The following is a 144,179-nucleotide window of genomic DNA, read 5'->3' on the forward strand; positions in this document are numbered from 1 at the left end:
AACTCTCCCCAACTTAAAAGAATTTCGTCCTCGAAATTCAAGCACAAGAGAAAATAAATTTAATTATTGTTTCTTCAAACAAATCACAAAACCACATCAATGTTAGTCAGTTAAACATGATCGCATAATAAAACATAACTACTAACTAGAAAACATGACGACACGACACAACGACTCTTCTACTTGGCTGAACGGACCGACCTGCTCTGATACCAATTGTAACACCCCGTTTTCCCAACTTGAAAATTTCATCATAAATCAGAGTATTTAAATCACAAACGGAATGTCACATACTTCCTTAAAACCACAAAATAGATAATAATAATTATCTTTCAAAATTCAACGTCAAAATCTATAATCATGCAGCGGAAATTATTCGACATAATAAAAGTCTTGGCACACAGGCCTTATCTGAAATCTCATAAGTTTTAGTTAATGTTTATTCATAAAAAGTTCATGAAAGCAAGCCCCATCCCGTTACATATCAGAGCACCTAGACACAAGTGAGGAGTCCTCTCACGAACACTTCTAATCTTTATTACCTGCACATTACCCACGGTCGAGGCAACATATACGCAGAAGGGGTGAGATTTCTCAAACAATAATATAAAGCATATAAATCATATAAAGTACATTCAACAACTTAAACATCTTATAATTCATTAATCATATCTAACAACTTAAACTTTCTTAACTAGTATTCTTCCTATATTAGTCATATACGTCATCTTATATTATCAATAATATCACATACATCATCACATATCATCATTAGTAAACATGTAGCATCATATCATAAATCACATAGCATCATACCATAAATCACATAGCATCTTATCATAAATCACATAGCATCTTATCATAAACAACTTCATAATCAATCATCATAAGCAACTTCGTAATCAATCATCATACACATCATAATCATTCATCATCTTAAGCATCATAATCATTCATAAAACACTTCATTAATAGCTCATCAACTTGACATCTTAACATCTCGATAACTTGACATCTTAACAACTTGACCTGACAATGCATCTAGACTCGACTATGCAACTCTTAACGTCTTAAACCATCTTTGATCATCATGAAAATGCAAATGCATGTGGTACCATTTTAGGGCATAAGCCCTCATCATCGTGGTTGAGCATAAATATACTCCTAGGGCATAAGCCCTCATCGTCGTGGTTGAGCAAAAGCTCCATCGTCGTAGTTGAGCAAAAAGCTCCATCGTCGTGGTTGAGCAAAAGCTCCATCGTCGTGGTTGAGCAAAAGCTCCAGGGCATGAGCCCTCATCTTTAAATGAGTATGCATGGACTCAACATCTTACGTCTTAGAAACTTTATGAACATCTATGACATCCTAACATCTTGATATCTTGACAACATAACATCTTAACAACTTGATGACTTCATAACGACTCGACGACTTAACAACTCTTATCATCTTAACGTCTTAACATCTTAACATCTTGACAACATATGGATCACATAAATAATTCATGTCATATCATAATATAACAATATCAAATGATAATAAACAACATCTTAAAACATCATATTCATCAATCATAAACAACTTCATATAACATCGTATTTAAACATCGACAATAATTCACTATGTATCTTTGTAAAAACATAATAAATTATCCACAACATATTTTCATGTCAAACCAAAGCTACTGGAAAGATATCACAAATATCAACAACTTTCATGTTTAGAACAAAGATCAATTCAAAACAGAAACATATGAACAAAAAGCAAAAACATGAAACAGAGAATGCTGTCACCGTACAATTTCGCTAAGACCTCCCTGTAGTATTTTAATCATAACTCAAAGACCAAACATTATTTTCACGTAAAACCAAAGTCACTAGAAAGCTAACAAAATTATCTAAAACTTTCATGTTTACGCCTAAGACCAATTCTGTACCGATCAATACCAGTTTTTATTTTAAATTCGGAAAAGTTGTGCTGAAAGTCCATAAAAATTCACTGTGACCTACGTGTAGTAATTTGACCATAACTCAAACTCTATAAATCCTATTGACGTGAGACCAACGACATTAGAAAGCTAACATCCATACCTACAACTTTCGTGTTTACACCTAAGACCAATTCGGCACCGATCAATTCCAGTTTTAATATCAAAATTCGGGCTGAATGTAGATTTTCTCCAAGTTTCACCTAATCTCATGGTTCTAACCTCAAAACTACTTCCAATAATCATCCTATGGATTATCTAAGGTCTGTACATAATTTCTACATCAATTCAATAAGTTTTCATCTTCTAATCATCAAATCTCTTTCAAAACCCTAATTCTCAAATTCTCACAAACTCTCCCCAACTTGTTAGATGTAATCTAATGATTTAACAACTTAATATTAATATAAGATAGTCTCACCCTCACCTTAGATTAATTCCTGAATCAGCGGCAGCGTTCTTCTTTCCTAAGGTCTTCTCCTCTTCTCTTGACTTTTCTCTCCTCTTCTCTTCTTTCTTGTTCTCCTCTTTTCCAAAAAGCGGTTTCCGGTAAACTCTTTCTAACCTAAGCTTCTCTATTTATAATACTAAACGCTCTTCCTAAATCTATTTTGGCCCAAAAACTTATTTTTCTTTCTATTCTAACCCCCTTCTTATTTCTCTTACACCTCAAAACTACTCTATTCCTCATAATCTTATTTATTTCTAAATTAAATATATCTCTCCCCCACTTAATAATAATAATACACCAATAACAAATATATCTCTAACAAATAACAAATATATTTCTACACCAAATAACAAATATATCTATAACAAATAACAAATATATTTCTACACCAAATAACAAATATATCTATAACAAATAACAAATATATTTTTACACCAAATAACAATTATATTATGCTAGTAAATACCAACATATAACATAAGAAAATATCACATAAATCATGTAAATCATACCAATCATATAAATATATTCTAAAACTAATTAAAATAATTAAATAAAAAGGAGGGCGTTACATACGTTTTGGAGGAAAGGGAGAAAAAGTCAGAAGAGGAGAACAAGAGGAGGCTGTCGATTTTCTGCAATAACCAGGTAAGGGTGAGACTAATTTTCAATATTATTAAGGGTATAATTCTATAGGATGAATTTAGCATGATTAGGTTAAGTTTTGGTGAGAATTGAGAATTAAGTTTAAGATCAATTTTGATGATTGAATCATGAACATATGTTAGATTGATGCAAAATTAGTGTACATACCTTAGATATTACTTAAGATGATAATTAGATGCTATTTGGATGAAGGAATCATGAATATAGGTGAAAAGTTGTGATTTTTAGGTTTCTGGCCGTACTGACATTCATCGCTCGCATCTGCGAGCAAGAACACTCGCAACTGCGAGCTAGAACCCAGAGCTCGCAACTGCGAGCGATGCAACTCGCAACTGCGAGTGACCTGTAAGCTCGCCATTGCGAGCAGAATAACTCGCCACTCCGAGTAAAGACTTAGGAACCCAGAATGCACGCTTTGCTCGCCATTGCGAGCAAAGTTACTCGCCACTGCGAGTTAGGCTGATAGTTGCCCAAAATTGTCCCGATGCGATCCCTTCGCACGTGTAGTCTTGAGTTGACCTTAGAAGTAAATAATAGAGCTGTTTAGGATACTTTCATAAGCTCCAGAAGTTGTTCAGGTGACTGAGATTAGTAGTGTTGTTGCATGAATGTTATAATGATGCTTTATGATACTTATGTTGATGTAATTCATTCCTTAGATGATGTTAACGCATTCAAGTGTTATTAAATGTTGTATCTTGCTGCTGTTCCCTGCTATTGACTGTTAGTGTCTTGAAGTTGCATGAGTCGGTCTATGTTGTTGGAATTTAAGAAGTTGTCCATGAATATGAGTCGTATGAGTTGTTCATGTTGTTGTCTAAGTTGTTGGAAGTTTGAGTTCATTGCATACTCATTAAAGTTGGGGGCTTTAGGCCCGGCAGCCTTTGTGCTCATTAAAGTTGGGGGCTTTAGGCCCGGCAGCCTTTGTACTCACACGTTGAAGAGCCTATTATGCTCATTTTGTAGTTGATTGGTACCACATGCATTTGCATATCAAGAAGTTTCATGATGGTCTAAGTTGTTAAGCTGTTGTTGAGTTGATAGAGTTGCATGGTCAAAGATGAGTTGTGTCGTCAAGTTGAGTGTTAAGTTGATTATGATTTGAGATGAAAATTAGTAATAGTATTAGATGATTGTATTTTTTATGAAATGAAAAAAAAATATGCTAAGTGTTAATTGTTGAGATGTTATTAATGTTTAACTTGTTAAATGCATTTTATTGGATTATATGCTTAATGTATTGATTATGAAATCTCACCCCTTCTGCGTATATGTTGTCTCGACCGTGGGTAATGTGCAGGTAATAAAGATTAGAGGCGTTCGTGAGTGGACTCCTCACTTGGTGTCTAGGTGCTCTGATACGTAACGGGATGGGGGCTTGCTTTTACTTCTATTCCTTACGTGTCTCTTTTATGAACTAATTATGAGATTTTCCAATAAGACCTGCGTGCCAAGACTTTTAAATGCTGAACTACTTTCCGCTGCATGATTTTAGATATTGATGTTGAATTTGAGAGATAATTATTATTATTATCCATTTTATGTTTTAAAAGAAGTATGTGACATTCCGTTTGTGATTTAAATACTCTGATTTATGATGAAATTTTTATGTTGGGAAAACGGGGTGTTACAATTGGTATCAGAGCAGGTCGGTCCGTCCGGCCAAGTAGATGAGTTGATGTGTCGTTTTACAGTTTTGCACTGTATTTGAGTTGTCTTGTTAGTTATTTGTTGTTTAAACCTTTGTATGGACTGGTTGGAGTACAACCATGTCCATATTAATTGTTTTAGTAAGTCGGTGCATTCTCTTCTGCTGAAGAGGAAAGTGGAGCAGAATTTTTGTCAACTAAGCATCTGAAGCAATTGGAGCGCGATGGAATCTTAATGTTTTCTTTGATGGCATCCTTATCTTTGGAGAGTCAAGCAGTGATTGATAAGTTACAAGTGGTGTGCGATTTCCTTGAAGTTTTTCCTGATGAAATTCATGATGTACCGCCGGAGAGAGAGGTTGAATTTTCTATTGATCTTGTTCCGGGAACGATGCCTGTGTCTATGACACCTTACCGTATGTCAGCTTCTGAGTTGGCTGAGTTGAAGGAACAGTTGGAAGATTTATTTGCTAAGAAGTTCATAAGACCGAGTGTTTCACCTTGGGGAGCGCCGGTATTGTTGGTTAAGAAGAAAGATGGAAGTATGAGGTTGTGCATTGATTATCGACAACTGAATAAGGTAACTATAAAGAATAGATATCCACTTCCTAGAATTGATGATTTGATGGACCAGCTGGTGGGTGCACGTGTGTTCAGCAAGATTGATTTAAGGTCGGGTTATCATCAGATTAAAGTAAAAGATGAAGATATGCAGAAGACGGCCTTTTAGGACGCGATATGGACATTATGAATACGAGGTGATGCCGTTTGGTGTTAGTAATGGACCTGGCGTGTTTATGGAGTATATGAATCGCATTTTTCATGCATTTTTGGATCGCTTCGTGGTTGTGTTCATCGATGATATTTTGATTTACTCTAAGACAGAAGAAGAACAGGCGGAGCATTTGAAGATTGTCTTGCAAGTGCTGAAAGAGAAGAAGTTGTATGCTAAATTGTCTAAGTGTGAATTCTGGTTGAATGAGGTAAGTTTTCTAGGCCATGTTATTTCTGGTAGTGGTATTGCAGTCGATCCATCTAAAGTTGAAGCAGTATCACAATGGGAGACTTCTAAGTCAGTTACAGAGATTAGAAGCTTTTTGGGTTTGGCAGGATACTACCGAAGATTTATAGAAGGATTTTCTAAGTTAGCACTTCCGTTAACACAGTTGACGTGTAAAGGTAAAACCTTTGTGTGGGATGTTCATTGTGAGAACAGTTTTAATGAATTGAAGAAGCGTTTGACGACGGCTGCAGTTTTGATTTTACCAAAACCTGATGAACCTTTTGTGGTGTATTGTGACGCGTCCAAATTGGGTTTAGGCGGTGTGCTTATGCAAGATGGTAAAGTTGTTGCTTATGCATCAAGACAGTTGAGAACTCATGAACGAAACTATCCTACTCATGATCTTGAATTAGCTACAGTTGTATTTGTGCTTAAGATTTGGAGACATTACTTGTATGGTTCGAGATTTGAGGTGTTTAATGATCACAAGAGCTTGAAGTATTTGTTTGATCAGAAGGAATTGAATATGAGACAGCGAAGGTGGCTCGAATTGTTGAAAGATTATGACTTTGGTTTGAATTATCATCCGGGTAAAGCTAATGTTGTTGCAGATGCCTTAAGTAGGAAGACTTTACATATGTCTGCTATGGTGGTTAAGGAGTTTGAATTGCTTGAACAGTTCAGAGATTTGAGTTTAGTTGTGAAATGTCGCCTCGGAGTGTTAAGTTAGATATGCTGAAAAATTGATAATGATTTCTGGAAAAGTATTAGGGATGCGCAGAAAATTGAAGTTAAGTTTGTGGACTTGTGGTTGTTAGTAATCAAACTGAAGATAGTGACCTTAAGGTAGATGATCAAGGTGTGTTGAGGTTTCGAGGTAGGATATGTATTCCAGATAATGATGAGATAAAAAAGATGATTCTTGAAGAGATACCTCTAGTGAGAGTTGTTTGGAGTGGAACGACTGGTGAGAGCTTAACATGGGAGCTAGAGAGTAAGATGATGGAGTCTTACCCAGAGTTGTTTGCAGGAGGTTAAATTTTCGAGGACAAAAATTCTTTAAGTAGGGGAGAGTTGTAACGCCCACTTTTTAATTACTTGATTTATTCCTTGTTACTTGATTTATTTGGTTTATTTATTGAGCCTAGAAATATATTTATATATATTTATATGAATTATGTGATGAGATGTGAATATTTATAGGACTTATATGTTTATATAAATTATGTGATGTGATGTGTATATTTATATGATTTTATATGATTTATGTGCTGTGATATTTATGTGTTATGATGTGATATTTGTGTGAATAATATATGAGTTCGTATGATTTTATGTGGTGAGAACATTTATGTGATTTTATATGGTTTATGTGCCGTGATATTTATGTGATGTATTTATGTGAATATATTTGTCATTTGGTGTAGAAATATAATTGTTATTTGTGAGAGATATATTTAATTTAGAAATAAATAAGATTATGAGGAGTATATGATGTTGTGGAGTTGTTATGTTGTTATGACTTATTTTATTATTAAATAAAATAAGATACGAAAATAAAATAAAAGTATTAGAATTTGGGCTGTGGTGTGAAAAGAGTATTTTTTTAGAGGTGTAAAGAGAAATTAGAATGAGGTTATAAATAGAAGGAGTTAGGTTGAGAAAAGTTTTTAGGCAGAACGTACGTTTTGGAGGAAAGGGAGAAAAAGTCAGAAGAGGAGAACAAGAGGAGGCTGTCGATTTTCTGCAATAACCAGGTAAGGGTGAGACTAATTTTCAATATTCTTAAGGGTATAATTCTATAGGATGAATTTAGCATGATTAGGTTAAGTTTTGGTGAGAATCGAGAATTAAGTTTAAGATCAATTTTGATGATTGAATCATGAACATATGTTAGATTGATGCAAAATTAGTGTACAGACCTTAGATATTACTTAAGATGATAATTAGATGCTATTTGGATGAAGGAATCATGAATATAGGTGAAAAGTTGTGATTTTTAGGTTTCTGGTCGTACTGACATTCATCGCTCGCATCTGCGAGCAAGAACACTCGCAACTGCGAGCTAGAACCCAGAGCTCGCAACTGCGAGCAATGCAACTCGCAACTGCGAGTGACCTGTAAGCTCGCCATTGCGAGCAGAATAACTCGCCACTCCGAGTAAAGACTTAGGAACCCAGAATGCACGCTTTGCTCGCCATTGCGAGCAAAGTTACTCGCCACTGCGAGTTAGGCTGATAGTTGCCCAAAATTGTCCCGATGCGATCCCTTCGCACGTGTAGTCTTGAGTTGACCTTAGAAGTAAGTAATAGAGCTGTTTAGGATACTTTCATAAGCTCCAGAAGTTGTTCAGGTGACTGAGATTAGTAGTGTTGTTGCATGAATGTTATAATGATGCTTTATGATACTTATGTTGATGTAATTCATTCCTTAGATGATGTTAACGCATTCAAGTGTTATTAAATGCTGTATCTTGCTGCTGTTCCCTGCTATTGACTGTTAGTGTCTTGAAGTTGCATGAGTCGGTCTATGTTGTTGGAATTTAAGAAGTTGTCCATGAATATGAGTCGTATGAGTTGTTCATGTTGTTGTCTAAGTTGTTGGAAGTTTGAGTTCATTGCATACTCATTAAAGTTGGGGGCTTTAGGCCCGGCAGCCTTTGTGCTCATTAAAGTTGGGGGCTTTAGGCCCGGCAGCCTTTGTGCTCACACGTTGAAGAGCCTATTATGCTCATTTTGTAGTTGATTGGTACCACATGCATTTGCATATCATGAAGTTTCATGATGGTCTAAGTTGTTAAGCTGTTGTTGAGTTGATAGAGTTGCATGGTCAAAGATGAGTTGTGTCGTCAAGTTGAGTGTTAAGTTGATTATGATTTGAGATGAAAATTAGTAATAGTATTAGATGATTGTATTTTTTATGAAATGAAAAAAAAATATGCTAAGTGTTAATTGTTGAGATGTTATTAATGTTTAACTTGTTAAATGCATTTTATTGGATTATATGCTTAATGTATTGATTATGAAATCTCACCCCTTCTGCGTATATGTTGCCTCGACCGTGGGTAATGTGCAGGTAATAAAGATTAGAGGCGTTCGTGAGTGGACTCCTCACTTGGTGTCTAGGTGCTCTGATACGTAACGAGATGGGGGCTTGCTTTTACTTCTATTCCTTACGTGTCTCTTTTATGAACTAATTATGAGATTTTCCAATAAGGCCTGCGTGCCAAGACTTTTAAATGCTGAACTATTTTCCGCTGCATGATTTTAGATATTGATGTTGAATTTGAGAGATAATTATTATTATCCATTTTATGTTTTAAAAGAAGTATGTGACATTCCGTTTGTGATTTAAATACTCTGATTTATGATGAAATTTTTATGTTGGGAAAACGGGGTGTTACACCAAGTGTGAGATAAAATTCTACGTCGGATGGAAGAGTATATTTTGAACAACATATATAAGTGAAATGACCAGTATACCTAATCCCTTGAGATTTTGGGTGGAAATTTAGTATGAGCTGGACATAGTATGAGAGTGATGGTTTTTTTTAGAAGAGAGAGATGGTCCGATGTTGAAGGAGAAAGAAGAAAATAAAATAAAAAATAAAATAGATGTATTGAGCAATAGTGAAATATCATACAATGTCCTTTATGTGTCATCTTTTTTGTGTCAAGTTATCATTCCTTTTAATAAAAAATGTTGCGCAAACATATTATCCGTTTTTGAAATTTACTAATGTAAAATTATTAATGAGACCCAATTAATTATTACTGAGACCCACATATTAGTGAATGAATGCTTATTAGACACTACCTTTGAAAATTGATTGAATAAGTAATGTGTACAAATGAGGCTACTTTAACTACATCTTCAAAAGAGAACCATTGGGATATGCTAATCACTTAAATTTCCTTCCCACCTTTATGAGAATGTTTTATTCCCACTCATTTTCTTAGGAATAAAAGCATAGGAAAATGAAAGTTATTTTATTCCTTGAAATGTTATACACCTAAAATTAATTTAATTAATTTTCTTGTTTTTTGTAATCTTGATATTTTTAAAAATAACTTTACAACTATCAAACAAAAAACCCATATGTCCTCGTGGGCTTAACTCAGTCGACAAGGACAATGCATAATATATGCAATGTCCGGAGTTCAAATCTCGACCACCACAAAAAAAAAAAACCCATATGTTTTTTTATCCCTTTGTAACAATACGAGCCCAAGCCTAAAATCCCTATATAATATAACAAACCTAAGATCTCTCTGTAACGTTGCATCCCCTGAGAAACACAACGCTGTGCAGCTAGTATTCATATGCAATGTCCGGAGTTCAAATCTCGACCACCACAAAAAAAAAAAAACCCATATGTTTTTTTATCCCTTTGTAACAATACGAGCCCAAGCCTAAAATCCCTATATAATATAACAAACCTAAGATCTCTCTGTAACGTTGCATCCCCTGAGAAACACAACGCTGTGCAGCTAGTATTCTTTACCCTTTTGAACGTTTTCACCCTCTCTGTTCTAAATCTTCTCTGCTCAAGTTATTTTCAGCTGGTTCGATGGGTTTTTCGGTTCGGATTTTTCTAGTTTAATGACATTATAACCGGTTTTTTAAATTAGGGTTTGCTCGAATAAGAAGGTTGTAAAATTAGGGTTTGATCAAAGCAGAATGAGCATGGAGAAAAACACACTGTTGTATCTGCCTAATGAACTGGTCATCCAAATTTTGAAGAGGTTGCCAGTCAAGTCTCTTATATGTTTCAAATGCGTTTGTAAATTATGGTTTTCTCTTATCTCTGACCCTCACTTTGCAAATTCACATTTTCAACTTACCGCCGCAACTCACACTCCTAGAGTTATGTGCGTATCACCTCTATCTCATGAAATTCTATCTATAGATTTTGAAGCATTTTTTAATGATGATCCTGCTTCGGTGAACCTTAATTTTTCGCTTCCAAAATCTTATTTTCCTGTTGAAATTAGAGGTTCATGTAGAGGGTTTATACTTTTGTACCGACCTCCAAACATCTACGTATGGAATCCATGCACTGGATTTAAAAAACAAATCCCTTTGTCTACTTTTGATTCCAAATCAGTAGCAGATTGTCATGGTCTTGTTTATGACGAGTCAAGAGATGATCACTTGGTGGTTGTATTTTCCCATGTTTCATCACATTTGGAGGTTTTCTCGTTTAGGGATAATATTTGGAAAGAAATTAATGTTACTCACTTCCCTTATGTTATAGTTCCTTATCAGGGAGAAGGGTTTCTATTAAATGGGGTTATTCATTGGCTGGCTTATCGCCGTGATTTAGATTTGGATGTCATAGTTGCGTTTGATTTAATGGAAAAGAAAATGTTTGAGATGCCTGTTCCAAGTGATTTTGCCCAAAGATTTCTTGGTAATTTGTGGGTATTTGGAGAATTTCTCAGTCTATGGGTTAAGGATTATGATAATGATACAATTGTAATATGTGTGATGAAAGAATACAAAATGCATTCGTCTTGGACTAAAACTCTTGTGCTTCCTCTTCATGACATTCCTGATCACTACTTTCAACCTATATATTCTACAAAAAATGGTGATATTATTGGAAGAAGTCATTATACTAGATTGGTGAAGTATAATGATAAAGGACACCTATTAGGGCACCACACCTTTTGTAACGCTGACTCTGAAGTTGTCATGTATACAGAGTCTCTGCTTTCACTCCTTGGTGACAATGAGCATGCTTAAGAAGATGACACAAACAAGAACGATGAGGTTGTGAAATATTCTTCTTCATTGTTTTCTTTATATTTATAATTATATTATTTTATGAACGAACTCTTGGGTGGCTGCATTTGTAACATGAGCTAGTATGTAACATGAGCTGAACCCATATTTCATGAAGTATTTATTGGTTAACTATTTTTCTTATGGTTATTGGAAATATTGACTGCTTTGTTTGTGTGGCTCACTGTTATTTATGCATCTGTAACTGGATTGAGTTTTAAATGTATGCTGTTTTCATTTCTTGAAATTGATTTATATGGTAAGTTAATCCAATAAGTTTATGCAAGTTGAAGGAAAAACAAGGTTTTGTTCTCTAATTTCAACTTTGGCCCGTGCCATTTCTGTTTCACACCCGGAAAGAAAGCCTACTTTCAAATTACTTAGCTACACCTGAATTTATATGAATCATTTGTTGCAGGCCTAATTTTATTTCTTCTGTTCATATTATCGTTTGGATGATAAATTAATATTATTCATCCATTGTGTGTAAGTGGTGAAATGGAATAAACACATATAAGATAACTTTCGATTTAGCTTTTTGTTGTCTTGTCATCATATCATTAAATTGTACAAGCAACCTAATGAGGATCACTCAACAAGAAGATGTAACTTTAATTCATATGCGTTCTACTTTTTAAAGAAGATTGATGCTTCATTTTTCAGATCTGAAGAGGAAAAACAAAATTGGTTTCAATGATCCTGATTGGAAAACTAAGTTTAAAGAAAATTTTCAGGCACGGTTTAGACTCCCATATGTTACTGATATTTTCCCTGATGTTTCTTCTATGCGTTCTACTTTTTGTCAGCTTAATCAGGGCCCGTTTGTTACAGATTAAAATAAAAGTGATTTTGATATAAAATAATTTAAAGATTATATTTTAGAGATTATATGAAAAATCAGAATCTATTTTACATTTGTTTACTGTAATAAAAATTTTTTAAACAAATAATCTAGTTTGTTTGGATACAACTATATAAAAGGGATTTTTTGTTACAAAATTAGTTCAATCTTTTAAATTATATTTTTTCTCTCCTCTAAAAAAAATCTATTTTATTTTAAGCTGCTCCTAACAGCTTCTCATTTGAAGTTGTTTTTAGATTATTTTTAGATTCTGATTTTTTTTTTAAATTTGTAACAAACGGATACAATACTCTTAAAAGTGATTATTTTTTTAAAATAAGTGATTTTTTTCTTAAAAAAGCTATAACAAACGGACTCGCATAATTAATTAGTAGAAGTTGAATGTGAGCATGATAGGCTACAATTTCAATAGTGGAATTTAATGATTTGAAACTTGCAGACTTTGGTCGCAACCAATTTGAAGAAAGTAACTATCTGTTCCACAATGATTGGTACTACAATAGATTTTACTTGTGAAGCAAATTCAAAATATTTGATCTAAATATACAAAATTAGAAATGAAGCAAATTCAATTGAAAAATTTGAATTTTTTAGAATTCTAATTTCCTAGACAGAGAAGTGAAAGGTAGAGATAATTGGCGTGATTACATTGATGAAGATGATGGTAAGGTTTTGAGTTTGTGTGAATGAAATTGTTAAAATGCGTATGAATTTTGAATGAAACGAAGTTTTGAGGTTGAAAACTCAGAATGCGGGGATTACAAAGAAACTGTCTCTAGATGCTAACATTTGGGGATTTTGTCTTTTACACCCCTAAACAATTTCTTAAATTATGTAATAATCAATTTTTTATATGATATAAAAAATAGAGTAAACCACTATTTTGAGTCCTAGATTTGCAAGTATCTGGCAATTTGGAATGCCAAAATTTATGAATTATTAAATTGTTTCCCCAAATTTTGTAACCTTTGGTTAAAATACTGCATCAATCAAGTAGTTCTGTTAGAGTGACATTGTGGTTTGTCCAAGTTGACGTCACCGTCAAACATAAGCCTACAGGTGAGTTTCTTATTCTCAATGGGCGTGGACATAATGAACATAAATTTTCAAGTAGGATTCAACTTAGAGTTTGTCTTGAAGGATGGATACAATGTCTTAAATGAATCAACTTTGTACATGAGAGATCCAATTCAAAGACCAACAAGAGTACAAGACAGCTACGGTAGCAGCCTATTGGAATACTTGAAATAGGCATCTTAGCAGAAAAAGGGCTTTTTATCCAATTCTTGTTTTACACCAAGATGAACTTCAACTTGCAGTTAGGGTTCATATATATTGCCAATTTTGCTTCCAAAGATGTATTAGTTACAACATTTCACAGTTAATCAAATTGACAACTTAAGGTACGACGCAATGAATATTGTAGCAGTTAATCAAATTGACATGTTGGATGTTCATTCCAATATCTGGAGCATGAGAAGAATCAAAGCTAACTTCTTTCATGTGATATGTCGATTTTATCCCATTTCATCACATTAGGGAGATGGTTCAGTGATGTTTCTCAACAGAAGAATTGATACTAGTTCACATCCTCTTTTTTAAACTTATATGGTATCCAGAATTGATACCACCAACTTTCTTTTTCTTACATGTTTTTGATTGGCTTATGACACTATTGGTTTTGTCATCGACAAACGCTTTGCAAAAATTATTTGGACCGGGCGGTGTTGGTGTTACTGGTGATTATACTATTTTTTAATAGGCTAAAGTGCAACTTTGGCCCCCTATCTTTCAAAAAGTTGCGATTTTGGCCCCTTAAGTATGAAAACTACAATTTTGGTCCCCCATGTTTAGGAAAATATGCTCTTTAAACCCCCTAACTTAAGGGAAATATGTCTATTGACCCCTTATCTTTTCAAAATGTTGCGATTATGACCCCTTATCTTTTCAAAATGGCCCCTTTTTTTTGGACACGTGTCGCTTTCTCAGCAGTTTTCAAAGTTAGGGGGCCAAAATTGTAGTTTTCAAAGTTAGGGGGCCAAAATCGCAACTTTTTGAAAGATAAGGGGCCAAAGTTGCACTTTAGCCTTTTTAATATCGTCTGTTCCTCCTGCATGAACTAATTATCTGAAGCAAAAGGAGAATAAAAGAAGAAAAATAAACATGGTAGTTATAAGGTTATTGTGGAAATGTACACTAGGTGGATCATTTGGTACTACTATGTTTGGTAATTTAAAGTATGGTTTTCATGTTAAATAAATCTTGGATAAAGAATTATTTGGCTGATTGAAAAGCAAGTAAAGTGTCTATTAGAAATGCTGCATATGCATTCAGATGTTTCGAGACAATATTCTTGAATCAAAAGCACAAACACCTCCTCTAGTTTTTAGGTCCCTTATTTTTCTTTTAAATTGACACACACTTTCCTTACAACTTAACACTGTTAATAATCTGTTAACATCCCCACTTTCACTCAAAATTTGTCCTATGTGACTTTTTTTGACAGAAACTTGTTAACATCTAACGCCAATCATACCAGCTGAATCGAAAATCATGACATTCTACCTTGCAACTAACATATAACATATGTTATTGAAAGTCACCAACAAAAGCACTTTTTGTATCAAAAGAAAAATAAAAAATAAAAGCACTTCTTTTGTTATATAAAATTAAAAGGCATCACCAATGGTACTAAAATAAGTTCGCAGAATGTACTTTGTTATTTTTAATACTTCACCATATATTGTATAGAATCACATTTGAATAATAAGGCTTTAATTTAAACCTTTCGTTTCGACTGCAAGCTCTTCAATGCAAAACAGAACTCAACCACAAAAGGCTTGGAATCTGAATCACTTTTATTTCAGTAGAAAAGGGTCAAACACACATGAATCAATAATCACGGAATGACAATAAGACTGAACAAACAAAAAATGAGAAAATGTGGCTGATGAAGAAAATTCTGAAGCTCTCTTCATCAAACTTGACTTGTAAGTGGAGACCAACGAGAGTAGTTGGAATGAAAATTAATTTGTTTTAATTTTAAGTCAGCTCCTTATCCTCCCAACTTTCTCAAATAATCTCTCCTCCCAATTTTAAATTAGTTTTCTTTCTTGGTTTGAAACAGAGAAATGATATTAGAGAACGAAACATTTATTTTTCCTTCAACATGCATAAATAAACCTATCAAGATTAATTTACCATGTAAAACATTTTCAAACAGTATCAATAACATACATTTAGAATTCAATCCAGTTACACCTGCATAAATAGCAGCAGATCACACATCACAAACAAAGTTTTCAATATTTCCAATAAGCATAACAAATAGTTAACCAATTAACATTCCATGATATATCAGTTCAGCTCATTTACATACTAGCTCATGTTACAATTACAAATGCAGTTACCAATACAGTTAAACACATATTACCCTACAAATGCAGCTCATAATGCAATATAATTATAATTATGAAGAAAATTGTTGAGACTATTCCATGACCTTGTTTGTGTGATCTTTCTTAAACTTGCTCGTTGTCACCTGGGAGTGAAAGCAGAGATTTCGTATACATGACAACATCAGATGTTCTATTACAGAAGGAGCGATGCCTTAATAGCTGTCATTCATCATTATACTTCACCAATCTAGTACCAAGATTTCCTCCGATAATATCACCATTTTTTGTAGAGTACATAGGGTGAAAGTATCGATCAGGAATTGCATGAAGAGGAAGAACAAGAGTTTTAGTCCAAGACGTATGCACTTTGTATTCTTTCATCACCCATATTTCAACGGTATCATTAGCATAATCCATAGCCCATCGACTGAGAAATTCTCCATATACCCACAAACTAGAATTAATTACATAGTCAAACTCACTTGGAAGAGGCATCTCAAACAATTTCCTTTCCGTTAAATCAAAGGCAACAATGACAGTTCAACCTAAATCACGACTCAAAGCCATCCAATGAATAGCCCCATTAAATAGGGACCCTTTTCTGCGACCATGGGTGACATTGTAACGGAAGTGAGTACCCTCAATTTCTTTCCATGTATTATCTCTAAATGAGAAAAACCCCACATGTGTTGAAATAGCATCTGCTACCATTGGATCATAGGACAATGAAACCACCAAATAATCATCTCTTGACTGGTCATAACCAAAACCATGTATATGAAGGCGATAAGACTGGTCATAACGAATACGATGACAATGTGCTACTAATTTGGAATCAAAAGGAGACACAGGCATTTGTTTTTTAATTCCTATGGATGGATTCCATATGTAGATGTTTGGAGGACGGTACAAAAGTATAAACCCTCTACACGAACCTCTAATTTCAACCTGAAAATAAGATTCGGGAAGCGAAAAATTAAGGTTCTGTGAAGCATGATGATCATTAAGAATTGCCTCAAAATCTATAGATTGAATTTCATGAGATATATATGATATGCACATAACTCTAGGAGTGAGTTGCGGCGGTAAGTTGAAAATGTGAATTTGCAAAATGAGGATCAGAGATAAGAGAAAACCATAACTTACAAATGCATTTGAAACGTATAAGAGACTTCACCGGCAACCACATCAAGATTTGAATAATCAACTCGTGAGGAAGATACAACGTGTTCTTTTTCTTCTCCATGCTCTCTACGGCCGCCTTCTTCTTCACCGTTATCTGAAAAACCCTAATTTTACTGTATCAGTGTTATAATAAGCCGAGTTTTAACAACCAACGATGATGTCATTAAACCAGGAAAAGACCGGATCGAACCGGTTGAAAGATAAAATTTGTGCAGAACATGAAACGAGTAAAAAGCCAAGGGGAAAAAAGGACACATTGTATTTTTTTTTCTTTTAACTATGTTTTTGGTCCCTTTAAAATTTTCAAATATCAAGTTTTAATCTTTATAAAAAATTTCATCAATTTATAGTCCATTAAAAATTTTCCATCCCGACTTTTGATCACTGCATTTAAGTAAAATTATGTGTATTCTTTGAAATTTTGTTTTATTTGGCCGTGTTTAGTATAATTTTTTGGTGCCTAAAAATTCATACTTCATTCATATCTTTTAAAAAAAATTACTTTTTAAGTAGAAGAGATTGTTATAATAAAAAAAATTACTTTTTAAGTAGAAGAGATTGTTATAATATTATTATTAACATCGCGATAAAAATTTATTAAAAATTATGAAGTATACACATAATTTTATAGACTAAAACTTGAAATTTGAAAATTTTATAAGGACAAAAAACATATTTAACTTTTTTTTACAAGGACACATTAAGTGACTGTTTGGTATGACTTATTTTTGAGTTTATATAAAATAGATTATGTAAATAAATAATTTTTTATGTATTATTCATAAGTTTCTCAAAATACTTTATAAAAAAATAGCTTATGAAGATACAATTTTCCTTGGTGGAAACTTATCATTAAACATAAAAACTTATTTTTTTGCATAAACTATTTTCCATTAGTTCAAAAATAAGTCGGTCTAAACAAGCCTCAAGTAATCTTTAAACATCATTTGTAATGTTCACATAATACTAATATATATCTACTTTCACTATCGATTATTAACATCATTTATAATGTTCACATAATACTAATATATATCTACTTTCACTATCGATTATTATATGTTTAATGCCTAAGTATATAGTTTTTTTTAACAAGTCAAAATGAAATGTATTAACCATAAAAAAGGTTCTACCCAACACAAGAAATCGAACTCAAAAGTTGAATACAGTAATAACTAGGGCTAGAAATGAGTCGAACCAAGTCAAACTTGTTTGAATTCGATGAAAATTAAATCGGCTCAAAATTCAACTCGAGTTCGTTACAATTTTTGTTTTAGCTCGAACTCGATTCAAACTCGAAAAAAACTCGGTTCGACTCGTTAGCTCGAATCAAATAAAAGAAAAGAGAAAAAAAAACTCAAATGAAACAAAAAAATATTCAAACGGGTTTTAAGACCATTAAATAAAGGAAATGCAGCGCTATGAACTAATAAATATACACTATTGATCAATTTCCACTTGTTAAACACTGTTTCTAGATGCTATTTTATAGCCATCTTGCTCTTTATTGTTCAACAAAATGGCCGATGTGGGACTAATGTGTTAAGTATGTTCATGCTAGATTTTTTCTTTGTTAGCTACGCAGCCTACGCTCATTCATGCAGTTTTTTCTTTTTATTTTTGTGAATTCACTCATGCAAATGTGGTATCGATAAATAGGATATATCGTAAGGAACTCTTTTTTAGTACACACACACAAGAACCAAACGAGTCGAGTTATACATGTTAAACTCAGAGAAACTAAGGGAAATGAGGGATGTTAAACTCATAGAGAGTAAGAGAAATGAGGGTAAAAGCCGTGTCCCTCTTCATTCTGATTTCTCATATAAATACAATGTAATTACAAGCTTTAAAGTTGACTTTCAACCCACTAAATTAGCTAAACTGACATATATACATTTAAAGCTAATTATGCTAATTGATAGAATGATTATTTGACTATTTACAAATAAATGTGCAATATTATAAAATTTGATTTGCTATTAATTCCATTGACATCCCCCCTCAAATTGATGCTGGTAAATCTACAAGCATCAATTTGCCAAGTAGAAAATTGTGCCGCTAACGTGTCAAACTTTTAGTGAAAATGTCTGTTGTTTGAACAGATGTTGAGACATGTGGTAGATTGATGATTCTTCGATCATAGGCTTCTCGAATATAGTGACAATCAACCTCGATGTGTTTCGTCCGTTCATGGTAAACTGGATTTGCTGCAATCTGAATGGCACTGGTGTTGTCAGCATGCAGCGAAGTCGGTTGTTCTCGAGAGAATCCAAGTTCAGTTAGAAGTCCACACAACCATATTATTTCAGAACAAGCAGCAGACATTGCGCGGTATTCTGCTTCAGTGGATATTTTGAGACTGAATCGTGTTTCTTACATTTCCATGAAATAGGAGCATTTCCTAGGAACATACACCAACCAGTAGTAGATTTTCTTGTGTTTGGACAGCCTGCCCAATCGGCATCACTATATGCTTGGAGTTTGATTGATGAACCAACAGGAAAAAATAAACCACGCTTTAAGGTGCCAAGGAGGTATCTAATGATTCGTTGTACTGCTGAAAGATGAAAATGTCGTGGAGCTTGCATGAACTTACTAACTGTGTGTACAGCAAAAGAAATATTTGGGCGAGTGATAGTTACATAGATGAGACTTCCCACCAGTTTGCGATATTGAGTGGGATCATCAAGGTGGTCGCCTTCATCTCTTCTATATTTAACATTAACTTCCATGGGAGTGTCAACCGGGGTTGCATTTGTGAGTCGAGCTAGCTGGACCAAGTCTTGAATATATTTTTGTTGATTTAGAAAAACACCTTCATGATGATAATGCACTTCTAAACCCAAGAGATAAGTGAGACGGCCCAACTCTTTCATATGAAAAGTTGAATGCAATAGATTTTTTATTCTAGTAATGGCATCTTGATCAGAACCAGTCACAACAATCTCATCCACATAAACAAGAAGCACCACCATGCCTTTAGGAGTTCTATGTAGGAAAAGAGATGGATCATACTAACTTTGACTGAACTCAAAACCAATAAGTGTCGATCGAAATTTTTCAAACCATACTCTTGGTGTCTGTTTCAATCCATACAAAGATCGTTTTAGTTTGCAATCAGTATTAGGTGAAGGTGTAGGCATACCATTAGGAAGTTTAATGTAAACTTCCTCCTGAAGGTCACCGTGATGGAATGCGTTTTTGACATCCATTTGATGTAACGGCCAAGCTTGTGATGCAACAATAGCAAGAATAGTGCGCACGGTTGTCATCTTGGAAACCAGAGCAAACGTCTCATCATAGTCCAGTTCATATTCTTGCTTATTTCCAAGCACAACTAAACGAGCCTTGTAACGATCTATAGATCCATCCAAGCGCAGCTTTATAGAGAACACAAACTTGCTACCTAAAGGTTTAACAGATGAGGGACATGGCACTATATCCCATGTTTGATTTTCTTCTAAGGCAAGAAGTTCAGATTCTATAGCTTTCTGCCAACAATCATTCTCCATGGCCTGTTTATAAGAGGAAGGAATAGGAATAGAAGATAATGTTGCTGTCATGCAATTGATATACCTTTCTGGGGGATTGCTTTGGCATGAGCTGTGTCATAGAGGAGCTGGTTCTGGTTCTTCTACTGGACCAGCAACCAAGGAATTATCTTAAGGGGGCCCATGAGTGGCAGTATTACGTCTTTTGTAGGTCAAGAGAGGTTTAGATGATTGTTGATCTGAATGAGAGTTAGAAAACATTGGTAAAACAGAAACTGGAGAAGAGACAAGGTGTAACGCCCTCCTTTTTATTTAATTATTTTACTTAGTTTTAGAATATATTTATGTATTTATATGATTTATATGAGGGATATATGATTTATTGAGATTAGATGTCTTTTTATAATTTAGTTAATATATTTTGTTGAGTGATATTTTGTTATGTTATATGTTGGTATTTACTAGCATAATATATATGTTATTTGGTGTAGAAATATATTTGTTATTTTGTATAGAAATATATATGTTATTTGATGCAGAAATATATTTGTTATTTTATGTGGAAATATATATGTTATTTGGTGTATTAATATTATCAAGCGGGAGAGATATATATTTAGTAGAGAAATATTATTCATTAGAATATGAGGATTATTAGTGTGAGTGGAATTGGGGGTTAGAATAGAAAGAAGAATAAGTTGTTGGGCCTAAATAGATTTGGGAAGAATATTTTAGTATTATAAATAGAGAAGCTTATGTTAGAAAGAGTTTACCGGAAACCGCTTTTTGGAAAAGAGGAGAACAAGAAAGAAGAGAAGAGGAGAGAAAAGTCAAGAGAAGAGGAGAAGACCTTAGGAAAGAAGAATGCTGCCGCTGATTCAGGAATTAATCTAAGGTGAGGGTGAGACTATCTTGCATTAATATTAAGTTGTTAAATCATTAGATTGCATCTAACAAGTTGAGGAAAGTTTGTGAGAATTTGAGAATTAGGGTTTTGAGAGAGATTTGATGATTAGATGATGAAAACTTGTTGAATTGATGTAGAAATTGTATACAGTCCTTAGATAACCCATATGACGATTATTGGATGTAGTTTTGAGGTTAAAACCATGGAATTGGATGAGATGTTGGTGAGTTTAAGAATTAAGGTTTAATAATTGTAATAGGTTGTTAATAGATTTGAGAACCCTTTGAATTTGCATACAGTAAGTTGATGAATAATTAGTGTTCTAATGATAGGGCAATCATAGGGTAATGATTAGGGTCAAGTTTGGAGAGTATTGGATCGAATAAGAAGTGGAAAAGATTTCCCCAAAGCGAAATCGCAGCTGAACTGCGATTTTGCTGTCAATATGCAAAACGCGTTTTTATTGTCTCAGTTTGACAGGTTTAAGTTCCGAACTGGGTTTAGGTGTAAACACGAAAGTTGTAGGTATGGATGTTAGCTTTCTAATGCCGTTGGTCTCACGTCAATAGGATTTATAGAACTTGAGTTATGGTCAAATTACTGCACGTAGGTCACAGTGAATTTTTATGGACTTTCAGCACAACTTTTCCGAATTTAAAATAAAAACTGGTACTGATCGGTACAGAATTGGTCTTAGGCGTAAACATGAAAGTTTTAGATAATTTTGTTAGCTTTCTAGTGGCTTTGGTTTGACGTGAAAATGATGTTTGGTCTTTGAGTTATGATTAAAATACTACAGGGAGGTCTTTGCAAAATTGTACAGTGACAGCATTCTCTGTTTCATGTTTTTGCGTTTTGTTCATATGTTTCTGTTTTGAATTGATCTTTGTTGTAAACATGAAAGTTGTTGATATTTGTGATATCTTTCCAGTAGCTTTTGTTTGACATGAAAATATGTTGTGCATAATTTATTATGTTTTTACAATGATACATAGTGAATTATTGTTGATGTTTAAATACGATGTTATATGAAGTTGTTTATGATTGATGAATACGATGTTTTAAGATGTTGTTTATTATCATTTGATATTGTTATATTATGATATGACATGAATTATTTATGTGATCCATATGTTGTCAAGATGCTAAGATGTTAAGACGTTAAGATGATAAGAGTTGTTAAGTCGTCGAGTCGTTATGAAGTCATCAAGTTGTTAAGATGTTATATTGTCAAGATGTCAAGATGTTAGGATGTCATAGATGTTCATGAAGTTGTCTAAGTTGTACGAAAGTTATGTCGTTGCATTAAAGTTGTGTCGTTGCATAGTCAGAGATGGGGGCTTAATGCCCGACAGGTTCTTTATGGCCTTAGCGATGGGGGCTTAATGCCCGACAGGTTCTTTATGACCTTAGCGATGGGGGCTTAATGCCCGACAGGTCCAAATATGACCTTAGCGAAGGGGGCTTAATGCCCTGGTGGTACCACATGCATGTTGAAGTTGTCTAAGTTGTTTTTGAAGTTGTCTAAGTTGTTGTTGAAGTTGTCTAAGTTGTTGTTGAAGTTGTTGTTGCATTGTAGAGTCGTCATAACTTATATTTAATTATGATTTAATGATGATGATGTTGGACTATGATGTTGTTCATGTTTGATGATGATGTTTGATTTTGATGATGATGTTTGACGATGATGTTGTTCATGTTTGACGATGATGTTGTTTAGGATTGATGATGATGTTGATTATGATTTGTTTATGATGGTTGAATATGAAGTTGTTATGATAAGATGCTATGTGATTTATGATATGCTGATATGTGAATATGATAAGATGTTATACGTTTACTAATGATGATGTATGATGATTCCTCGTGATTATATTTAAGATGGATTGTTTGTGATTATGTTTATGGTTGATATATAATGTTATGAAATGGTTATGATTAGTACTTGATGTTATATGATGTTGTTTATGTCTATGATTAAGATGCTATGATTAAAAGGATATATGATAATGCTTATGACTAATATTTGTAGATATGTGATGATATTTATATGATGATATAATATGAAGTATATGACTATTGTAGGAAGAATAATGATACTAGTTAAGGAAGTTTAAGTTGCTAGATATGATTAATGAATTATAGGATGTTTAAGTTGTTGAATGTACTTTACATGATTTATATGCTTTATATTATTGTTTGAGAAATCTCACCCCTCTGCTTGGAAATGTTGTTCTTCGTATGAGTAACTTGCAGGTAATCAAGATTAGAGGCGTCGTGAGTGGACTCCTCAATGTGTGTCTAGGTGCTCTGATACGTAACGGGATGGGACTTGACTTTACTTCTATTCCTTACGTATTGTTTATGAACTTTTATGAATAAATATTGAACTAAGACTTATGAGATTTTCTGATGAGGCCTGCATGGCAAAGACTTTTTATGTTGAATGAACTAATTCCGCTGCGAAGTTTTGAATTACTTATGTTAAATGATTTTGAAGAATAAATTGTTATTTATTCAGTTTATGAATTTTTAAGAAGTGTAGCATTCCGTTTAAAGTGGAATTACTCTGATTTTTAATTATGAAATTTTTACGTTGGGAAAACGGGGTGTTACACAAGGTCATGATGTGATGCAAAAAATATTTATTTTCTTGGAATCTGACATTTCTTGACACCCGAATCCTACGAGGTTAGGATCATAACATAGAAAGCCCTTTTGATGAGGTGAACATTCGAGAAAAGCACATTCAACAGATTGCGCGGTGAGCTTGGTGTGTTCTTGTGGAGGAAGGTGGACATAACATACACAACCGAAGATACGAAGAGTTGAGTAATTTGGTGGGTGACCATATAACCGAGTGAAAGGGGATTCATTACCTATTGATGGAGAGGGCATTCTGTTTATAAGATGGACAACGGTGGAAAGGGCTTCACACCAAAATCGTGAAGGCACATGAGACTCCAACAAAAGGGTGCGAACAACATCAAGCTAATGATGATTTTTTTCTTTCCGCCACCCCATTTTGTTGTGGAGTTGAGGGACATGACCTTTGAGATATAATACCATTGGATTGCCAAAACTCTTGAAATGAGTGTGACATGTATTCCCCCCATTGTCAGAGCGAAATATTTGATTTTTGATTAAAATTGGGTCTGAACATAAGCATGAAAAAATTTGAAAGTGGAAAAGACTTCACCTTTTGATCGCAGAAAATAGACCCACATGAAACGACTATAATCATCAATAAACGTTACAAAATATTCCCTCCGGTCTCAAATGTAAGAAACTTTTAACTTTTTAGATTCATCCAATAAATGATGTATGTGGTCTTTATAAAGACCACATACATTATTTATTGAATGAATCTAAAGTGAAAAATTGCTTACATTTGAGACCGGATGGAGTATTTGTAATTAGCATGAGATATAATTGGTGCGACACCCCAAACATCACTATGAGTGATATCAAAAGGTTGTGTTACATTAGACTGATGTGTTGGAAATGGCAGAATTTTACTCTTACCAAGCTTACAAGGAATACAATCTATATGAAAAGAATTAAGAGATGGAGTGTGTTTATTTCCAAGAAAACTAGATTTTAGCAAGTCATGAAGTACATTTGTGTTTGGATGTCCAAGACGCTTTTGCCACACTTGATAATCAACAATAGCAGAATTACAAGAAACAAAAGGCAAATAAAGACTAGGAGGTAATGAAAATTGGATTGCGAAAAGACGTCCAACTTTAGGCCCCTTCGCGATTATCTTCCCTGATTGTTGATCCTGCACAAGACAACCAGATTGTGAGAATTGAACTTGACAATCATTCTCGACTAATTGACCAACTGAAATGAGATTACTAGTGAGACTAGGAGCGACAAAAACGTTTGTTAGAGATGAAGAAATATCACCGGTGGCTGTGATAGGCAATTGATTTCCATCAGCAGTATGTATCTTGAGATTTCCAAAATAATTTTTTATATTATTAAGGAATTGGGCATTGCTGGTCATGTGGTTGGATGCCCCCGAATCAAAGTACCAAGAGGAAGAGGATTTACCTGAGAATCCTAGAGCAGATAATGCAGAAATGATCATTTGTTGAATCATTTCAGGAGTCATTGCTAAAGTAGTAGTAGGAACATTTTGTTGAACCGGTGCTGGATGGACTGAATCGCTAGGAATGGATGAACCAACCGAGGCTGTAAAAGCTGTGACTTTTCTCTTTGGTGGCCTTATTGGGCATTTCTTAAGAATATGTCCTCGAAAAAAGCTGTGACTTAAAAACTAACTCAAAAAAAAAAAAAAAAAAATTAAGCACAAAAGGATAAAGTTATGTAATAGCGAAGCAATTCGTAAATAGTTTGAGATCCAACAAATAAGCAAGAAAATTGGATCCAAAACAAATGCAATGAGCATATCATACATAGACCACTATATTATTAGATTAGCATCATAACCAAGTAGCAGCTACCAGTTTATTCATGAGTAGATAATTACAAGCAGTGTGAGATATTTGAGCTAAACTCATTACATGCTTAATAAAAAGCTCATTTGTTCAGCCAAAAATCAAGTTCAAACTTCAAGTTAGACTCAAAAGATGGACCATCAACTTTGGTAAGAGAAAAATCATAAGACAATTATGGCATCAACTTTTGTAAGAGAAAAATCATAACATCTCCATCAATTAAAGTATGATTTTATATTGACTTACTAATTTCAGAAAGTTGAATCTTCCTCTAGGCCTTGGTTCTTTCAATGTGTCTCTATTGATAATCACAAACATACATAACTATGATGACTCATTCATAACTCTTGAAACTTAAAACAAACATCTCAAATCAATTATCCAATTCAACCAAGACAAAAACATAATAATGAAATTAAAAAGCTTTAAGTTACCAGTTTGTAATAACCATTAATTAGTTTTGCATTATCAACCCCAGCATTCTTTTCGCTACACCAAGAATATCATTTGATCTCTTTTCCATAACTTTGTAACTGCATCAAAACTTTCCACGTCAACAACTTCTTCCTAATGATCTTAATAATTAATCAAAGCATAACAAAGTGTTAAGCTTAAACACCTTCAACTTTTCCATCATTCTCAACATCAAAGTAATCTTCGTGAGTCACTTCCTTCAAATTCTGCTTCGACTTCTTTGCCTACATTAATTAACAATTTTTATGAAAAAATTAAAAATTAAATTGAACAACTTTTTTCACTAAATACAATGAAAATTTTACAATGCAAACAAGTTTTATCACTCAACTTAATTTCTATCACATGATTTTACAAATATAAAGAAAAATTATTAGTTGTTTCCATGATATTAGAATAATTACAAATAAGATTAGGGAGAAAAATTCTCGTCACTTTTGTGTACTAGGAAATATCAATCATTTTATGAACCGTATGTACATATTAGATACAGATACCATAGCCTTATTGTTGCTATTCAGCTGATGTAATTAAAGATCCTTGGTATGAATAAGAAAGGAAAAAACAATTTTATTTGGGACACTTGTATGAGTTGTCTGACATGTACGTTGTACTAGTGTCATACGAATGTTGGACAACGACGCGTGTCGGACACCACGGCACGCCTAGTCCTAAAGGTGTCCATGCTTAATAGCTATAGAGAATTAAAGCTATAAGTATAAAGATAAAGAGAGACTCTTCATAATACTAGCATATTCAGACCCCACTAGTTTGGTCTATGTCACTCAAAAAATATAAAACTAAAAACTGAAAACAAAGGCACAAGAAGTGATACAAGATAGTTACACTATAGACAAATAACCAATTCTTATGTGCCCCCTGTACAAAGAATACCAGGGACTCCCAACTAACATCAAAATCCCATTGTACTTATCATGAAACTCTTTATAAATTTAGCATAATTAAATACTCAAAATTTATTAAAGCTAGGCATATATGTTATTGAATCTAGGTACATAAATGTATGTAATTTGTTTTTAATTAAATCTAGGCATATATGTTATTGAATTTAGGTATAGAAATGTATGTTTTTGGATTTGAATGTCTTATCCTCACACATACATGACAGTGTTAGGATATTATGATTCCTTCCTCACTCATCAAATTACTATAAATATCTTGGTTGCTATCAAGTCTAATTCCATAAATTAAACACATTCGAGAGAAAATTTTCTAAGTTTAAACATGAAAATGCATAAAGCTTGGTTCTATGAGGATTATGGTCCTAAGGAAGTCCTTAAGCTAGGGGACTTACCTATTCCATCCCCTCTGGAAACCAACTACTTGTCCAAGTTCATGCTGCTGCTTTGAGTCCAAGTTCATGTTCAGTATCACTGTCGGTTTGCCAGAGTCACATTGAGCCATGTGATTTTGTAAAAGCTACAAAGTATAACACCTTTAAAAAGCACGGTAGCTCACCGTAATTCTGCAAACCCGCCATGATACCAAACATGCATCAAGACATTTTGCAATTATGGAAAATTTCATAACCTATGCCTCAATTTGCCAAACAAAAAATCCATAAAAATAGACTGCAGTTTGCGAATATAGAATTAAAGTGTTCATTTTTCTGTGAATATCAATCAACTCATGGTATGGACTATAGTCTACAGAATCATGGATTACCTTGTTTTTACCGGGGAATGCATTTTTGATGGCTTCTCTGACTTCTTCAACGGAAGAAACCGCGACACCTCTCATAACGTTCGTATTTGCTCATCAATTCAGCACCCCAATTTCATGAAAATTCAAAACTCTGTCGATTTAAATATACATCAACGATTTAACAAATTACAGATTAAACTAACTACATAATCATCATCGATAAACACATCGATAAACACAGAGAGAGAGAGAAGGGGACCTGATACTCGTGGATGTTGAGACGACGGAGCTGTTGAGTCTGCCATGTGCCGGCGACGGAGAGAGAGTAAGAGACGAGTTTGTTGAGCGATCCTCTGTTTGGTAAGAATTATACTCCCTCTGTTTGGTCTCATAAAGATGTTCTCGATGTCAATAATTTTTCATCTTCTTAAAGGCAGAATAAGCCCAATAATCTACTTTTTCTTGTTTTGGGGGATGAAGCATCATTCCTTCTATTTTAGTACTTCCCTAAAGAAAATACATGAAAAATAAAAAATACATCAAGAACAAAATTCTTACCAGTAGAACTCAGTACATGCCAAAGTTCAAAAATAAAAAGGTCTATTAAGAAAGTAAAAATGATAAAATTCTTACCAAATTTCCTTTCATTACATCAAGAACATCTTTATGAGACCACAATCTGCTACGTTCACCAGGGTTTGATGTTGATTCTTTCCGTACAATCTCTCTACCCATGTCTTGTATTAGATCATGCATTTGTACGTAGCAAACCATTTTCATCAACAGTTATGAGACATTTAGTATTAAACACTCGTATAACTGGGTAGAAATCACAAGCGTCTAGTATCCTTTTAACATAATCCCATCTTTCCCCTTTGAAGAAACAAGCGATGTCTAGAAAAATTTTCTGGTCCAAGTCAGACAGGCATCTGTAGCTTATTTCCAGTACACCTTGAATCTCAGCATCTGGGACCTTTCTATATCTCTGCAGTTCAATTTCCCATTCTTCTATGCTTTTACCTTTCAAGTTGGATCCTATTACTCTTAAAGCCAATGGAATACCTTTTGCATAACTTATTGCATGAGAAGATATTTTTTCAAAGTTTTCTACGGGTCTGCTCATATTAAAGGCATACCAACAAAAGAGTTCAGTGGATTCATGATGATTTAGCTCTTGTAGTTTATATGGTTTGATTTTAACATCATGCTTATGTAGAACATCTATATCTCTTGTAGTTATAATGATAATGCTACCAGAACCAAACCAATCATGTCCTCCAGCTAGTGATTCCAATTGTTTTACAGTATCAGAAGAACTCTTTTGTGAGAAAGCCTGTGTTTTATTTCAGAGCTTCCTCTAAATGAGCTTCCGAACACTTGCGTCGCCTCACCTATCTCATTCAAAAGTGTCCTTTGGAGATTTTCCAGACCACCGATGCTTTCATTTGATTTTTCTCTAACATTAGCAAGAAAACTCGCAGCTTCAAATTGATGTCTGATCTTGTTATATATATGCAAGGCAAATTGGGTTTTGCCTATTCCGCCAGCTCCGTAAATTCCCAACATGCAAATACGTTCACTAGAGTCGATATCAATGATAGATTTCACCTGTTTGAAACGAGAATTCAGTCCAACTAGGTGTTTGATTTGTAAAGGCACTGGAGGTAGTTTAGTAGAGATGTCTCTGACAATCTTTTCAATAAACTCAGATTCATAGCTGCATAGAAATACAAGATGAAGAATGAGATATCAAAGGAGTGCGAGGAGAAAATGATTCAATACAATAGATTGCTCAACTAAAAAAAGAAAGAATCTGAGAGAGATGATAGTTTACAAGTCATTGATCCTATACATATGTACAGAAATTCATCTTAACAGAATAAATACCTCTAACTTCAATCTAAATAGCATAACTTACACATCGTCCTTGCAGTGTAGTCCACTGAGAGCACAAACTCGATTCAAAGCCAACTTCCATGCTTTCACCTTCTCTGATTCCCTTCCAAATCTCTTTTCATGTTTCCTCATAGCATCTTCATAACTATTTTTCTGATACCTAACATCGCTACTGTTTTACAAATCGCGTGTCAACTCGGCGAGTTTACCGAGTTTACGTGTTTAGGTGCCCAAAACGTGTTAACTCGGAGGTAAACTCGATTTCTGGTAAAATCGGAAAGTTTGACGAGTTTGACCGAGTTAATTCGGAGTAAACTCGTGTAAAATCGGGCGAGTTTACCGTTTTTGCGAGTTTACTCCTACTTTTTTTTTTTTTTTAACATGGCCCATTTGTTTGGCCCATTATTTTCAAGCCCAAATGAAACATTTCTACAACACGTTTCAACCTACTCTGAAGGGAAAGTCTCATATCATTTTCTCAGTCCCAAGAACACAGAGAAGCGGCGATTGAAACATTAGGTTTCCGGTGGAAAACAAAGAAATTCCGATTCCAACCGTTGTAACTCCGATTTCAAACTTCAAAAGGTACTTCAAATTCAGACTCTCTTTTTCCTTTCCTTTATTGTTTCTTTTATCATCAAAGCTTCAAAAGGCATCTTTTTAATCATCAGGTTTCTATTTCTGTTTCTATTTCTATTAAGTATTAACATAGAATCATAGATTGCATTTTTTTTCTAAATAGCGGTGTTAGTGTGTTACACTGTTACTGGTTTAGGCATCTCATGAATTGGTGAATGTGCATTTTTTCTAAATAGCGGTGTTATTGTTACTGGTTTACACTGTTACTGCTTGTAGTTTGTTTCACTTTTTCTAAATAACTGATTACTGTTTGTTAATATCAGAAGCTTGTTAAAGTTTATTATTTAAAGACTTATAAAACTTATGCTTTAGTGTGCTAACTTTTTTATTTTGATACTAAGTTAAGTATACCACTTTTTGGTATACTTTGCATTTATAATTAAGTCATATTTTGCAATATTGATCTTTTTACAATATTATATAAGCTTTATATAAGCTTACCAATGTCATGCGTATAATGAATTATATAAAATTTCAATTTTAGGTAAACTCGTACGAGTTTACGAGTCGAGTTTACGATTCGAGTTTACCTAGGTAAAACGAGTTGAGGTAAACTCTCGATTTGTAAAACATTCCACCTTATAAAATACAACGAAAACCGGTTTTCCACTATTTTCATAACAATCAACGATCTTTACAAGTTCGTCAAGGCACCAAGTTGAAGAAGCGTAGTCATGACACAGAACAACAATCGAGATTCTAGAGGCTTCAATTGCTTTTAGGAGTGAAGGTCCGATTTCATGGCCGATCTTGAGGTTTTGATCGTCTCTGAATACGTTGATTCCATGACGGAGAAGTGAACGGTAGAGATGATCGGTGAAAGAGTAGCGTGTTCCGCCTCTGAAACTCAGAAATACATCGTGAGTGAAATCTTCGTAGTGATTTAGCATTGATGAAGATTATGGTAAGTTTTAATTTTGAGCTTTGTGGTTTGTGTGTGTAAAATTGTAGAATCTTTTATGTTTTAAATGAAGTGTGGAGCTTCAAAAGTCAGAAGAACGTGAGATTACAAAGAAACGTTCCTAGTTTTTGCCTTTTTTTTTTTTTTTTTTTTATATGAATCATGGATTTGACTTTAACCGTAAAATACAATTCCTTAAAACAAAATACTACATAATAGTCAACATTACACACACACACACACACACACACACACTGTTTTACCCACCTGTAAGCAAAAGTTTCTTGTTTCACACGTATCAACAAATTAATTTTTTTTTTTTGTTGAAGGAATCAACAAATTAATAATATTTACTAAAATATTTGTAGAAAATAGAAGAATTAGTAAGAGCCTTATGTGATCATGCTACTTACTTATTTAATAGTAGTAATTTTATGTACGCAATTTATGATACAGATCAAAACATTATGACAGCATAGACTTTGCAGCCACCACCCTGTCATGCTAGCACCCTATTGACAATAAGGCCAACAAGCCACCATGTTTGACATTTTCTATTTTTACTACCATATGGCCTCTAGAATTACTATAAATAAGGCCATTTCCTTCATGTATTCTCACCAATTGAATTATATAAAAACTTGAATTTTCTCATTTGAGAGTTAGAGAGTGGATTCTCTCTTGGTTTCTGAGCCAATTTAGGTTTCCTTTGATACCTTAAAGGGATGATGCATACACACAATAGATAATTCTTTGATTCTTTATGTAGAGTTTGTATAGCATATATGCCACTTTTGCTTATGTAATTCTTTATAGTACATAAAGCATTGTACATATATTTAAATAAATAATCAGAACTCATGAATCAGAACTTGAGCCACCGTAGTCATTCAAAAATATTAGGACTCCAACTACTAGTTCATAACCAAGTTTAACTGTGCAAGTTTTTGTGATGTTTCGGCTACTGTACATATACATAGTATATGGAAGTCCACATAGTAGAAAAATGAAAGAGAAACTTCCTTAGATTTCTATGCAAAATTGACATCAAAGTTCGAAAAAAATTAGATAGTTAACACAATTTAAATACATCGTTCATCATTTTCATTAATTATCCATTGAACACAATTACCTACAATTTAGATAATTAACTAAAAATTTTAGATGTTCAAATATTAATTTGAAAGCTGTGTATGATGCAAATGACACAATTTTAGTCAGAAAAATGGCAAAAACAACCAAAATCATCATTAATTTGAAAGCTGCACACAGTAAACGAGAATGAGAACAAGAACACAAGATAAAAAATGCAGTCATGTTAAAGGATCAAGATTATACCTGAATGCAATTCAAGACAAATCCTTTCACAATGCAACTATTATAGACAAACCCTTATGAACAAAGCTATGGACAAGCCAAACATTTGTGGACAAATTTACAGACATTCTGCCACTACAATTCCTTCTCTTTTATTCTCTTAATAATCTTGCCAATTCCCCTTTTTAATTTCCTACAAGTCAAAAAAATATGCTTGACAAGCCACCAACCCCATTCTAATAACTTCCTTATTATTGGTATCCTATACAAATAAAGGCACCCACGTACAAAGAAATAAAATGAAAATAGAATTAGGGCAAGAAGACCCAAGATCGAACCCCAGAAAAATCTCCTCAGTCCGCGGAAAGGTTCGTCCTCTGCCCTCATCTTCCCATAAGATGTGACTTTGAACTTGGTCACTGATCCAAACATTGTCAATTTTCCCAAAATCCATAGTTTTCTGAAGATTAATGTTTCCAATAGATAATTTTCTGAAATGGACTCATCAGCTTGAACAATAGATGCCTTCATTTTCCCATAAGATTTATTGAAGCTCATAGCATCTTGCTCTATCCTCCTCATTAACTCTTCCAATTCAGGATTGTAGTTTCCTTCCTCCAAGGATTCTTCAAGGCTAGAGCTTGAAGCTTCCTCTGTATCTGCAGGTTGACATTTCAATTCAACAATGATTACCCTCGGCTCATACGTTTCAAGTCCCCAGGAAATTTGGTTTTGCCTCTTCAACACTGGTTTGTAAAATGGATCTCCTAATTTTATCTCCATGATTCCCCAAAAGCGTCGATTTGTAGCTCCCGATGCATCAGTGTACTCTAGTATAATAGGCATACTAATGTCCAAGCTGTTTTCCTTCATTAATTCTACCCGTGCTCTCAATATTCTTTCCAAGATTCCGCCTGCAATTTGAATATCTTCAGGAGATAAATCAGCAAAATGTTCTGATAAATTCTCTTTTATCATCTCTAATACTTGAATCACATCCTCTACAGAATCTTCATCGTCTTGCTTTAGACTTAACCCATAGGCAGATGAAGAAGTCTTTTCTATAACTTCAGCCTTGGCATTCCTCAAAGACCGCAAAAGCACTTTTAAAGACCTGACTGGACCTTCTTCTGATTCAAATAAAGGCATATAATCATGAAACATGTCTCTTGGATTGAAACTTTCCAACATATGTTTCATTTGCTGCTCTGCAGATCCCTTTGGAACCAAACATGAGGATGGCACGTAGGAAAAGGAGTTGTGATTGGGAGGTTTGAATTGGATATCTTCCATGTTTGTTTCTTGCTTGTAGACATAAACTCCCCAATTAGTCAGAATCAAGTCTGAATCATATTGAACCTGAACGGTCTTCCATTCGTCTCCAATACTTGTATCAAGGTCCCGCCACTCTTCATCACTGAACAAAACTCGCAGACCACACAATAGCACATGATCTGTGCCAACATTGAAATAATGGCAATCCCTGCCACAAATTTCTTTGCCGTCCATAAACAAATGGAGGCTAACAGTGTGCCAGCCTTTGAATTTAGTAAACAAATTCATACCTTCATAAAACATTGACCAACTGTCTGTCTTTTTTGCTTCCTGGAACACTAATGCTAAAGCAACAACGGGAAACTTCCGGCGAGCCCAGAAAAGTGGAATCTCTTGACTGCAAACGCAGTCAAACCATTCTGGAATCTCCCTTTTCGGCATTGGCATTACAACTTGTATTCTTTGGATCTCTTGTGAAATCTGTGATGCCAAAACAAAAGACATTAGTGTGTTTGCATCAACATACTACTTACAGATTAAGTAAATAATGCAGAAAGAAGTAAAACCTTAGACCAAAGCAAACTTAATGCCTCAGGAGTTGAGGATTGACAGTGTCTTGCATCTATTTTCTGAATACTTGATGGAAGTTCTGGAATTTCTGTAAGATTCCTGCAAAAGCTCACATCAAGATTTTTCAAGTGCAGAGATCTTCTGATGTAATTTGGGAGGGCTACAAACCCATTGTGCGAAACTTTCAAGTCTTCCAGTTTTGGAAATTTTTCAATAATGGCATTAACATCTTCATATGATAGATTCGCCTCACTAAAATGAAGTGTTTCTAAATTTGGATAGCTGTTTTCCACTGAACGGCGCTCTTTAAACCTTCTAAATGATATTCCTAATTGAGAGCATCCATCAATTTTTAAAGTGACCAGTTTTGGTAGCAATAAGAAGCTACTTGATAGATCTGTGAGCCCTTTGCAAATTGACATGTCTATATACTCAAGGCCTGTAAGGTTACCAATAGACTTTGGAAACTCCTTAATGGCGGTACTTATCATGTGAATCTTTAATGGCTTATCCATCTTTTGCATTACTTGCGGGAAGTGTTCAAATTTTTTGCAGAAATTAAATGAAAGCACTTGAAGGGAGGACAAATACATTTTTGGCACAAAACTTTTGAGCTCACTGCACCCTGAAGCACTTAAATACACCAGATTAGGCAAAAATCCATTGGATTTTTCAAACCTTATAAGTTTATGGCATTTATCAACCGTAATCACTCTTAAGTTTTTAGCTCCAGACAGATTAGGAATTTGAGTTATGGATTGACTATGGGAGAGATTGATGAATGTCAAGTCCTCAAAAATCTGCAAAACAAAATATAATTGAAATGACTAAAGCACAGTCAACTATGATAATTTTTAACTCTTGCTAGTTATACTGACAATTTTACCACATAATAAAATAAATACAAAATGTTGAAGCAAATGTGTGTACCCGAAATGAATTTTTCAATATCATCGAGCTATGAGGCAACTTGAAGTCAACAATTCTGTATGGATAAAAATCTGGCGGGAAATTCTTTGATGGGTACCACTTCCAATCGAGTAGCCGTAAACTATTCGGCAAATAACTAGGTCCAGATGTAAATAATGTATTCCTTACAATCAAAATTCTGAGGTTTTTCATCTTTTGAAAGGCATTATAAGCCCAATGATCTACTTTCTCTTGTTTTGGGGGATGAAGCATTATTCCTTCAACTGTGGTACTTCCCTATACATAATACATGAAAAATGTAGATAGTTTTGAGACTAAAATATATTTGCCAAAGTTAAAAAAAAAAAAAGGTATATTAACAAAGTGAAAATGATATAATTCTCACCAAGTTTCCTTTCAGTACACCGAGAACATCATGATGAGACCATAATCTGCTGCGTTCACCAGGGTTTGATGTCGACTCCTTCCGAACAATCTCTCTACCCATGTCTTGTATTAGATCATGCATTTCTAAACAACCATTTTCATCTACAGTTATGAGACATTTGCTAACGAATACTCATATAACTGGGAAAAAATTACAAGCTTCTCTACCCTTTTAACATAATCCCATCTTTCCCCTTTGAAAAAACAAGCAATGTCCAGAAAAGATTTTTGTTCCAAGTCAGATAGGCCTTTGTAGCTGATTTCCAATACACCTTGAATCTCAGCATCTGGAACCTTTCTATATCTCTGCAATTCAATATCCCATTCCTCTATGTTCTTACCTTTCAAATTGGATCCTATTACTTTTAAAGCCAATGGAATACCTTTTGCATAACTTATTGCTTGAGAAGAGATTTTTTCAAAGTTTTCTACAGGTCTACTCATATTAAAGGCATACCAACAGAAGAGTTCAGTGGATTCATGATGATTTAGCTCTTCGAGTTTATATGTTTTGATTTTAATATCATGCTTATGCTTATGTAGAACATCGATATCTCTTGTTGTTACAATGACTATGCTACCAGAACCAAACCAATCACGTCCTCCAGCTAGTGATTCCAATTGTTTTACCGAATCAACATCATCGAGTATCAGAAGAACTCTTTTGTTAGAAAGCTTGCGTTTTATTACAGAGCTTCCTATAAATGTGCTTCCCATCATGGTTTGTGTCTCCACACCCATCTCAGACAGAAGTGTCCTTTGGAGATCTTCCAGTCCCTTAGTGCTTTCATTAGATTTTTCTCTAACATTAGCAAGAAAACTAGTAGCTTCAAATCGATGACTGATCTGGCTATATATTTTCCAGGCAAATGTTGTTTTTCCTATTCCACCACCTCCATAGATTCCCAACATGCAAACAGCATCATCAGAATTTTTATCAATAAGAGACTTCACCTGTTCGAAACGAGAATCGAGTCCGACTAGGTGTTTAATTTGTAAAGGTATGGGAGGTAGTTTAGCTGAGATCTCTTTGACAATCTTCTCAATAAACTCAAATTCATAGCTGTACAGAAATACAATAAGAATGATAAATCAAAAGAAAGTGGGGATAAAATGATTATGTGCAACTAGTAGAGATACCCGTGCTACAGCACGGGTAGCGCGGCTTCGCCGCGCTGTATGGCCGCGGCTCCGCCGCGTGTCCCGTATCGGCTGCGCTTGCAATAATGATTTTTTTTTGTCCATGGTGAAAATATGTAAAGTATTCAAAACATAATAATGCATATATTGATCGGTAGTAATGAAAAATTATAAAATAATTAAATTTTAATATGAACAAATATATATTAAATTTTAGTATTGACGATATTAAAAAGCTAATAAATAAAAATAATCATAGTTTTTATTTACTAATATGTTTTAGTGTGAAAAATACTAATAAGCATTCCGTGAAAAATCATAATTAATGTATTATATAATATTGTTATCGTAAAATATATATCATAAATAAATATATGCTAACATATTCCCGTAAAAAAATACAGTGAGATATATTTTTGTTAATATATAGTCCATACACTCATATATATTTTATCAATATATATAGTTTTCATTATCCAGAAGTCCTAGCTCAACTGGCAAAATGCCGAAATTGTTAGGCCGGATGCCATGACCGGGGTTCGAACCCCGGTACCTCCACTTGTGTGTGCGAGTTTATAATGGCTTTGTCATTTCGTCTATATACCAAATATATATATATATATATATATATATATATATATATATATATATATATAGTTCTCATTAGATTTACGAAATAAGAATATACTAATATATTCCCGTAAAACAAACATATATTCATATATATTTTTATTAATATATAGTCTATACACCCACATATACTTTATTAATATATTAATAAAACTTAGGCAGTCGTGGTGTTTAAATAGAGATATTAAAAAATTCTAATTTTTTTGGATGATTAAAAAATACTAATTAAAACTGATCATTCGTTATAGTTACTAAAATGGGTCCCGTGTTACAATTGTACAGTCCAACAGTTTTTTTATTGATACATTTTAAAAAAACAACGGAAAAAATTGAAGTATGATTAATCATAGTATATTATAATTTTTTTGTTTGTTTTAGTATTGACGATATTAAAAAAAATGAAAATACATTTCACAAATAAACTTGTACTAACATATTCCCGTATAAAAACATATAGTGAGATATATTTTTATTAATATATAGTCCATACACTCATATATATTTATCAATATATAGTTTCGATTAGATTTCAGCAATAAGAATATACTAATATATTCCGGTAAAACAAACATATACTCACATATATATTTTTATTAATATATAGTTCATACACCCACATATATTTTTTGAATATTTTAATAAAACTTAGGCACGCGGTGTTTAAATAGAGATATTAAAAAATACTAATTAAAACCGATCACTCGTTGTTGTTACTAAAATGGGTTCCGTGTTACAATTGTACACTCCAATGATATTTTTAGTGATCCATTTTCAAAAAAAAAAAAAAACAACGGAAAAAATTGAAGTATGATTAATCATAATATATTATAATATTGTTTTTGTTTTAGTATTGTCGATATTAAAAAAGCTAACAAATGAAAATACATTTCATAAATAAATATATACTAACATATTCTCGTAAAAAAACATATAGTGAGATATATTTTTGTTAATATATAGTTCATATACTCATTTGTATTTTATCAATATATACATATTTTTATTAGTATATAGTCTGTTCAGTCACATATATTTTATGAGTAATCATAGCATATTATAATATTATTATTGTTTTAGTATTGACGATATAAAAAAAGCTAATAAATAACAATAATAATATAAAACTTAGGAAATTGCGCTGTTTAATTAGATATATTAAAAAAATACTAATTAATACTGATAACTCGTTGTAGTTACTAAAATGGGTCTAGTGTTACAATTATACACTCCAACGGTTTTTTTTAGTGATACATTTAAAAAAACAGAAAAAATTGAAGTATGATTAATCATAGTATATTATAATATTGTTATTGTTTTAGTATTGACAATATAAAAAAAGCTAATAAATAACATTAATAATAGATTTTATTTTGTAATATGTTTGAGTGTGAAAAATATTAATATGCATCCCGTGGAAAAACATAACTAACGTATTATATAATAGTGTTATCGTAAAATACAAAATCATATTATGCTATAACAACAACACTTGTAAGTTTCCTCTAAAAAAACTTGTTAGTAAAACCGAATTGAAAATTAGTAGAGAAAATGAAGAGAGAAAATGAAAAATGTAGAAAGTTGGTAAGAGAAAAGTTTATTATTAAAAAATAAAGATGAGAGAAAAGTTTATTATTAAATAAATAAAGATGAAAGAGAAAAAATTGTTATTATAAATAAAGAAAGATGAGAGAGAAAAGTTTATTATTAAATAAAGAAAAGTAGGTATGGGTAGTTAAGTAATTTTAGGAGAAATAGAAGTAGATAGAAGTAGATAAGTAAAAACAAAATTTAGACATGTTTTACCCCTAAAAGTGTGACGTGGCAGAAAAGTAGCATGGGGCAAAATGGTATTTTCCAGAGGATAAACTTTTGTTATATTAAGAGGATAATAGATTGCTCAACTCAGAAAAAAGGTTATTTTATTAATGATATCATTGAAGAGAGTATAATTAAGTAAAATTTAGGGTTAAATATGTTTTTGGTCCCTATAAATATACCAACTTTTCATTTTAGTCCCTCTAAAATTTTCCTTCAACTTTTAGTCCCTCATAAATTTTCCATCTTCACTTTCGGTCCCTCCTTTAAAGTAAACTCATATGTAGAATTTATATTTTTGAATAAATTTTCGCACAAAAATTCATAATATTATAAGAATCTCTCCCAAAAAAATTTGGAATTTTTTAACAAAACATGAATTTAATATGAATTTTTACATTTTTTATGGTTAAAAATTCATATTAAATTTATGTTTTGTTAAAAAATTCTAATTTTTTTTTGGAAAATATTTTTACAATATTCTACACATTTCTGCACAATTTCATTAAAAAAATACTAAAATTAACTTAAAAATAGGGACCAAAAGTAGTGATTGAAAATTTTATAGGGACTAAAAGTTGAAGGAAAATTTTAGAGGGACTAAAACGAAAAATTGGTATATTTATAGGGACCAAAAACATATTTAACCCTAAAATTTATAACAATCATATTGACAAAGATCATAATTTAGAACTATTGATCCTATATATATGTGTACAACATTTGTTCTATTGTTGTAGACTTCGGTGTCCTGAAACATTGAACTCAGGGAAGGATCTTCCATAGTCTTTTCTGCCACTGAAGTAAAATCACCACTGAAGTAAAATCTGCCACTGAACACCATAAGCTCAAATACTTTAACCTTATGAAGCACGGACACCTCTAGGATTGGGCGTATAGCGGTGTCTGACACTCCTATGACACTCGTACGACACATGTCGGACAAGTGTCCTAAATAAGTTGTTTTACCACTCCATTATTGTGGTTCTTACATTAGCGTGTCGATGTGTTGTGTCAAGTGTCCGTGTCGAAGTATGAGCTTCATAGCTTTTACCACTCCATTATTGGTGTACTATCCTACTTTAGAAAAATAATTAATAAAAGGTTTGGGAACTTACATATTATCCTTGCAATGTAGTCCACTAAGAGCACAAACTCTATTCAAAGCAAACCTCCATGCTTTCACCTTCTCCGATTCTCTTCCAAATCTGTTTTCATGTTCAACCATTGCAATTTCATAACTATTTCTCTGATACCTAACATCACTAGGTTCCACCCTATAAAATATAACCACCACAATTTTCCCTTTCATTTTGTAATAGCAGTCAACGATCTTAACTAGTTCGTCAAGGCACCAAGTGGATGAAGCGTAATCACGGCACAACACAACGATTGAGAGTCTAGAAGCTTCGATTGCTTGTAGAAGAGAAGGTCTGATTTCGTCACCGATGTTGAGGTTTTGATCATCTCTGAAGACGTTGATTCCGTGACGAAGAAGAGAGTGGTAGAGATGATCGGTGAAGGAGTAGCGAGTTCCGCCTCTGAAACTCAGGAAAACGTCGTGTCTAAAATCATCGCCGTGATTCACCATTGATGAAGATAATGGTAAGGTTTGAAGTTCGTGTGAATGTAATTGTTTAAAAGCGTTAGTATTTTTGAATGAAAGGAAGCTTTGAGCTTGAAAAGTAAACAAGACGCGGGGATTACAAAGTAACCGTCTCTAGATACTAACGTTGTGATTTTTGTCTTCTACACCCCTAAACAATTAATTTCTTAAACGTTTGTTTTTTTTGTTCTGAAAATGTAAATGTTGCTCCCCTAAATTTTGTAAGGTAAGTTAAAATACTCTCTCCATAGAACCTCTTTGCATAGTCTAATTGATAGAAACATTGCAATGTGTAAGGGTTGAATTTCAAATCTTATATTTTTATTCATTCGTAAGAGATGAAATTGTCTATTAAGCTATTTGATAAAAAAAAAAAAAAAATTCTCTCCATCAAATAGCTCTGTTATGTATTGATGTGTCACGTTAAGTCACATTGTGTTGTCCAAGTTTCATACCAGTTAGAAACTCTTATTTTTTAATAAATTTATTGAGTTTAAGTGATGGATAAATTTATTGAGTTTAATAAAATCGTGTTGTCCATTACTCTTATTTTGTAGTAGTAGACAAATTGTTCTGAACAATTCGAGTTCGATTTTTAGGTAAAACAATTCTCGGTCAGATTTTACTTACAACACAACCAAACTTCTCTTAGGGCTCTTTTCCTGAGAACCAAAAGATTAAAAAAAAATACTTAAGTTTTTTTTTTTTTTTAAAAAACTATATGATTTGATTTGTTAAAAATGTGTGAGCTACAATCACTAAACTATTTGACAAAAAAAAAAAACTTATTGTATCTGTTCCTCAATGTAAACGAGCATGTCAGGTTGTAACTCGTGAACGGGGGGAGGTCGAGGATAATAATTCGATAGAGTTATTTTTAACATTTTGAGTTGCCTGTGAGAAATTAATGGCGTTTAAATAGCAATTTTTTAAATGATTTGTAAGTTTACTCTTTGTAACGATGTGAGCCCAAGCCCACTACTCTCTCTGTTACCATTACGTGTAGATATATTTTCTTTGCCACTGCGTGTCTTTCGCTTTCATTTTGTCTTCAGCATCGTTTGAAAAATTAGGGCTTGATCAAAGCAGAGTGTGAAGAGTAACGTTGCTCAAAGCATGGATCTCCCTCAGGAACTGATCATTCAAATTCTGTTGAGGTTACCGGTGAAGTCTCTTATATTTTTCAAATGCGTTTGTAAGTTATGGTTTTCTATTATCTCTGATCCTCACTTTGAAAATTCACATTTCCAACTTAACCTTGCAACACACACTAGTAGATTTTTATGCATTTCAGCTCTATCTCATGAAATTCGATCTATGGATTTTGATGCATTTCTTAATGATTCTCCTGCTTCACCCAACTTTAACTGTTCCCTTCCAGACTCTTATTTTCCCTTTGAAATTAAAGGGTCATGTAGAGGGTTTATATTCTTGTATCGTCATCCAAACATTTACATTTGGAATCCATCCACCGGATCGAAAAGACAAATACCAATGTCTGCTTTTAATTCCGAAGCGTATATTAATCTATATGGGTTTGGTTATGATCAGTCTAGAGATGATTATGTGGTGGTTTTACTGTCCAATAAAGTTAATCCATTCTTAGTTGGTGTTCCTCAATCACGTTTGGAGTTTTTCTCGTTTAGAGACAATGCGTGGAAAGAAATCGAGGGTACTCACTTACCTTATGGCGACGATTATAGAGAAGGAGAAGGGGTGGTTTTTAATGGGGCTATTCATTGGTTGTCTTCGCGTCGTGATTTAGTTTTGGATGTCATTGTTGGCTTTGATTTAACGGAAAGGAAATTGTTTGAGATGCCTGTTCCAAATGATGTTGATCACAGAGCATTAGTACATTCTGGTTTGTGGGTATCTGGAGAATTTCTCAGTCTATGGGTTAAGGATACTGGTAATGATACAATTGAAATATGGGTTATGAAAGAATACAAAGTGCATTCGTCTTGGACTAAGAGTCTTGTTCTTCCTCAGCATGTCATTCCTGGTCACTACTTTAACCCTCTGTACTATTCCAGATTTGCAGACTACTTTCACCCTATGTATTCTACAGAAAATGGTGATATTATTGGAAAATACGGTGGTACTAGATTGGTGAAGTATAATGACAAAGGACAGTTTTTAGAGCATCACTCCTTCTGCAACAGTCCATCCGAAGGAGTCGTGTATACCGAGTCGCTACTTTCACTCTCTGGTGACAATGAGCATGTTTAGGAAGATGACACAAACAAGAACTATGAGGTTGTGAAATGCTCTCCTTCACCATTTCCTTCATATTGTATTATGAATTCTTGAGTGGCTGCATTTGTAACATGTGCTGAGCCGCTATGTCATAAAATGTTTATTAGTTTACTATTTATCATATTCTTGTTAGAAATATTGACAACTTTGTTTCTTTGTTTGTATGCTTCAATGTTATTTATGTATGTATAACTGAATTGCATTGTTTTTTTTTGAACAATCAACTGAATTGCATTGTAAATGTATGTTATTGTCACTACTTGAAATTGTTTCATATGGTAAATTAATCGGATGAGTTAATGAATGTTGAAGGATAAAGAAGGTTTTGCTCTTTAATTTTCAACTTTAGCTCTTGCCATTTCTCTGTTTTCAACTAGGAAAGATTAAGAAAACTAATTTCAAATTAATGAGCTACTGCACATGAATTCATAAGACTTTTAGATTATAAGAAACATTTAAATCACCCCATGATCATAAATAGTGTTGCAATTACAAGTTAATGTCTTAACACTTCATTTAATGTATAATGCAAATATTCATTGAGGAGATTTTTTTACACATCTGCAATGCATGTTTAAATTTAACCCAACTTGAAGTCTTTACACTTCATTCAATGCATAAAGCTAACAAAAATAAGATAGATTTTTTTGTTAAAATGTAATTTTCTCTACTTAAGTTTGCAAAGTCATATATCAGTAGGAAATACTACTAGAGGACTAGAGGAAGCATTCTTTTAAAGCTAGAATAGAGCAGTAGTTTGATGAGACAGAGGTTGCTTGACGAAAAGTAGTATAAAAAGGTTCATTATCTCCGGGAGTATATATGCAAGCAGTCCTCTAAAAGCTTTTCTTTTCTTTATTAAATGAGAAATTTTATAAGGCAGAGAAAATTTGAGAAAACTGGTTATGAATTGGTTGGAGACCTGATTTCATTTCTTCTTGTCATATTATCTTTTGGATGATACATTATTCAATCATTGCTTGTAAATGGTGAAATGATATACATTCATTGTTTGTAAATGGTGAAATGGAATAGACAAGCAATTGTACAAGCAATCGATGTTTTATATCTAATGAGAATCACTCAACAGGGTAAACCCTATGACCTATAGTCTCCATATATTGTGGTTATATGGAATTGACAGGAATGATTTTTTATGCTTTATATTGCTCTAGCCTGCATATAAAAATCATATTTTTGTCATTATTCTTATTTATTTATGTTCATTATGTTTTAGGCTTTGTTCAATGTCAGCATTCCTCTCTCAGAACCAAGTGTATGCATACAACTGATTTGTTGCTATGAGATGATGCACATCATATCATGTTCCCGAAGATTATTAGTGTATAGAAACAATTTGCATAGTTGGAATCTGTTGGGCATATTTTCTGGATGTTTGTACAATTGCTCCTGTTTGAAAGGATGCTAAAACCTTGTGCAGATGAAGAATCTCAAAATTGTTAGGAATGCAACATTTTCAACAGGACCCATCAAAGTCCTCTTATATTGGGAAATACACTCCACTTAAAAAAGATAGGTTCTGAAAATTATACTTTCAATTTGTGTGTATATGTTAATCTTTATAGATAGATAGAGAAAGAGATAGATTCTTCTAACAAGTAACTTTTAGACACCACGGATAATGGCTGCGATGCATGTCAATCCCACCACCAAAGCTTCCAAAATTTTAACTTGTTTGTAATAAGGACAATTCCAAAAACAGTAATTTTATACGTTCCACAATGGATTTTGCTGGTAGAACTCTTTAATTTATTGCTTTCAGAATAGTTAAAAACTGTTTGTCCACAACCCTCACTAAATGGATTAGTCCCACAAAATTTGAAATGATTTTTACCCTCATTGTAAAATATCGTTTTCACTCTAACTTATATGGCAAATCATTCCAAATTTTGTGCTGTATCTAAAATTAAATGATTTTTGTTATAACGATTCCTCAATTATTATTATTATTTTTTAAGAAAATGATTTTATTAAGTTCACCATTCATTCACTCACTCACAAGTCACAATGACATTATTATTAATTTTGAACCTTGATATGCCAATGTCATCGTTGATTTGGATCACACACAAATTTTGGACCTTTAAATAGGCTGGGCATCATAATTTGTGAACACACTGCCTCTTATCTGTAATTGAAAACCAATTTCAAATTGTTTTGTTTGTTTAATAACTAAGATTCGACGTAATGCACTACGTAGATACATAAGATGGATTCAATCAGCTAAATTTTACTCATGATTTTTCATGCATTGATTTGGTATCATCTTAACCAATCTCAGTCCTTATTCATCACATTGATTTAGCAGCACATGCTCTGAAGAAAGATCTTTGTAGTCTTAATAGCATTCATACCAATTAAAGGAATAAGATTGCCATATATGCAAAGGGTCTTATAATCATTAGGCTACTTAACAAAAATAAAATAAAATATAAGGACCTATTTATATATATTTTTAGTTTATACTCATGTCTATAGTTTTCATCATTTAATACGAGATCCTATTTTTCATTCATTTTTTCATTAAAAAAAAAAACAAAATCCTTCAAAAAAAAATTAAAAAAAACAAATGTGAAGCTATGAGAGAGAGAGACGACATTCACCGCTAAAAGTCAGGAACATAGATTTTTTTTTTATTTCTTTTTATATTTATGTTATAATACTTTGTTTTTCTTATTATTTAAATGAAAAATGACATTGAAACCCACTAAATTAACGAGATTAAAAGTATAACGTTGATATTTTAGACAAAATAGTCGATATTATTTTTGTTATGATAGTAGTAGAAGTAATAAACTTGTTAGAGAATGTATTTTTCTTTTGTTTTTAAAAAATGGAAAATATTATCAACACGTTATTCTTTGCGAATGTTCACCTTTCATTATTTTTTTAACTTGGTTTCGTGCTCATACGCGGGTTCATTGAATAGTGTTTATGATTAGTGAATTTTTGTTAGAATAGATTAGAGTTGATACATCGGGACTTTGTTATCACGATGTATTCTCATTTGAGTTTCCCCTGTGTCAGGTCTGATGTCTTCCGATTTTTGTATCTCTTTCTTTTTATTTAATGTTTATTTTTTTTTTGGTCAAGTAGAGCTCACACAATTTAATTGTGGAGAAGTGAGATGTTTGGGATTCGAACCCCGGCCTTGCATCTAATATGCAATATCCTATTAATTGGGTTAGCCTCACAAAGATATTTAATATATTTTCTATTTTACCTAAAAAAAAAAAATACACATTGTTAATACTTAATACGCAAAAGAGATGTTGTGGAAGAGGTGAGGCCACGAAAGAAAAACAAAAATGTTTTTTTTTTTTATTATAAAAAAAAAATGTTGTTTCTTTTTTTTTTGAGGGAGAAAAACAAAAATTATTGGAGACGACTTTGACTATATAAACAAAAAGAGTCCGTTAGTCTTCTCATCCTCGTCTATACTTCACTCAACCATGTCTTCTTCTTATTCTTCTTCTTCTTCAAGCTCGTCTTCTAAAGTTCCTCGTCATCGTTCCATGTACGATGTGTTTTTGAGTTACCATGACGAAGACCTCGGTAGATCTTTTGTATCTGATCTCTATTCCGCTCTCACACAAGCTGGATATGTTGTTTACGTCAACGATCACGGAGATCAGAGAAATTCATCTGCAGTCGAAAAGTCTAGAACTTCCATCATCATTTTCTCAAGTAAATTTGATGGTTCAACACGGTTTCTTCATCAAATGGAGAAGATATTGTGGTGTCGTAGAACCATAAAGCAGATAGTTGTGCCTGTGTTTTATGATGTATATCCCTCTGATGTACGAAATCAGAAGGGGGTGTTTGGAGAAGCTTTTGTAGATTGTATTGCACGAGGCATCTTGACGGAAGACAAGTCAATACGTTACAGAAACGCACTCTTTGAAGCTGCCAATTTTTCAGGATTTTCGATGATGGACACCAGGTAAATCTTTTTTCAATTTGCATTTTGAAATTATTAAATCAATCTAATATATTGTTATCCCCTAATTACTAGTTAATTGCTCTTTTATTCTCTATTTAAGGGATATAAGAGATGTACATTTTTGCTTATCTTGACCTCATATTTTATAGGAGCCAAAGTAAAGATATCAATGACATAGTGCAAGGTCTGTCTCGTTTGATTGAAGACCAACTATTGCTTTTCATTGCTGACTATCCAGTGGGAGTAGAAGCTCGGGTGAAAGATGTGATTCAGCTATTGAATAGCGGACAACCTGAAAATACCATGATGATTGTAGGGATATGGGGGATGCCTGGGGTTGGTAAAACAACAATCGCAAAAGCTACTTATAATCAAATGGGTTGCACTTTTGAGGGCAAGAGCTTTCTCCATTGTGGTAATGAAATTTGGGAACGAGGTAATTATGGGGCGGTTTCTTTGCAGCAACAACTTTTATCAGACATCTGCAAAACAACAAAGATACATATAGATACAGTTGAATCAGGAAAGAACATATTACGGAGAAGACTTTGCCATAAGAAGGTATTTCTTGTACTTGACGGTGTGAATAAATTGGAACAGTTGAATGCTTTGTGTGGTAGTCGTGAGTGGTTTGGTCAAGGTAGTAGAATAATTATCACAACAAGTGATAAACATATACTTCGTAGCCTTGGTGTTGTTGACCATATACATATAATGGAATGTATGGACAATACTGAATCTCTTGAGCTTTTTAGTCGGCATGCATTCAAGAATCCAAGTCCTATAGAAAGTTACACTGACCTTTGTAGAGATGTTGTTGAGTACTGTGGGGGATTGCCGCTAGCTCTTGAAGTCATTGGGTCTATTTTGTATAATAGACCTGTAGCAGAGTGGAACAGTGCATGGGAGAAACTCAAAACCACTCTCCACTATCAAATATTAAAGAAATTGAGAACAAATTTTGATGTCTTAGACCATGACGACAAAGATGTATTCCTTAAAATAGCTACTTTATTTATTGGGATGCACAAAGATGATGTAATTCAGACATTAAATTACTCTGGGCATTTCCCGACAAATGCAATATTAATCCTTGAAGATAAAAGCCTTGTAACTATAGACAGCAACCACAGGATTGGAATGCATACTTTGGTACGAGCAATGGGAAGAGAAATCATAAGGCAACAATCAATGGATATGGCTGCGGTGAGTAGATATATGCTCTGCTTTACTTGATTTATCGTTAATTTTCATATTGTTTCTAAATTAAAATAATGATAAAGGAATGAAGCCGAGTGACCATGAATTAGTTTTTAACATTTAGTTTCATAATTTATGAAAAGAACTTTTGAAGTTTTTTAGGGTGTGACTTGTGAGTCAAAAAGTAGCATCAAAGTTCAGGTCTCAACTCATATTTAATTTGAATTGCATCCAAAGTTCATGGCTACCATGTATTTAAGCTTTGGTAATTTGGTTTTTTGTTTCAGACAAAGATGTACGACGTGTTCTTGAGTTTCAAAGGAGAAGACTGTCGCGCAAAATTCATTTCACATCTCTATTCCTCTCTTCAAAATTCAGGGCTTTATGTTTTCAAAGACAATGATGGGATTCAACGAGGAGATAAGATCTCAGTCGCACTAATGGAAGCAGTCGGACAGTCTAAAATATCTATTGTTGTTCTGTCTAGAAACTTTGCTAACTCAAAATGGTGTATGGTAGAGTTGGAGAGAATTGTGGAAATCAGTAGAACCAAGGGTATGGTGGTTGTACCAGTGTTCTATGAGGTAGATCCCTCGGAAGTACGTAATCAAACAGGAGAGTTTGGAAAAGCTTTTGAATATCTTCTATCAACAAAATCAGTGGATGAATACACAAAGAGAAATTGGAAAACAGCACTCCATGAAGTTGGTGGCATAGCAGGGGTTGTCATCTTAAAATCCAGGTAATTTAATTATTACTTAATTTGTTATATTATCAAACAGGTAAGTTTGGAGAATCCTTTTAATTATTTCTGTACTTGTAGTCCTTGAATATAAGCTCTCTACCGAATAGGTGTTCCCCATCTATTTGATTTATCTAATTGTCTAATTCTACAGTTTTGTTGTTGAAAAGGTAGTCTTAATTCTACATTAAGATTATGTTATTCAAAATAATATTTTTTTAAACTATGTGATATGTTAAAAATATAATTTTAATTGATGTAGTAGTATACTTCTTGGCAGTTGTATTGAGACTTATGCTTTCCTGTCTTCAAGTTTCTGTCCTTTCACTTTCACCTCAAACAAACAATGTGTGTTTTTTACTAGAACCAACAGTGTTTTAAAGTCCCATTATTAGTCATTGCTTTCTTAAATTTTATAGTAAACCCTCATTTGAAAATTTCAACCATTAATTTTTTCATCATCTTGTGCGAGTGGAAACACCTTGGGTAATATATATCTCATTTTGATTTGTTCAATTTTTTTTATTCATCAATCATCAGTTGTTGTTACACTGTATTCTCTAAAACACGCTCTGTTACTTTAGATTGTTTCATACTCAACTGCTCAAAAAAGTAACACACCTGTACCTGATAAAAGGCAATTACATAGTTTTATTCACTTTTATATTGATATATTTCAAAAGCATTTGTGATGAAAATTTAGCTTTCAATTGATTCCATATGCTATTATCTTGACTGAGATGGAAAGTTATAATTTGACTGATAGTGATCACACAAGACAAAAGGAAAATGTACATGTTGTGCAATGCTTGTATAACTCCTTGTTTATTCGCTTACTCTTGGGATCATATTTTATAGCGATGAAAGCGAGGATATCAAGAAAATAGTTGATCTTGTTACTCATTTGCTAGACAAGACAGAATTATTTGTTGCTGACCATCCAGTGGGACTAGAATCACGTGTACAAGAAGTTATTCAACTACTGTACAGCCAAAAATCAAAAGATCCTCTACTACTAGGGATATGGGGCATGGGGGGGATCGGAAAAACAACCATTGCTAAAGCCGTTTATAATGAACTTCGTCATGATTTTGATGGAAAGAGCTTCCTGTTCAATGTTAGGGAAGTTTGGAAACTAGATGAGGACAAAGTTTCTTTACAGCAACGACTTCTTTCTGACATTTACAAAACTACACCGATAAAGATAACCACAGTTGAATCAGGAAAAAAAATATTGGGGGAAAGACTTTGTCAGAAAAGGATATTTCTTGTGATTGATGATGTGAATCAATTGGATCAATTGAATGCCTTGTGTGGAGATCGAAAATGGTTTGGTGAGGGAAGTAGAATAATCATCACAACAAGAGATGAGGATTTACTTAGTAGGCTAGAAGTTGACTATGTATACAGAATGAAGGAAATGGATGATGGTGAATCTCTGAAGCTTTTTAATTGGCATGCATTCAAGCAACCAACTTCTATTGATGGTTTTACTAACCTTTCTATGGATGTGGTTAAGTACTCTGGAGGACTGCCACTAGCTCTTCAAGTCATTGGGTCCTTTTTATTGACTAGGAGAACAAAAGAAGTGTGGAATAGTGTACTTGAAAAACTCAAACTGATTCCCAATGATGAAGTGACAGAGAAACTAAGAATAAGTTTTGATGGTTTAAGTGATGATGATGTGAAAGATATATTCCTTGATATTGCTTTTTTCTTTATTGGTATGGACCGAGAGGACGTAACCAAGATACTACAAGACTGTGGACATTTTTCAGTAATTGGGATAAGTATCCTCGTACAACAAAGTCTTGTAACTGTTGATAGAAAAAACAAGATTGGAATGCATGATTTGTTACGAGACATGGGCAGAGAGATCGTGCGCAAGGTATCAAAAGATGCGGGCAAGGAGCCTAGTAGACTATGGCGTTATGAGGACGTGCATGAGTTGTCAAAAGATACTGTAAGATCTCATGTATGCTTTTATTTTTTACATTGCTTGTTTTGCCTCTGTGCACTGTATCAGACACCGCAAAAACAGAAATGTCTCTGTACCTTAAGCTTTCAAGCAAAAATTATATGAATGATTTTATATTATATCTCTAACAAAAATATATGATCTCTAATATAGATGGATGAAAAGTGAATATTGATAAATCTGTTATTAGCTGTTACCATTCATTTGCTGGCTTATTTTTCTCGTTATTAAAATTTGATTCATCGTGAATCATTTAATGCTACTTCTTTCCTTGTAACAGACCATTGGCTTCAAACCTTACTATTATATATAGCTATATACTAAAAGATTTTTAACTACCACTTACACTTACCTAAGCTATGTGTTTTATTTTACATTTCATTTTACTTCACAGATTACTTTAGCTGTTAAGGGACTGAGTTTAAAGATGTCAAGAATGGACTCAACAACTTATTTGGAAACCAAAGCATTTGAGAAGATGGACAAGCTGAGATTGCTTCAACTTGCTGGTGTACAACTTAATGGAGATTACAAATATCTTTCAAGACATCTTAGGTGGCTTAGTTGGCATGAATTCCCTCTAAGATATATACCTGCAGACTTTCATCAAGATACTCTAGTTGCTGTTGTCTTGAAATATTCCAATCTGGAACGAGTGTGGAGAAAGTCTCAGGTATAACTTCAATTTGTTTTGCTCTTGTGACCTAGTTAATTTAATGTCTCAGTGCTTATTTTGTGTTTTTTATTAGTATTTAATTCATCTTTACCAGAGGAATTATAGCACTGCATAATAATAGACTAAAATGGTTATTATTGAGGAAATCCATGACCAAGAACAAGCCTTTACCAGATGTATTAAACATAATAACATCCGATCTGGTTACACTCTATACCATTTCAGTACTAACTCTCAACAATAACAAAAGAAATATTTGACAAGTTTATAGTCAGATAATTCATCTTTCAGAATAGTCTCTGAATGGAATCATCTACTGGTTATAATTCAGCCTTCCATTTTCTTCAAGAATATATCTACTAAAATATTTTTTTTAGTAGACATATTTTTTTATTCAAGAATCATCTACTGACACACTTGAATTAATTTATAAAAGCATGCCTCTCTTTCTTCAAGAATCATCTACTAAAATATTTTTATTCAGCATTCCATTCAATTCTAAGAAAATATCTTAATTGACCCAAGTATTTTGTTTCAAAATGGTGTATTATGTGTTTTTATATTTCTGAATTTCAATATGATGACTTGATGTTATGACAATATAATCTACATAAACCTTAGCACAGACACAAACTAGATGAATACTTTACTACGTATCCTCATGATTACAAATCGTTCCAAATTTCTTTTTGATAAAGTTGAATCGCTTAAATAAACTCTACAATGATTTTTAAGTGTACAAATCAATCCTAACTCCTCCTAGGCAACAAATCCAAGAGTTTGCTCCATATATATCTCATCTATTAAGTCTCCATGCAAGAAAATATTTTTTATGGCATCCATTTGTAACAAGAGATAAAACATCTCCATGACCCAGGACAAAAATTTGAATGAAACCAGTAGTCATAAGACCAAAATCCACTGAACCATTAGGTCCTACTTTGACAGAAAATACCCAATGACATCCCACAATATTTTTATTTGAGATAAAGTGTGGTTGATTCCAACATTTCCACTTCCTTAATCATTTACTACTGCCATCTTATATGGGAAAGAGCTTCCTAGATTTTTTTAGTAATAGAAACATGCTACAAAGAAAGTCTGACATCTTATTTAATAGAAGATTGATGACGATAACTTAGAAAACTATACATAGGATTAGGATTACAAGTGCAGAGAACTGAAGTAGATGAAGATTGCTTGAACTGACTCGCTGGCTTTGCTTTGGAGAAGATTGAGATGCTGAAACGAGCAATGAAACCAATGGGCTCAGGATCCAGTTAAGATGTTGGATGTTCACAAGGAGTCTTCAGAGAAGATTAGGACAGTGATGATAGGTGTTCAAAGGACAAGCACTGTCATCTTGAGGGCTAGAGGTCTGAGGATTGAGTTAAGCAATAGGTCAAATTGTAAACGGGTGGAGTACTTCACCCTTTAAGGTGAAAATTCGAGAATCATCAAAGAATTCCATATCAGTAAAAGTAAAGAAATGATGTGGAATTCAATATGCTAAAGCGATCCTCTAAATATTTTAAATTGCTTAGGGTGGATGACTAATAGTTGTGTTTTAATAATTCTTCTCAATATGTATAGTTGTTTGTATTTATTTTTTAGTATATTTTGTCTCTAATATATGTCTTCAAATTTTCTTTTGTTGCAGTTTCTGGTGAAGCTGAAAATTCTTAATCTGAGTCATTCTCACAACTTGAGACATACCCCCGACTTTTCAAAATTGCCAAATCTTGAAAAGTTAATACTTAAGGATTGTCCCCGTTTGTCTTCGGTTTCTTCTAATATAGGAGATCTCAAAAAAATTCTGTTAATAAATTTGAAAGATTGTACAGGCCTTCGAGAACTTCCAAGGAGCTTATATAAGTTAGATTCGCTTAAAACACTCATTCTGTCTGGATGTACAAAAATTGACAAGTTGGAAGAGGATATAGAACAAATGAGATCTTTAACCGCCTTGGTTGCGGATAACACTTCTATCACAAGAGTTCCTTTTGCAGTAGTAAGATCAAAGAGCATTGCATATATTTCTCTATGTGGCTATGAAGGATTCACACGTAGAGTGTTTCCTTCTATTATTCAGTCTTGGTTGTCTCCAACAAATAATATTCTATCCTTAGTTCGAACATTTGCAGGAACTTCATGTCTTGATTTCACTGATGAACAAAATAATAGTTTCTATTGTCTATCATCCATTTTAGAAGATCTTCAAAATATTCAGCGTCTTTGGTTGAAATGTGATTCAGAAGCTCAACTAAATCAAACTGTAGCAAGTATTTTGTATAGCTTTAACACTCAAAATTGTGAGGGATTCTCAAATATTGGGACTTCAGCATCAACTCATTGTCGCAATCAAGTTTGTATTTCAAGCTCAAAAAATTCATTAACTTCCTTTTTTATTGAAATGGGAGTGAGCTGTGATGTCGCCAACATCCTTAGACTAAATATTTTGCAGGTTCTCTCTTTCTCTTTCTCCTTCTTTACTTACCCACACGCAAACACAAGTTACACAATGCTCTATATATCTGTTTTATACATCACAAACACAAACACAAACACAAACACAAACAAACTCAAAGTTCGATGCACAAAGTTAGCATATATTGAATCATGTATATAAATTTGAAATATTTTGTTGGTATGTACCTCAATAGTATATATTTCCTCCGGACAGACTCCGAATCACAAGAGCTGTTTGCCCTGGAAAACAGACGATTGACTCCAAAGAGTCACAATAATTTTTATGCCCACACACGAGTCACTTACCCACACACAAACACAACCCTATCTATATATGTTTTATAGATCACAAGCACCTTCACAAACACACTCAAAGTTCGATGCGCATGTCAAAGTTAGCATATATTTACTCACAACAAAATTTAAACGATATGTATGTATGCACCTCAATAGTATATATTTACCTCCTAGTCGAACTTCACATTGCCTTAACCCCTCTCCCTGGAAAAGGGATGGTTATGACCAAAGATTCACGCGTGTGTAAATTATAAACATTGTTTTTTATGAAATTGTTATTTTGATTGAAATTATTTTGATTTTGATTAAAATTATAAGTATAGTTGTTTGGGACTTTCAAATTGTAGTAAGCCCATGCTTATCGGTTCAATAACACTAACAATATAGCAAATATAACATAAATTCTTATCTTTTTCAATGACATCAACAATATAACATTTTATTTTTTATTATTTTAGAGGAACAATATAACATTCTATAGACAAATTTGCTTAAGGGTGTAATCGGAATAATGGAAAAATTTAGCCCAAATTTGCTTATGGATAGATATATATTTAGTCCCCTTTGTTTGGATTATGTTTGATTTTCCTCCCTCACGAGTTTTTGGTTAACTAACTCCCTCTATAAAATTAAGCAACTTTTACTTATTGTCAATTTACTTGACCCAGACCCTTAAACTACTCTTAAGTGTTTTTTTTATCCAAAAGCAAAAAATTCAGTGAAAATATGATCAAATGTGAACGATTTTGTAAAATATAATATTAGGGTTTAAAGATTTTTTGAAGTGTATTCTTTTTAGTTGGAGAGTTTTTTTATTAAGAGTCTTGAGTCTTGACCTTGTTTATAGATTACATAATGGTCAAATAATTGTTTCTTCACATACGTAAATTGAACAGAAAATGCCTCCCATTGGGTCCAGTTTACTCCCCGGTGACAACTATCCCGATTGGCTAACCTTCAATAGCAGCAGTTCTTCTGTATTTTTCGAAGTACCTCAAGTGGACGGGCGTTGTTTGAAGACAATCATGTGCATTGCCTATTCTTCTTCCTCAGACAATACAACAATAGAAGGCTTTAAAGTTGTGTTGGTCATAAATTGCACAAAGAACACCATTCAGGTCTACAAGAAAGACGCATTATTAGCACCTTTTGACGAGGAGGAGTGGCAGAGAGTAATATCAAATATAGAAGCTGGAAACGAAATTAAGGTGGTGGTTGTTTTTACAAAAGAATTCGTTGTGAAGAAAACAACAATTTATCTTGTCTATGATGAACCGATTGAGGAAAAGACGAACCACTGCCATGAGCCAGATGAGAATGGTATTGTTTCTAGTGGTGATGAAAATGTAAGTAATAGTAGTCTAAATTTATAAGCTCCCTATGTTGTTTTTGTTTTCGTTCTTTTTATGTTGTTCTGATAAATGCAAGATTTATGAATTGGAATGTGAAACGGTTATGTCACACATACGTGGAAACAAAAACTTCACAAACGTTTTTCTTATCAATCTTCATCAAATATTGATTTACTTTATGAAGTTATATTAATCCTTTGAATCTTTATGATTTTGTAATTTTATGATGTCACTTTATACAGTTCACTTATCACTCCTTTCATTATGTTTATGGGTTTAGATATTTGGTAGACTCTTCTTCACTCTTCCTTCCCTTGTTCGAGCTGTTTTGTTTTCACGGCCTTTCTGGTTCTGTTTGGCTGGTATTATGGTTTGGTTGTCTCGCATCCATTCTAACAAACGAAGAAAATGCAAACCTATTCTAAGGTACAAACATGTCCTTATTGCTTCTGTAGAACATTTTTAAAAGTCCATCATAAGTAAAAAGAATTTGAAGACATTAAAAAACATTGCTTCTTGTTGTCATCCATTTAAGCTTTCCCATGAAGCTATCATTATTAAAAGGCCACCATCTATTTAATTTGTCTTAGACATTTTTCTTTTATATATGTCTTGGTTCACTCTAGTCGAAACAATAACTTTGAATTTAGATTGTGAATAATATATTTCTCCTTGGAAATCATGATTTTATCATATTCTGCCTAGTTCAAGTGCTAGCATAATACTTATTATTATCGGGTAAACTTTATGTGGTAGCGTGTCCCGCTAAATAGGCAACAATATCGATATGATTTTGATTTAGTTCGATCCAAGTGAATTTCATCCAATAATAAAAAGTGTGTTGGTAGTATTGTATACTTCCTATAATGAACCCTTGTAAGAATAATGATTTTGTTGCTAATATTAATTTGATATGATTCCTCCTACTGTACTGCTATGTGCGAAACAGGGAAGGAGAATCCGCAAGCTCTAAGAATTTAATAATCCAGAATCTTTGGACAAAAGTTCTTTGGTTGATGTACAAGAAGTGAAAAGAGAAGATTAAAAGAGGTACTTGATTCTGGTCAGCATGGATTGTATCCAATAACTTCAAATTCCTGAAGCCATAAGACGACAAGGTTGAAAAGCAAGAGAAGAAAGCAGAAACTACCTTTAGTTCATTTTTGTTAAAAGGAGAAATGGTTATCTTTAGTTCATTGTAAAACAATTTGACTGTTGTAGAATCCTTAATACTTTGTTTGGATGTAAAGAGAAATTGTAAAGAGAGAAATTGTAAAGAGAGAGTATGAGAAGAGAGAAATATGTAAGAAATAGAGTAGATTTGAGATGTTGCTTGTTATAAGAGAAAGATGAGAGAAATAGAAGAGAAAGAAGCGTTGATTATTTATAAAAGTACCAAAATATCCTTAAATTTGAAAACATCTATCCAAAATAAATTTTGCTCATTTAATAGTTAATATTAATTAATATAATTAGTGCTTTATTTTTTTACAAATGAAATGATTATTTAAAGTAAATAAATTATTTATTTTGATTTAAATAACTAATTAATTCAAATACTTTTATGTGTTTTTAGAACGTAACAATGATATAAACTATTCCCTGAAAAAAAAATGATATAAAGTATAGATAATACGAAAGACAGTGCGAGAGAAAGAGGGGTAACTAAATAACATGGTCTCTCTCCCTTTCTTCGCACATCAGAGGAGACTCAAAAAGTGGGTGGGGCCTACAAATTATAATCTCTCTTCTGCACTTCACCGATGCTCCAAACGATAGAAATAAGCTATCTCTTTGCTTTTTCTCTCTTCAATATCTCTCTCGCAGCAAACTCTCACCTACCAAACGAACCGTAAATGTGCACCAGCATGTAGACTCTTTTAACCATATTTATGGAGGATTTGCAATTGATAAAAGTTGAATTTTACTTGGAAATTAGTTATTGAAAGTGGTATGTTCATAATGGTATGTTTACTCCTCAAAACATCAAATGGGCCAAATGAAGTTAAACTACTGCAAAGAAAAAAGGCTAAATCCTTTGCACTCCAATCATTATTTTTTTTGAGTATATAAACGAGATGACAACACTATCATAAACTCACAAACATAAAGTGGAGGTACTGGGATTCGAACTCTGGTCATGACGTCCAGCCTAACAATTTTGGCATTTTTGCCGGTTGAGCTAGGACTTATGGGACAATCATTGTCTTTTAATAAGTAGGATATAATATAATCCTAGAATAACTTTCGCTCATTTTAATGTTACAATAAAATTAGGAAAAAAAAAAACAGAGGAAATTGAAAGCATTCCATCATATGCAAATCACCTTAGAGCATCCACAATAAAGACCCTCAACTTTAAGGTCTTAAATGGATCCCACATTGACACATTACTTTTTTATTATTGGGATGGTATTTCTTGAAGGAAAAAAAAAAACCAAGTAATTTTTTTTTGTTCCACAATGGATTTTGCTTGTAAAACTTATTGCTTTCAGGATAGTTAAAAACTGTTTGACCACAACCCACACTCAATGGATTAGCGCCACAAAATTTGAAATGATTTGTAAAATATTGTTTTCACTCTAAATAACATGGCAATCATACCAAATTTTGTGGTGTGTCTAAAATTAAATGACTTTTACTATCAATGATTCCTCAACTTAAAAAGTTACTCCCTCCGTTTCAAAATGAATGTCGTTTTAGGTGTTTACACACATATTAAGAAATGCAATGATTAAAAGAAAGATAATGGTTATTTTACCAAATTATCCTTATTAACTATTGGTTAGTTTTAAAAGTAATACTTTGGAAGTAGTGTGCAGAATATTAATTGGAGAGTACAATTGAAAAGAAAAAATTATTATTGCATTGGAAACTGAAAGCGATATTCATTTTGAAACAATTTTTTTTGGTTAAAGCGACAATCATTTTGAAACAGAGGGAATATCTTTTAAAGGTATATGATCTTGTTAATTTAGTCACAACTTTATTAATTTCGTCATTCATTCACTCGCTGACATTATTATATTAATTTTGAATCTTGATATGCCAATGTCATCGATGATTTGGATCACACACAAATTTTGCACCTTTAAGAATGGATATTAAATAAGTAGGGCATCATAATTTGTGAAGAATTATGATACCAATTAAAGGAATAGGATTGCCATATATACAAATTATAACATTTTACATAGGGGAAATAGTCACTTTAGTCCCTGAATGGGACGCCATTAGTCAATTTAGTCCCTGAATGCAGAGAAACTTTAAAACAGTCCCTGAATGTAACATCTGTTAGTCAGTTTAGTCCCTGACGTTAAATAGGTCTGTTAACGATGACGTGGTGGCTGATGTGGCAATCAGTGAGGTATTACATGGCAATGAGTCACACTCCCTCCCTCTAAACCAAAACGCAGCGTGATCAACACCACAACATTATTCCATGATTCCTCACTTCCATGAGTCACTACAACATGATTCCTCACCACAACATGATTCCTACACACTGCAAACACACAACAACCAACATTCACGCAACCCACAACATTATTCCAACCGTAATCAACACCACACATAGCCCCTCCTTCTAGCGCCACAAATTCTCAGTACCAATTCATAAATCCACCAAACCAAATCGGCCTCCAACAAGCACCATTAACCAAAAACGAACCCTCATCTCTTCAAGTCAAATCCTGTTCAAAACTGTTCCAACACAAGGCTGCCAAATCAGTACCGCACCACAAGCATACCAAATCCGAACCTAACACAACACATACAAATCTGATACCAGAAGAAGCCTTGCAACCGAATCTGATCTTGAAATCTAGTAATATTTGTATTGTTTTTCTGTGAAAATCATTGTTGAAATCGGATAGAGGGAGAGAAGACGAACTTAGATCCGTAGGAATTTTTGAGTTTGGAGCGGTTTTGAAGCTTCGGCACGGTGGTGCACCACCGGCCACCGTGCCGGAATTCTTGAGATCGCCGGAGAAGAAAGGATAGGCGGCGGCGCTGTGTATATGTGGAGAGAGGACCGAGAGAGAAGAATGAGGGAAGAAAGAGGAAGTTATGTCAAAAATGAAGGAAAATGGGTTTAATCCCTATTTATATATGACTCCAATCGGGTTGACCCATAACCCGCCTGCACCGACCCATTCCCTCTCTGCCACGTGTGAAGGCTTTGCCAGGTCACAATCTTACGTGGCAGGTATCATATTGCCACATCAGCCGCCACGTCATCGTTAACAGACCTATTTAACGTCAGGGACTAAACTGACTAACAGATGTTACATTCAGGGACTGTTTTGAAGTTTCTCTGCATTCAGGGACTAAATTGACTAATCGCTTCCCATTCAGGGACTAAAGTGACTATTTCCCCTTTTACATACTAAGAGATGGATTAAAGAACTGTCTACTGTGATGGGTCTTTGTCGTAACTTGTAAGTCGTTTAACTATTTAATCTTTTCCTCATTAGATAGTTAACATAATGTTGAAAACTTAGACAGTCATGAGTGTAGTTTGCCTCTCATCCTATCAGTCATAAGCTGTATATATATGGTAATCCTGTTAGGTCTGTTAATCAGTACTTACAAGAAAACACAACAAAACTTCCTTTCTCCTACATCTTTCAATCTAATCTTTACAACCACAGTGCATATGTTTACATCTTTAGTTTTTTGAGAAATGATATATTACACTCATACTGAGAATATATGCTTAATTTGTTGAATAAAGTGTTAAGACTTTAGGTTGTAACTTATTAATTGTAGAACTATTTGGGTCACAAGGTAAATTAATTTGGATGTTTCTTTCTTGTTCAAAAATTTGGATGTTTCTTCTGATCTCAAGTCTTAAAATTCATGTGTAACCCATTAATTTTTGACATCAAAAGTTTCCTAACGACACAAGTAAATGATGAAATTACCCCCAACGGTAGTTAACTACCGCTGGGAGAACCGGTAGTAGTTAACTACCGTTAGACCCCAGCGGTACTTAACTACCGCTGAACTCATTTTTTTCAATTTATGATAGTGTAGTTGCTTCAAGTCCATCATCTTTTCATAACAAAAAAGGAACTAGAAAGCATTAGTAATGAATAATGATGGTATATGACACGAATAACATTGGACTAGCTAGTTGTCAACATGAGAGAGAGAAAAAAGTGGGTTGATTTGATTTAACATCAATGATAAAAGAAAGTAAGCATTGGACCATTTACAAGCATATCAAAGAGTAGAAGAATGGGCAAGGAATCTTGACCCTCTTTGTTTTCTTTCCAAATGAGGAGGAGGTGCCTCTGCCAACATGATATACAGTGAGCACACATGCACTCAGTGTGTTTGCGCAGAAAACAACTAAATTTTCATGCTTCACGGTAGTTAATTACCGCTGGAGCTTTTTTTTTGTTTTTTTTAAGCTTTACATGTGAACGGTAGTTATCTACCGCCGGACAAAACCAGTGGTAGTTAACTACCGTTAGGGGCAAAAACATTATTTTCATATGTCATTATGAAGTATTTAATGTCAGAAAAGCAATTTTCTTAATTTTTAATTAGTTTTTTTCTTAGTTTGAAATAGAGAAATAGAAAGGGCCAAATAACTACCGCCGGACAAAACCAGTGGTAGTCAACTACCGTTAGGGGCAAAAACTTCATTTTCATATGTCATTATGAAGTATTTAATTTCAGAAAAGCAATTTTCTTAATTTTTAATTAGTTTTTTTCTTAGTTTGAAATAGAGAAATAGAAATGGCCAAAGTTAACATAGTCCACTGCTTTTAGAGAACAAAACATTCTTTTTCCTTCTGCATCCATAAACTCATCCGATTAATTTACCATATAAAACAATTTCAAGCGGTGACAACAACATACATTTAAAACTCAATACAGTACATATTCATAAATAACAGTGAATCATATAAAAAAATTCTAAGGGTCAAGGGGAGTTTGTTTCAAGGATGAAAAATCTATTTAGAGGATTAACTTTCTCAGAAAATAAGAATGAGATCTCAATCCTGAATAGAATAACAATTTTTGAAATGTTTTATTGTAAAATTATTAGTGAGACCCACTTAATTATTAATGAATGAATGCTTATTAGACATTACCTTTGAAAATTGATTGAATAAATGATGTGTACGCTACATCTTAATAAGAGAACCACCGGAGATGCTCTTAGGTGATTCCTTAAATTCCCTTCCCACTTTTATGAGAATGTTTTATTCCCATTCATTTTCTTGACAATAAAAGTATAGGAAATTGAAAGTTATTTTATTCGTTGAAATGTTATACACCTAAGAATTAATTTAAGTTATTTTTGTGTGTTTTATGAAACAAAAAATTCATATATGTTTGAAAATTCTTCTTCTCCCTTTTAAAATTGCTCTTTTCTTCAACTACTGCTGACTCGACAACGGTTAGAAAAATAAGCAATTTAAAAAGTGAAAAGAGCAATTGTTAAATGTTTTGTTTACCCTTTGTAACAATACGATCCGAAGCCCACTGTCACAAACCTAAAATCTCTCTAACTTGCATCACCCGCTGAGAAACACAGCGTTGTAGCTATTACAAACCTAAAACCGCTCTAAAATTCTTCACCCTTTTGAACGTTCTCACCCTCTCTGTTCTTAATCTTCTTTCCGCTAAAGTTTTTTTTTCAGCTGGTTCGATGGGTCTTTCCAGTTCGGCTTTTTCTGGTTTAATGACATTATCACTGGTTTTTTAAATTAGTGTTTGCTCGAATAAGAAGGTTGTTAAATTAGGGTTTGATCAAAGCAGAGTGAAGAAGACGAAGAAGGTAGTAAAGCATGGAGACAAAGACACCATTGTATCTGCCTCATGAACTGATCAATCAAATTCTGATGAGGTTGCCGGTGAAGTCTCTTATACGTTTCAAATGCATTTGTAAGTTGTGGTTTGCTCTTATCTCTGATCCCCATTTTGCGAATTCACATTTTCAAATAACAGCCGCAACACTCACTCGTAGACTTTTATGCATATCACTTTTATCTCATGAAATTCGATCTATAGATTTTGAAGCATTTCTTCACGATGATCGTGCTTCACTGAACCTTGTTTTTTCACTTCTCCGATCTTATTATTCGGCTGAAATTAGAGGTTCATGTAGAGGGTTTATACTTTTGTACCAACGTCCAAACATCTACATATGGAATCCATCTACTGGATTTAAAAAGCAAATACCCGAGTCTCCTTTTGATTCCAAATTAGTAGCACATTATCATGGTTTTGGTTATGACCAGTCTAGAGATGATTACTTGGTGGTTGTATTTTCCAATTATTCATCACATTTGGAGGTTTTCTCGTTCAGAGATAATACATGGAAAGAAATTGATGGTACTCACTTTCCTTATGTTGTTGTTCCTTCTCAGAGAAAAGGGTTTCTATTTAATGGGGCTATTCATTGGCTGACTTATCGCCGTGATGATTTTGAATTGGATGTCATTGTTGCGTTTGATTTAATGGAAAAGAAAATGTTTGAGATGCCTGTTCCAATGGATTTTGACCATGGATTTCATTATAGTTTGTGGGTATTTGGAGAATTTCTCAGTCTTTGGACTAAGGATTTTTATAGTGATAGAATTGTAATATGGGTGATGAAAGAATACAAAATGCATTCATCTTGGACTAAAATTCTTCTTCTGTCTGTTGATGCCGTTCCGGATCACTATTTTCAACCTATATATTCTAGGGTTAATTATGTTTCTAGTCCCTATAAAATAGGGAGCTCTTAAGTTTAGTCCTTACTTAATTTTAATAGCTCTTTTAGTCCTTAATTTTGTTTTTCTGCACTGAGTATTAGTCCCTACTCAATTCAAATTTGTTTAATTTATGCTTAAACTCTTAAGTTTTTGAACAATTTTTTGCAGACATGTTTAGAACATTACTAAAAGTTCCTCCGCAAAAAATTATCGCAAAATTTGATTTCTACATCCAGATTTTATTACTTTTTATCTTTAACTTTTGTCGTTTTAAAAAATTCATATTTAATTCATTTCATGTCAGAAAATTCTAAATTTGAGTAAACGAACCTTTCATAGTGTTCTAATCTTGTCTCAAAAAAATCGTTCAAAAATTTAAGAGTTTAAGGATAATTAATCAAACTTTGTTTTAGGAGGGACTAAAATTATAAGTAAATTTTTTTTTATAGGGACTAAAAATGCTATTAAAATTAAGTAAGGACTAAACTTACAAGGTCGCAATTTTGTAGGGACCAAAAACATAATTAACCCTATATTCTACAAAAAAATGGTGATATTATTGGAAGAAATCATGGTACTAGATTGGTAAAGTATAATGATAAAGGACAACTATTAGGGCACCGCACCTTTTGTAATAATCAATCGTTGTCATGTATACAGAGTCTCTACTTTCACTTCATGGTGACAATGAGCATGCTTAAGAAGATGACGCAAACAAGAGCAGAGGTTGTGAAATATTCTCTTTATATCTATCTATCTATCTATTATATTATATAGAAACAAGTATCTACCAAAATTACTTAACTACCCATACCTACTTTTCTTCCAAATTTTTTCCTTTACAACTTTAAGGTTATTTTTGTCAAATCCACTATCAAAATCCACTTTACTAATCCACTTTACTAAAACCCCTTTCCCACTATCAAAATCAACTTTACTAAAACCCCTTTCCCACTATCAAAACACATTTTTTTCACCTTTCTTTATTTAATAATAAACTTTTCTCTCTCATCTTTCTTTATTTATAATAATAATATTTTCTCTCTCATTTTTATTTATTTAATAATAAACTTTTCTCTCAACTTTATTTTTTAATAATAAACTTTTCTCTCTCAATCTCACTCTCCTCTCTTATCTTTTTCTTACCAACTTTCTTCATTTTTCATTTTCTATTTTCATTTTCAACTCTCTCAATCTCACTCTCCTCTCTTATCTTTTTCTTACCAACTTTCTTCATTTTTCATTTTCTCTTTTCATTTTCAACACCATTTTCTCTACTAATTTTCAATTTGGTTTCACTAACAAGTTTTTTTTATAGGAAACTAACAAGTGTTGTTGTTATAGCATATTACACTTTTGTATTTTACGATAACACTATTATATAATACGTTAATTATGTTTTTTCACGGCACACATATTAATATTTTACACACTCAAACATATCACTAAAAAACCCGTTGGAGTGTACAGTTTTAACACGAGACCCATTTTAATAAATAAATTGGTTTATTTTTATTTATTAATCATACTTCAATTTTTTATTTTGTTTTTTTTAAATGTATCACTAAAATTACTTAATGTTTTCCCACTATTAAAATTCACTTTACTAAAACTCATTTTCTCACCTTTCTTTATTTAATAATAAACTTTTCTCTCTCATATTTCTTTATTTATAATAATAATCTTTTCTCTCTCATTTTTATTTATTTAATAATAAATTTTTCTCTCAACTTTATTTTTTAATAATAAACTTCTCTCTCTCAATCTCACTCCCCTCTCTTATCTTTTTGTTACCAACTTTCTTCATTTTTCATTTTCTCTCTTCATTTTCAACTCCATTTTCTCAACTAATTTTCAATTTGGTTTCACTAACAAGTTTTTTTAGAGGAAACTAACAAGTGTTGTTGTTATAGCAGATTACACTTTTGTATTTTACGATAATACTATTATATAATACGTTAATTATGTTTTTGCACGGGACACATATTAATATTTTTCACACTCAAACATATTAATAAATAAAATCTATGATTATTTTTATTTATTAGGTTTTTTCATATCGTCAATACTAAAACAAGAACAATATTGTAATATACTATGATTAATCATACTTCAATTTTTTCTGTTGTTTTTTTTAAATGTATCACTAAAAAATCCGTTGGAGTGTACAATTATATCACGAGACCCATTTTAATAAAAAAAAAATGGGTTTATTTTTATTTATTAGGTTTTTTCATATCGTCAATACTAAAACAAGAACAATATTATAATATACTATGATTAATCACACTCAAACATATTAATAAATAAAATCTATGATTATTTTTATTTATTACGTTTTTTCATATCGTCAATACTAAAACAAGAACACTATTATAATATACTATTATTAATCACACTTCAATTTTTTCTGTTTTTTTTAAATGTATCACTAAAAAACCCGTTGGAGTGTACAATTGTAACACGAGACCCATTTTAGTAACTACAACGAGTTATCAGTTTTAAGTTGTATTTTTTTATATCTTTAATTAAACACAGCGATTTCCTAAGTTTTATTAATATATTAATAATATATATCTAATTCAATTTTTTCTGTTGTTTTTTTTAAATGTATCACTAAAAAACCCGTTGGAGTGTACATAGTGATCAATTTTAATTAGTATTTTTTTATATCTCTAATTAAACATAGCGATTTCCTAAGTTTTATTAATATATTAATAATATATGTGGATGTATGGACTATATATTAATAAAAATATATATGAGTATATGTTTGTTTTATGGGAATATATTAATATATTTTTATTTCTAAAATTTAATGGGAATTATATATTGATAAAATACAAATGAGTATATAGACTATATATTAACAAAAATATATCTCATTATATGTTTTTTAAGACAATTTGTTAATATATATTTATTTATGAAATATATTTTCATTTATTAACTTTTTTAATATCGTCAATACTAAAACAAAAGCAATATTACAATATACTATGATTAATCATACTTCAATTTTATCCGTTGTTTTTTTATGAAAATGTATCACTAAAAAAATCATTGGAGTGTACAATTGACGGGACCTATTTTAGTAACTACAACGAGTGATCGGTTTTAATTAGTGATTTTTTAATATCTCTATTTTTTTAATATCTTACCTTTATTTTTTTAATAATAAACTTTTCTCTCCCAATCTTACTCTCCTCTCTTATCTTTTTCTTACCAACTTTTTTTCATTTTTCATTATCTCTCTTCTTTTTCAATTCCATTTTCTCTACTAATTTTCAATTCGGTTTTACTAACAAGTTTATTTTTATAGAGGAAACTAACAAGTGTTGTTGTTATAGCAGAATATGATTTTGTATTTACGATAACACTATTATATAATACGTTAATTATATTTTTCACGGGACACATATTAATATTTTTCACACTCAAACATATTAGTAAATAAAATTTATGATTATTTTTATATATTAGCTTTTTTTATATCATCAATACTAAAACAATAACAATATTATAATATACTATGATTAATCATACTTCAATTTTTTCTGTTTTTTTTAAATGTATCACTAAAAAATCCATTGGAGTGTACAATTGTAACACGAGACCCATTTTAGTAACTACAACAAGGGATCAGTTTTAATTATTAATTTTTTTAATATCTCTAATTAAACATCGCGATTTCCTAAGTGTTATTAATATATTAATAATATATATGTGGTTGTATGGACTATATATTAATAAAAATATATATAAGTATATGTTTGTTTTATGGGAATATATTAATATATTCTTATTTCTGAAATTTAATGGGAACTATATATTGATAAAATACAAATGAGTATATGAACTATATATTAACAAAAATACATCTCACTATATATTTTTTTATCTCAATATGTTAGTATATATTTATTTATGAAATATATGTTCATTTATTAGCTTTTTTAATATCTCAATACTAAAACAAGAACAATAATACAATATATTATGATTAATCATACTTCAATTTTTTCCGTTGTTTTTTTATGAAAATGTATCAGTAAAAAAATCATTTTGAGTGTACAATTGTAACACGGGATCCATTTTAGTAACTACAACGAGTAATCGGTTTTAATTAGTATTTTTTAATATCTCTATTTAAACACCACGACTGCCTAAGTTTTATTAATATATTCAAAAAATATAAGTGGGTGTATGAACTATATATTAATAAAAATATATATATGTGAGTATATGTTTGTTTTACGGGAATATATTAGTATATTCTTATTTCAGAAATCTAATGGGAACTATATATTGATAAATATATATGAGTCTATGAACTATATATTAATAAAAATATATCTCCCTATATGTTTTTATACGGGAATATGTTAGTATATGTTTATTTGTGAAATGTATTTTCATTTTTTTAATATTGTCAATACTAAAACAAACAAAAAAAATTATAATATACTATGATTAATCATAGTTCAATTTTTTCTGTTGTTTTTTTTATAAAAAATGTATCAATAAAAACCCGTTGGAGTGTACAATTGTAACATAGGACCCATTTTAATAACTATAATGAGCGATCAGTTTTAATTAGTATTTTTTAATATCGCTATTTAAACACCGCGACTGCCTAAATTTTATTAATATATTAATAAAGTATATGTGGGTGTATGGACTATATATTAATAAAAATATATATGAGTATATGTTTTTTTTTTAAAGATATATGAGTATATGTTTGTTTTACGGGAATATATTAATATATTCTTATTTCTGAAATCTAATGAGAACTATATATTGATAAAATGTATATGAGTGTATGAACTATATATTAACAAAAATATATCTCACTATTTTTTTTACTTGAATATGTTAGCATATGTTTTTATATGAAATATATTTTACGATAACAATATTATATAATACATTAATTATGATTTTTCACGGGATGCTTATTAATATTTTTCACACTAAAACATATTAGTAAATAAAAACTATGATTATTTTTATTTATTAGCTTTTTTAATATCGTCAATACTAAAATTTAATATATATTTGTTCATATTAAAATTTAATTATTTTATAATTTTTCATTACTACCGATCAATATATACATTATTATGTTTTAAATACTTTACATATTTTCACCATGGACAAAAAAATCACTTTGACAAGCGCAACAGAGACGCGACACGCGGCGGAGCCGCGGCCATACAGCGCGGCGAAGCCGCGCTACCCGTGCTGTAGCACGGGTATCTCGACTAGTTTATAATTATATTGTTTTATGTACTCTTGGGTGGCTGCATTTGTAACAAGAGCTGAACCCATTTGTCATGAAGTATTTATTGGTTAACTATTTGTCGTATGCTTATTTGGAAATATTGACTGCTTTGTTTGTGTGACTCACTATTTATGGATGTGTAACTGGATTGAGTTCTAAACGTATGCTGTTTTTATTGCTTGAAATTGATTTATATCGGAAGTTATTTTATACGTTTATGCAAGTTGAATGAAAAACAAGGTTTTGTTCTCTAATTTCAACTTTGGCCCTTGCCATTTCTATTTCACACCCGGATAAAAAAATTAATTTCAAATGAATGAGCTACACCTGAATTTATATGAATCATTTGTTGTAGGCTCAATTTAATTTCTTCTGTTCATATTATCTTTTGGATAATGAATTATTCATCCATTGAGTGTAAGTTGTGAAATGGAATAGACACACATAAGGATAACTTCCATTTTTAGCTTTATGTTGTCTTTGTCATCAAATCATTAAATTGTACAAGCAATCTAATGAATGATAATCACTCGACAAGAAGAACCAATCTTTCCTTCAAAAAAAGAAGAACCAATTTTGTTCTTTAAAATGGTATGGAAGGGCTGACATTGTTAATTATAAAGGAATATGTAACTTTAAAAATAGTCGTGATGAACTCAAACATTTTAATTGAATTGACAATTAGGATATTGATTGACCGTGTTATTTTTTTAAGGATAATGCTAGTTTCAGCGAAAAAATTATAGCAAACTTATCCCCAAGTCATTCCCATTGGCCATTTATCCATGTTTTCCGCCTAAGTCCTAGTTAAAACTGCCTCATGTATTCTATGCACAACTGTAAATAAGGACACATCATCTTTGTGAAATTTCCCGACTTGTTTTCTCGTGATATATAGCAGTCCCCTTTTTTTAAACTAAATATATATATATATATATATATATATATATATATATATATATATATATATATATATATTTTAGGGAAATAGGGTACCAATGGTATCATCCGAAACACCCTACATAGATTAAAATATAAAGGAAGATCACAACTGAGGGACATAAAACGTGAGCCAGTGAAAGCAAAAGTGCAAAACGCAAACATCACTAAAAAAATGTGTTACAATTTACAAACAACATAAAGAAATGTTCCAAACAACCACACACCACATGAACAATCTAGCAGCGAACCGTGTACGAGGATAGAATCAAATTGCAAGAAAATGTGGTGTGTGAATCGTGAGGACTAAAGTATATATGAATTACATAAATAACAAAGAGTTAAATTTTGATAAAGCTTAATCAATTTTACATGGTCAAGAAATCACAATCAATTATACGAGTGGCTTTAGAAGTAGCTACGATTAAAGTGTCAATCATATGATCCAACTAAGAAAAAAATTACAAACCTCATTTTGAGACAAAGTAGAATGCAAAACATTTTATGTAATTCATATGCGTTCTACTTTTTAAAGAAGATTGATGCTTCATTTTTCAAAGCTGAAGAGGCAAAACAAAATTGATTACAGTGATCCTGATTGAAAAACTAAGTTTAAAGAAGATTTTGAGGCACGGTTTAGACTCCCTCATGTTACTGATATTTTCCCTGATGCTTCTTCTATGCGTTCTACTTTTTATCTCAAAATGAGGTTAGTAGTAGAAGTTGAATGTGAGAATGATAAACTACAATTTCAATAGTGGAATTGAATGATTTGAAAGCTGAATTTCAAGAAAGTAACTATCTGTCACGACCCAATTTCAGGCCATGACCGGCGCACAGGCTAACACTAACTCCTGATATAATTAGCCTGGCAAGCCTAATAAACTATAACACTTACACCTTTCTAAAATACTTAAATTTTGGTAATGACTCGCAAGCTTTCCGGACATTTCAAGATGCAAGTTTATTGTCACAAAGTATATAAAACCTATCTCATTATTTATATGTATAAACTCTAAAAAGAAGAACAACTATTATCTCAATAGTTACATCATAAGTAAATCACAAAAATGGTCAACACAGAGATCTACCACAAAGCATATATGTTTCTGGTAAACCTGAAAAGTCGATGAGGTTAGTCCTTTGCAATCTGTGAATCTAAAAAAAATGAAACCAAAGAAATGGTGAGTCACAAGAATTCAATGGGAGCATGACAAACAAAGTGGAAATGATGGGTAAGTGAAAATTTCACCGGTCTTTACCCAAAGAATTTTTAAACTAACAATTTCATCCTTTGAAAGCTCATTCATGCTAAAAACAATACTTGGAATATCAAAGTCAATACTATTCGACAAAAATTCTTAACATGAACCAACGGTTAGTCATATATAAAATTCTACAATCCCATATTCAAATAGATATATAAAAATAATCATTTCAACCAGACTAATATCATTTATCTCATATTCAAATAGATATATAAAAATAATCATTTCAACCTGACTAATATCATTTATCTCTTTTCACTATTTGTACATAAATCACATTATCTCTTCGTTGTGGTGAACGGAAATATACCACATTATCTCTTCGTTGTGGCGAACGAAAATATACCACATTATCTCTTCGTTGTGGTGAATGGAAATATACCACATTATCTCTTTGTTGTGGCGAACGGAAATATACCACATTATCTCTTCGTTGTGGTGAACGAAGATATACCACATTATCTCTTCGTTGTGGCGAACGGAGATATTACATTTTTTACTATGAGCCATTATCTCTTCGTTGTAGCAAACAGAGATTTTCTCTATTTTTACTATGAGCACGTACCTCATAGGCTACATTATCTCTTCGTTGTAGCAAACGGAGATCTTAATTTTCATTAGAACCTTAAAACAAAGTTTAAAAATAGTTTATATCACCAAAATTAATTCATAGGATTAAAACCTCATAACAGATTACCATATGACAAGTTATTTTAAAAAAATTATTTGTTTCTCCCACAAAACAAATTTGTAACTTATAAAAACATGGCACAAGGTAATTTAGATACTCACAGCTATGTTGAACCGGCTATATTTGACCCGCTACCTTCTATGGTTCCATTTCCGGATTTCCCATTGAAACTCAATTACCAATAACTTAAATTAAGTTGGCATCTCCACAACAACAAGACTTTCCCCTTTCATCTCTCATCAATAATCTTCTCTATTGCTCTATTAACACAAAACATGTGTATATACCATGTAGAGACATGTTTCTCCCAATAATTATTTCCTCCTCCCTCCGTGATTGTTACTCTCTCTTAGAAAAACTTCCTAATTTCTATAATTTTACCCAAATCCCTAATTTGCCTAATAACAAACCCTAACATTGAAATTTCAATGAAGAAAGAGAAGAGAGTTTTCTTACCTCAAATAATAGTAATTGATGCTTCTTCCATTAGTTTTTCTCATCTCTCCCACAATTGTCCAGCTTTGTTTTTTCCTCTTCTTTTCTTCTGTTCCATTTCTCTCCCCTGCCTCCATAGCTTTCCCCTTTTTCTCGTTTTCTTTTTCTTTTTCTTTCCCTGATGGTTGATGGACTGGCTTCTCCTCGGTCCTCTTTCCTCTTTCTTTTTATTCCTAATTTTTTATTTTATTTTTATAGTTTATGTTTATGGACTTCACTTTTATATTTATTTAATTATTTTTCCTTCTTAGGTGGACGGTGGACCACTTCACTTACACACACAAAAAGTTATTTTTGTTCATAAATTATAAATATATTCATTCATTAAATTATTTCTAACTAAATCCTATTATTATTACCATTTGACTTTGATATTAAACTTCTAATACATAATGAAATGTGTAACTATTCTAGAATTAGTAGAGATCTAGAAGCTATCTTAAATAAATCATAAAAATTATATGAACCAGAGTTAATAAATAAGTTATTTTAACTAATCTCCTAAATAATTTTTTTTTTCTTTCTAATTAGGGATATTACACTATCTGTTCCACAATGAATGGTACTACAATAGATTTTGCCTGTGAATCAAATGTGAAATATTTGATCTAATTAAACAAAATTAGAAATGAATCAAATTCAATTGAAACATTTGAATTTTCTAGAATTTGAATTTCCTTGACAGAGAAGTGAAAAGTAGAGATGAATAGCGAAGGACTAGCATGTTCTTTCTCTGAATCTCAAGAAAATGTTGTGTGTGTAATTATCGGCGTGATTACATTGATGAAGATGATGATAAGGTTTGGAATTTGTGTGAATGGAATTGTTAAAATGCGTTTGAATTTTGAATGAAACCAAGCTTTGAGCTTGAAAAGTCGGAATGTGGGGATTACAAATAAACTGTCTCTAGATGCTGACATTGTGGATTTGTCTTTTACACCCCTAAAGAATTTCTTAAATTATGTAATAATTAATTTTTTATATGATAAAAAAATAGAGTAAACCACTATTTTGAGTACTAAATTTACAAGTATCTGACAATTTGGAATGCCAAAATTCACGAATTATTAAATTGTTTCCCCAAATTGTGTAACGTCGGTTAAAATTCTGCATCCATCAATCAGTTCTGTTAGAGACTTAGAAGTACTTATGTGTTAAGTGACATTGTGGTTTGTCCAAGTTGATGTCACTGTCACACATAAGCCAACGTGAGTTTCTTATTGTTAATCAACTTACCTTTGAACCTCCTTGAAGGATCATATTCAACCTTCAAAAGATAAACTTACCTTTGAACCTCCTTGATAAGAGTGTAGACCATAAACAAGTTCATTCTCAATGGACGTGGAGAAATTTGGTTCTGGTGGAGCTAGATGGTGATAGAAGAAATGAACTTAAATATTCAAGTAGGATTCACCTTAGAGTTTGTCTTGAAAGATGGATGCATTGTCTTAAATGAATCAACTTTGTACAAAAGTGATCAAATTCAAATACCAACAAGTCAGATATGGTAGCAGCTTATTGGAATACTTGAAATAGGCATCTTAGGAGCAAAAGGGCTTCTAACTATGAAGATGAAGGATGTTCATGGTAGCATAGATGCATTCTGTGTACCCAAATATGGTCAGAAATGGTCCAAGAAAGAACCCTTTTAGACACTTTGAAACCCAAATGAAATGAAAAATACATACGATGTTCATTCCAATATCTGGAGCATGAGAAGAAGCAATGCTAACTTCTTTCGTGTGATATGTCGATTTTATCCCATTTGATCACATTAGGGAGATGGTTCAGTGATGTTTCTCACCAGCGGAATTGATACCACCAAGTTTTCTATTTCTCTACATGTTTTTGATTGGCTTATGACACTATGGGTTTTGTCATCAACAAACGCTTCACAAAAATTATTTGGACCGGGTGGTGTTGGTGTTACTGGTGATTAAACTATTTTTTACCCTGATCTGCCTTCTAATGTAGTCTGTCCCTCCTTCTGTATGAATTAGTTATCCGAAGCAACAGTAGAATAAAAGAAGAAAAATAAACATCGTAGTTATAAGGTTATTGTGTAAATGTACACTAGGTTATATAAAGTATGGTTTTCATGATGACTAAATCTTGGATGAAGAATCATTTGGCTGATTGAAAAGCAATTAAAGTGTCTATTGGAAATACTGCTTTTGCATTCAGATGTTTGGAGACAATATTCTTGAATCAAAAGCGCAAACACCCCCTCTAGTTTTTAGGTCAAAACTAATCTCGCTTATTTTTCTTTTAAATTGACTCACACTTTCCTTACAACTTAACACTGTTAATAATATGTTAATCCCCCACTTTCACTCACAATTTGTCCTCTGTGACTTTTTTTGACAGAGACTTGTTAACACCTAAAGCCAATCAGACATTTACCAAGATGCATTGTGCTATGTTTTTATAAAAGAACTTTATTTTGTAATATAAAATTAAAAGGCATCACCAATAATGGTACTTAAATAAGTTCACAGACTGTAATTTGCAAAGAGCTGCAAAAAATCCATGTACTTTGTTATTTTTCATACTTCACCATGTATTCTATAGAATCACATTTGAATAATAGGGCTTTAAACCTTTCGTTTCGACTGCAAGCTCCTCAATGCAAAACAGAACTCAACCACAAAAGGCTTGGAATCTGAATCACTTTTATTACAGTAGAAAAGGGTCAAACACACATGAATCAATAGTCAAGGAATAACAATAAGACTGAACAAAGAAAAAAGAATTAAGAGAAATTGTGGCTGATGAAGAATATTATAATAATGAATATGATACAAGCTAACACAAAAATAGCAGAAAAATTAAAACCTGCAAGAAAATCTATGATTCAGGCCACATGTCAATTTAGCTAGAACTTAGATTCAAACAATATTATTGTGTTGTAACAATGCAAAAGAGTGAAGGGAAAGAGATAAATTCTGAAACACAAATTCAAAACAAGGATAAGAAGGGAAAGCTTTTCAGGTCATGAGGAAATACATTAAGAAACCCCGACATCGCATGAATTTCAAATGGTCAAGCCAAAAGTCATCCGTTGCAAAAAACAATCTTCCTTTGTACTCAGAGTCGTCAGAACAATTTGAGGAGTGTTTCCTTGCAAATATTCAACAACCTAAATAGAACAACATACCGTGAAAGACAGTATTAGACAACACAATACAATTGTAACTTGAAATCATCCATGACTACAACAAACTAAATCAAAATTTAGCAAGCAACAAACATATCAAAATTTAAGTTAAAACCAAATCAACAATGTCTCTCTATGTCATTATAATATTGTTCCCATCTCCATCCACATCTCGTTTAGGGATCCATATGTGGAAGATAGTGAAATCTTTGGCAATTTAAAGCTCTCTTCTCCAAGAAGACTAAAGCTCTCATCATCAAGTTTGATTTGTTTTAATTTTAAGTCAGCTCCTTATCCTCCCAACTTTCTCAAATAATCTCTCCTCCCAATTTTAAATTAGTTTTCTTTCTTGGTTTGAAACAGAGAAATGGCAAGGGCCGAAGTTAATAGAATGACAGAGTCTACTGATATTAGAGAACGAAACATTTATTTTTCCTTCAACATGCATAAATAAACCTATCAAGATTAATTTACCATGTAAAACATTTTCAAACAGTATCAATAACATACATTTAGAATTCAATCCAGTTACACCTGCATAAATAGCAGCAGATCACACATCACAAACAAAGTTTTCAATATTTCCAATAAGCATAACAAATAGTTAACCAATTAACATTCCATGATATATCAGTTCAGCTCATTTACATACTAGCTCATGTTACAATTACAAATGCAGTTACCAATACAGTTAAACACATATTACCCTACAAATGCAGCTCATAATGCAATATAATTATAATTATGAAGAAAATTGTTGAGACTATTCCATGACCTTGTTTGTGTGATCTTTCTTAAACTTGCTCGTTGTCACCTGGGAGTGAAAGCAGAGATTTCGTATACATGACAACATCAGATGTTCTATTACAGAAGGAGCGATGCCTTAATCGCTGTCCTTCATCATTATACTTCACCAAACTAGTACCAAGATTTCCTCCGATAATATCACCATTTTTTTGTAGAGTACATTGGGTGAAAGTATCGATCAGGAATTGCATTAAGAGGAAGAACAAGAGTTTTAGTCCAAGACGAATGCACTTTGTATTCTTTCATCACCCATATTTCAACTGTATCATTAGCATAATCCATAGCCATCGACTGAGAAATTCTCCATATACCCACAAACTAGAATTAACTACATAGTCAAACTCACTTGGAAGAGGCATCTCAAACAATTTTCGTTCCGTTAAATCAAAGGCAACAATGACACTCCAACCTAAATCACGACTCAAAGCCATCCAATGAATAGCCCCATTAAATAGGGACCCTTTTCTGCGACCATGGGTGACATTGTAACGGAAGTGAGTACCCTCAATTTCTTTCCATGTATTATCTCTAAATGAGAAAAACCCCACATGTGTTGAAATAGCATCTGCTACCATTGGATCATAGGACAATGAAACCACCAAATAATCATCTCTTGACCGGTCATAACCAAAACCAAGTATATGAAGGCGATAAGACTGGTCATAACCAATACGATGACAATGTGCGGCTAATTTGGAGTCAAAAGGAGACACGGGCATTTGTTTTTTAAATCCAGTGGATGGATTCCATATGTAGATGTTTGGACGACGGTACAAAAGTATAAACCCCCTACACGAACCTCTAATTTCAACCGGAAAATAAGATTCTGGAAGCGAAAAATTAAGGTTCTGGGAAGCAGGATGATTATTAAGAAATGCTTCAAAATCTATAGATTGAATTTCATGAGATAGATATGTTATGCACATAACTCTAGGAGTGTGAGTTGCGGCGGTAAGTTGAAAATGTGAATTTGCAAAGTGAGGGTCAGATATAAGAGAAAACCAAGACTTACAAACGCATTTGAAACGTAAAAGAGACTTCACCGGCAACCACATCAAGATTTGAATAATCAATTCGTGAGGAAGATACAACGTGTTCTTTTTCTTCTCCATGCTCTCTACCACCGCCTTCTTCTTCACCGTGATTTGAAAAACCCTAATTTTACTGTATCAGTGTTATAATAAGCCGAGTTTTAAAAACCAACGATGATGTTCATTAAACAATTGTTTTAACTCACAATAGCAAGTAAACCGGTAATACAATTAATACACACTTGACCCAATTTTTTTTAATATTATGTAATGGCCCAATTAATAACTTTTCAGTTTCTCTCTCTCTCTCTCCCCCTCTCTCTCTCTCCCCGCCTCCTCACTGATTCTACAGATCTATTTCTCCAACTCACCATTCTTTTTTTGCATTCTTATAATTTTCATTTCTTTTTGTAAGATTTTTTTTAACACTAATCGTTGGTTGTGATCACAGTAGTTGTTAAGAGTGCTTCTGAGAATTATTGATGAAGCAATGGCTTTGCCTACTACCTATTGTTCTTCATCTTTTTTTTTTCCTTCTCTGTAAATTTTACCTACAGATCTATGTATTGCATGTTGCTAGTTCAAGATGACAAGTACCGAGCAAGTTTTACAAGATGGTTTTGGGCTAGTCAAATGAGGTGTGGTTTGTAGGTGTTGTTGATCTCTGTCTTCAGAGGCAACACTGTTGAGGTGTTGATTTGGAGTTGAAAAATGAAGATATACTAAGATCTAGTTCATAATAATACCAGATATGATTCTTAGTAAAAAAGATTATGCTTTTTCGGTATTTTTTAATTATGGCATTTTTCTTGATTTTCTGGGTTTGAGTGTGTTCTTAGAAACTCAAGAACAATGAATTTGAATATACTTTAAACTTTTGGTGGTTTTCAAAATATACTTTAAACTTTTGGTGGTTTTCTTTTGAAAAAATTCAGAAAAGCGTAAAATGGAAAAGGATTGGAGAATGAAAACTTCAAACTCTTGAAAATGTATGTAGAGAATCTCAAACATCAATTTTGGATCTAGGATTAATAGTCCTCCTTCAATTTTTAGGTTTCAAAATTATTTATTTCTTGTGAAAATCAAACCCACGTTAATAGCCTTCTTTTGGTATTAAAATAAAATTAAGGAATTAATAACATTTATTGTCCACAAAAAAGGACTTAAAAACCTTTCCTTCAAAAACATTTTTCGTAAGAAAAAAAATACGCTTCCAACATTTTAATAACGAATCAATTGTGATATTGACGATCACATAACAGTGCTTTCAAAATTGTAATTTTTTTATCAACTTTTTTTGTATATACGTAATGATTTATTTTTTTATACTAATTGCATAAATCAAATTCCATTATTGTAGGACATCCTTCTTGCAAATACCAAAAATATAACACCAAACCCACTATATAAGTAACCTTTCTTCAATCTTGGCCATTGAATTTTTTAATAATATATCAATGGTGAAAAACTCACTTTTGTATGATACCCAAAAACATGGACTTGTGTATGCTAAATGCCACCGATCGGATCGAGCCGCTTGAAAGATAAGATTTGTGCAGAATTAAAAAGCCAAGGAGAAAAAAGGACACTTTGTGTGTTTTTTTTTTTTTTTACTATGTTTTTGTTCCCTTTAAAATTTTCAAATATCAAGTTTTAATCCATATAAAAATTTTCATCAATTTATAGTCCATCACAAATTTTCCATCCCAACTTTTGATCACTGCATTTAAGTAAAATCATGTGTATTCTTTTAAATTTTGTTTTATTTGGCCGTGGTTAGTATGTTATAGAAATATTTTTTTGCAAAAGTTTTATTTTTTTTTAACAAGTGATAAATTAAATATGAATTTTTAATTTTTTGGTGCCTAAAAATTCAGATTTAATTCATATCTTGTTAAAACAAATTACTTTTTAAGTGGAAGATACTGTTATAATATTTTATTATAAACATGGCGATAAAAATTCATTAAAAATTGTGAAGTATACACATAATTTGATTTCAAAACAAGAACCATAAGTGGCGGTAGAAGTTTTTATAGGGACCGAAAATTGATGGAAAATTTTATAGACTAAAACTTGAAATATGAAAATTTTATAAGGACAAAAAACATATTTAACCTTTTTGTTTTTACAACTTGAAATTTGAAAATTTTATAAGGACAAAAAACATATTTAACCTTTTTGTTTTTACAAGGACACATTAAGTGCCTGTTTGGTATGACTTATTTTTTAGTTTATATAAAATAGCTTATGTAAATAAATAATTTTTTATTTATTATTCATAAGTATCTCAAAATACTTTATGTATTATGAAGATACAATTTTCCTTGGTGGAAACTTATCATTTAACATAAAAACTTATTTGTTTGCATAAGTTATTTTCCATTAGTTCAAAAATAAGTCATTCCAAACGAGCCTCAAGTGATGTTTAAACGTCATTTATAATGTTTACATAATACTAATATATATCTACTTTCACTATCTATTATTATATGTTTAATGCCTATTTTAACAATTTAAAATGAAATGTATTAACCATAAGTGATGTTTAAACGAGCATTGAAGGTGAGAAAAACACAAGAAGGGGGGTTGAATTGTGTTTTGAAAAATTCTTCGTTTCTCCTAAAACTGAACACACTGATCAGAAGCTAAGTGAAACTGCTTCTGAAGTGATAGTCAGAATCTGAACGCAGTGGAATAAAACAGAGAGAGAGAAGAAGAACGACACAAAGCAATTATACTGGTTCCTTCCAAAAACCGGAAGTAGTCCAGTCCCCCTTGCACTTCCAAGGAGATTTCACTAAGAGTAATATCTGATTACAATTGCTCAAGCACACCTGCAAGAGACTTCCTTTGCTCAAGCACACTTTGCAAGAGTCTTCCTATGCTCAAGAACACAATCAAGAGACTTCCTTGCTCAAGCACAACTGCAAGAGACTTCTAACTAAACAAAATTACACAGAAAATTGTTTAAGGTTGAACACTTGATATACAGTCAGAGGTGCTCACAATACAAATCAGATACAGACTCTAAGACTTAAGAATTTCTAAGATATGACTTTGAGACACATAAATTCTAAGTGAATGCAGAACAATTTCAGCAGAGGTTTGGCCCTTGTAAGAATGTTGAGAGTCTTTCGTTCAACATTACCAAATCTCTAAGTCTTCACTCCTTTATATAGAGGTGTGAAAGAGACGTTGTGAAATTGCCAGCACATCAAAGAGTCGTTGTTGAAGCTTGATCTTTCACCAATGATCTTTTGCCTGATTTGGTTATTGTCCTATGAAGAACCAATTTGAAATCCATTCCCTATCCAAAGGAACATTTTTGCAGGCCAAGCCGTATTCTGGAGCTGTTTTCTTGTCCTGTAGCGTAGACATAAAACAGAGTAGTGGAGAAGGTGGTTGTACAGTTCGTACAAAGTACAATGTCAACGCTTTTTGAGAATAAGCTTCCAATGCCTTCAAATCTTCACCAAAATGACCGTTGTAGCTTTCCACTAGTTTTCTGTAGTGTTTTCGAATCCAATAGACAGCTTTTGAAGTGTTAAACTTTGAATTTTCAGCTTGTGGTGATAATCAGCTTCTGATGAGCTTCAGCTTCTGAACTATCCGCTTCTGATGACTATCCGCTTCTGAAGGCTATCTGCTTCTGTTGACTTTCAACTTCTGATGACCTTCAGCTTCTGATGACTTTCAGCTTCTGATGACTTTCAGGTTCTGATGATCTTCAGCTACTGATGACGTCATCATTCTTCAGGAGCACTTATAACTTCAGATGCACTTCATTTCAGATGCTTTCAAGCTTCCTTATCTTTAGTCCATAGCTCTCTTTTTGTTCTTCAGAACCTTTATATGATGTACATTTTTAACTATGGTCCTGTACACTTGAACAAATATTAGCTAGTCCAATTTACAATTTTTAATACCTTGTTATCATCAAAAAACTCTTTAAGGTTCATTGTTAAACACATTTTGTTCCAACAAGCATAACGGGTTGTAACTTGTGAACGGGAGCGGTCGAGGATAATGATTTGATTGTCGTGTTTAATATTTTGAGTTGCCTGTGAGCAATTAAAGGCGTTTAAATAGCAAATTTCTAAATGTTTTGTAAGTTAACCCTTTGTAACGATGTGATCCCAAGCCCACTACTCTCTCTCTCTCTCTTCTACCATTACGTGTAGATATATTTTCTTTACCACTGCGTGTCTTTCGCTTTCATTTTATCTTCAGCACCGTTTGAAAAATTAAGGCTTGATCAAAGCAGAGTGTGAAGAGTAACGTTGAAGAGCATGGATCTCCCTCAGGAACTGATCATTCAATTTCTGTTGAGGTTACCGGTGAAGTCTCTTATATTTTTCAAATGCATTTGTAAGTTATGGTTTTCTATTATCTCTGATCCTCACTTGTAATATATGTTTGACTATATTGGTAAGTGGTAACCTCATTTGTAACTTGGTAGTATGTAAATGAGGTGAACCAATGTCATGGAATGTTTATTGGTTAACTATTTGTTATATGCTTATTTGAAATATTGACAATTTTGTTTGTGATGTATTTGTTGATCTGTCACTATTTGAAATTGTTTTATATGGTAAATTAATATGATGAGTTTATGCATGTTGAAGGAAATAGAATGTGTTTTTCTCTAACATCAGTGGACTCTGTCATTCTATTAACTTCGGCCATTGCCATTTCTCTGTTTCAAACCAGGAAAAAAGACCAATTTAAAATCTCTCAGTCAAGTAGCTCTGGTATGTATTGATGTGTCGCGTTAAGTCACATCGTGTTGGCCAAGTTTCATACCAGTCATAAACTTTTGTTTTTTAATAAATTTATTGAGTTTTAAGTGATTAATGAGCTTTTACTGATGGACAAATTGTTCAGAAGAACCCAAGTTCAATTTTTGGGTAAAATAATTCTTGATCAGAGTTTAATTACCTCACAACCGAACTTCAAATTATTAGGGCCATTTTTTCTGAGAACCGGAAGATTAACAACAAAAAAAAATACTTAATTTTTTTTGTTTTTAAAATTACTATGGTATTTGATTTGTTAGAGCATGTAGGAGACATGAACACAAATGACACAAATAACACTTTTTTTTTCTCTTTCTGTTCTTGTATGTAAACAAGGGTTCCGTCTACTATGGGTGACCATAATAGGTCCCCTACCATAAGAGACATTTTTTTCTCTTTAAATGAATATGAACCAATGGATAAGGGTTAACCAACCCTTGGATCAAAATGCTTACTGTAAACCTCCAACATTTAATTACTTTCTTTTACTCTAAACAAGTGTATTTATCCGATTTTGTTATGGTTAGACATATAATTAAGGACGGCCACAATTCAATATGCAAGGTATCCGCAAATAAAATTTACCATAAGCCGGTTCATGACCAATATCTTATGGGTACACATGAATAAAAACAAACATACGAAATCCAAGTAGATATGAATTGTCGAGATGTTTATTATAGATAGGAAAATGAGTTTTGTTACAAAATTACTATCATCTTTTGTTAATGATGAAAAGATTTTTATTCCATGACAAGATGTTTTTTATTTAAGTAATTCGACAATCATAACAGGTTTGAATTTCTGCAAGTCCAGGAACTTACAAAATGTTTTTATTTTATTCTATATGTGTTAATAATTTTACTAAATCTAGTTTGTCAATTTTTTTATTATATCCTATTATATGTGGATACTAAAAATATGATTTTTTTTAATCGTGTGTACCCATTAACATATTCGTCCTATAATAGTTCGTGGTAAATTTTATATGCGGATACCTTGCATACAAAATTTTGGTCGTCTTTAATTATACGTCTAACCCGACAATGACGGGTAAATACACTACTAGTTTAGACTAAAAGAAAGCAATTGAGTGTTAGAGGTGTATAGTAGGCATCTTGATCCAAATGTTGGTTAATCCTTGTCTAATGGTTCATATTCATTATTTTTGATAAAAAAAAAAAAAAACCACCACTGAAAACGGAGCTTGTAAGCAAACGGGAGCGGTCAAGGATAATGATTCGATAGAGACATTTTTAACATTTTGAGTTGCCTGTAAGCAATTAAAGGCGTTGAATAGCTATTTCTTAAATGTTTTGTAAGCTCTTTGTAACAATATGAGCCCAAGCCCACTACTCTCTACCATTTTCTTTACAATTGCGCGTCTTTCACTTTCGTTTTGTCTTCTGCACCGTTTGAAAAATCAGGGTTTAATCAAAGCTGATTGAAGAATAACGTTGCTCAAAGCATGGATCTTCCTCAAGAACTGATCATTCAAATTCTGTTGAGGTTACAGGTGAAGTCTCTTATATTTTTCAAATGCATTTGTAAGTTGTGGTTTTCTATTATCTCTGATCCTCACTTTGCAAATTCACATTTCCAACTTAACTTTGCAAAACACACTCGTAGATTTTTATGCATATCAGCTCTATCTCCTGAAATTCGATCTATGGATTTTGATGCATTTCTTAACGATGCTCCTGCTTCACCCAACTTTAACTGTTCCCTTCCAGACTCTTATTTTCCCCTTGAAATTAAAGGGTCATGTAGAGGGTTTATATTCTTGTACTGTCATCGGAACATATACATTTGGAATCCATCCACCGGATCGAAAAGACAAATACTTATGTCTGCTTTTAATACCAAAGCGTATATTAATCTATATGGTTTTGGTTATGATCAGTCTAGAGATGATTATGTGGTGGTTTTATTGTCCAATAAAGTTAATCCATTCTTAGTTGGTGTTCCTCAATCACATTTGGAGTTTTTCTCGTTTAGAGACAATATTTGGAAAGAAATCGAGGGTAATCACTTACCTTATGGCGATGATTATAGAGAAGGAGAAGGGGTGGTTTTTAATGGGGCTATTCATTGGTTGTCTTCGCGTCGTGATTTAGTTTTGGATGTCATTGTTGACTTTGATTTAACGGAAAGGAAATTGTTTGAGATGCCTGTTCCAAATGATGTTGATCACAGAGCATTAGTACATTCTGGTTTGTGGGTATCTGGAGAATTTCTCAGTCTATGGGTTAAGGATACTGGTAATGATACAATTGAAATATGGGTGATGAAAGAATACAAAGTGCATTCGTCTTGGACTAAGACTCTTATTCTTCCTCAGCATGTCATTCCTGGTCACTACTTTAACCCTCTGTACTATTATTCCAGATTTGTGGACTACTTTCACCCTATGTATTCTACAGAAAATGGTGATATTATTGGAAAATATGGTGGTATTAAATTGGTGAAGTATAATGACAAAGGACAGGTTTTAGGGCATCACTCCTTCTGCAACAGTCCTTCCGAAGTTGTCGTGTATACAGAGTCTCTACTTTCACTCTCTGGTGACAATTAGCATGTTTAAGAAGATGACACAACCAAGAACAATGAGGTTGTGAAATATTCTCTTTCACCATTTCCTTCATATTGTATTATGAACTCTTGAGTGGCTGCATTTGTAACATATGCTGAGCCGCTATGTCATGAAATGTTTATTAGTTTACTATTTGTCATATTCTTGTCGGAAATATTAACTACTTTGTTTCTTTTTATGCTTCAATGTTATTTATGTATGTATAACTGGATTGCATTGTAAATGTTTGGATGAGTTTATGCATGTTGAAGGATAAAGAAGGTTTTGCTCTTTAATTTTCAACTTTAGCTCCTTCCATTTCTCTGTTTTCAACTAGGAAAGATTAAGAAAACTAATTTCAAATTAATGAGCTACTGCACATGAATTCATAAGACATTTAGATTATAAGAAACATTTAAATCACCCCATGATCATAAATAGTGTTGCAATTACAAGTTAATATCTTAACGCTTCATTTAATGTATAATGCAAATATTCACTGAGGAGATTTTTTTTACACATCTGCAATGCATGTTTAAATTTAACCCAACTTGAAGTCTTTACACTTCATTCAATGCATAAAGCTAACAAAAATAAGATAGATTTTTTTGTTAAAATGTAATTTTCTCTACTTAAGTTTGCAAAGTCATATATCAGTAGGAAATACTACTAGAGGGGACTAGAGGAAGCATTCTTTTAAAGCTAGAATAGAGCAGTAGTTTGATGAGACAGAGGTTGCTTGACGAAAAGTAGTATAAAAAGGTTCATTATCTCCGGGAGTATATATGCAAGCAGTCCTCTAAAAGCTTTTCTTTTCTTTATTAAATGAGAAATTTTATAAGGCAGAGAAAACTTGAGAAAACTGGTTATGAATTGGACGGAGTCCTGATTTCATTTCTTCTTGTCATATTATCTTTTGGATGATAAATTATTCAATCATTTCTTGTAAATGGTGAAATGATATTCATTCATTGTTTGTAAATGGTGAAATGGAATAGACAAGCAATTGTACAAGCAATCGATGTTTTATATCTAATGAGAATCACTCAACAGGGTAAACCCTATGACCTATAGTCTCCATATATTGTGGTTATATGGAATTGACAGGAATGATTTTTTATGCTTTATATTGCTCTAGCCTGCATATAAAAATCATATTTTCGTCATTATTCTTATTTATTTATGTGTTTATTATGTTTTAGGCTTTGTTCAATGTCAGCATTCCTCTCTCAGAACCAAGTGTTTGCACACATACAACTGATTTGCTGCTATGAGATGATGCACATCATATCATGTTCCTGAAGATTATTAGTGTGTAGAAACAATTTGCATAGTTGGAAAACCCAGTTTAGCATAATCATAGGAATCTGTACGGCATATTTTCTGGATGTTTGTTCAATTGCTCTTGTTTGAAAGGATGCTAAAACCTTGTGATTGGTTATCCCTAAGTTTCAGCAGATGAAGAATCTCAAAATTGTTAGGAATGCAACATTTTCAACAGGACCCATCATCGAAGTCCTTTCTGATCCTGAGAAAATTGTTGACTTCATAGTCCTCTTATATTGGGAAATACACTCCACTTAAAAAAATAGGTTCTGAAAATTATACTTTCAATTTGTGTGTATATGTTCATCTTTATGGATAGATAAAGAAAGAGATAGATTCTTCTATGGATAATGGCTGCGATGCATGTCAATCCCACCATCAAAGCTTCCAAACTTTTAACTTAGGGACCAAGTTAGTGTAAGTTGAAATGTTCCACAATGGATTTTACTTGTAAAACTCATTAATTTATTGCTTTCAAAATAGTTAAAAACTGTTTGTCCACAACCCTCACTAAATGGATTAGTCCCACAAAATTTGAAATGATTTTTACCCTCATTGTAAAATATCGTTTTCACTCTAACTGACATGGCAAATCATTCCAAATTTTGTGCTGTGTCTAAAATTAAATGATTTTTACTATCAACGATTCCTCAATTATTATTATTATTTTTTAAGAAAATGATTCATCAACTTAAAAAGTGAACTTTTATAGGTATATAATCTTGTAAGACCACAATCCACAAACACCGCAACTTTATTAAGTTCGCCATTCACTCACTCACAAACACAATGACATCTTGTAGTCACTAGGCTACTTAACAAAAATAAAATAAAATATAAGGACCTATTTATATATATTTTTTGAATTTATACTCGTGTCTATAGTTTTTGATGACATCTTGTCATTACGTAAATTCTTATATATTTTGATCATAAAAAGGAGTTCACAAGAAGACTTATGCAGCAAAAAGAGCAGAAAAACTAAAGAAAATGCAAAGAAAGGAAACGTGTCACGATTTGGTACAAACGTGACACGATTTGGGAAGCATCAGAAGTTTTGGTTCCACATTCAAAAACGTGTCACGATTGGTAAAACGTGACACGATTTGGTGAAACCATAATTCAGTTTCTTGCTCTACAAGGTGAAATCGTGTCACGATTCACTTAAAACGTGACACGATTTGGGCGATATTCTGTGCCTATTTAAGCTGAAGTCTATTCCAAAAACAAGGGTTACGAATTCTAGAGAGCAAAGTGCGATTTTGTGACTGCAAGACTGCCAAGGAGGACGATTTCTTCATCCTTCCATCACTTTGTGTATGTTTTAATCCCTCTAATGATTATGTTATTTGTAATCACTATTATGAGTAGCTAAATCCATTAGAGGTTAGGTCTGAGATGATTCTTTCTAACCCTAATTGATACATGATGTTGTGAAACTCTATTTATTGTGAATGACTATTTAGTCTTTATTCAATTCAATTGTTCTTAATGCTTTTTATATTCTGTCAAATATAAATATGATTTAGTGAGAATGAATGACTACTGACCATAGCTTTCTACTTAGACCAAATTGAATTGTTCTAATAAACATGGTTAGTCTAGGAATAGATAATCGTTTGTTAGTGATATTAGGTTAACGTTCTTAAACCTTCAAGAATTATTAGACCACCTAAGGAATTAGGGGCTGTAGTTTAAGAGGAGGGTCCTAACTCAAGGGATTGATTAGAACTATTTTGTTAACTATCGTGGGACTAGGAAATCATTCATACGAATAGGTGCAACATACCAATTAGGGGAACATAGATGATTCGAAAGACCTAAACTCATCTCTCTCTTATTCTTAAAAACCAAATTTATTTTCAGCAATTATTTTATTGAAATCAAACCAATCTACTGCCTAGTGGCAAAACAAAATAACTTTTATACATCCTAAAGTACAACGTAGTTGAATTATTGAGATTAAAAACAGTACTCGTAAGATCGATATTTTTACTACTTCGATAGTATTTGGTGCACTTGCCAAACACATGTCAGTTTTCATCATTTAATACGAGATCCTATTTTTCATTCATTTGTTCATTAAAAAAAAAATTAAAAAAAACAATTGTGAAGCTATGAGAGAGAGACGACATTCACCGCTAAAAGTCAGGAACATAGATTTTTTTTTTCTTTTTATATTTATGTTATAATACTTTGTTTTTCTTATTATTTAAATGAAAAATGACATTGAAACCCACTAAATTAACGAGATTAAAATCACACTTTTTAGTCTTTGTGACATTTTCCTTAAACATTTTAGGGACAAAAAATGTTGATGGAAATATTTTATAAGGACTAAAAATGCTAACGGAAAATTTTATAGGGACTAAAAACACTAACGGAAAATTTTGTAGGGACTAAAAAGTGTGATTTATTTTTATAAGGACTAAAAACAAAACTGCTGATATTTATAGGGACCAAAAACTTAATTAACCCTTAAAAGTATAACGTTGATATTTTAGACAAAGTAGTCGATATTATTTTTCTTATGATAGCAGTAGAAGTAATACTCTTGTTAGAGAATGTGTGTTTTATTTATTTATTTTTTTTTATATATTTTTAAAAAATGAAAATATTATCAACTAATTCTTCTTTGCAAATGTTCACCTTTCATTATTTTTTCTAATTTGGTTTCGCGCTCATACACGGGTTCATTGAATAGCGTTTACGATTAGTGAATTTTTGGAATAGATTAGAGTTGATATACTGGGACTTTGTTATCACGATGTATTCTCATTTGAGTTTCTCCTCTGTCAGGTCTGATGTCCCCCGATCTTTGTATCTCTTTCTTTTTATTTAGGAAAATGCTAACAAGTGCCCTAAGGGCATTGTTTAAGCATCTAAAAGTAGCAATTTTTGCATTAAAAATTGTACCGTTATGACTTTAAAAAGTGTTTAACTTGTATTTTCATGACATAGTTTCTTTTTTTGGGTTCCTTAAACAGTGCCCTTAGGGCACTTGTTAGCAAGACCTTTTTATTTAATATATATTTGGGTTTTGCTAACCAGTGCCCTAAGGGCAATGGTTAAAGATTCCATTAAAAGAAACTTTGTCTTGGAAACATAAGTCTTTACCTTTTTCTTAGCAATAATTACATCACTTTCGATGCAAATTTACTTATTTTATTACTTTAACCAATGCCCTAAGGGCAATGGTTATCATTCTCCTATATATTTTTATTTTATTTTTTTGGTCAAGTAAACTAGTGGTTAGAGCTCACACAATTTAATTGTGAAGAAATAAGATGTTGAGGATTCGAACTCTAACCCTGCATATAACATGCAATATCCCTATTAATTGGGTTAGGCCATATTTAATATATTTTATATTTTGCCTAAAAAATACACATTGTTAACACGCAAAAGAGATGTTGTGGAAGAGGTGAGGCCACGAAAGAAAAACAAAAATGTTTTTTTTTTTTTTTGAGGGAGAAAAACAAAAATGATTGGAGACGACTTTGACTTACCAACGAAAGCATGATGATAAATAAACAAAAAGACTCCGTTAGTCTTCTCATCCTCGTCCACACACACACACACACACTCTTCCATATTACTTACTTCACTCAACCATGCTTTCTTCTTCAATCTCCTCTTCCAAAGTTCCTCGTTGGATGTACGAGTACGATGTGTTTTTGAGTTACCATGACGAAGACATCGGCAGATCTTTTGTATCTGATCTCTCTTCCGCTCTCACACAAGATGGATATGCTGTTTACATCAACGATCACGATCTTACAAGCGGAGAACAGAGAAATTCAGCTGCAATCGAAGAGTCTAGAATTTCCGTCATCATTTTCTCAAGTAAATTTGATTGTTCAACATGGTTTCTTGATCAACTGGAGAAGATATTGGAGTGTCGTAGAACCATAAAGCAGGTAGTTGTGCCTGTGTTCTATGATGTAGATCCCTCCGATGTACAAAATCAGAAGGGGGTGTTTGGAGAAGCTTTTGTAGATTGTATTGCACGAACGGAAGGCAAGTCAATACGTTACAGAAACGCACTCTTTGAAGCTGCCAATTTTTCAGGATTTTTGATGATGGACACCAGGTAAATCTTTTTTCAATTTGCATTTTGAAATTATTAAATCAATCTAATATATTGTTATTCCCTAATTACTAGTTAATTGCTCTTTTATTCTCTATTTAAGGGATATAAGAGATGTACATTTTTGCTTATCTTGACCTCATATTTTATAGGAGCCAAAGTAAAGATATCAATGACATAGTGCAAGGTCTGTCTCGTTTGATTGAAGACCAACAATTGCTTTTCATTGCTGACTATCCAGTGGGAGTAGAAGCTCGGGTGAAAGATGTGATTCAGCTATTGAATAGCGGACAACCTGAAAATACCATGATTGTAGGTATATGGGGGATGACTGGGGTTGGTAAAACAACAATTGCAAAAGCCACTTATAATCAAATGGGTTGCACTTTTGAGGGAAAGAGCTTTCTCCATAGTGTTAATGAGATTTGGGAACAGCGTGTTGATGTGCTGGTTTCTTTGCAGCAACAACTTCTTTCAGACATCTGCAAAACAACAAAGATACATACAGTTGAATCAGGAAAGAAGATATTACAGGGAAGACTTTGCCATAAGAAGATATTTCTTGTACTTGACGGTGTGAATAAATTGGAACAGTTGAATGCTTTGTGTGGTAGTCGTGAACTACCACATTGTCGCGAATGGTTTGGTCATGGAAGTAGAATAGTTATTACAACAAGTGATAAAAATATACTTCGTAGACTTCAAGTTGATCATGTGTATAAAATGAAATATATGGACAATACTGAATCTCTTGAGCTTTTTAGTTGGCATGCATTCAAGAATCCAAGTCCTATAGAAAGTTACACTGACCTTTGTAGAGATGTTGTTGAGTACTGTGGGGGATTGCCGCTAGCTCTTGAAGTCATTGGGTCTTATTTGTTTGAAAGATCTGTAGAAGTGTGGAAGAGTGTACTGGAGAAACTCAAAACCATTCCCCACGATCACATATTAAATAAATTGAGAACAAATCTTGATGGCTTAGACCGCGAAGACAAAGATGTATTCCTTAAAATAGCTACTTTATTTATTGGGATGCACAAGGATGATGTCATTCAGACATTAAATTACTCTTGGCATTTCTCGGAAATTGCAATATCAGTCCTTAAAGACAAAAGCCTTGTAACTATAGATAGCAACAACAGGATTGGAATGCATACTTTGGTGCGAGCAATGGGAAGAGAAATCATAAGGGAAGAGGGTATGGGGATGGCTGCAGTAAGTAGATATATGCTCTGCTCCACTTGATTTATCGTTAATTTTCATACTTTGATCCTAAATCAAAGTAATGCTAAAGGAATGAAGCCGAGTGACCATGAATTTGCTTTTAACATTTAGTTTCATAATTTATTGAAAGAACTTAGAAGTTTGTTAGGTTGTGACTTGTGAGGCAAGAAGTAGTATCAAAGTTCAGGTCTCAACTAATAGTTAATTTGAATTGCATCCGAAGTTTATAGTTACCGTATATTTAAGCTTTGGTAATTTGGTTTTTTGTTTCAGACAAAGATGTACGACGTGTTCTTGAGTTTCAGAGGAGAAGACTGTCGCGCAAAATTCATTGCACATCTCTATTCCTCTCTTCAAAATTCTGGGCTTTATGTTTTCAAGGACGATGATGGAATTCAAAGAGGAGATAAGATCTCAGTCGCACTAATGGAAGCAGTCGGACAGTCTAAAATTTCTATTGTTGTTCTGTCTAGAAACTTTGCTAATTCAAAATGGTGTATTCTAGAGTTGGAGAGAATTGTGGAAATCAGTAGAACCAAGGGTATGGTGGTTGTACCAGTGTTCTATGAGGTAGATCCCTCGGAAGTACGTCATCAGACAGGAGAGTTTGGAAAAGCTTTTGAATATCTTCTATCAACAAAATCAGTGGATGAATACACAGAGAGAAATTGGAAAACAGCACTGCATGAAGTTGGTGGCATAGCAGGGGTTGTCATCTTAAAATCCAGGTAATTTAATTATTACTTAATTTGTTATATTATCAAACAGGTAAGTTTGGAGAATCCTTTTAATTATTTCTGTACTTGTAGTCCTTGAATATAAGTTCTTTACCGAATAGGTGTTCCCCATCTATTTGATTTATCTAATTGTCTAATTCTACATATTTTTTTGAAATGGTAGTATAATTCTACATTAAGATTAAGTTATTCCAAATAATATTTTTTTAAACTATGTGATATGTTAAAAATATAATTTTAATCGACTCCATTATTCAATATGTAGTATTATACTTCTTGGCAGTTGTATTGAGACTCATGCTTTCCTGTCTTCTAGTTTCTGTCCTTTCACTTTCACCTCAAACAAACAATGTGTGTTTTTTTACTAGAACAAACAATGTTTTAAAGTTCCATTATTGGACATTGCTTTCTTAAATTCCAACCATTCATTTTTTAATCAATCATCAGTTGTTGTTACACTGTATTCTCTAAAACGCACTCTCTCACTTTAGATTGTTTCATACTCAACTGCTCAAAAAAGTAACACACCTGTACCTGATAAAAGCCAATTACATAGTTTCATTCAGTCTTATATTGATATATTTCAAAAGCATTTGTGATAAAAATTTAGCTTTCAATGGATTCCATATGCTATTATCTTGGCTGAGATTGAAAATTATAATTTGACTGAAAGTGATCACACAAGACAAAAGGAAAACGTACATGTTGTGCAATGCTTGTAAAACTATTTTTTTATTCGCTTACTCTTGTGATCGTATTTTATAGCGATGAAAGCGAGGATATCAAGAAAATAGTTGATCTTGTTACTCATTTGCTAGACAAGACAGAGTTGTTTGTTGCTGACTATCCAGTAGGAGTAGAATCACGTGTACAAGATGTTATTCAACTACTGAACATACAAAAATCAAAAGATCCTGTACTACTAGGGATATGGGGCATGGGAGGGATCGGAAAAACAACCATTGCTAAAGCCATTTATAATGAACTTCGTCATGATTTTGATGCAAAGAGCTTCCTGTTCAATGTCAGGGAAGTTTGGAAACTAGATGAGGACAAAGTTTCTTTACAGCAACGACTTCTTTCTGACATTTACAAAACTACAAAGATAGAAATAAAAACAGTTGAATCAGGAAAAAAAATATTAGAGGAAAGACTTTTTCAAAAAAAGATATTTCTTGTGATTGATGATGTGAATCAATTGGATCAATTGAATGCCTTGTGTGGAGATCGAAAATGGTTTGGCGAGGGAAGTAGAGTAATCATCACAACAAGAGATGAGGATTTACTTAGTAGGCTTGAAGTTGACCATGTATACAGAATGCAGGAAATGGATGATGGTGAATCTCTGGAGCTTTTTAATTGGCATGCATTCAAGCAACCAACTTCTATTGATGGTTTTACTAACCTTTCTATGGATGTGGTTAAGTACTCTGGAGGACTGCCCCTAGCTCTTCAAGTCATTGGGTCCTTTTTATTGACTAGGAGAACAAAAGAAGTGTGGAATAGTGTACTTGAAAAACTCAAACTGATTCCCAATGATAAAGTGACAAATAAACTAAGAATAAGTTTTGATGGTTTAAGTGATGATGATGTGAAAGATATATTCCTTGATATTGCTTTTTTCTTTATTGGTATGGACCGAGAGGACGTAACTAAGATCCTACAAGACTGTGGGCATTTTTCAGTAATTGGGATAAGTATCCTCATACAACAAAGTCTTGTAACTGTTGATAGAAAAAACAAGATTGGAATGCATGATTTGTTACGAGACATGGGCAGAGAGATCGTGCGCAAGGTATCAAAAGATGCGGGCAAGGAGCCTAGTAGACTATGGCGTTATGAGGACATGCATGAGTTGTCAAAAGATACTGTAAGATCTCATGTATGCTTTTATTTTTTACATTGCTTGTTTTGCCTCTGTGCACTGTATCAGACACCGCAAAAACAGAAATGTCTCTGTACCTTAAGCTTTCAAGCAAAAATTATATGAATGATTTTATATTATATCTCTAACAAAAATATATGATCTCTAATATAGATGGATGAAAAGTGAATATTGATCAATCTGTTATTAGCTGTTACCATTCATTTGCTGGCTTATTTTTCTCGTTATTAAAATTTGATTCATCGTGAATCATTTAATGCTACTTCTTTCCTTGTAACAGACCATTGGCTTCAAACCTCACTATTATATATAGCTATACTAAAAGATTTTTAACTACCACTTACACTTACATAACCTATGTGTTTTATTTTACATTTCATTTTGCTTCACAGATTACTTTAGCTGTTAAGGGACTGAGTTTAAAGATGTCAAGAATGGACTCAACAACTTCTTTGGAAACCAAAGCATTTGAGAAGATGGACAAGCTGAGATTGCTTCAACTTGCTGGCGTACAACTTAATGGAGATTACAAATATCTTTCAAGACATCTTAGGTGGCTTAGTTGGCATGGATTCCCTCTAAGATATATACCTGCAGACTTTCATCAAGATACTCTAGTTGCTGTTGTCTTGAAATATTCCAATCTGGAACGAGTGTGGAGAAAGTCTCAGGTATAAATTCAATTTGTTTTGCTCTTGTGACCTAGTTAATTTAACGTCTCACAGTGCTTATTTTGTGTTTTTTATTAGTATTTAATTCATCTTTACCAGAGGAATTATAGCACTGCATACTAAAATGGTTATTATTGAGGAAATCCATGACCAAGAACAAGCCTTTACCAGATGTAGTAAACATAATAACATCCGATCTGGTTACACTCTACCATTTCAGTACTAACTCTCAACAATAACAAAAGAAATATTTGACAAGTTTACAGTCAGATAATTCATCTTTCAGAATAGTCTCTGAATGAAATCATCTACTGGTTATAATTCAGCCTTCCATTTTCTTCAAGAATATATCTACTAAATTTTTTTTTTTTTTAGTAGATATATTTTTTTATTCAAGAATCATCTACTGGCACACTTGAATTTATTTATAAAAGTATGCCTCTCTTTCTTCAAGAATCATCAACTAAAATATTTTTTATTCAGCATTCCATTCAATTCTAAGAAAATATCTTAATTGACCCACGTATTTGTTTCAAAATGGTGCATTATGTGTTTTTATATTTCTGAATTTCAATATGATAACTTGATGTTATGACAATATAATCTACATAAACCTTAGCACAGACACAAACTAGATGAATACTTTACTACGTATCCTCATCATTACAAATCGTTCCAAATTTCTTTTTGATAAAGTTGGATCGCTTAAATCAACTCTACAATGATTTTTAAGTGTACAAATCAATCCTAACTCCTCCTAGGCAACAAATCCAAGAGTTTGCTCCATATATATCTCATCTATTAAGTCTCCATGCAAGAAAATATTTTTTATGGTATCCATTTGTAACAAGAGATAAAACATCTCCATGACCCAGGACAAAAATTTGAATGAAACCTGTAATCATAAGACCGAAATCCACTGAACCATTAGGTCCTACTTTGACAGAAAATACCCAATGACATCCGACAATATTTTTATTTGAGATAAAGTGTGGTTGATTCCAACATTTCCACTTCCTTAATCATTTACTACTGCCATCTTATATGGGAAAGAGCTTCCTAAATTTTTTTAGTAATAGAAACATGCTACAAAGAAAGACTGACATCTTATTTAATAGAAGATTGATGACGATAACTTAGAAAACTATACATAGGATTAGGATTAAAAGTGCAGAGAACTGAAGTAGATGAAGATTGCTTCAGAGAAGATTGAGATGCTGAAACGAGCAATGAAACCAATGGGCTCAGGATCCAGTTAAGATGTTGGATGTTCACCAGGAGTTTTCAGAGAAGATTAGGACAGTGATGATAGGTGTTCAAAGGACAAGAACTGTCATCTTGAGGGCTAGAGGCCTGAGGATTGAGTTAAGCAATAGGTCAAATTGTAAATGGGTACTTCACCCTTTAAGGTGAAAATTCGAGAATCATCAAAGAATTCCACATCAATAAAAGTTAAGAAATGATGTGGACTTCAATATGCTAAAGCGATCCTCTAAATATTTTAAATTGCTTAGGGAGGATGACTAATAGTTGTGTTTTAATAATTCTTCTCAATATGTATAGTTATTTGTATTTATTTTTTAGTATATTTTGTCTCTAATATATGTCTTCAAATTTTCTTTTGTTGCAGTTTCTGGTGAAGCTGAAAATTCTTAATCTGAGTCATTCTCCCAACTTGAGACATACCCCCGACTTTTCAAAATTGCCAAATCTTGAGAAGTTAATACTTAAGGATTGTCCCCGTTTGTCTTTGGTTTCTTCTAATATAGGAGATCTCAAAAAAATTCTTTTAATAAATTTGAAAGATTGTACAGGCCTTCGAGAACTTCCAAGGAGCATATATAAGTTAGACTCGCTTAAAACACTCATTCTATCTGGATGTACAAAAATTTACAAGTTGGAAGAGGATATAGGACAAATGAGATCTTTGACCACCTTGGTTGCAGATAACACCGCTATCACAAGAGTTCCCTTTGCAGTAGTAAGATCAAAAAGTATTGCATATATTTCTCTTTGTGGCTATGAAGGATTCGCACGTAGAGTGTTTCCTTCTATTATTCAGTCTTGGTTGTCTCCAACAAATAATATTCTATCCCTAGTTCAAACATTTGCAGGAACACCATGTCTAGATTTCACAGATGAACAAAATAATAGTTTCTACTGTCTGTCATCCATTTTAGAAGATCTTCAAAATATTCAACGTCTTTGGTTGAAATGTGATTCAGAAGGTCAACTGAATCAAACTGTAGCAAGTATTTTGTATAGCTTTAACTGTCAAAATTTTGAGGGATTCTCAAATATCGGGACTTCAACATCAACTCAATCTCGCAATCAAGTTTTTATTTCAAGCTCAAATAATTCATTAACATCCTTTTTTATTGAAATGGGAGTAAGCTGTGATGTCGCCAACATCCTTAGACAAAATATTTTGCAGGTTCTCTCTTTCTCCTTCTCCTTCTTTACTTACCCACACGCAAACACAAGTTACACAATGCTCTCTCTATATCTGTTTTATACATCACAAACACCTTCACAAACAAATTTGAAGTTCGATGCACATGTCAAAGTTAGCATATATTGAATCATGTATATAAAACTGAAATATTTTGTTGGTATGTACCTCAATAGTATATATTTCCTCCGGACAGACTCCGAATCTCAAGCCTATTTTCTCTGGAACACAGACGGTTGACACCAAAGAGTCACAGTAATTTTTATACCCACACACAGAGTCACTTAGCCACACACAAACACAACCCTATCTATATATGTTTTATAGATCACAAGCACCTTCACAAACACACTCAATGTTCGATGTGCATGTCAAAGTTAGCATATATTTACCTCACAACAAAATATAAACGATATGTAGGTATGCACCTCAATAGTATATATTTACCTCCTAGTCAAACTTCACATTGCCTTAACCCCTCTCCTTGGAAAAGGGATGGTTAAGACCAAAGATTCACGCATGTGTAAATTATAAACATTGTTTTTTATGAAATTGTTATTTTGATTGCAATTATTTTGATTTTGATTAAAATTATTAGTATAGTTGTTTGCGACTTTCAAATTGTAGTAAGCCCATGCTTATCAATTTCAATAACACTAACAATATAGCAAATATAACATAAATTCTTATCTTTTTCAATGACATCAATAGTATAACATTTTATTTTTTATTTTTTTAGAGGAACAATATAACATTCTATAGACAAACTTGCTTAAGGGTATAATCGGAATAATGAAATAATTTAGCCCAAATTTGCATATGGATAGATATATATTTAGTCCCCCTTGTTTGGATTATGTTTGATTTTCCTCCCTCACGTGTTTTTGGTTAACTAACTCCCTCTATTTATAAAATTAAGCAACTTTGACTTATTGTCAATTTACTTGACCCAGACCCTTAAACTACTCTTAAGTGTTTTTTTTTTATCCAAAAGCAAAAAATTCAGTGAAAATATGATCAAATGTGAAAGATTTTGTAAAATATAATATTAGGGTTTAAAGATTTTTTGGAGAGTTTTTTTATTAAGAGTCTTGACTCTTGACTCTTGACCTTGTTTATAGATTACATAATGGTTAAATAATTGTTTCTTCACATACGCAAATTGAACAGAAAACGCCTCCCATTGGGTCCGGTTTGCTCCCCGGTGACAACTATCCCGATTGGCTAACCTTCAATAGCAACAGTTCTTCTGTATTTTTCGAAGTACCTCAAGTGGACGGGCGTTGTTTGAAGACAATCATGTGCATTGCCTATTCTTCTTCCGCAGACAATACAACAATAGAAGGCTTTAAAGTTGTGTTGGTCATAAATTGCACAAAGAACACCATTCAGGTCTACAAGAAAGACGCATTATTAGCACCTTTTGACGAGGAGGAGTGGCAGAGAGTAATATCAAATATAGAAGCTGGAAACAAAATTAAGGTGGTTGTTGTTTTTACAAACGAATTCGTTGTGAAGAAAACAACAATTTATCTTGTCTATGATGAACTGATTGAGGAAAAGACGAATCACTTCCATGAGCCAGATGAGAATGGTATTGTATCTAGTGGTGATGAAAATGTAAGTAATAGTAGTCTAAATTTATATACTTCATATGTTGATTTTTTTTTTCCTTTCTTTTCATGTTGTTATGATAAATGCAAGATTTATGAATTGGAATGTGAATTGGTAATTTTACACATCAATGATTGCTCATGAGGAAACAAAAACTTCACAATCGTTTTTCTTATCAATACTAATCAAATATTGATTTACTTTATAAAGTTGTATTAACACTTGGAATCTTTATGATCTTGTAATTTTATGATGTTACTTTATACAGTTCACTTATCACTCCTTTCATTATGTTTATGGGTTTAGATATTTGGTAGACTCTTCTTCACACTTCCTTCCCTTGTTCGAGCTGTTTTGTTTTCACGGCCTTTCTGGTTCTGTTTGGCTGCTATTATGGTTTGGTTGTCTCGCACCCGTTCTAACAAACGAAGAAAATGCAAACCTATTCTAAGGTACAAACATGTCTTTATTGAAGTCCATCATAATCATAAGTAAAAAGAATTTGAAGACATTAAAAAACATTACTTCTTGTTGTCATCCATTTGTACTAGAGTGTTGGTTCATCATAAGTAAAAAGAATTTGAAGACATTAAAAAACATTACTTCTTGTTGTCATCCATTTGTACTAGAGTGTTGGTTCACTCTAGTCTAAACAGTAACTTTGAATTTAGATTGTGAATAATATATTTCTCCTTGGAAATCATGATTTTATCATATTATGCCGGCTAGCACAACACTTATTATTATCGGGTAAAATTTATGTGGTAGCATGTCCCGCTAAAGAGGTAACAATATCGATATGATTTTGATTTAGTTTAATCCACGTGAATTTCATCCAATAATAAAAAGTGTGTTGGTAGTATTGTATACTTCCTATAATGTACCCTTGTAAGAATAATGATTTTGTTGCTAATATTAATTTGATATGCTTCCTCCTACTGTACTGCTTTGTGTGAAATAGGGAAGGAGAATCCGCAAGCTCTAAGAATCTGATAATCCAGAATCTTTGGACAAAAGTCCTTTGGTTGATGTACAAGAAGTGAAAAGAGAAGATTAAAAGAGGTACTTACTTAATTCTGGTCAACATGGATTGTTTCCAATAACTTCAAATTCCTGAAGCCATAAGACGACAAGGTTGAAAAGCAAGAGGAGAAAGCAGAAACTACCTTAAGTTCATTTTTTTTTTTGTTGAAAGGCGAAATGGTTGTTATCTTTAGTTCATTGTAGAACAATTTGACTGTTGTAGAATCCTTAAATGTGCACCAGCAAGTAGACTCTTATAACCATATTGATGGAGGATTTGAAATTGACAAAAGTTGAGTTTTACTTGGAAAGTATATAAAAAGCCAAATTTCAGAGGTAGTATCAAACCATCATATGCCACTTTTACTAGGTAAAGGACCAGATATAGAAAATGTCACCCATAAGTTGACATAAATCCTAGAATAACTTTTGCTTATTTTAATGTTACAACAAAGTAGGATAAAAAAACAGGAAATTGAAAGCATTCCATCATATGCAAATCACCTTGCAGGAAAAAGTGGTAGAAGAAAAGAAAATAAACCTTGATTGCCATATAGGCAGCAACATTTCCAGTAGCTTGAATGCTTCGCTTGGTTACATAGACAAAACAGCTGTTGTATATATGGTTGTTGATAATGAGAATAAAATATGTTATAGAAATCTTAAATTCAAAAATAATTTAAGGTTATTTATTTTTATCAGACGGAAGCACAATCGAAAAATGATGCGGGAAGGTTTAAAAAATGTTGGTGAGACAGCTACACATGGGGAGATGTTTGGAGAGACCCTGGAGGAACTACACTCTGTTTTTTAGCTTTGTGCAGCTGTGGTTTTCTATGCAACACCATCTAGAGTTGTGGTTTTGGTGACATCCAAGGTTTAGAACAAACTGCCTTCTCTGTACCAAGTGATTTCAATCCATAATATCTTCACAATAAAACAAACACATTACACAACTCACACCAGCAGTGAACTTTGCCTGCTTGTACAATATTCCAAAATGAATTCCTTCCCTTGTCATTCTAATCAGGATTGCAGTCATGTCACCTGAATGCAATTCATGATAAATCCTCTCCCTGTGAAACTATTGTAGTCTGTAGACAAAGATAAGACCCTTATAGACCTTCTACCAACATAACTTTTGCGGACAAGTTTACAAACCTTCTGCTAAAATTTCACTACAATTCCTTTCCATAATTCTCATAACAATCTTGCCAATCGTCGTGCATAAATTTTTTACAAGACACAAAAACTTGTAAGACAAACCATAATCCCCAAATTAATAGCTTCCTTATTATTGGTTTTAAAAAAATAAAGGCACACATCCTTTATTAAAAATAAACGGCCGTATGATTAAGACAAAAAGAACAAGGCTCCGACCCCTGAAACACATCCTCAGAATGTGAAAAGGATCGTCCTCACTCCTCTGCCCTCATCTTCCCATAAGATGTGATCTTAAACTTGGTCGGAGATCCAAGTGTTATCAATTTTCCCAAAGTCAATAGTCTATAGAAGTTGGATGCTTCTGATCGATAAGTTTCAGTTACTGCCATATCAGTTTGAACAATGGATGCCTTCATTTTTCCGTATGATTTATTCACACTCATTAACTCTTCTAATTCAGGATTGTAGTTTCCTTCCACCAAGGATTCTTCAAGGCTAGAACTTGAAGCTTCCTCTGTACCTGAAGGCTGGCATTTCAATTCAAGAATGGTTACCCTCTTCTTAGGTCTTGAGGCTTCATTGCTTTCCCAAAGTTTCCATGAAAGTTGGCACAGACTCCCCAACAGTGGTTTGTAAAATGGATCTCCAAATTTTATCTCTATGGTTCCCCAAAAGCATCTGTGTTTAGCTCCCAACATATAATCATACTTTAGAATGATAGCCATTCTGATGTCCAAGCCTTTTTTTTTTTTTTTCATTAATTCCACCCGTGCCCTATAATATCTTTCTGCAAATCTGCCTGCAATTTGAAGTTCTTCAGGAGAAAAATCAAGAGTATGTTCTGGCACATGTCTCCTGGGTTGAAACTTTGCAGCAAGTGATTCATTTGCTGCTCAGGAGAACCCTTTGGAACCAAACACGATGATGGCATGCAGGAAAAGGAGTTATGATTCGGAGTTATGAATTGGATATCATCCATGCTTGTTTCTTGCTTGTGTACATAAACTACCCAATTAGTCAGAATCTAGTCTGAAACATATTGGACCTGTATGGCCTTCCAATCAATTCAGTCGGCAATATTGAACCTGCAGCGGCAATCCCGGCCACAAACTTCTCGGCCATCAATAAACAAGTGGAGGCTAACATTGTGCCAATCCTTCAATTCAGTCGGAAAACTTATACATCCAGCCAATTTAGATGAACTATATGTATTTTTTACTTCCTGGAACACCAATGCTAAAGTAACAACCGGAAACTTCCGGCGAGCCCATAAAAGCGGAATCTCTTGAGTGCAAACATAATCAAACCATTCTGGAATCACCTTTTCCGGTAGTGGCATCACAATTTGTATTCTTTGGATCTCTTGTGAAACCTGTGATGCCAAAAGAGGTTAGTGGGTTTACATCAATATTCTATTTAAAGGGTGATAGTTTCTTGCATTATGAAAATAATGGAGAAATAAGACAAACTTTAGACCAGAACACACTTGATGCTGCTGAATTTAAGGATGCACACATTCTCGCATCTATTTTCTGAATACTTAACAAAAGTTCTAGAACTTGTGTAAGATTCTTGCAAAAGCTCACATTAAGACTTTTCAGGTGCACAGATCCGATAATGCTTTGTGGGAGGGCTACAAACCCACTGTTTGAAACTTTCAACTCTTTCAATTTTGGAAATGTTTCAATAATGGCATTAAGATTTTCATCTAATAGATTAGCTTCGCTAAAATGAAGTGTTTCCAAATTTGGATAGCCATTTGCCCCAGTATGGTACTCTTTGAACCGTTGAAATGATTCTCCAAGTTGAGAGCAACCATCAATTTTCAAAGTGATCAGTTTTGGAAGGGATAAGAAACTACTTGATAGATCTTCGATCCCTTTGCAAAATGACATGTCTATATACTCAAGGCCAGTAAGGTTACCAACTGAATTTGGAAACTCCTTGATGGAAGTACTTATCATGTGAATCTTTAATGGCTTATCCATCTTTTGATTAACATGTGGGAAGTGTTCAAAATTTCTGCAGAAATTAAATGAAAGCACTTGTAGGGAGGGCAAATATATTTTTGGCACAAAACTCTTAAGCTCAGTGCACCCTGAAGCACTTAAATGCACCAGATTAGGCATAAATCCAATGGATTTATCAAAACGTACTAGTTTATCGCATTTACTAACTGTATACACTCTTAAGTTTTTAGCTCCAGACAGGTCAGGAATTTGAGTTATGGACCGACTATGTGAGAGATCAATGAATGTTAAATCTTCAAAATTCTGCACAAAAAAAAAAAAAAAGAAGATATAACTGAAATGATTAGAGCATAGCCAACTATGTTAAGTTTTAAATCTTTCTAGTTGAACTGACAAATTTACCACATGTCAAAATATAAAGAGTAAGCTGAAATAAATGTGTACCTGAAAGGGCTTTTTCAATATCAAAGAGCTATGAGGTAACTTAAGTCAACAATTCTGTATCGATAAATTTTTTGCGGGAAATCCTCTGACAGATAACACTTCCAATCCAGTAGTCGTAAACTATTCCGCAAATAACTCTGAGATTGCGGTCCTGATGAAAATATTGTATTCCTAACAATCAGAATTCTGAGATTTTTCATCTTCTCAAAGGCGGAGTAAGCCCAATTATCTACTTTTTCTTGTTTTGGAGGATGAAGCATTATTCCTTCAACTATAGTATTTCCCTATCGAAACACATGGTAAATGGATAGAATTGAGACTAGATATATTTTCCAAAGTTAAAAAATAAAAGGATTCTTATGAAAATAAAAAGGATGTGATTCTTACTGAGTTTTCTTTCAGTACATGAAGAACTGACCATAATCTGCTTTGTTCACCAAGGATGTGATACTCCTTCCGAAGAATCTCTCCTTTCAAATTGGATCCTATTATTGGAAAGGAAAAAGCATTCTCATTGATCAATTTGCTTAAGAATGAAATTACATAGGCTGGTGTTTATATATAGATAAACACAGTTGACAAAAAACTAGTTTAAATCTGCCAAAATAACTCTAATAAAACTATTAATGACAGAATTAACTGTAATAAAAAACTTATTAACATGCTAGTAAAAACCAGTTGACTTCTAACTGTATAGCTGTGAGTTAATCTCCTAACACCTATTACCTTTAAAGCCAATGGAATACCCTTTGCATAACTTATTGCATGATAAGAGATTTTTGCAAAGTTTTCTACAGGTCTGCTCATATTAAAGGCATACCAACAAAAGAGTTCAATAGATTCATGATGATTTAGCTCCTCGAGTTTATATATCTTAATTTTAAAATCATGCTTATGTAGAACATCTATATCTCTTGTTGTTACAATGATTTTGCTGCCAGAACCAAACCAATCATGTCCTCCAGCTAGTGATTCCAATTGTTTTACAGAATCAACATCATCGAGTATCAGAAGAACTCATTTGTGGGCAAGCCTGTCTTTTATTTCAGAGCTTGTTATATATGTCCAAGGCAAATTTTGTTTTGCCTATTCCACCAACTCCATAAATCCCCAACATGCATACATCATCATCATCATCATCATCAGAATTGACATCAAAATTAGTTTTCACCTGTTCGAAATGTGAATCGAGTCCGACTAGGTGTTTGGTTTGTAAAGGCATGGGAGGTAGCTTAGCTGAGATTTCTTTGACAATCTTCTCAATAAACTCATGTTCATAGCTGCACAGAAATACAATAAGAATGATAAATAAATAAAAAGTGGGGATAAAATGATTATGTGCAATAGATTGTTCAACTCAGAAAAAAGGTTATTTTATTAATGATATGATTAAATAAAGTATAATTTTTTTTTTTGTCAAGTAACCTAGTGGCTAGAACTCACACAATTTAATTGTGGAGAAGTGGGATGTCCGGGGTTCGAACCCCGGCCCCTGCATATAAAATGCAATATCCCCCTACCAGCTGAGCTAAGCTCACGAGGATAAATAGAGTATAATTAAGTAAAATGTACACTAATAATAGTGAAAAAGATCATCATTTAGAAGTAATTATCCTATATATATGTACAACATTGTATTTTTCTTCCTTGTAATGAATCTCACAATATGTGCCGAATTCCATTTCTCAAAATTATCACAACCCAAAGTTTCCCAATGGTTCTAAAGCTAAAGTTACAGACAGGCATTGGTCGGTCGGGGCACACCGCTTCCACCACCACTTTTTAAACTCTTAGTTTAATTTCAGTTAGTCAGTTCAGTCACACTTTTGATTACTCTGTCACCTTTCATCACATTGTTAGTTCTACCTTTCATCACATTGTTTAGATGATCAATTTGGAGAATTTTCAAAATGAAGGGATTTTATGAAGCATTTTGTTTAAGTTAAATTTAGAGAATTTCAAATAGCACCTAAGAACTAAGAATTTGGCATTCCTTCCTTACTTTAAACAATGCATATCTCATATTGGTCCTTATGATTCTTTCAAATTATGGAAATTGGTTATAGATACGAAGGTTCCACCACCGATGACTAAACTTCGTCAAAGAACCGTGGGATACATAAAGTGGATGACTGGATTCTTCCCATCCAACCATATTTTCTCAATGAGAAATCCAATACATAGGCTCAGATCCTTTTATCACTCCATTGTTGGTGTTCTTTCCTAATTTTAGTAGTTGAATGAAGCTTATTTTATCTACTTGAGAAAAATAATTAATTAAAGGTTTGGGGAACTTACATATCATCTTTGCAATGTAGTCCACTAAGAGCACATACTCTGTTCAAAGCAAACCTCCATGCTTTCACCTTCTCCGATTCCTTTCCAAATCTTTTTTCATGCTCAATCATTGCAATTTCATTGCTATTTCTTCGATACCTAACATCACTAGGATCCACCTTATAAAAAATAACAAATACCGATTTTCTATTTTTGTCATAACAGTCAACTATCTTAACTAGTTCATCCAGGCACCAAGTGGAAGAAGCGTAATCACGACACAACACAACGATAGAGATTCTAGAAGCTTCGATTGCTTGTAGAAGTGAAGGTCTGATTTCATCGCCGATGTTGATGTTTTGATCGTCTCTGAAAACGTTGATTCCGTGACGGAGAAGAGAATGATAGAGATGATTAGTGAAGGAGTAGCGAGTTCCACCTCTGAAACTCAGAAATACGTCATGTTTAAAATCATTTTTGTGATTCACCATTGATGGAGATAATGGTAAGGTTTGAAGTTTGTGTGAACGGAATTGTTTTTAATAAAACCAAGTTTTGAGCTTGCAAAGTAAGAAGAACGCGGGGATTACAAAGAAACAGTCTCTAGATGCTAACGTTATGAATTTTGTCTCTTACACTCTAAACAAATTCTTAAATGATGTAATCATTAATTTTTTATATGATAAAAAACTAGAGTAAACTGCATTTTGTTTTTTTTAGTTAAATATGTTTTTGATTCCTATAAATATATAATTTTTCGTTTTAATTTCTCTAAAATTTTCCTTAAACTTTTAGTTCTTATAAAATTTTCAATTGTTACTTTTGGTTCCTATTTTTAAGTTAATTTTTGTATTTTTTAATGAAATTATGTAGAAATGTGTAGAATAATGTAAAAAAATTCCTAGAAAAAATAGATTTTTTTAACCAAACATAAATTAAATATGAATTTTAAACGTAAAAAAATATAAAATTCATATTGAATTCATGTTTTGTTAAAAAATTCGAATTATTATTGGGAGAGATTCTTATAATACTATGAATTTTTCTAAAATTTTATTCAAAAATATGGATTCTACATATGATTTTACTTTAAAAGAGGGACCAAAAGTGAAGACGGAAATTTTTTTAGGGACTAAAAGTTGAAGAAATTTTTTAGAGGGACTAAAACGAAAAATTAACATATTTATAGGGACCAAAAACATATTTAACCCTTGTTTTTTTGGGTCTGAAAATGTAAATGTTGCTCCCCTAAATTTTGTAAGGTTAAAATACTCTCTATATAGTACTTGTCTGCATAGTCTAATTGATAAAAAGATTGCAATGTACAAGGGTTGAAGGTCAAATCTTATATTTTTATTCATCTTAAGAGATGAAAGGAAATTGTCTATTAAGTTATTTGACAAAAGAAAATCTCTTTGCCAAGTAGCTCTGGTATGTATCGATGTGTCACGTTAAGTCACATCGTGTTGGGAGAACCCGAGTTCAATTTTAGGTAAAACAATTTTTAGTCAGAATTTACTTACCTCACAACTGAACTCCATATTATTAGGGCTCTTTTCCTGAGAATCAAATGATTAGAAAAATACTTAATATTTTTTTTTATGTTACAATGGGATTTGATTTGTTAGAATTTGTATTTGTAGGTAAAATGAGTAAGGAAATGAACACAAATAACATGTTCTTTCTTTTCCTGGAAACGAGGGTTCGTCTACGGTGGGCGACCTAAATAAGATTTTTTTTATTCATGTGTATCTATTATGATATTCGTCCTGTATTGGTTCGTGGTAAATTTTCTATGCGGATACCTTGCATACAAAATTTTGGTCATCCTTAATTATATGTCTAACCTGAATAACGCCGGTAAATGCTCTACTAGTCTATCTATATATAAAAGTTAACCCATGCCAATTTTGAAGCCCTAATTTTTCCTAAACCCTAATCACTAAAATTCCTGTTTTACCCTTAACTATAACAAATAAAGCCTAAACTAAGATATAAACATAGCAAGAAAGAAAAAAACATCCTGACATGTTTTGTTGCTCGCAAAAACGCGTTGTTTTGTTGCTCAGTTTTTCATTCACCCTTCTCCCTTGGAAACCATCGGCTGCGCCACCGATAACTTCAGCCAATATCTAATCACCTTCAACGATTTCCATCACTGAGTCCAAAAGGTTTCAATTTCAGAAATCCTCCTACTCAGCAACACTGACCCGTTTCAATTACTATTCGAACAAGGTTTGATTTCAACTCCATCCAAATCTCATAGTTTTCATCTAAATTTAGCATGTTCTGTACATAGATCAATCGACTATGGTTGGAATGGATTCATGTGTTCATAAAACTTTAGCCCGCTCAATTTTTTTATCGTTAATTTTTTTTTTAAATTTATTGATTGTTGTAGGTTCAATCAGATCGAAATGATTCGGATCGATTGAAGCAACGAATGATGCGATTAACTTCGTCATCTAAACAGTTTCATCGAACCACCACCGAAGCTCCCAGTTCGTCAGCGTCTTTGTCGGTGTGAAGTAAGCCAGTTTTATCCAGAAATTATGCCTTTGGATTGTTACTGTGTTGTGTTATGGTTGTTGATATTATTTTCATTGTTCATTTGGTATTTAAGTTGAAGCATTAAGTGGTTTTGTTTAGACATTGAGTGTATATCATTTGTTATTTTTGAGCTTTGCATGTTGTTTGTGATTTGTATCACTGTTTGGTTGCAGCCCAAGTTTTGCAATAAAAGCAGTTGAAACTCACTTCTAAAACTCACTTTCAGCCATCCAAAATAGTGGAAACTGAAAGTATTGGTGATCTTTAATTTTAAGACTCCATGTTTCTCACTCTCCCGTATATAACATGTATCCTTAATATATGTTGAATTGCAATTTACATTTGTTACCATCGCTATATTGATCTTTACTTTTAATAGCAGGTTGAAGAGTCTAGGATCTTGATGGTGGTTGCAATTGTGGAAACCAAACACTGTTGTTCAAGCCTCATTCAACAAAGAGTGGTACACTTTTTTTTTTTTTTATTGAAATCAGAGTGAGAGCAATTTCTTTGTTTAATTTTTGTATATATGTGATCAGATTTGTTTTTGAATTGCCTTGCTATCTACTTTGATATTACTTCTCTTAGTGAGACTGAAAATTGAGTTCGTTGAAATTTTAAATTTACAACTGAATGTATGAACATCATATCATGTTCCCAAAGTTTATTCGTTGTTGAATTTGAATCTTGATATGATTTTATAGAATCAATTTGTATAGTTAGAAAAACCTAGTCTAGCATAATCATAGGAATCTATTAGGCATATTTTCTGGATGTTTGTTCCATTGCTCTTGTTCGAAAAGATGCTAAAACCTTGTGATTAATTATCCCCAAGTTTGAGCAGATGAAGAATCTCAAAATTCTAACGGTAAGGAATGCAACAGTTTCAACAGGGTCTAATGTTTTCAACTGGAATGGATGGGGTTCCCATCATAGTACTTTCTGGACAAAATTGTTGAATTTAAGTCATCTCATAGTCCTCTTATTTCAGAAAATCCACTCCACTTAAATAATTTGTCCTTGTAACTAGCATAATCAAATACTGAAAAGTATACTTTCAATTTGCATGGAAGAGATAGTTTCTTCTATAGAAATTCATGTAGCACGTAACTTTTAGACACCACGGATAATGGCTTCGATGCCTTGCTCTGCGTAATTAAGATGGAATGCATGTCAATCCCACCACCAAAGCTTCCAAACTTTTAACTTAGGGAGTATAAGTTGAAATGCGAGCAGGATAGACTCAATGGTATTTCTTGAAGGAAAAAAAAAAAAACCAAGTAATTTTTTTGTTCCACAATGGATTTTGCTTGTAAAACTTATTGCTTTCAGGATGGTTAAAAACTGTTTGACCACAACCCTCACTCAATGGATTAGCGCCACAAAATTTGAAATGATTTGTAAAATATTGTTTTCACTCTAAATAACATGGCAATCATACCAAATTTTGTGGTGTGTCTAAAATTAAATGACTTTTACTATCAATGATTCCTCAACTTAAAAAGTTATCTTTTAAGGTATACGATCTTGTTAATTTCGTCATTCATTCACTCGCTGACATTATTATATTAATTTTGAATCTTGATATGCCAATGTCATCGATGATTTGGATCACACACAAATTTTGCACCTTTAAGAATGGATATTAAATAAGTAGGGCATCATAATTTGTGAAGAATTATGATACCAATTAAAGGAATATGATTGCCATATATACAAATTATAACATTTTACATACAAAGAGATAGATTAAAGAACTGTCTACCGTGATGGGTCTTTGTCGTAACTCATAAGTCGTTTAACTATTTAATCGTTTCCTCATTAGATAGTTAACATAATGTTGAAAACTTAGACAGTCATGAGTGTAGTTTGCCTCTCATCCTATAAGTCATAAGTTGTATATATATGGTAATCCTGTTAAGCCTGTTAATCAGTACTTACAAGAAAGCAAAACAAAACTTCCTTTCTCCTACATCTTTCAATCTAATCTTTACAACCACAGTGCATATGTTTACATCTTTAGTTTTTTTGAGAAATGATATATTATACTCATACCGAGAATATATGCTTAATTTGTTGAATAATGTGTTAAGACTTTAGGTTGTAACTTATATTAATCGTAGAACTATTTGGGTCACAAGGTGAATTAATTTGGATGTTTCTGTTAACATAGGCAATCTAACATAGCATTATGAGGGAAGAAGAGAAACAGTACTGATGGAGAAGAAGAAGAACCCGTAAGAGGCTAGGGTTTCATTAACCAAATGGAAGCTTAGCCTGTACAAGTTATACAAGAGTATATATACTATAGAATAGAAAAAGTCTAAAGTACCCTTACTACTAACTAACAATAACAATAATATCTAACATCTCCCTTCAAACTCACGACGCGTCAACAGGGAGCATCGAGAGTTTGTCAACTAAAAAACGAAAACGTTTAATAGAATGCATCTTTGTAAACAGATCAACAATCTGTAAAGAGGAGGAGATAAATGGTAGAGTGATAGTTCCATGCTGAAGGTGATGACGAGTAAGATGACAATCAATCTCAATGTGTTTTGTACGTTCATGGAATACTGAATTATGAGCAATTTGAATAGCACTTTTGTTATCACAATGCACCGGAGTTGGTTCCAAAAGAGAGATACCCATATCTAACAAGAGCCAACGTAACCAAATAATTTCAGTGGTAGTGGATGCCATGGCACGATACTCAGCTTCTGTGGAGGAGCGAGAGACAATGTCTTGTTTCTTACTCTTCCAAGAAATAAGAGAGTCTCCAAGAAATACACAAAACCCTATAGTGGACTTACGATCAGTCGGATCACCAGCCCAATCTGCATCTGAATAAGCACACAACTCGAATGAAGATGATGAGGGATAAAGAAGACTTTGAAATTGAGATCCCCGAAGATAACGAAGAATACGAAGAACAGCTGCCCAGTGAACTGTAGTGGGAGAGACAACAAACTGACTCATAACATGAACAACATAACCAATATCAGGTCTAGTAATCGTAAGATACACTAGACTACCAACCAAAGTGCGGTACAAAGTGGGATCTGGTAAAGGAACACCATCACCAGGAGCGTATTTTACATTTAAGTCAAGAGGAGTATCCGCTGATCTAGTATCAGAAAGGTGGGCTTGTTCAAGAATGTTGGCGATGTACTTGGATTGAGATAGAAGGTAGCCTTTAGGAGAGTAGGCAACTTCAATCCCCAAGAAATAGCGAAGGGTTCCCAAGTCTTTCATCTCAAATTGCTTAGCTAACTGTAATTTTAACTCATCAATTCCACTAACATCGTCACCTGTAATAATCATGTCATCAACATACAAGGAAAGTATAATGCGACCATGATTAGTGGACCTGATAAATAAGGCACAATCATGTTCACTAGATTTAAAACCAAGAGATGTGATTACGGTGGAGAATTTCTCAAACCATGCTCGAGGAGCCTGTTTAAGACCATACAAAGCTTTTTTTAACTTACAAACTTCCCCCTGATTATGAGAAACACCTGGAGGAGGAACCATATAAACTTCTTCATGAAGCTCACCGTTCAGAAAAGCATTTTTGACATCCATTTGTGAAATATGCCACTGACGTATAGATGCAACTGCAATAAGAGTACGGATAGTGGTCATTTTTGCAACTGGAGCAAATGTTTCTTCATAATCCATACCATACTGTTGAGAGAATCCCTTAGCGACAAGACGAGCTTTGTAGCGCTCAACTGTACCATCAGACTTAGTTGTGATCTTGTATACCCAACGAGACCCAATAGCACGTTTTCCAAGAGGAAGAGGTACTAATTCCCAAGTATTTGTTTTGTGCAAAGCAGAAATCTCTTCAGTCATAGCCTGCGGCCAGAGAGGATCAAGAATAGCCTCTTTGTAGGAAGAGGGCTCAGACAAACTATGAATAGTTGTTAAGAAAGAAGCAAATGAAGCAGAGTACATAGAGTAAATAAATTCAGGTAACTGAGTGGACGTACGTTGACGAGTTGGATAACGAGGAGACGGAGAAGGAGGATCAACAGTCACAGGAGTTGATTGGACAGCCGAGGGGACAAGAGGGACATCATCATCTTGGGGAATAGAGTTTATCCTGCAACTCTCAACATTACTATCACTAGAAACATTATCATTAGAACCAAACGGATCAATATGAGTTAGAAACGAACTATTAGTAGACTGTGAGCGAGAGGAAAATGAGTAAAATGAGATGTGCTCAAGAAAAACAACATGACGAGAAACATATAGTTTTCTTGTATGAGGTTCATAACAATGATAACCCTTTTGACCATCTCCATAACCAAAAAAAACACACATAGCAGAGCGAGAAGACAATTTACTACGTTCAGCTTGCGGACGAAGAACAAAACAAGTTGAACCAAAAACTTTCAGAGAGGAATAATCAGGTATAGAGGCATACAATTTTTCAAAAGGAGACAAACCTGATATAACTGACGAAGGAATTCTATTAATAGCATGAACAGCAGTAAGCACTGCTTCACCCCAAAACTCACTAGGAACTGAAGCAGACAACAAAAGGGAACGAGCAGTTTCAATAATATGACGATGTTTCCTTTCAGCAACCCCATTTTGTTGGGGAGTATCAGTACAATATGTTTGATGAATTGTGCCATCATAAGCAAGTAATTCAGAAAATTTATTTGAGGTATATTCACCACCTAAGTCACAACGAAAGCACTTTATAACATCATTATGTTGAGTTTTTACCATAGCACGAAACATATGATAAATGTCATAACATTCAGAACGGTTTTTCATAAGATAAACCCAACAATAACGAGTATAATCATCTATGAACGAGACATAATATCTAGATCCACCTTTAGTAAAAACGGGTGATGGACCCCAAACATCCGAATGAACTAAATCAAAAGGTGAGTACGAAACAGAGACACTTTTATTAAATGGTAAGGCTGAAAATTTTGCAAGTTTACAACCACAACAATCTGAAATATCACTGGTTTGTAACTTTCCTAAAGCTCCAGTAGAAGCCAAATACTTTAATCTAGAAGCAGAAACATGTCCAAGACGAGAATGCCATAAATAAAAACTAGAAGAAGAAGAATTCAAACGAAAACTAGATAATAGTTCAGTTGTAGATGTTGCGGCTGCAGTGTCAGAAGCTCTCAAGTCATCCAAAACATAAAGTCCCCCTTGTCTATGGCCTGTCCCAATCAGCTTCCCGGAATGTGGATCCTGTACACAACAAGAATTGGAAGAAAATATAACTGAATAACCGGAATCACATAATTGACTAACAGAAGCAAGGCTCAAAGTAAGTTTAGGAATATGATAAACATTTGAGAGAGACAAATTAGAGGTAGAGATTGAACCAATGCCTGCTAATGGCATATGGGTGCCATCAGCAGTATTAACAGACATAGATGAGACATGATTCATAGAAACAAAAGATTTATCATCATAAGACATATGGTGTGATGCTCCAGAATCAAGAATCCATATGGGAGGAGAAATACCTGACACACTTGAAGAGTTCAAACCTTTTGTAGAAGAGACAGACATGGCATGTGACTGAGTGGAAAGAAGCCTCTGGATTTGCTCTGCAATATCAGATATTTGAGGAGCAGTATCAGATGAGTATGCATAACCAGAACTAGATCCAATAGCAGAAGGAGCAGCAACAACATTTGATGATGGACCCCTGAAATTCTTCCTATTCGCTCTCCCCAATTTTGGACATTGTGCTTTCCAATGACCTTTTTCTTTGCAAAAAGCACATTCATCATTTCCAATCCCAACCCTCCCTTGAGGTTTTCCTCTCTGAACATGAGCAGCAGCAAAAACAGATGGAGGAGTGGAGAGAATACCCTTATCTGACATAGTCGAATGGGTCTTGAGTCGAATTTCTTCTGCCAACAATTCACTAACTACTGATTCAACATTAGGAAGAGGGGTACGATGCAGAATACCCCCTCGAAGCCCCTCAAAATCATCACGAAGAGTCATCAGAAACCATACTAGACGTTGCTCTTCCCTTTGATCAATGTAAGCTTTGACTGCTTTCAACTCATCAGATTCCATAAGAGCCAATTGATCACACAAATTTGTCATGGCCGAATAGAATTCTTGAATGGTCATATTGTTCTGCTTAAGGGCCCTAATATCACTTTCGAGTTGATACTGTTTTGCAAAATTTGACTGAACATATAACCATTTCAGATGATCCCAAATCTCTTTAGCAGTGTCATATTTTGCTAGTTGCACACCTATTGACTGATCAACAGAGTTATTAATCCAAGTAATAATTTTTGAATTACTTTTCATCCATGTTTTCAAAGCTTGTGCATATTTATCAGCATCCTTTTTATCATTAGGCATAACATGACTTCCATCAACATAACCCCACATATCTTTTCCTATTAGAAAATTTTTCATCACATAACTCCAATAAGAGTAGTTCTGTCCTATAAGATGAACACTAACAGCTTGAAGCGAATCATCCTTATCACTAGCCATACCAAACAATAGAATCCAACAAGCACAATCACTAAAAAAAAAAAACAGAAAATTAGGGATAACCTGTCAGTCACGAACAGAACAAATCCACCAACTAAATAGCACCTGAACCAGAGAGAAGATTGCGCCGGAAAGTTTCGCCGAAAACAGAGGTGTGCGTCGGAGATGGAAAACGGAGGGAGGAAACCAAAACAGAGAAGAAATCAAAGCCAAATCACAAAATCAACCATAGCTCTGTGATACCATGTTAACATAGGCAATCTAACATAGCATTATGAGGGAATAAGAGAAACAGTACTGATGGAGAAGAAGAAGAACCCGTAAGAGGCTAGGGTTTCATTAACCAAATGGAAGCTTAGCCTGTACAAGTTATACAAGAGTATATATACTATAGAATAGAAAAAGTCTAAAGTACCCTTACTACTAACTAACAATAACAATAATATCTAACAGTTTCTCTCTTGTTCAAAAATTTGGATGTTTCTTCTGATCTCAAGTCTTAAAATTCATGTGTAATCCATTAATTTTTAATAAGTTTTTTTCTTAGTTTGAAATAGAGAAATAGAAAGGGCCAAAGTTAACATAGTCCACTGCTTTTGGAGAACAAAACATTCTTTTTCCTTCTGCATGCATAAACTCATCCGATTAATTTACCATTTTAAACAATTTCAAGTAGTGACAGCAACATATATTTAGAACTCAATACAGTACATATTCATCAATAACAGTGAATCATATAAAAAAATTCTAAGGGTCAAGGGGGAGTTTGTTTCAAGGATGAAAAATCTATTTTGAGGATTAACTTTCTCAGAAAATAAGAATGAGATCTCAATCCCGAATAGAATAACAGTTTCTGAAATGTTCTATTGTAAAATTATTAGTGAGACCCACTTAATTGTTAATGATTGTATGCTTATTAGACATTACCTTTGAAAATTGATTGAATAAATGATGTGTACGCATGATGCTACTTTAACTACGTCTTAATAAGAGAACAACCGGAGATGCTCTTAGGTGATTACTTAAATTTCCTTCCCACGTTTATGAGAATGTTTTATTCCCACTCATTTTCTTGAAAACTAGTTACAAACCCGTGTTTCGCACGGGTTGAATAACGTATCTTATAAAAAAAAATTCCAAAGGAAAAATGAGCAAATTAATAAATATTGCATAAACTCGGATATTCTAAATAAATCACTTTTACTATATTTTTTAAAAACCTTGTTATAAAGGAGAAATGAGAAAATTAAGGGAAATAGCTGCATCTTTCTAAGAAATTGTTCCCGTTCATAAATGTGAAAATCAAGCAAGCATATTGCACAAATCTCATTTTGTTCAAGAGATTAGGAAAACAACATTATAATTAACATGATACTAATTGCAACCAATGAAGAAACCAACAATGTGAATATTAACGTTACATAATAGTTAGGTTTATAAAAGAGATTGCAAGTGTCATAGACTAACCAAAAAGGGATTTTTGCCAATATTTACATCAGACAAAATGAAAAGATCAAATGACATCCCAAAGTCAAGATATTTTACAATTACAGTCCAAAGCGATACGCCAAAATAGTAGAAGTTCAAATAGTTCAGCAGCAAAGATCTACTTTGGAACAACTAGAACATGCAAGTTCTTCGGTGACTTTTCGAGATCAAAGATGAGCTTACCACCTTCTTCCATCACACGTTCTCTGTAGAAATTGAACCACTGCCCACCCAAGTATTTTTCAAAGCTTGCTCTTTCGGCGATAATGAGGCGACACTTATACTTTCTCTGTGTCTGGTCATCAATGAGAGTGATTGTTTTGCGCTTTTCTTTCAGAATTGTTCTTGACATCTTGTTTGGGAAATGCTAAATAGAGAAATAACTGCAATATTAGTCTAATGCATATTAACATGGATAAAATGTATGCGAATATAGTTACATATAATTTATAAAATGAAGGCAACATAACTGATTTTAAGCTAAATAAAATGTACCATGACTTCTAATTTATCTTCCTATTATCTTCCTATAAAGTCTAGATAAATGCACGCATGTGGTATATATGTACCCCGTGTGCCAATTAACACTGTTGAAACAAACAGAAATTAAGCATCGCTCCTGCATGTGCATTTATAGCTAGCACCATTTGACATTGATGTCTTCGAAAGTTTGGTGCAACTCTCATAATACCATTCAAACTGGTTAGGATTGAATTTAGTTGTTTTCCAAATAGTGATGCAATATGTTTCCTAACACAAATTATGCACATGAAATAAAGAATAATGCAATATGTATTTTTAATTTGTGCGTAAAAAAATTCAAAGCATGTTTGTGCATAAAAAAAGCAAACCTTAACTAAGTTTATAAATTCAATAATTGGCCTAACTTGAGACAGATTGGAAAAATCATTGTACGTTGAGAAGAAGCTGAACAGTGACTTAAGTTCTGACAGAAGAGCTTGAGAAGTGTTAAGGTCACGACAAGAATTCAAGAAACATGGTCAAGAAACAATCAAATCAGATTGTGAAATAATAAGTTACTCTAACACAGTATTGTGAAATCATAATGCAAACTTACTAAGTCTTAAACTTCTCAACAATCGGATGATGTAGGTTGATGAGCAGCATCAAACTTGACCAATGGTTACATATATTTGGGTTGCCATTGACAATAATATGGAAGCAAAGAACTCAAGGTAAATAGATGGTAAATGATAAAGCTACGAAGTATTTTTCCCATAGTGTTACATCAACCATATTCCCACTGCATAAGGAAATACATCTTTCAGGTCATTATCAAACTTATACAAAATCCTATCATCTGATGCTGACAAATTAGAAAATAATACCTTTTATCTTTCAACACAATGTTCGTACACAGTTTTTTTCCAATCCCAATTCGTGTTGTCTTGACAATCTCATGAAGAAGCCCAATGATACAAAAATTACATCTTAAAAAATTTATAATCGGAGAAAACACAGAAATAAATTAAAGCACATAACTATACCATATAAAACATCAGTTTTGAATTTCCCATCTTGAATTTCCTTAAATGACTTAAAGCGAAATTCACGAGTAAGAACGATAGTTAACTTGTCATACTTCTGCACCTTTGTATAAGAACCAAAAACAACCTTAAAGGGATTAAATGCAATGTCATTATCAAACACATGACAATTATACAAAGTATAAGTCTTGTTTTCCTCAATCAAAGCCTTCCAATGCTCCAATTCTCTATATCGAGTTATTACATGAAATCGATCACCCTAAATCCGAGAAAGAAACCAAAAAATATAAATAAATCAAAATAAAAAAATTGGAAAATAGTTAAAAGTTTTTAAAAATATAAAAATTGGAAAGTAGTTAAAAAAAATCGGTGAGATAGCACTCAACCAAGCAACACTAAAAAAAATTATATGCATTAGCGTAACAAAATAACAGACAAACGGACATAAAATAGTACTCTAAACGTTAATGTGTGTGTGTATATATTCGTGAGGTTGAAGAAAGGAAATAAAAATATTTGGTATCATTAAATGACATCGTGAATAAAAGTATTTGTGAGGTTGTGATGATTAAACGATATTGAAATTAACAATATAAATGATAAAAAGATAATAAAATTCCATTGAAAAAAAATAATAAAAATAAATAGAACCTCCTTGAAAAATTAAATGCAACGGTTCAAAAAATAAAATAAAGTTAAATGGAAGAAAAAAACATATTGAAATATAATATTAAAAATAAAAGAAAAGGTTCCTAGCGTGAGTTGAAAAGAGGTGCTTGTAAAATAAATTGTGGAGAAGTTGATTTATAAAGTAACATTCAACAACTTTTGGCCAAAGCTCATTCCATTCAATTCTATGCATTCAAAAAAATTATTTTTATTTTAGTAAGTACTTAATTGATATTGTGTTTGACCTAACTTCTCCTTAGAAATGTAGAGAAGTTAAAAAAAAAAGCCGAGTCAAACGATAACTTAATCTCCCACAACGGCAATGTAGAAGCAACTGAATTTAGGATTAATTTTATTCTTATAAAATAAATAAAAAATAAAATTATATAAAATAAAATATAAATATAATATTTGGATAATGAGGTGGCACTCTCCAAGGGCATGGAATTATGGAATTACCAAATTCCCCCTCGTAGGGGCAAAATTGGAATTTCACATGGCATCAATTTTAATAAATAGTATATAGATAAAAATGTTATACACCTAAGAATTAATTTAAGTTATTTTCCTGTGTTTTATGAAACAAAAAACCAATATATTTTTGAAAATTGTTCTTAAGATCAAAAGTTTGTTGAGATATTTATGTTAAATAAAATATTGGTTTTTAAAAATAGAAAAAATAATAAAAATATTGAGAATGAATGTGGAAGTGACATGTGGCATAAAAAACCTTACTTTATATATATATATATTGATTGATTGATTGATTTGTAGTTTGTTGAGATATTTCTACTACATAAAATATTAGAAATTCAATAAAAATTAAAAAAAAAAATACTGAGTAGATAAGATCTAAAGTTTGTTGAGATATTCATGTTAAATAAAATATTGGTTTTTAAAAATAGAAAAAATAATAAAAATATTGTGAATGATTGTGGAAGTGACATGTGACATAAAAAACCTTTACTTATATATATATATATATATATATATATATATATATATATATATATATATATATATATATATATAGACACACACTATTGATTGATACAATTGATTGATTGATGTGTAGTTTGTTGAGATATTTCTACTACATAAAATATTAGAAATTCAATAAAAAATTTAAAAAAATACTGAGTGCGTAAGATCAAAAGTTTGTTGAGATATTTATGTTAAATAAAATATTCGTTTTTAAAAATAGAAAAAATAATAAAAATATTGAGAATGAATGTGGAAGTGACATGTGGTATAAAAAACCTTACTTTATATTGATACTATTGATTGATTGATGTGTAGTTTGTTGAGATATTTCTACTACATAAAATATTTGAAATTCAATAAAAATTAAAAAAAATATTGAGTGCATAAGATCAAAAGTTTGTTGAGATATTTATGTTAAATAAAATATTGGTTTTTAAAAATAGAAAAAATAATAAAAATATTGAGAATGAATGTGGAAGTGACATGTGGCATAAAAAACCTTACTTTATATTTTTACTAGTTTAGAGACCCGGCGTTGCCCGGGTTAGATATAAAATAAGTTTTATAAGTTTATGTGCACGAATAGACGTGTCTGTATATTAGATTGAATTTATTTAAATTTACAATTATAATAATATCTTAAAAATAAATATAAATGATGAGATGAATGTCCAATGAAAGAATAAAAAGTGTAACAAAATCAATAATGAATTAGTCCAAGTGGTAATAGTTTTGGGTCCCTTTAAACATGTGGTCATGGGTTTGTTTCGTGGCCCATGCGTATGAGAGAGAAAAATCGACTGAAAGGGAAGAAAGTGGTTGAAATATATATATATATATATCAAAATATATGTATGAGAAATAATAAAATTGGTGTTTGGCAAACCTGAAGAAGGAAAAATGTTAGATGAAAAGAAGGTTTGGAGTTTCTGCTTGTGCTCAAAATATGTAAATATGTAATTATGCTAAAAGATAACATAATAACTAATCGAACCTTTTTTTATCAAAAAAAAACTAATCGAACCTTTTTTTTTTATCAAAAAAAAACTAATCGAACCTTTTTTTTTCCTCAAACATAAAAAATAATTGAATGATATAGTGCTAAAAGATTAGTAATAACTAATTGAAGCTTCTTTTCCTAAAAACAAATAAACAAATTGGAGTCTTTTAATCATAAAATAAGATCGTATATGTAAACTTTGGTGAAAGAATTACGAGTAGTTTGTTGAGATATTTCTGCTACATAAAATATTAGAAATTCAATAAAAATTTAAAGAAAATATTGAGTGGATAAGATCAAAATGTTGTTGAGATATTTATGTTAAATAAAATACTGGTTTTTAAAAATAGAAAAAATAATAAAAATATTGAGAATGAATGTGAAAGTGACATGTGGCATAAAAACCTTACTTTATATATATACTATTGATTGATATATACTATTGATTGATTTAGAAATACAAACGACTGTGATTGGTTTGTTATTTAGAAACGACTGTGTGTTCCTATACACTATTGGGTTCACGGTGTCCGCTATATTGGCATGCACCAATTATGAATGGATGCCAATACCTATTGCTATAACGGCACACACCAATTATGAATGTCCGCTATACTGGGTTCACGCACAAAACAACATAAAAGATCAACATAAGCAAAAATACATATTGCTAAACTACGGAACTGGTGAAATAATAATAATAAAATAATAATAATAATAATAACAATAATAATAATAATAATAATAATAATAATAATAATAATAATAATAATAATAATAATAATAATAATAATAATAATAATACAAAATAGGAATGGATGCCACAAACTCGATTATGAATTATGAATAAGAATGGAGAGAAGAGCGGTACTGTTGAATCGGAAAAAGAAAAAGAAAACAATAGTATAGGTGTTAGTTCAAGGACCTGAAACAGAAACAATAGTATAAGTGTTAGTTCAAGGACCTGAAACTCGTATGTGTTTGTAATGGATACCAGAAACAATAGTTCAAGGACCTGAAAGAAAGAAAAAAAACAATCAGTAAACTCACTCGTAGATGTTAGTTCCATCTTATATTATGTATATAAAAATAAAAATCTAAGCATAAGTAGAAGAAACGATAGTATAGGTGTTTGTCAAACATGAAGAAAAAAAAGCTTAGATCAAAAGAAGGTTTGAGTTTCGATTTCTGCTCAAAATATGTGATTTTGGTGATTAACAAAATCTCATTTATTTATAGTTAAAAAAAAAAAAACAAACCGAAGCCTTTTTTTCCTCAATGAAAAAACTAATTGAATAATATGATGCTAAAAGATTATATAATAACTAATTGAAACTTCTTTTCCTAAAAAAAAAGAAGAAGAAAAAGGAAGATTTAATGGATAATATTGAAAGTATTATATATAGTTTGTTGAGATATTTTGGCTACATAAAATATTAGAAATTAAATATAAAATTAAATAAAATATTTAGTGGATAAGATTAAAAGTTTGTTGAGATATTTATGTCAAATAAAATATAAAAAAATAATAAAAATATTGAGAATAAACGTGGAAGTGACACGTGGCATAAAAAACCTTACTTTATATATATACTATTGATTTGGACAAGAAAAAAAAAACCTTACTTTATATATATACTATTGATATTGATACTATTGATACTAGCGAAAAGACGGGCACTCACGTGCCCGTCTTTCCGCTCTTTTAATTGTGATAACGTTTGAAAATTATGAACGATGTTTTTTATGAAATTTTAATTTTGATTAAAAGTATAAATATAATTGTTTTTTACTTTTAAATTATAACAAATCAAACTAATCATGATTATCTATTTCAATGAAACCAACAATATAACAAATATATATATATATATTCTAAATTCTTATTATTTTAGTGACACCAACAACGATCTTTATTATAGAAAAAGCTGTTGTTTAAGGGTATAATTGAGATAATGAAAAAATAAATATATATACATTCATCTAGTTTGTTACATTTTTTAAATGATAAAGGAAAAAACTGAACATTTGTGTTTGTTACATTTGTATTTTAATATTTAAATTTATTCTTATCTATTTGTTATATGTGTTATTGGTATTGAAAATTGAGGGTATTTTTGGAAGGAAAAATCCAACCCAAAAGTGCTGAAAGGGGTAGTTTTCTTTATATATAGTATAGATATATATTATTGATTGATAACAAACCTAAAATCTCTATAATATAACAAATCTAAAATCTCTATGTAACCTTGTATCCCCTGACAACGCTGTGCAGCAAGTATTCTTTACCCTTTTGAACGTTTTCACCCTCTCTATTCATAATCTTCTTTCTACTCAAGTTATTTTCAGCTGGTTCGATGGGTTTTTCTGGTTCGGATTTTTCTGGTTTAATGACATTATAACCGGTTTTTTAAATTAGGGTTTGCTCGAATAAGAAGGTTGTAAAATTAGGGTTTGATCAAAGCAGGGTGAGCATGGAGAAAAAGGCACTGTCGTATCTGCCTCATGAACTGATCATCCAAATTTTGATGAGGTTGCCAGTGAAGTCTCTTATACGTTTCAAATGCATTTGTAAGTTATGGTTTTCTCTTATCTCTGACCCTCACTTTGCAAATTCACATTTCCAGCTTACCTCGCCAACACCCACTAGTAGGTTTTTATGCATATCACCTTCATATCATGAAATTCTATCTATAGATTTTGAAGCATTTCTTAACGATTATCCTGGTTCACAGAACCATAATTTTTCGCTTCCCAAATCTTATTTTCCCGTTGAAATTAAAGGTTCATGTAGAGGGTTTATACTTTTGTACCAACTTCCAAACATCTACATATGGAATCCATCTACTGGATTTAAAAAACAAATACCCGAGTCTCCTTTTGATTCCAAATCAGTAGCACATTGTCATGGTTTTGGTTATGACCAGTCAAGAGATGATTACTTGGTGGTTGTATTTTCCCATCTTTCATCACATTTGGAGGTTTTCTCGTTTAGAGATAATACCTGGAAAGAAATTGATGGTACTCACTTCGCTTGTGTTGTCCTTTCTTCTCAGAGAAAAGGGCTTCTATTTAATGGGGCTATTCATTGGCTGGCTTATCGCCATGATTTAGATTTGGATGTCATTGTTGCGTTTGATTTAATGGAAAAGAAAATGTTTGACATGCCTGTTCCAAGTGATTTTAAAGGATTTCGTTATAGTTTGTGGGTATTTGGTGAATTTCTCAGTCTATGGGCTATGGATTATGATTATGATAATGATCCAACTGTAATATGGGTGATGAAAGAATACAAAATGCATTCGTCTTGGACTAAAACTCTTGTGCTTCTTCTTCATGGCATTCCTGATCACTACTTTCACCCTATACACCCTACAAAAAATGGTGATATTATTGGAAGAAGTCATTATACTAGATTGGTGAAGTATAATGATAAAGGACACCTATTAGGGCAGCGCACCTTCTGTAACGCTGAATCTGAAGTTGTCATGTATACAGAGTCTCTGCTTTCACTCCTTGGTGACAATGAGCATGCTGAAGAAGATGACACAAACAAGAACAATGAGGTTGTGAAATATTCTTCTTCATTGTTTTCTTTATATTTATAATTATATTCTTTTATGAACTCTTGGGTGGCTTCATTTGTAACATGAGCTGAACCCATATGTCATGAAGTATTTATTGGTTAACTATTTGTCTTATGCTTTAGAAATATTGACTGCTTTGTTTGTGTGACTCTGACTCACTGTTATTTATGCATCTGTAACTGGATTGAGTTTTAAATGTATGCTGTTTTCATTGCTTGAAATTGATTTATATGGTAAGTTAATCAGATAAGTTTATACAAATTGAAGGAAAAACAAGGTTTTCTTCTCTAATTTCAACTTTGGCCCTTGCCATTTCTGTTCAAAGAAAGCCTACTTTCAAATTACTTAGCTACACCTGAATTTATATGAATCATTTGTTGCAGGCCTTGATAGAGAATGATGAAGAATAATATGGAAGTCTCTAAAATAATAAAGAATAATGTAGAAGTCTCTAGAATACCAAAGAATAATAGGGAAGTCTCTAGAATACTAAAGAATAATAAGGAAGCTACTAGATACTCTACTAAATAAAATAGAATTAAGCACTAGGAAAATATTGATGTTTCTAGATCCTTCTAGTCATATGAACTAGAACATCCATATCTCTAGACTTTTCTTTATTTCTACATATTTCTAGTTTGTAATGGAGAGTCTTCCTAGAGTAGTATAAATAAGGCTCACCACCAAGTGTTTAGGCATGCATTCAGATCATCAAGCATAGAAACATTTCAACATTATAAACCTTTCTTTGAGAATATTAGAGAGTTTCTCTATTTTCACTACCTTTCCTTTTGTCTCTGAGCCAAATTTGGTATCAGAGCTGGTTACGATACCTCGGAGTTGAGTTTGAGCGAAGAAATCAACGGAAAGTGAGTTTTCAAGTGAGCAAGGATTTGCTTTCTTAAAACTTCACTTTGCGGCCATTTGTTCGCAAATCTACCTCAGAGTTTAGTTTGAGCCAAAAAAATCAACGGAAAGTGAGTTTTCAAGTGAGCAAGGAGTTGCCTTTGTGAAACTTCACTTTGCGGCCATTTTGTTCGCGAAACTTACACCGTCATTTTGTTTGGGAAGTGAAGAAAACCCTTGGTTAACGACCAAAACCACCACTCACCACCACGATCTTCAGCAAAAAAGATCATTAACCACCATTATCAAAATGTCACCTACGAAACAAAATGAAAGATCTTTGCATGAAATTGAGATAGATGAAATTTTTGAAGAAGAAAAGGAAGACATTCCTGAATCAGTTGAAGAAGAGATAATGGGAGAACCAATATTTGATGAAGAATATGATGGTGTTGACTTTTTTGAAGTGTTTGAAGAAGAGGGAAACATAGATCCAATATATGATAATGGATATGGTTCCGATGACATTCATGATGCTTTGAGAAGGAGGATAAGGATGAACCAATATATGATGAAGAATATCTTCACGCTGAATATGGTGAATCTTTGGAGGTTAAAAGAAGCTTGGAAACAACAACAACTAAAGAAGAATCATGTTTGAAACACAATGTCTTCCACACTTCCAACACCTCACAAGGTAAGGTTTATGATATAATTATTGATAGTAGAAGTTGTGAAAATGTTGTATCAAACTATATGGTAGGAAAATTAAAGTTGTCGACAAAGGAGCACGCTCATCCGTGCAATCTACAATGTCTCAACAAAGATAATGAAGATGTGATTGAAATGAAGGTTGCACCTCTACCACTCAATGAGATCAATGATGGAAAAGATGAGTTCAAACCACTTGGACTTTCACTCTCAAAGGAACTGTTCAAGGATAAAACAAAGTTATGTCTGCTTCGTCCAGTTCCTAAGTCACCTAGGGAAAATGTTGGTGCTGATTTTCTCCTTGGAATACTTTGGACTCGGCAACGGTCGAAGACAAATTTTTAGAAAATGGTTCATTTCATCATATATGGTAAACGAAGAAAGAAATCTTGACTCGAGGACGAAGAAGGAAATCTTGACTCGAGGATGAGTCTCTTCCAACCCGGGGAGAATGATAGAGAATGATGAAGAATAATATGGAAGTCTCTAAAATAATAAAGAATAATGTAAAAGTCTCTAGAATACCAAAGAATAATAGGGAAGTCTCTAGAATACTAAAGAATAATAAGGAAGCTACTAGATACTCTACTAAATAAAATAGAATTAAGCACTAGGAAAATATTGATGTTTCTAGATCCTTCTAGTCATATGAACTAGAACATCCATATCTCTAGACTTTTCTTTATTTCTAGATATTTCTAGTTTGTAATGGAGAGTCCTCCTAGAGTAGTATAAATAAGGCTCACCACCAAGTGTTTAGGCATACATTCAGATCATCAAGCATAGAAACATTTCAACATTATAAACCTTTCTTTGAGAATATTAGAGAGTTTCTCTATTTTCTCTACTTTTCCTTTTGTCCCTGAGCCAGGCCTAATTTTATTTCTTCTGTTCATATTATCGTTTGGATGATTAATTATCCATCCATTGTGTGTAAATGGTGAAATGGAATAAACACAGATAAGGATAGCTTCCAATTTTAGCTTTTTGTTGTCATGTCAACATATCATTAAATTGTACAAGCAACCTAATGATATGGAAGGGTTCCATATATAATGGTATGGAAGGGCTGACATGCATATAAAACTCATCTTCTTCATTATTCTTATTTGGTTATCATCATTATGTTTTAGTTATTGGAGAAGCATTTTATAGACTCTTTTTCCCAAAATTCTCATTGGTAGGAATCCAACATTTTCTCATAGTCCTCTAATATTGGGAAATCCACTTTACGTAACAAATTTCTCCTTGTAAATAGCATGATCAAATTGTGAAAAATTATGCTGTGAATTGTTCTCTGTGTGTGTGTTGCATGTTGAGAAACTCGTGTTTATAAATGCGTATAACACGTAACTTTAAACACAATGAATAATGGCGGCTCCGCCTTGCTCTGCATAATTAAGATGGAATGTGTAATGATACTAGAAGTTATAAAGGAGAATAATATTGTTTTATTGATAAGCTTTGAATAGATCAACTTCTGCTGCCACAAGAACAGAAATTGTAGAGAAGATAAAAGGTAACAAAAGGAATAAGAGAGGAACTAGAGAATTAGGGAGTGAAAAAGAATTTCATCACACATATTTCCTGCTTATTTCCTTGGCTTTTCTCTTATTTATAAGGGTCCATCTTCCTAATTCCCATATTGCCCTTTCAACTCTTTGAGTCATTACAGAATGCATGTCAAAAATACCATTTTAAAGTCACCTTAATCAGTATGCATAATTTGTCTTTAGAAATGCATATAACACGTAACTTTTAGACACGATGAATAATGGCCGCGCCGCCTTGCACTGCATAACAGTTTTACCTATAATAGTGTACCACCAAAACAACCCATAAAGACCAATTTATAGTCAGCTTAATCAGTAGAAGTTAAATGTGAGCATGATAGGCTACAATTTCAATGAAGGAATTGAATGGTTGAAACCTGCAAACTTTGATCGCAACCAATTTTAAAAAAGTAACTTTTATCTATTCCACAATAATTGGTACTACAATAGATTTTGCTTGTGAAATACCTTGGTGAAAGGAACTTGTAAGACCTACCGTACAAACTCCAAAACCTTGAAAGGAACAAATTTATTCCAGAATGAATTATTGACCTCCTCCACCAAGTTATTATTTTCTTTAAACATCGAAGAATAATGAATATAGATTTTCTGTTTGTACTAATTTTCTATTTCAATCAATTTTTTCAAGTTGTGTCTTTTGACAGGGCAAGAAAACTGTTTTTTTTTCTTGATTTCTTGTTGCATCAGGTGAGTTATCATATTCCAAAACCTATATACTTAAAGAGTATAGCAGCACAATTGAAAGCACAAATTATGATACCTCACTTATTTAATATAAATGGATTGTTATGTGCACTCTCTTTATAAGATTGATTTAATATCAGTAATTATTGCGCACAACTTTACCAGTGGAAAAAATAAAGAGACTCTTTATTTAAAATTAGGAACACGAGTAAATGAATAGTGAACTTAGATCTTCATAATCTTCCGTGCTTCCAACACTTTCAAGTGAATCCAATTTGCTCAAGTAATTATACTATTTGCTGTTTATTTAACATTAATGGAATTGCTGTGAATTTGTCGATCAAAATAATACCAACAAACTTAGATGTATGGAGTAAGGTATCAATGACAATCAATAACAAAAACATTTCACTCAACAAAAGTGTAAAGCAAAACCACAATTTTATCAAAGAACAACAAGATAAAGAGTAAAGAGTAGAAGAACGTCACGATATGATGGAAAGAGCTTCTCTAAAACCACAATAAAAAGTTTCATATAAAGAGATACGAAAAGCTACAAGAAATTAGCTTCAACAACACAAACTCTCGAAGAACAACCCTAATTTCTACCATTTTTCAAAATCTCTTCTTGCGATCAAGATACTCAATAATTTCTTCACCTAAGGTGTTTTCCCAACATTACAATCCATCCAAAAGGAATTAACTTAGTCTTTGATTTTCTAAGGATGTCCTCTTTTGACCACTTAAGATTTACCCAAGTTGCTTACAAACATCTCACACTCAAGTGTTTCCCATGTGTTTCTCTTTCCATGACTCTCTCCCCAAAAGGCATTAACACGATTCCATGTGTCCTCTCTTTTAGTTCTCCAAGATTCACACTCTCAATTCTTAGCCTATAAGTTTCTTAAAGGTTCCCTCCTTTGAGGTTCATCAACAAAAGAGTGATAAAAAACTTAAATAGAGGTCAAGACCCGGTATCATGCGCCTCAAGCAGGTACGAGTGTGTGCCACACTTGAAACATTGTTTTGAAGTGATCCATGATTGACGAGAGGGGTGTTGAATAAGAGGTTTAGTAGGTTGTTTAGTTTATCTACTAACAAATATGTGTTGTTGCTATTATGTTAAATAGCTTGGATAGGGAGGGTGTTGACATGTGGGGGATTGAGGCGGCGGAGGGGTCATTTTTCAAAGCAGGAAGAGTTTGTGGAGGAGTGTAGGTCTTTGTTGTCTAACATTTCTTTGGAGGTTAATGTTGATGATTAGTGGTCTTGAAACAAGCATCATGGAGGTGACTGTTCAATTAAGCAAGTTTACGAGTTGTTTCATGAGGTGATAGTTAATTGCACGGTTTTACCTTCGTTGCAAGCTTCTATTTTAAATCCTATAATTTCAGTGAGGGTTTCTTTTTTTTTTTTTTAAACAACTGATTATCCTCTAAGGATAATTTATTTCGTCGTGGATAATTGTTATTTATTATGTGTTTTTAAACAAAAAAAAAAACTGATTATCCTCTAAGGAAACCACACACACCTTGTGCTTTGAATAATTGTTATTTATTATGTTTTTTTGGCTTGTTTAAAAAAAGTTAACAAATTAATCCCTTTTGTTTTTAAAATTTTTCATGTGTATCTATTATGATATTCGTCCTGTATTGGTTCGTGGTAAATTTTCTATGCGGATACCTTGCATACAAAATTTTGGTCATCCTTAATTATATGTCTAACCTGAATAACGCCGGTAAATGCTCTACTAGTCTATCTATATATAAAAGTTAACCCATGCCAATTTTGAAGCCCTAATTTTTCCTAAACCCTAATCACTAAAATTCCTGTTTTACCCTTAACTATAACAAATAAAGCCTAAACTAAGATATAAACATAGCAAGAAAGAAAAAAACATCCTGACATGTTTTGTTGCTCGCAAAAACGCGTTGTTTTGTTGCTCAGTTTTTCATTCACCCTTCTCCCTTGGAAACCATCGGCTGCGCCACCGATAACTTCAGCCAATATCTAATCACCTTCAACGATTTCCATCACTGAGTCCAAAAGGTTTCAATTTCAGAAATCCTCCTACTCAGCAACACTGACCCGTTTCAATTACTATTCGAACAAGGTTTGATTTCAACTCCATCCAAATCTCATAGTTTTCATCTAAATTTAGCATGTTCTGTACATAGATCAATCGACTATGGTTGGAATGGATTCATGTGTTCATAAAACTTTAGCCCGCTCAATTTTTTTATCGTTAATTTTTTTTTTAAATTTATTGATTGTTGTAGGTTCAATCAGATCGAAATGATTCGGATCGATTGAAGCAACGAATGATGCGATTAACTTCGTCATCTAAACAGTTTCATCGAACCACCACCGAAGCTCCCAGTTCGTCAGCGTCTTTGTCGGTGTGAAGTAAGCCAGTTTTATCCAGAAATTATGCCTTTGGATTGTTACTGTGTTGTGTTATGGTTGTTGATATTATTTTCATTGTTCATTTGGTATTTAAGTTGAAGCATTAAGTGGTTTTGTTTAGACATTGAGTGTATATCATTTGTTATTTTTGAGCTTTGCATGTTGTTTGTGATTTGTATCACTGTTTGGTTGCAGCCCAAGTTTTGCAATAAAAGCAGTTGAAACTCACTTCTAAAACTCACTTTCAGCCATCCAAAATAGTGGAAACTGAAAGTATTGGTGATCTTTAATTTTAAGACTCCATGTTTCTCACTCTCCCGTATATAACATGTATCCTTAATATATGTTGAATTGCAATTTACATTTGTTACCATCGCTATATTGATCTTTACTTTTAATAGCAGGTTGAAGAGTCTAGGATCTTGATGGTGGTTGCAATTGTGGAAACCAAACACTGTTGTTCAAGCCTCATTCAACAAAGAGTGGTACACTTTTTTTTTTTTTATTGAAATCAGAGTGAGAGCAATTTCTTTGTTTAATTTTTGTATATATGTGATCAGATTTGTTTTTGAATTGCCTTGCTATCTACTTTGATATTACTTCTCTTAGTGAGACTGAAAATTGAGTTCGTTGAAATTTTAAATTTACAACTGAATGTATGAACATCATATCATGTTCCCAAAGTTTATTCGTTGTTGAATTTGAATCTTGATATGATTTTATAGAATCAATTTGTATAGTTAGAAAAACCTAGTCTAGCATAATCATAGGAATCTATTAGGCATATTTTCTGGATGTTTGTTCCATTGCTCTTGTTCGAAAAGATGCTAAAACCTTGTGATTAATTATCCCCAAGTTTGAGCAGATGAAGAATCTCAAAATTCTAACGGTAAGGAATGCAACAGTTTCAACAGGGTCTAATGTTTTCAACTGGAATGGATGGGGTTCCCATCATAGTACTTTCTGGACAAAATTGTTGAATTTAAGTCATCTCATAGTCCTCTTATTTCAGAAAATCCACTCCACTTAAATAATTTGTCCTTGTAACTAGCATAATCAAATACTGAAAAGTATACTTTCAATTTGCATGGAAGAGATAGTTTCTTCTATAGAAATTCATGTAGCACGTAACTTTTAGACACCACGGATAATGGCTTCGATGCCTTGCTCTGCGTAATTAAGATGGAATGCATGTCAATCCCACCACCAAAGCTTCCAAACTTTTAACTTAGGGAGTATAAGTTGAAATGCGAGCAGGATAGACTCAATGGTATTTCTTGAAGGAAAAAAAAAAAAACCAAGTAATTTTTTTGTTCCACAATGGATTTTGCTTGTAAAACTTATTGCTTTCAGGATGGTTAAAAACTGTTTGACCACAACCCTCACTCAATGGATTAGCGCCACAAAATTTGAAATGATTTGTAAAATATTGTTTTCACTCTAAATAACATGGCAATCATACCAAATTTTGTGGTGTGTCTAAAATTAAATGACTTTTACTATCAATGATTCCTCAACTTAAAAAGTTATCTTTTAAGGTATACGATCTTGTTAATTTCGTCATTCATTCACTCGCTGACATTATTATATTAATTTTGAATCTTGATATGCCAATGTCATCGATGATTTGGATCACACACAAATTTTGCACCTTTAAGAATGGATATTAAATAAGTAGGGCATCATAATTTGTGAAGAATTATGATACCAATTAAAGGAATATGATTGCCATATATACAAATTATAACATTTTACATACAAAGAGATAGATTAAAGAACTGTCTACCGTGATGGGTCTTTGTCGTAACTCATAAGTCGTTTAACTATTTAATCGTTTCCTCATTAGATAGTTAACATAATGTTGAAAACTTAGACAGTCATGAGTGTAGTTTGCCTCTCATCCTATAAGTCATAAGTTGTATATATATGGTAATCCTGTTAAGCCTGTTAATCAGTACTTACAAGAAAGCAAAACAAAACTTCCTTTCTCCTACATCTTTCAATCTAATCTTTACAACCACAGTGCATATGTTTACATCTTTAGTTTTTTTGAGAAATGATATATTATACTCATACCGAGAATATATGCTTAATTTGTTGAATAATGTGTTAAGACTTTAGGTTGTAACTTATATTAATCGTAGAACTATTTGGGTCACAAGGTGAATTAATTTGGATGTTTCTGTTAACATAGGCAATCTAACATAGCATTATGAGGGAAGAAGAGAAACAGTACTGATGGAGAAGAAGAAGAACCCGTAAGAGGCTAGGGTTTCATTAACCAAATGGAAGCTTAGCCTGTACAAGTTATACAAGAGTATATATACTATAGAATAGAAAAAGTCTAAAGTACCCTTACTACTAACTAACAATAACAATAATATCTAACATCTCCCTTCAAACTCACGACGCGTCAACAGGGAGCATCGAGAGTTTGTCAACTAAAAAACGAAAACGTTTAATAGAATGCATCTTTGTAAACAGATCAACAATCTGTAAAGAGGAGGAGATAAATGGTAGAGTGATAGTTCCATGCTGAAGGTGATGACGAGTAAGATGACAATCAATCTCAATGTGTTTTGTACGTTCATGGAATACTGAATTATGAGCAATTTGAATAGCACTTTTGTTATCACAATGCACCGGAGTTGGTTCCAAAAGAGAGATACCCATATCTAACAAGAGCCAACGTAACCAAATAATTTCAGTGGTAGTGGATGCCATGGCACGATACTCAGCTTCTGTGGAGGAGCGAGAGACAATGTCTTGTTTCTTACTCTTCCAAGAAATAAGAGAGTCTCCAAGAAATACACAAAACCCTATAGTGGACTTACGATCAGTCGGATCACCAGCCCAATCTGCATCTGAATAAGCACACAACTCGAATGAAGATGATGAGGGATAAAGAAGACTTTGAAATTGAGATCCCCGAAGATAACGAAGAATACGAAGAACAGCTGCCCAGTGAACTGTAGTGGGAGAGACAACAAACTGACTCATAACATGAACAACATAACCAATATCAGGTCTAGTAATCGTAAGATACACTAGACTACCAACCAAAGTGCGGTACAAAGTGGGATCTGGTAAAGGAACACCATCACCAGGAGCGTATTTTACATTTAAGTCAAGAGGAGTATCCGCTGATCTAGTATCAGAAAGGTGGGCTTGTTCAAGAATGTTGGCGATGTACTTGGATTGAGATAGAAGGTAGCCTTTAGGAGAGTAGGCAACTTCAATCCCCAAGAAATAGCGAAGGGTTCCCAAGTCTTTCATCTCAAATTGCTTAGCTAACTGTAATTTTAACTCATCAATTCCACTAACATCGTCACCTGTAATAATCATGTCATCAACATACAAGGAAAGTATAATGCGACCATGATTAGTGGACCTGATAAATAAGGCACAATCATGTTCACTAGATTTAAAACCAAGAGATGTGATTACGGTGGAGAATTTCTCAAACCATGCTCGAGGAGCCTGTTTAAGACCATACAAAGCTTTTTTTAACTTACAAACTTCCCCCTGATTATGAGAAACACCTGGAGGAGGAACCATATAAACTTCTTCATGAAGCTCACCGTTCAGAAAAGCATTTTTGACATCCATTTGTGAAATATGCCACTGACGTATAGATGCAACTGCAATAAGAGTACGGATAGTGGTCATTTTTGCAACTGGAGCAAATGTTTCTTCATAATCCATACCATACTGTTGAGAGAATCCCTTAGCGACAAGACGAGCTTTGTAGCGCTCAACTGTACCATCAGACTTAGTTGTGATCTTGTATACCCAACGAGACCCAATAGCACGTTTTCCAAGAGGAAGAGGTACTAATTCCCAAGTATTTGTTTTGTGCAAAGCAGAAATCTCTTCAGTCATAGCCTGCGGCCAGAGAGGATCAAGAATAGCCTCTTTGTAGGAAGAGGGCTCAGACAAACTATGAATAGTTGTTAAGAAAGAAGCAAATGAAGCAGAGTACATAGAGTAAATAAATTCAGGTAACTGAGTGGACGTACGTTGACGAGTTGGATAACGAGGAGACGGAGAAGGAGGATCAACAGTCACAGGAGTTGATTGGACAGCCGAGGGGACAAGAGGGACATCATCATCTTGGGGAATAGAGTTTATCCTGCAACTCTCAACATTACTATCACTAGAAACATTATCATTAGAACCAAACGGATCAATATGAGTTAGAAACGAACTATTAGTAGACTGTGAGCGAGAGGAAAATGAGTAAAATGAGATGTGCTCAAGAAAAACAACATGACGAGAAACATATAGTTTTCTTGTATGAGGTTCATAACAATGATAACCCTTTTGACCATCTCCATAACAAAAAAAAACACACATAGCAGAGCGAGAAGACAATTTACTACGTTCAGCTTGCGGACGAAGAACAAAACAAGTTGAACCAAAAACTTTCAGAGAGGAATAATCAGGTATAGAGGCATACAATTTTTCAAAAGGAGACAAACCTGATATAACTGACGAAGGAATTCTATTAATAGCATGAACAGCAGTAAGCACTGCTTCACCCCAAAACTCACTAGGAACTGAAGCAGACAACAAAAGGGAACGAGCAGTTTCAATAATATGACGATGTTTCCTTTCAGCAACCCCATTTTGTTGGGGAGTATCAGTACAATATGTTTGATGAATTGTGCCATCATAAGCAAGTAATTCAGAAAATTTATTTGAGGTATATTCACCACCTAAGTCACAACGAAAGCACTTTATAACATCATTATGTTGAGTTTTTACCATAGCACGAAACATATGATAAATGTCATAACATTCAGAACGGTTTTTCATAAGATAAACCCAACAATAACGAGTATAATCATCTATGAACGAGACATAATATCTAGATCCACCTTTAGTAAAAACGGGTGATGGACCCCAAACATCCGAATGAACTAAATCAAAAGGTGAGTACGAAACAGAGACACTTTTATTAAATGGTAAGGCTGAAAATTTTGCAAGTTTACAACCACAACAATCTGAAATATCACTGGTTTGTAACTTTCCTAAAGCTCCAGTAGAAGCCAAATACTTTAATCTAGAAGCAGAAACATGTCCAAGACGAGAATGCCATAAATAAAAACTAGAAGAAGAAGAATTCAAACGAAAACTAGATAATAGTTCAGTTGTAGATGTTGCGGCTGCAGTGTCAGAAGCTCTCAAGTCATCCAAAACATAAAGTCCCCCTTGTCTATGGCCTGTCCCAATCAGCTTCCCGGAATGTGGATCCTGTACACAACAAGAATTGGAAGAAAATATAACTGAATAACCGGAATCACATAATTGACTAACAGAAGCAAGGCTCAAAGTAAGTTTAGGAATATGATAAACATTTGAGAGAGACAAATTAGAGGTAGAGATTGAACCAATGCCTGCTAATGGCATATGGGTGCCATCAGCAGTATTAACAGACATAGATGAGACATGATTCATAGAAACAAAAGATTTATCATCATAAGACATATGGTGTGATGCTCCAGAATCAAGAATCCATATGGGAGGAGAAATACCTGACACACTTGAAGAGTTCAAACCTTTTGTAGAAGAGACAGACATGGCATGTGACTGAGTGGAAAGAAGCCTCTGGATTTGCTCTGCAATATCAGATATTTGAGGAGCAGTATCAGATGAGTATGCATAACCAGAACTAGATCCAATAGCAGAAGGAGCAGCAACAACATTTGATGATGGACCCCTGAAATTCTTCCTATTCGCTCTCCCCAATTTTGGACATTGTGCTTTCCAATGACCTTTTTCTTTGCAAAAAGCACATTCATCATTTCCAATCCCAACCCTCCCTTGAGGTTTTCCTCTCTGAACATGAGCAGCAGCAAAAACAGATGGAGGAGTGGAGAGAATACCCTTATCTGACATAGTCGAATGGGTCTTGAGTCGAATTTCTTCTGCCAACAATTCACTAACTACTGATTCAACATTAGGAAGAGGGGTACGATGCAGAATACCCCCTCGAAGCCCCTCAAAATCATCACGAAGAGTCATCAGAAACCATACTAGACGTTGCTCTTCCCTTTGATCAATGTAAGCTTTGACTGCTTTCAACTCATCAGATTCCATAAGAGCCAATTGATCACACAAATTTGTCATGGCCGAATAGAATTCTTGAATGGTCATATTGTTCTGCTTAAGGGCCCTAATATCACTTTCGAGTTGATACTGTTTTGCAAAATTTGACTGAACATATAACCATTTCAGATGATCCCAAATCTCTTTAGCAGTGTCATATTTTGCTAGTTGCACACCTATTGACTGATCAACAGAGTTATTAATCCAAGTAATAATTTTTGAATTACTTTTCATCCATGTTTTCAAAGCTTGTGCATATTTATCAGCATCCTTTTTATCATTAGGCATAACATGACTTCCATCAACATAACCCCACATATCTTTTCCTATTAGAAAATTTTTCATCACATAACTCCAATAAGAGTAGTTCTGTCCTATAAGATGAACACTAACAGCTTGAAGCGAATCATCCTTATCACTAGCCATACCAAACAATAGAATCCAACAAGCACAATCACTAAAAAAAAAAACAGAAAATTAGGGATAACCTGTCAGTCACGAACAGAACAAATCCACCAACTAAATAGCACCTGAACCAGAGAGAAGATTGCGCCGGAAAGTTTCGCCGAAAACAGAGGTGTGCGTCGGAGATGGAAAACGGAGGGAGGAAACCAAAACAGAGAAGAAATCAAAGCCAAATCACAAAATCAACCATAGCTCTGTGATACCATGTTAACATAGGCAATCTAACATAGCATTATGAGGGAATAAGAGAAACAGTACTGATGGAGAAGAAGAAGAACCCGTAAGAGGCTAGGGTTTCATTAACCAAATGGAAGCTTAGCCTGTACAAGTTATACAAGAGTATATATACTATAGAATAGAAAAAGTCTAAAGTACCCTTACTACTAACTAACAATAACAATAATATCTAACAGTTTCTCTCTTGTTCAAAAATTTGGATGTTTCTTCTGATCTCAAGTCTTAAAATTCATGTGTAATCCATTAATTTTTAATAAGTTTTTTTCTTAGTTTGAAATAGAGAAATAGAAAGGGCCAAAGTTAACATAGTCCACTGCTTTTGGAGAACAAAACATTCTTTTTCCTTCTGCATGCATAAACTCATCCGATTAATTTACCATTTTAAACAATTTCAAGTAGTGACAGCAACATATATTTAGAACTCAATACAGTACATATTCATCAATAACAGTGAATCATATAAAAAAATTCTAAGGGTCAAGGGGGAGTTTGTTTCAAGGATGAAAAATCTATTTTGAGGATTAACTTTCTCAGAAAATAAGAATGAGATCTCAATCCCGAATAGAATAACAGTTTCTGAAATGTTCTATTGTAAAATTATTAGTGAGACCCACTTAATTGTTAATGATTGTATGCTTATTAGACATTACCTTTGAAAATTGATTGAATAAATGATGTGTACGCATGATGCTACTTTAACTACGTCTTAATAAGAGAACAACCGGAGATGCTCTTAGGTGATTACTTAAATTTCCTTCCCACGTTTATGAGAATGTTTTATTCCCACTCATTTTCTTGAAAACTAGTTACAAACCCGTGTTTCGCACGGGTTGAATAACGTATCTTATAAAAAAAAATTCCAAAGGAAAAATGAGCAAATTAATAAATATTGCATAAACTCGGATATTCTAAATAAATCACTTTTACTATATTTTTTAAAAACCTTGTTATAAAGGAGAAATGAGAAAATTAAGGGAAATAGCTGCATCTTTCTAAGAAATTGTTCCCGTTCATAAATGTGAAAATCAAGCAAGCATATTGCACAAATCTCATTTTGTTCAAGAGATTAGGAAAACAACATTATAATTAACATGATACTAATTGCAACCAATGAAGAAACCAACAATGTGAATATTAACGTTACATAATAGTTAGGTTTATAAAAGAGATTGCAAGTGTCATAGACTAACCAAAAAGGGATTTTTGCCAATATTTACATCAGACAAAATGAAAAGATCAAATGACATCCCAAAGTCAAGATATTTTACAATTACAGTCCAAAGCGATACGCCAAAATAGTAGAAGTTCAAATAGTTCAGCAGCAAAGATCTACTTTGGAACAACTAGAACATGCAAGTTCTTCGGTGACTTTTCGAGATCAAAGATGAGCTTACCACCTTCTTCCATCACACGTTCTCTGTAGAAATTGAACCACTGCCCACCCAAGTATTTTTCAAAGCTTGCTCTTTCGGCGATAATGAGGCGACACTTATACTTTCTCTGTGTCTGGTCATCAATGAGAGTGATTGTTTTGCGCTTTTCTTTCAGAATTGTTCTTGACATCTTGTTTGGGAAATGCTAAATAGAGAAATAACTGCAATATTAGTCTAATGCATATTAACATGGATAAAATGTATGCGAATATAGTTACATATAATTTATAAAATGAAGGCAACATAACTGATTTTAAGCTAAATAAAATGTACCATGACTTCTAATTTATCTTCCTATTATCTTCCTATAAAGTCTAGATAAATGCACGCATGTGGTATATATGTACCCCGTGTGCCAATTAACACTGTTGAAACAAACAGAAATTAAGCATCGCTCCTGCATGTGCATTTATAGCTAGCACCATTTGACATTGATGTCTTCGAAAGTTTGGTGCAACTCTCATAATACCATTCAAACTGGTTAGGATTGAATTTAGTTGTTTTCCAAATAGTGATGCAATATGTTTCCTAACACAAATTATGCACATGAAATAAAGAATAATGCAATATGTATTTTTAATTTGTGCGTAAAAAAATTCAAAGCATGTTTGTGCATAAAAAAAGCAAACCTTAACTAAGTTTATAAATTCAATAATTGGCCTAACTTGAGACAGATTGGAAAAATCATTGTACGTTGAGAAGAAGCTGAACAGTGACTTAAGTTCTGACAGAAGAGCTTGAGAAGTGTTAAGGTCACGACAAGAATTCAAGAAACATGGTCAAGAAACAATCAAATCAGATTGTGAAATAATAAGTTACTCTAACACAGTATTGTGAAATCATAATGCAAACTTACTAAGTCTTAAACTTCTCAACAATCGGATGATGTAGGTTGATGAGCAGCATCAAACTTGACCAATGGTTACATATATTTGGGTTGCCATTGACAATAATATGGAAGCAAAGAACTCAAGGTAAATAGATGGTAAATGATAAAGCTACGAAGTATTTTTCCCATAGTGTTACATCAACCATATTCCCACTGCATAAGGAAATACATCTTTCAGGTCATTATCAAACTTATACAAAATCCTATCATCTGATGCTGACAAATTAGAAAATAATACCTTTTATCTTTCAACACAATGTTCGTACACAGTTTTTTTCCAATCCCAATTCGTGTTGTCTTGACAATCTCATGAAGAAGCCCAATGATACAAAAATTACATCTTAAAAAATTTATAATCGGAGAAAACACAGAAATAAATTAAAGCACATAACTATACCATATAAAACATCAGTTTTGAATTTCCCATCTTGAATTTCCTTAAATGACTTAAAGCGAAATTCACGAGTAAGAACGATAGTTAACTTGTCATACTTCTGCACCTTTGTATAAGAACCAAAAACAACCTTAAAGGGATTAAATGCAATGTCATTATCAAACACATGACAATTATACAAAGTATAAGTCTTGTTTTCCTCAATCAAAGCCTTCCAATGCTCCAATTCTCTATATCGAGTTATTACATGAAATCGATCACCCTAAATCCGAGAAAGAAACCAAAAAATATAAATAAATCAAAATAAAAAAATTGGAAAATAGTTAAAAGTTTTTAAAAATATAAAAATTGGAAAGTAGTTAAAAAAAATCGGTGAGATAGCACTCAACCAAGCAACACTAAAAAAAATTATATGCATTAGCGTAACAAAATAACAGACAAACGGACATAAAATAGTACTCTAAACGTTAATGTGTGTGTGTATATATTCGTGAGGTTGAAGAAAGGAAATAAAAATATTTGGTATCATTAAATGACATCGTGAATAAAAGTATTTGTGAGGTTGTGATGATTAAACGATATTGAAATTAACAATATAAATGATAAAAAGATAATAAAATTCCATTGAAAAAAAATAATAAAAATAAATAGAACCTCCTTGAAAAATTAAATGCAACGGTTCAAAAAATAAAATAAAGTTAAATGGAAGAAAAAAACATATTGAAATATAATATTAAAAATAAAAGAAAAGGTTCCTAGCGTGAGTTGAAAAGAGGTGCTTGTAAAATAAATTGTGGAGAAGTTGATTTATAAAGTAACATTCAACAACTTTTGGCCAAAGCTCATTCCATTCAATTCTATGCATTCAAAAAAATTATTTTTATTTTAGTAAGTACTTAATTGATATTGTGTTTGACCTAACTTCTCCTTAGAAATGTAGAGAAGTTAAAAAAAAAAGCCGAGTCAAACGATAACTTAATCTCCCACAACGGCAATGTAGAAGCAACTGAATTTAGGATTAATTTTATTCTTATAAAATAAATAAAAAATAAAATTATATAAAATAAAATATAAATATAATATTTGGATAATGAGGTGGCACTCTCCAAGGGCATGGAATTATGGAATTACCAAATTCCCCCTCGTAGGGGCAAAATTGGAATTTCACATGGCATCAATTTTAATAAATAGTATATAGATAAAAATGTTATACACCTAAGAATTAATTTAAGTTATTTTCCTGTGTTTTATGAAACAAAAAACCAATATATTTTTGAAAATTGTTCTTAAGATCAAAAGTTTGTTGAGATATTTATGTTAAATAAAATATTGGTTTTTAAAAATAGAAAAAATAATAAAAATATTGAGAATGAATGTGGAAGTGACATGTGGCATAAAAAACCTTACTTTATATATATATATATTGATTGATTGATTGATTTGTAGTTTGTTGAGATATTTCTACTACATAAAATATTAGAAATTCAATAAAAATTAAAAAAAAAAATACTGAGTACATAAGATCTAAAGTTTGTTGAGATATTCATGTTAAATAAAATATTGGTTTTTAAAAATAGAAAAAATAATAAAAATATTGTGAATGATTGTGGAAGTGACATGTGACATAAAAAACCTTTACTTTATATATATATATATATATATATATATATATATATATATATATATATATATATATATATATATAGACACACACTATTGATTGATACAATTGATTGATTGATGTGTAGTTTGTTGAGATATTTCTACTACATAAAATATTAGAAATTCAATAAAAAATTTAAAAAAATACTGAGTGCGTAAGATCAAAAGTTTGTTGAGATATTTATGTTAAATAAAATATTCGTTTTTAAAAATAGAAAAAATAATAAAAATATTGAGAATGAATGTGGAAGTGACATGTGGTATAAAAAACCTTACTTTATATTGATACTATTGATTGATTGATGTGTAGTTTGTTGAGATATTTCTACTACATAAAATATTTGAAATTCAATAAAAATTAAAAAAAATATTGAGTGCATAAGATCAAAAGTTTGTTGAGATATTTATGTTAAATAAAATATTGGTTTTTAAAAATAGAAAAAATAATAAAAATATTGAGAATGAATGTGGAAGTGACATGTGGCATAAAAAACCTTACTTTATATTTTTACTAGTTTAGAGACCCGGCGTTGCCCGGGTTAGATATAAAATAAGTTTTATAAGTTTATGTGCACGAATAGACGTGTCTGTATATTAGATTGAATTTATTTAAATTTACAATTATAATAATATCTTAAAAATAAATATAAATGATGAGATGAATGTCCAATGAAAGAATAAAAAGTGTAACAAAATCAATAATGAATTAGTCCAAGTGGTAATAGTTTTGGGTCCCTTTAAACATGTGGTCATGGGTTTGTTTCGTGGCCCATGCGTATGAGAGAGAAAAATCGACTGAAAGGGAAGAAAGTGGTTGAAATATATATATATATATATCAAAATATATGTATGAGAAATAATAAAATTGGTGTTTGGCAAACCTGAAGAAGGAAAAATGTTAGATGAAAAGAAGGTTTGGAGTTTCTGCTTGTGCTCAAAATATGTAAATATGTAATTATGCTAAAAGATAACATAATAACTAATCGAACCTTTTTTTATCAAAAAAAAACTAATCGAACCTTTTTTTTTTATCAAAAAAAAACTAATCGAACCTTTTTTTTTCCTCAAACATAAAAAATAATTGAATGATATAGTGCTAAAAGATTAGTAATAACTAATTGAAGCTTCTTTTCCTAAAAACAAATAAACAAATTGGAGTCTTTTAATCATAAAATAAGATCGTATATGTAAACTTTGGTGAAAGAATTACGAGTAGTTTGTTGAGATATTTCTGCTACATAAAATATTAGAAATTCAATAAAAATTTAAAGAAAATATTGAGTGGATAAGATCAAAATGTTGTTGAGATATTTATGTTAAATAAAATACTGGTTTTTAAAAATAGAAAAAATAATAAAAATATTGAGAATGAATGTGAAAGTGACATGTGGCATAAAAACCTTACTTTATATATATACTATTGATTGATATATACTATTGATTGATTTAGAAATACAAACGACTGTGATTGGTTTGTTATTTAGAAACGACTGTGTGTTCCTATACACTATTGGGTTCACGGTGTCCGCTATATTGGCATGCACCAATTATGAATGGATGCCAATACCTATTGCTATAACGGCACACACCAATTATGAATGTCCGCTATACTGGGTTCACGCACAAAACAACATAAAAGATCAACATAAGCAAAAATACATATTGCTAAACTACGGAACTGGTGAAATAATAATAATAAAATAATAATAATAATAATAACAATAATAATAATAATAATAATAATAATAATAATAATAATAATAATAATAATAATAATAATAATAATAATAATAATAATAATAATACAAAATAGGAATGGATGCCACAAACTCGATTATGAATTATGAATAAGAATGGAGAGAAGAGCGGTACTGTTGAATCGGAAAAAGAAAAAGAAAACAATAGTATAGGTGTTAGTTCAAGGACCTGAAACAGAAACAATAGTATAAGTGTTAGTTCAAGGACCTGAAACTCGTATGTGTTTGTAATGGATACCAGAAACAATAGTTCAAGGACCTGAAAGAAAGAAAAAAAACAATCAGTAAACTCACTCGTAGATGTTAGTTCCATCTTATATTATGTATATAAAAATAAAAATCTAAGCATAAGTAGAAGAAACGATAGTATAGGTGTTTGTCAAACATGAAGAAAAAAAAGCTTAGATCAAAAGAAGGTTTGAGTTTCGATTTCTGCTCAAAATATGTGATTTTGGTGATTAACAAAATCTCATTTATTTATAGTTAAAAAAAAAAAAACAAACCGAAGCCTTTTTTTCCTCAATGAAAAAACTAATTGAATAATATGATGCTAAAAGATTATATAATAACTAATTGAAACTTCTTTTCCTAAAAAAAAAGAAGAAGAAAAAGGAAGATTTAATGGATAATATTGAAAGTATTATATATAGTTTGTTGAGATATTTTGGCTACATAAAATATTAGAAATTAAATATAAAATTAAATAAAATATTTAGTGGATAAGATTAAAAGTTTGTTGAGATATTTATGTCAAATAAAATATAAAAAAATAATAAAAATATTGAGAATAAACGTGGAAGTGACACGTGGCATAAAAAACCTTACTTTATATATATACTATTGATTTGGACAAGAAAAAAAAAACCTTACTTTATATATATACTATTGATATTGATACTATTGATACTAGCGAAAAGACGGGCACTCACGTGCCCGTCTTTCCGCTCTTTTAATTGTGATAACGTTTGAAAATTATGAACGATGTTTTTTATGA

The 144,179-nt window shown here is 32.6% G+C and overlaps 6 protein-coding genes, 2 long non-coding RNA genes and 7 pseudogenes across 11 annotated transcripts; 7 read left to right on the plus strand and 8 right to left on the minus strand.

The window, feature by feature from the left end:
* Positions 1–10,272: 10,272 nt before the first annotated feature.
* Positions 10,273–11,603, plus strand: LOC146926997 (F-box/kelch-repeat protein At3g06240-like). The gene has a single exon (XM_085708116.1). It carries the CDS (start codon positions 10,437–10,439, stop codon positions 11,502–11,504), a length of 1,068 nt encoding a protein of 355 aa, XP_085564242.1. The 5' UTR covers positions 10,273–10,436; the 3' UTR covers positions 11,505–11,603.
* Positions 11,604–15,733: 4,130 nt separating this feature from the next.
* On the minus strand, positions 15,734–17,090 carry LOC146926998 (F-box/kelch-repeat protein At3g06240-like; annotated as a pseudogene).
* Positions 17,091–26,064: 8,974 nt separating this feature from the next.
* LOC146926999 (uncharacterized) lies at positions 26,065–28,145 on the minus strand. Its single transcript, XR_015005573.1, has 2 exons — positions 26,475–28,145; positions 26,065–26,388 (listed from the first exon to the last, which is right to left on the minus strand). It is a non-coding gene; the product is annotated as an uncharacterized LOC146926999 (long non-coding RNA).
* A 515-nt stretch (positions 28,146–28,660) lies between these two features.
* LOC146927000 (disease resistance protein RPV1-like) lies at positions 28,661–31,608 on the minus strand (annotated as a pseudogene). Its single transcript, XR_015005572.1, has 3 exons — positions 31,085–31,608; positions 29,913–30,062; positions 28,661–29,711 (listed from the first exon to the last, which is right to left on the minus strand). The product of XR_015005572.1 is annotated as a disease resistance protein RPV1-like (transcript).
* Positions 31,609–32,864: 1,256 nt separating this feature from the next.
* On the minus strand, positions 32,865–42,015 carry LOC146927001 (TMV resistance protein N-like; annotated as a pseudogene). Its single transcript, XR_015005571.1, has 5 exons — positions 40,652–42,015; positions 35,908–37,011; positions 35,523–35,798; positions 34,589–35,392; positions 32,865–34,502 (listed from the first exon to the last, which is right to left on the minus strand). The product of XR_015005571.1 is annotated as a TMV resistance protein N-like (transcript).
* Positions 42,016–42,087: 72 nt separating this feature from the next.
* Positions 42,088–86,514, plus strand: LOC146927002 (F-box/kelch-repeat protein At3g06240-like). Of its 2 annotated transcripts, none has more exons than XM_085700428.1 (2): positions 42,088–43,395; positions 86,040–86,514. In XM_085700428.1, exon 1 carries the CDS (start codon positions 42,256–42,258, stop codon positions 43,366–43,368), a length of 1,113 nt encoding a protein of 370 aa, XP_085556554.1. In that variant the 5' UTR covers positions 42,088–42,255; the 3' UTR covers positions 43,369–43,395; positions 86,040–86,514. The 2 variants fall into 2 exon arrangements, with proteins under 2 accessions (XP_085556554.1, XP_085556555.1); XM_085700429.1 differs by lacking the exon at positions 86,040–86,514 and adding an exon at positions 44,633–44,783.
* On the plus strand, positions 46,850–57,290 carry LOC146927003 (disease resistance protein RPP2A-like). Its single transcript, XM_085700425.1, has 9 exons — positions 46,850–47,359; positions 47,509–48,565; positions 48,847–49,301; positions 50,160–51,264; positions 51,674–51,952; positions 53,616–54,419; positions 55,618–56,067; positions 56,354–56,499; positions 57,023–57,290. The coding sequence occupies exons 1-9, from the start codon at positions 46,869–46,871 to the stop codon at positions 57,102–57,104; spliced, it is 4,869 nt and encodes a 1,622-aa protein (XP_085556551.1). The 5' UTR covers positions 46,850–46,868; the 3' UTR covers positions 57,105–57,290.
* LOC146927004 (F-box/kelch-repeat protein At3g06240-like) lies at positions 62,880–64,492 on the plus strand (annotated as a pseudogene).
* Positions 70,957–72,602, minus strand: LOC146927005 (uncharacterized). Its single transcript, XR_015005564.1, has 2 exons — positions 72,433–72,602; positions 70,957–71,175 (listed from the first exon to the last, which is right to left on the minus strand). It is a non-coding gene; the product is annotated as an uncharacterized LOC146927005 (long non-coding RNA).
* On the minus strand, positions 76,114–77,594 carry LOC146927006 (F-box/kelch-repeat protein At3g06240-like; annotated as a pseudogene).
* Positions 83,576–86,514, plus strand: LOC146927007 (F-box/kelch-repeat protein At3g06240-like). The gene is made up of 2 exons (XM_085700431.1): positions 83,576–84,876; positions 86,040–86,514. The coding sequence occupies exon 1, from the start codon at positions 83,734–83,736 to the stop codon at positions 84,838–84,840; it is 1,107 nt and encodes a 368-aa protein (XP_085556557.1). The 5' UTR covers positions 83,576–83,733; the 3' UTR covers positions 84,841–84,876; positions 86,040–86,514.
* A 3,207-nt stretch (positions 86,515–89,721) lies between these two features.
* LOC146927008 (disease resistance protein RPP2A-like) lies at positions 89,722–100,170 on the plus strand. The gene is made up of 9 exons (XM_085700426.1): positions 89,722–90,256; positions 90,406–91,468; positions 91,751–92,205; positions 92,980–94,084; positions 94,492–94,770; positions 96,401–97,204; positions 98,393–98,842; positions 99,143–99,288; positions 99,798–100,170. The coding sequence occupies exons 1-9, from the start codon at positions 89,778–89,780 to the stop codon at positions 99,877–99,879; spliced, it is 4,863 nt and encodes a 1,620-aa protein (XP_085556552.1). The 5' UTR covers positions 89,722–89,777; the 3' UTR covers positions 99,880–100,170.
* Positions 100,171–101,032: 862 nt separating this feature from the next.
* Positions 101,033–102,002, minus strand: LOC146927009 (uncharacterized; annotated as a pseudogene).
* On the minus strand, positions 101,876–106,237 carry LOC146927010 (TMV resistance protein N-like; annotated as a pseudogene).
* A 16,666-nt stretch (positions 106,238–122,903) lies between these two features.
* On the plus strand, positions 122,904–125,918 carry LOC146927011 (F-box/kelch-repeat protein At3g06240-like). The gene is made up of 2 exons (XM_085707001.1): positions 122,904–123,995; positions 125,409–125,918. Exons 1-2 carry the CDS (start codon positions 122,904–122,906, stop codon positions 125,916–125,918), a joined length of 1,602 nt encoding a protein of 533 aa, XP_085563127.1.
* The last annotated feature ends 18,261 nt before the right edge of the window (positions 125,919–144,179 follow it).

The sequence above is a fragment of the Medicago sativa genome, chromosome 4, assembly GCF_051527215.1.
Source record: "Medicago sativa cultivar Bolivia chromosome 4, Bolivia_mono, whole genome shotgun sequence".
NCBI classification, from domain to species: Eukaryota; Viridiplantae; Streptophyta; class Magnoliopsida; order Fabales; family Fabaceae; genus Medicago; species Medicago sativa.

What these genes read in the sequence shown, in the direction of transcription:
- LOC146926997 (XM_085708116.1), top strand. Translation starts at nt 10,437, where the DNA reads ATGAGCATGGAGAAAAACACACTGTTGTATCTGCCTAATGAACTGGTC.
- LOC146927002 (XM_085700428.1), top strand. Translation starts at nt 42,256, where the DNA reads ATGGATCTCCCTCAGGAACTGATCATTCAAATTCTGTTGAGGTTACCG.
- LOC146927003 (XM_085700425.1), top strand. Translation starts at nt 46,869, where the DNA reads ATGTCTTCTTCTTATTCTTCTTCTTCTTCAAGCTCGTCTTCTAAAGTT. An exon ending in TTTTCGATGATGGACACCAG is followed by an intron (nt 47,360 to 47,508) that starts GTAAATCTTTTT and finishes CATATTTTATAG; the next exon opens with GAGCCAAAGTAAAGATATCA. An exon ending in GTTGTCATCTTAAAATCCAG is followed by an intron (nt 49,302 to 50,159) that starts GTAATTTAATTA and finishes CATATTTTATAG; the next exon opens with CGATGAAAGCGAGGATATCA.
- LOC146927007 (XM_085700431.1), top strand. Translation starts at nt 83,734, where the DNA reads ATGGATCTTCCTCAAGAACTGATCATTCAAATTCTGTTGAGGTTACAG.
- LOC146927008 (XM_085700426.1), top strand. Translation starts at nt 89,778, where the DNA reads ATGCTTTCTTCTTCAATCTCCTCTTCCAAAGTTCCTCGTTGGATGTAC. An exon ending in TTTTTGATGATGGACACCAG is followed by an intron (nt 90,257 to 90,405) that starts GTAAATCTTTTT and finishes CATATTTTATAG; the next exon opens with GAGCCAAAGTAAAGATATCA. An exon ending in TTAGACAAAATATTTTGCAG is followed by an intron (nt 97,205 to 98,392) that starts GTTCTCTCTTTC and finishes CAAATTGAACAG; the next exon opens with AAAACGCCTCCCATTGGGTC.
- LOC146927011 (XM_085707001.1), top strand. Translation starts at nt 122,904, where the DNA reads ATGGAGAAAAAGGCACTGTCGTATCTGCCTCATGAACTGATCATCCAA. An exon ending in ACACAAACAAGAACAATGAG is followed by an intron (nt 123,996 to 125,408) that starts GTTGTGAAATAT and finishes TGCTTTGAGAAG; the next exon opens with GAGGATAAGGATGAACCAAT.